Source organism: Abramis brama (genome assembly GCF_963993115.1).
Source record: "Abramis brama genome assembly, chromosome: 22".
Taxonomy (NCBI): domain Eukaryota; kingdom Metazoa; phylum Chordata; class Actinopteri; order Cypriniformes; family Leuciscidae; genus Abramis; species Abramis brama.
This window is the reverse complement of record NC_139984.1, coordinates 23473074-23617252: the sequence shown is the minus strand read 5'-3', so window position 1 is coordinate 23617252 and position 144179 is coordinate 23473074. Positions and strand designations below refer to the sequence as shown.

Here is a 144179-nt window from a genome sequence, read left to right as displayed (position 1 = left end):
CCGCAGTAATGGACTCGGCTAAAGATGACATGGGTAATTTTCTCTCATTCTCCGTTCTCTATTGCTTTCTTATCGGCTTGTAAGGTATTTTAGTAATGACTCAGAGACAAAAATGAGACAATTCTTCAAATATGCTCAACATAACTGTCTCAGCTGTCCTTTGATCTTGTCGGTTGCTAGGGCAAGAAAGTGTGAAAGGAAAGTGAAAAGCCATTGTGACATTTGATTTGTTTAAGGTTAATGTTTTTTACTTTTATTATGACTTTTTTTCAGTTTCGCTGTCAAAGATCCTAGTAAAAAATGGCATAAAGCAGAACTTAACTTTGCAGACAGACTAAATTTAAGATTAGGTGATTTTTGGATTAGTCAATGCTACAGATTCAATAAAAGGATTATGAAGTTAGCAAGGCCGCATAGTATATTTACAACAAAATTTGGTAACACTTTATTTTACAGTGTCTTTGTTCCACACGTTATATGTAGTTACTGTAGTAATAACTATAAATTATGCGTAATTACATGCTAATCCTAACCCTAACCATATAGTAAGTACATGTAGTTAATTATTATTACTCAGTACTTAAATGTATAATGACACTGTTACACGTACACCTTAAAATAAAGTCTAACCCAAAATTTCCTCCAATTCCACTTAGAGGAATAATACTGCAATAAGAATTTATATATTCTGTTGAAAGAATCACACGCTTACTTTGGTCTTCATTTTAGATCGATTCGTTCACCCAAAAATGTTCTATTCCCATTTATTTATTTCAAAAATCGTGTGACTTTTTATCTTCTGTGGATCACAAAAGGGAACATTTTGGAAGAATCTTCTGGTAAATATTTACATAGAGAGTGAAGCTTTTAAGCATCAAATAGGACACAAAAGCAAACAAAAAAAGTAGCATAAAAGTGTTCCAAATGACCGCTCTTCTTTGCAAATTCATGAAATTCAAATTCACTATGTCCAACTTGTGAGAAAAGTTGGATCTTTTCAATGAAAAGATTGAAAATGTTGATTTCTGAAGTTTAGCTCAATGACTCAATGATCGGTCACAACAGTCAATAGTTCACAGCATGGGATTTACAGTAAAATAACATTTTGTCAAACATTCAGGCTAAACTCTTTTATTATTTGGAATGTAGCAAAAGACATATGGGCCACATTTTTTATACGTAAAGTAGGAGGCCACACTATGCATATATACTTTTATTTGCACATTTCCACATTTTTTATACCTTATTGAAGCTTGAAAATTCATTGTATCTGTATTCATACTCAATTTTCATGATTTGTTATCACAACTTTTTATCTTTTGTTAAATCAACTTAGATTATTAATGTGTTTCAGATTACATAATATTTTGAGTTTCTATTTATTAAACCAATCTCCATTGTATTAACTCAAATTTTTAATTTCAGTGAACTAAAAATTTTAAGGCAACCAGGGAACTTAATTTAAGTTAAACAAACTTATTTATTGTTCTGCAGGAGAAAGTCAAATGGGTTATCATTTTTAATTACCCATATGATATTTTGGGTTTATATATGTTGGGTTAAGTATTCCTCAAAGATATTAAAGTTTTTCTGTCTTATTTATGATACAAGGATAGTATGTATCAAGTTTGGAGAAGTCCTCAATGATGTGCTGCACTTTCTATTCATCAAACAACAAACAAAAACATTTCTTATCTTTCTGACCTTCTGTGCTTCTACTTTTTTTCAATCCTATCCACTTTCTCTCTCTTTCTCTGTGTGTGTGTGTCTGTGGTTTCTGTCACTGTTATCTTTGCTTAGGTCTGTCTGAAACCCTAGTGCTTCTGATGACACATTACCCAAGTGCTGTGCTCTGATAATGCCTATAGCGCTCTCTCTCTCTCTCTCTCTCTCTCTCTCTCTCTCTCTCTCTCTCTCTCTCTCTCTCTCTCTCTCTCTCTCTCTCTCTCTCTCTCTCTCTCTCTCTTTCTTTCTTTGCATGTGTGTGTGTGAGTGTGTGTTTGTGTGTGTGCGTGTGCATGCATTTGTGTGTGAAGGGGAACACAGAGTGGTGGCTTCCCAGTTTAATAGCGATGTGGTTTAGGGTGGATATGAAAGAACTCGGAACGTATTTTCCACCTTTTGTCTTGCAGAGTTGCGTGTATTTGCATAAATGTGTTATGTGATAGTGTGCTGAGTTAAGCTGTTCTGTTTCATGTGCTAAAGTTTATTTGCTGTAATTTAGAACAACTGATCAAATGTATGTCTATGCAATTCTCACTATTAACTAGTTGCTTATTAGCATGCATATAACTATGATATTGGCTGTTTATATATACTGGCTATATATGATATTGGCTATATATACTGTATGTGTATGTATATATATATATATGTGTTAAATATCATTTTACTTCTGCATATACATGCATCTAATTTCTGAGGATAAAATATATATAATACATATATTTTAATTAGTTAAATATCATTTTATATGTATATTATAACGGACATTTAATTTCTGACTATATATTTCATATTCTGATAGTATAAATATAAATAATGTAATAACCTTTACAAGATAAGTCCTCTTGAATTGATGTGCTAAAAATGTCTTAAATAAAAATAAACTTATTTAAACTGTCTGCTTGTTTTTTCACATCCATCACAGTGCAAATATCTTAAGAAATAACCTCTAATTTTTACAGTTAGCATAATTTCTCCCTTTTTTTTTTCTCTCTCTCTCTCATGCTTCTCTTCTCCATTTCTTCTTAACATCATCAGCATTATTTTTTAACACCAATCATCTTCTGTCGCTCTTTTTCACACATCCACCCATCTTCATGCACTGTCCACCACTGACTGCCTCTCCTTCACAGTATTGACCCAATCACAAAAACACCAAACGAAAAAACTTCCAAATCCCTCCCCTAACTGTCCTAAGAGGATATTTCTATGACATTAATGAGGTATTGTGGAAGGTGTGTGTGTTTAGCTATAGGGAAGTGACTTGTCGAGTTGTTTTCATTTCGTACTCCAGCTCTCTTACGCTAACCACTAACAAATCGCACACATATACACTACTTCTCCTTTTTTTCTTTTCTTTTGTATGATGTACTCGTGTTTGTGTATGTGCATGCAACATTTAGCCATTCCTTATTTAAGTGTATTTAACACATTCACAGTACAAAATGTACTAAAAATACACTCATATTTCTAATATATACTTTGCAGAACTTAGTTAAAAGTATAGTGAGTTCAAAGTATATACTTATAACTACACACCCATAACCTGGAAACCCCCTCACGAAGGGCTATTGTGTCTAATATCATGAATATTCCCTGATAGCATGCATATGAATGTGTGTGAGTTGACTGTTTGTTTTTGTATGCGTGTATATTTATAGAAGCAGCGCTGTCATTTAATATACCACTATAAAATGAGTGATAACACTTGAACAGGTGTTGTGGAATCCCCGACTGCATTGCCCTACACTGTAAAAAAATTGCTGTAGTTATGCAGCTGTTTGCCAGTAACTTACTGTAGATTTAAATTGATGTTATTTACTGGTAACAGTTTGTTCAAAGTTAAATGAACATTAAACATTAACAAGTCTTTGTCTTTACAGAATAAAACTATAAAATAACAATCTAATGCAAAGCATTCTGGGAACCAGAAATCTTCATCAACCTTTTTCTGTTTTTTTTCCTTCAGATTTTGGTTCCCAGAATGCTTTGCATGAGGCTGTTATTTTAGTTTTATTCTGTAAAGACAAAGACTTGTTAATGTTTAATGTTCATTTAACTTTGAGCAAACTGTTGCCAGTAAATAACATCAATTTAAATCTACAGTAAGTTACTGGCAAACAGCTGCATAACTACACATTCTGTATGATTTATAATCTCAATTTAGGTCCCCACAGTGACACGAGTCCCCATGAGTCAGTGAGCATTTAGGCTGAAGACCCCACCAGGATAGAAAAACATGTACACACACATTGGGTTTTCATGTTTTAAGGGGACATTCCATAGACATAATGATTTTATACTGTATAAGAACTGTATTCTACCCTAAACCTAATCACAGAAAACTTTTTGCCTTTTTACGTATCCATATTCATTTAAACATAATTTAGTATGATTTATAAGCTGGTTTCCTCTTGTGGACCAAAAAATGTGTTGGTTCCCCCCCACCCCACCCCACACACACACACACAACCACACACATTCCACACCCCTGCAGCACAATCCCTCAAACAACTTTGTTAGACTTTTAAATAGACTTTATACTATACTTGTTGGGCCTCATTCATGCAACATGGACAGATGATAGATGTTTTTTTGTAGAAATAATAATACTTTCTGGCATAAAAAGTGTCACATGATCCTTCAGAAATCATTATAATATGCTCAAATTAAATGTCTTATTATTATCAATATTGAAAACAGTTGCTGCCTAATACTTTTTGTAGAAATTGTAATACATTTCTTTGATCAAGATTCTTTAATGAATCGAAAGTTCAAAAGAAAAGCATTTATTTGGAATAGAAATTTTACTGTAACTTTTTTTTAACCACTTTGATGTGTCCTAAGTGAATAAAAAAAGTACATTTTTAAAAACCGTACTGACCCCAAACATTTGAATTGTAGTGTATGTAAAAAAGCTTTACTTCTGATGTAAATTGTCAATTATTGTTATATAGTTTTTACAGTTCTACAATTGACAAATATTCATATAACATTTAATGATTCACAGAAATTCATTCTGCTTTCATGAATGACTGCCATCATGTTTACGTCACATTCGTGGCAGCCGGAGTCAAACTGCATGTTGAAATGTTCCTATATTAAAATATTAGCGTGACTGTGTTTGAAATGACCTGTACTACAAAAGGACATTTCTGTGGAAAATTCAGTGTTCATGAAGTGAACACCAGTGAAACCGGAAAGACTTGTGACCAACCCACCCTGTCATTCACAGACCAACTTTCACTTTCATTTCACAGAATTCTGTTGCATCACTGTATATATGAAGAGACTGAATAATTTAATATAGTGTAACTGAGTGATGTTTAGAGATTTTCAAGCTGGTGATGTCCGGTGACCAATGACGAGTGGCCCTAATTGTGTGTGTGTGTGTGTGTGTGCTGCTTCATTTGCTGTCAGGATCATTTAGAGAGTAACAAAAGAGCGGACAGCAGCCTGGTGTTGGGGGTTCAGGGCAGGGGGTTTGCATGCGTGTGTGTGACGGGAGTGTGTATCGGGATGAATAATGAGCTCTATTTAGTCTTTTCATTCTGCTCTATTTCACCAGGTGAATGGAGCACAACACACACATACAAAAACTGACTTAGCGCGGGAAGCAGGAGGCTTTTTGCTACTTTTTAGCAACAAAACTACCCAGACCCCCATGCATACGCGTGCGCACATGTGTCTGCGTTCGTGTTTACGTTTACTGTACTGTTTTGCCTATAAGTATTCCTTATTATGTGTTTGAATCGCTTGGCCTAAAAGAGCAATTATGTTTGTTTTTTTCCCATAAGGAAATGTACTCTACAAGGATATGTCATCATTCTCTGCAGGACCGTCAGTCACAGAACAGGCCCCTCTGGGCTTTCAGCTTTTACCACAAGAGTGGTAGTTCTTGTTTTGCCCCCTGTGTAAAAGTGTGCTTGTGTGGGTGAAATGTTCATCAGAGTTTCAGTTTGTATATGCATGTTGAATGTATTATAAATGTAACTAATTTTATATAAAAATATATATATATATATATATTTTTAACATTTGGTAAAAGGATGGTCCAGCCAAAAATGAAATGTCTGGTATTCAAACTTGTACGCATTTCTTCTGCGAAACACAAAAGAAGATACCAAACAACATTGGACCCCATTAACTTCCATTGTGTGAAAAGAAAACCCATTTCCTCAAAATGTAAAGCTTTGAAACAATCTGTATTGTGTAAAGCGCTATATAGATAAAGGTGACTTGTCTTGACTTGAACTTGCTTTTAACAAGAAATTCATCAACCTTAGCACTGCAATTATGCATTTTCAAGTAGTAAAATTATTTATGTCATTTGGAAAACTGGGTTTTACAAAAGCATAGTGTCATCATATAAAAACCAAAATGGAATCAAACTAAACACTTCAGTGTTTTAGATCAGATGCTTGATATGTTTGATATTCCATTATATGTTGGTGAATTTTGAAGAGAATTAATGTGGAAATATTATTATATTTTATTTTTATTTGTAAGAGACCATGCAATACGTGTTACTAAATGAAATGTACTAGATTTATCCAATGGCTAATTTTCATCTGCAGTCTAATGCACTTGACGTTTTAATAAACTACACTGTGTCTTATAAGGCAAATTAATACACTTTGATATATGTTGAGATTTAATTATGCCTTCAGAAATGTAATATGATTGACAGTTTTATCTTTTATTTGCAGATAGATGCCTTTTAAGATTCTTCACTTCTGACAAACAATAGCAAAAAAAAAAAAAAAAAAAAAAAAAAGATTTTAACTTGTCATTGTTGAAAAGCTGCTGATTATGTTATTATCTCAACATATTAAAGTGTATTAATTTGCAAACAGCAACAGTCAACAAAAAATGTATATCCTCATGAAGAAAGCCAGAGGATTTTTGTTGATGTGTTTAGAACAGTAAAATCTGGAATCGGCTCTTCATTAATTCATGAAATTTTTATACGTTATTTTTTAGGGACACAATGGCACCCGTTTTGCAGAATGGCCTGAATAATTTATGAGTTCATGAATTTAAAGTGTTGCTGTCTCAAATTTCAGAACTTCTCCAAACTGTGACGCTTGAAGTTTTAGGCCTAGAATTTTTAATTCTATCACTGATTTGCTAAAAGTGAACAATGAAATACAATGACTGTTTGACTGTCTGATTTGGTTTTTCTTTTCTTTTATTATCTTTGTTTCCTTGTTGTTCTTGCATCACTTGTACCTTTTCTCTTTGACCTACTTCTCATCTCTGAACTGTCCTACTGTTGTTTTGTCTGTGTGTTTACAGTTAATATTGTTTTTCTGTGATTATCAGCCACTGGCACGCCGCTCGATGTATGTTTCTGCTCTCTCACAAACAAACCGTCAAACGTACGGATGCCAACACTGGGCCAAATCTGGGGACAGAGACAGTTTCTTGGGCTAATCACCCTCAGTGCAGCACTCCCTCGCTCGGCCCTCCTCCCTTTCTCCTCTTTCTTTTGCCTTTTCTCTCTCGCTTTCTCTTTATCTGATCAATCTGTGTAAGCTTCTCTCAGTGTGAGAGTGTTGACTGCGGATCGTTTTGGGCAGGGGTCTGGTCCTGCGTTCTCTCCTCTATCGCTAATAAACCATCTGTCACCTCAATGCCTCGCTGTGTGTGTGTGTGTGACTTGGTTTTGGTTTGCTTTTGTTTACACTCATCAGCGCATACTTTTGTCTTTATCTCACGGTGTTGCCTCATCATTTCAACCTTTACCTTAACAGACAGATATTCACAGCACCTTCTTCATCTTCCTCATGTTTCCGCTGTTCTCGCAATTCTGTCAAAGAGATCAAATGATCAAAGAGATCTTTATAATTTCATTAAAATGTGTTTAGAGTTCGAGTCTGTCTGCTTGTGTTTTGAGCTGCCTGATGTGCACTTGTAGAAGTTTTTGGTCAGTACGATTTTTTAATTGAAAGAAGTGTATACTTTTATTCAGCAAGAATGTATTAAATTGATCAAAAGTGTCAGTAAAGACATAATGGAAGATTTTTTATTTTCTAATATAAATGCTATTCATTCGATCTTTCTATTCTTTCTATTCATCAAAGTTTTCAACATTAATAATAATAAGAAATGTTTTTTGAGCAGCAAATCAGTATATTAGAATGATTTCTGAAGGATCATGTGACTGAAGACTGGAGAAATTATGCTGAAAATTTAGCTTTTTTAGAAAAACAGTATAAAAAAAACAGTAAATAGAAAAACAGTAATTTTAAATTATAATAAAATTTCACAATATTACTGTTATATCTGTCAATGGATTATAATGTGCACAGGTTCTGTGTATTGGTAAGTGTGAGAATGTCCAGATTTAGGTTACACTTTTATACGTTTTCTGCCTTATTTAAAACATTTAAATCTTTAAGGCTGATTTCCATTGTAAGCATACTTTGGATAATAAATTGTATCATATTAGTCAGTCAAATAAATGTATATTAAAAAAGATAAGCTATGATTATTACTTGAAAATTCTGTCATTATTTACTCATTCTCATGTTGTTCCAAACCTGTATTACATTCTGTCTACTTTGCAACAAAAAAGTACATTTTGCATATGTAGGTCCCTCTTTTCCATAGAAATGAATGTCAACCGGAGCATTCTAGCTTCAAAAGTATCATAAAAGTGCTCCATACGAATGAAGCCATATAGATTTTTATAGAACATATTGAAGTAAGTTTGAAATTGCAAACCAGATTGATCAAAATAATGATTGGTTTGTGATTTTATGAACTTACACTCTAAAATATGATGGGTTGTTTCAACCCATGTTTGGGTCAAATCTAGACAAACCTAACCATTGGTTTAAATTTTTTTATCAAAATTTTAAACCCAAAGGTTGGGTTTGTCCATATTTGACCCAAACATGGGTTGAAACAACCCATCATTTTTAAAAGTGTAGGCTGGGCCAAATGTCAAGATTTCAGTAAGTAACATATTTGGGTGAACTGGTGCTTTTTTTAAAAAGCTTTATGGAACAGTAATTTGACATACTATGAATATACAAAATAAACGTGTTGCTTAAATGTGTTGACGGTTTCGATATATAGTAGATAAAATTATAGTGTGTGTGTGTGTACACTGTATATACACTGCCCGGCCCCCCAAAAAAGTCGCTGTTTGGATTTAAATATAGGCAAATAATTAAGAGTCTTTGACTGGATCAGCTTTTCATTTCTTAAACAACCATGTAGGAAGATGGCAATATTCCAGGATGACAATGCCAAGATTCATCAGGCTCAAATTGTTATATTTAACAGTCAGGAAATGTTGAGAATATCTCCATGATCTATCTTAAGATTAAACAGCTGTTTGTCCGTCAGATGCCGTGTTTGTACGTATTGTGGTTTGGATGATGTTTTTAATTTAATGCTGCTTCAGTGATACCTCTAATAATGCTTTTTAAAGCTTCATTGAACATTAGCTTGACATATGTTTATGGATATAATTAAATACGTTGCTTATTAACACTATTTAAAGCTCTGAACAGTCCTGATGATTAAGTTATGGTAGTGAAATGAGATAAATCCATCTAGCACAGCAGTAAAATATGCATACAGTATATTCAGATGTACTTATTATATTTAACAGTAAATGTTGAGAATATCTCCATGACCTATGATAAGATTTTCCCCCCACAATAAACAGCTGTGTGTGTGTGTCAAATGTCGTTTGTACATATTGTGGTTTGGATGATGTTATTGGAAAGTTTAAATAACAGACAAACATGTTTTATCTAACCACCTCCTCCCCGTTTTTTTTTTTTTTAATTTGTGTTTGATAATTAATAATTATTTTCATGACAGTAGCATCAAAAACAGAAGAATCATTAGACAATAATGGGGTTTTTTTCCGTCATGTTTTTAATGTTCGGGTTACAAACTTTGAGACAGTCTTCTAGATCTTTCACACAAACACACACACACACACACACACACACACACACACATAGACTTATCATGGCAGCTCAGAGGCATTGTACCTGCCAGTGGAACGGGGAGTGGCTACTAGGCCTGACCACAGAGGAAATCAGCCTATTGTAATCTTCCCAGTGGGTACATGTGTGTGTGTGTGTGTGTGTGTATGGGTGGGTAAGTCAGAGAAGAGTGAGCCAGAGAACGAGAGAGAGAGAGAGCGTGAGTGAAAAAATAAGGAAAAATGGTTCTACTGCAACATCCGGCTAATAATTTATTGTGACAGGTCGAACGAACTGAATTTATGTGCCAATCTACTTGCGACACAGAGATCCCCTGTTGAACACAGAAAGGGAAAAGAGCTGTGACTCAACCGAGAGATATGAAAGAAGTTATTCTTGCCACCTCATGTCAACTTGTTTTCATTCATATAGGATATCTCATATGCAAATCAATTCAAATTGGAGACATAAATGAATACAAGTCTCTAATCGCTTTGTGCAAGGTCTGTGGAGTTGTAAAATGGAGTTTGCATGGAGGTGCCTGCGCATGTTTATGTCTGCTTTGATTGTGTCATCATGTAAACTAACCATTGACAGGTAAATTGGTCAGAGCTGACTTTAACCGCATTGACCATCCTGCGACATAATCTTGCAGGTGTTACCGAGCACTTACCTTTGGTTAGAAAGAACACTGGGGGCATTAGACAACTTGGGATTATTTAGTTAGATTTGTGATGGATTTTCCTAGGTATCATTGTTGTTGTAGAATATCAGTTCTGACTGTATGCAAATTATTCCACGACTTTCAGAGTGGTTGAAACCTGTTTAAAGCACTTTATAAATAGGTAATTTGCAGCACACATTATGTTGAGGTTTATCTCACGCAACCTTTTTAGGCCCTTTGCACAATTAGCAAGAAGTCAAACAAACATTTAAGGTTACACTTTATTTTAAGGTGACGTAGTTACATTGTTGAGCAATATTAATGAACTACATCTACTTAACTACTTACTATAGAGTTACAGTTAGGGTAGGGTTTTGGTTACTTAAGTAATTATGCATGATTTACTATATATTATCACTTACTGTTACTACTATAGTAGTAACGTGTAACTACGTCACCTTAAAATAAAGTGTTACCAAATTTTAAACTACATTTTCGTCATATACTTTGTAAATATATATTAAAGTAAATAAATAATCGTTTATGTACAGTTAATGTCAATGCAATTGTTATGTCCTCAGGTTCACATGACTTTTGTTTGCAAGTGTTTATTTGGTGCCAGTGGGAAATATACTTTTTTTATATATATGATATATTTATCTATATATAATTTGAAATAAATTGTAATTTTCAGAAGGGGTTGGTAATATTTTTGAGAAAAAATTAGCAAAATTTCCAGCATCATTACTCCAGTCTTCAGTGTCACGTGGTCCTTCAGAAATCATTATAATATGCTGATTTGGTCTTATATGCTCAAGAAACATTTTTTATAATTATCAGTGTATAAAACGGTTGTGCGGCTTGATATTTTTGTGGAAAACAAAACATTATATATATTTTTTGTGTGTTTTCACTCTCACTTCTGATCAATTTAATGCATCCTTATTGAATAAAATATTAATTTCTTTAAAAAAAAAAAATCTTTTGAATGGTATATATTAAATACTTCAATAGCCTACATAATAATATAATATATAATATAATGTAATGCTTACTAACGTTTGTGTTTAGTAAAGTTAATAAAAAGAAACATAACTAATATATATACTTTTAACATTAACAAAACAAGCATTTTCTTCAAATGTTAATTATGGGGGTCAGATCCTCCCTTCCAACCCACCCTGTAAATTGAACACTGAGTTCTGATTGGAGGTCGATTAGAGACATATGTGATGTCATTGTTGAGCTCGGAAACGTTCCACACACCATGTTTCCAATACAAAGGTCACGTTCGGAGGGTGTGTGTATGAGTGGAAGGAACTCTTTGCACCTGTGTTTTTGTTTTTTGGTGTCACTTTGGGGTGGTGATTCAACCCCCACCACCACTGCCACCATCTATCTTTCTCTCTCTCTCTCTCTCTCTCTCTCTCTCTCTCTCTCTCTCTCTCTCTCTCTCTCTCTCTCTCTCTCTCTCTCTCTCAGACAGCGAGCAGGTGTGTGGGGTTTTTGGGGGGCTGTGCTCCTGTTCTGAAAGTCTGCTCGTGTCTCTTCATTGACAGGCCTTTCCGTTCCTGTAACCCACAGCGTTCGCACACACACAAACACACACATTTGGTGAACAGATGCTTGCACAAAAGAACATCAGCTGACACAGTAGCAAAACTCTTTTTAGACAATAATTCTCTGTTTCTCCTCTCAACTCTCCCTTTTTCTACCTCCCTTTTCCCCTTTCAGGGCGTCATCTTTAACTGTGTATAGTTTTATCTAAATTACTGGATAAAAATAACAATGACGGAATAATTTATATTTGGTCATCATCATCAGCATCTCTTTTTATCTGTAAACCACCCTATTTTGAACACATATCTAGATCTTTCTTACAGTAAATCAACGTTATGTGTGGTTGAGGGTTGTGATATTATTCTAGTGTACTGAACCATGAATAGCCTTCCAGCTCGTGTATATTTGGCACCTATGGTGTGTTTTTGGGGCTGAATGTGGATGTGGGGAGGCCAGTGACCAGGTGGTCAGGATGGGGGATGTGAGAGCTGGGCAGCTGTAAATTTAGGCCCTGGTCTGATCCGGGCCTCCGCCTTCAACAGCCACACAGGAAAAGCTATACCCCCAAGAGACTCAAGCAGAGTTTCTGCACCTCAAACATGCACATATAGATGTTCAAATGCTAGTATAAACCCATAATGTTCTTTTTTTAACTTCATTTTCTCACCCACACAGACACGAACAGGGGGAGCATCTGTTAGGGCTAGAGTTGGAAAGTTTTTCCATCAGTGTGAAGCCCTGGGGGACTGACAGCTCTCTACAAAACACCTCGCTTAAAGATCTCAAATTCACCCTCAAAAACAGTCAACACACCCGTATGAGCAAATAGATGTTGTGTCTAATTTAGCAACTTGTGCGTGTGATGGTGTGTATAGGCATTAAGGGAAAGCATTCCTAAGATAGCCTGAGAGAATACAGTTGGTGGCATTTGCATATCCCTTACTACAAACCCCGATAAAGAGTTAATAGGTCATTCTAGATTCTTTCCATTCATATTGAGCCTTTATCATTTCTTTATGAGTTATAAAGAACCATTTGAATACTATTGTAGTTATCTCACTGCCCACAAGTGTTTGAGTGAATACTGAGTACTGCACTAGTTGAGATGGCTCAGTGGTCTATGGAAAATGGCTGCCTTCATTTATGTGGGTGTGTGATGTTGTTTCTTCACAACTGGATTAAGGTTGCAACTATCCATCATAGGCCTATAGGTCTGCAAAAGTATTCGGTCGCTCTTTGTACGAGTATTTTAAGCCACATGTCTTTGGATTTTATTATGAAGAAAATCAAACTTTCAAGCAAACCATTTTAGTAATATTAAATATATTTATCTTATTATTAATAAATATATGAATATATCTATACTTATTTTTTTGTTATAAAACAAAAGACATTGTTCATAATTAAAACTAATTATATTTGTATACTGACTTCATTTACTAAAAATCACTTGTTCATTGCAGATATGACTTATTATTTAAGAGTAACTAAGTCTTTAAATACTTTAGGGCCACTGTATATAGCATTTCATTAACTTAAAATGATTAAATAATAAAAATCAATTACAATTTTAGTTTTTTATGTAACTTGGCATCAAATACAGAAAGTAGTTTGATTTTGGTCTCATGGCCATTTGTGCAAGTGAATAGATTTTATTAAACATTGAGGAACACGCTATTCAAACTCAATTAAGTGGAAAAGAAACTATTAAGCCAGAGATATTTTTTCAAAAACACACTTTATTTACAAGGCAGTTATAAAAGTTTGTATAAAAAGATTTATGAAAAGTTCAAAATCAGTGTAAAAAAAGTGTTTGTACTTGACGCTAATACAAAAAGGCAGCGAATAACAAAAACGTTATTGCTAAATGCTTTTGATTGGGCACTGCAATCTTAGTATCAAATGCTGATTGAAATATCAAAAACAAGCCGACTAGGTATAAAAGCAACAATCATTTCAGTGTTTCAAAAAGTAAAAAATACCAAATGTAAATCTGGTTACAAATTGACATAAAAAAAAGTGTTTAAGAAAACATGATCACGAAATGTTTTATCATCACAAAGGCAAATTTGTTACCTTTTCAACCAGACTTGAAAATGCTTGGTAAACCTTGTTTTTCCTATTGAGCAAATACAAAAACTGTAAAAAAAACAAACAAAAAAAACAATTTTTTTTAAAACAATAAACACTTTTTGTTCTGTTGAAATCTTTGCATAGTTGATCTAAAACCTGAAATAGTGCTAATACAATGAAAGCACAGCATTGTGGTTTTGCTTTTGAAATGGCAACACTACTAAACTGACAGAGACCTTTTTACGCTAGATACATCACCAAAGATCTACATTAGGCAAACTTGAATTTTCAAACTTGGCGCAGTCATTTTTAGGCATTGGACATGGTTTGATTTGGTCAGGAATACATAGCAGTGCTTTTAGGCATTTGGCTGAAATACATACGATCTCTGCAAGGGCAGTTCTGTTGTTCACCCACAGATATGGAGTACAAATATTGTGTAGTTTTAGGTGTATGATTCTGATAATGCTAGGAGGACACAAGCTCCTTACAATTAACACACATTTAGCGATTAAGAAGTGAGCAATACTGGGGTCAAACACTGGCAAAGGCGGCCATCGTAGTTAATTATTATTCTTAATATAAAATAATAATAAATTACTGCAAATTGTTCCTTATATTAAAATCCATAAAATTAGAACCCACATAGAGAATTCATTTCCCATATATAATACAAAATATATAATACAATATTATTAAATTTAAATCAAACACAACATGAATAATGTCTTTGGTTGCTCAAATCAAATAAGCGACGGCACAGCTTAAACATTGGCGACTAACATCAACTGTGCAGTCTACAAAATGGCTTGAAGCCTCTCCCAAATAATGTACTAGAAGTGTTGAAGTGTTCCTCTTTTACTTCTTTTCAGAACGATTGTCTTCTTTCACTCTCCCTCCTTCTTCTTCCCTTTCTATATTTGTCTCCGTCTCATTCTATCTGTCTCTTTACATGACCAGTGCTCGTGAAGAATAATTGCTGAGGTATTTGTGCGTGGCTTCAGAGGGCATCGTCTGCTCTTCCGTCTTCCCACAAAGCACCTGTTCCCATGTGCTCAACTGCTGCGAGAGAGAAAAGGATACAGAGAGAGAGGAAGTAAAGATGGAGAGAAGTAGAAAAAGTCAAAGTTGAAGGTGATTGCTCTGGTTTTGCATAGCATACGCTTCAGTGTCTAATAAATCACACATTTACAATTTTATGGCACAATTCAGCACCTGCAGTCATAAAGTCAATATGTGCTACTACAAAATGAGCTATAACGTTTTTTACACGTACGTGATATATGTACATATTTAAGCCAAATGTTTCATTTCAATACTGTATCTGGACACTTTCTGATGGTCAAACAATTTAAATGGGTGTGTATAAGGGTCTCATGATAGATTTTGTACCTGCAGAGGACTTCCCATGGCTCTGCGGGGCAGCTGGGCGGCTTTGTGTCCATCCTCAGTTTTCTCTGCGTTAGGAAGCATCAGCACAGAGCTAGTCAACATATCCTATAAGTCCCAAAGAGAACAGAGTCGTCAAATATCGAAATAACACTGATCAATGAAAACTATTAACAGAGGCGGAGATCAACATCCATATACGAACAAAATCAAGATACTCACAGGCATGTCATGGGCGGAGCCACTGGAAGGGAACAGCTGGGTCTGGAGATCTTGCTCCTCCCACTGCAGACAAGCCGACTCCACCTATAGATCCCAATCAATTACTGAATATATACAAACCCGCCAGGCAGAAATTACAGTCTATTGCTTTCATAATCCTACGTCCAATATTTAATATCCAATTCACACCCCCACTTTTACACAGATGGATCAGACAAGTTTGACTGCTTACCGATATAACAAATTCAAATAGCAACCTACAGACAAGACGTTTTTACATTTCTGCTATTTGAATATCACATTGAGATGTATTCAAATGAAGGGGCGCACATTAGCCCAAACTGACCTCCTGTTTTATCTTCTTCAGGGGGGGCTGTTCCAGATGCACCCCCCCGACGCTGATCTCACACTCCTGAGGCTCCTGCTTAATATTACCAACCACTCCAGAGTTCAATGAAGGGCTGTGGGCCTGAAACCAGAATAGAGTCTTGAGTAAAATATTCCAAAGTAGTGATGCATGATTTATCGGTTCCATATTGGTTATTGGCCGATATTAAATGCTTTTAAATTAATTGGATGATATTGGATATTTAATTGTGCTCATTCCCCTGTTTTTACATTCAGATTACCTTTGGCATATATAATGCAATACTATTAATTCTTTAGCAATGTGCATTAAAAATGTAGCATTTCAAATTAGTTTTTTAGTTTTTTTATATTGAATTGTACACAAAATAGCATACAATGTTAATATCAGAGAGCATGAAATGCACACACATATTATTTTACATCTATCTTTTGAGGACATTCATTGACACAATGCAATCTCTAGTTCCTTACCCTAACCCTACCCATCTCAACTAAGTGCCTAACCCGAACCCTTACCCTAAACCTACTCTATTCCTACTTATAACCTTATCCCTAAAACCAAGCCTTGACCCTCAAACAGGCCTTTAATGGGGTCTCAGAAAGTGAGGACTGGCCAAAATGTCCCTTTACTATCTTTGTCCTCACTCTGATGGTCTAAAACTCAAACCGGTCCTCACAAAGATAATTGTACAAGTACACACACACACACAAACAGTATATAAAATAGTACTTTTTTTAAATGTAAAAAATGTTTATAGTCTCACCCTTTTCAAAGGTCCGTATTTGGTGTCCTGCATTGTCAGTGTGGATTTGAATGGAGTCGGTGTGCGAGGAGAGCACTCCATGATAGAACGCCTCAGGTTGGGGGTCCGGAACCTGAAACAGAACGCCCATATGTACATTATGAATTATTCAGGGTTTTATTAGAATCACATAAATCTCATTAAGTCTCATTCATTTAATTCACCCTGTGATTATGCTTTATATCTGCATGGGAAACTTCTTTAAGAATCACATAAAGAACCATTACAAATGCAAAAAGTATCGAAATGGGCCCTTACAGCTCGTTTTCCTTCTGAGGCCGAAGAGCAAGGTCTTGCTGCAGTGCTTTCTGGGAGCAGACAGGTGAGGGCGTGACCGGTACATTTTGACTGTCTGAATCCGGGCTCACTGATGCATTAAAGAACTACAAAAGACAGGAAGAAAGGAAGGCAACAATCAGATACTAATCTGAAAACCACTTATTTAACATTCAGAGGTGTAGGAGGACCTCTAAAAGGGGTCAAAATCAGCATAAACCTCAAAAGATTCATCATGCACAATAAACTACTTTCACTAGGCTAAAAGAGCAACACTAGCATGTAATGAAGAACAAATATTTGTAATGAACAAATATGCAAACATTTGCTAAGCATAAAATTGTCAAGTGCAAAATAAATCTGTCAGAGGAAATTGAAAGTGATTGCATGCGTTGTTCACTAGAATTTCCGTTCAATTTGCCCCTGGCAGTCAAGAAAACAATGCAGCATTCCTTCACGTACAAATCCACATGTTTAAAGTTGAACTCAAATGATTTCTGGGTGATTTATTTTAATGTGTCACTGTTACACGTTACATGTATTTACTATAGTAATTACATTCAACTAACCCTAAACCAAACCCTAATCCTACCCTAGTAGTTAATTAATATAACTCAGTACTTAAATGTATAATTACACTGTAACAGGGACACATTAAAATAAAGTGTAACCGATTTCTGATATTAAAGTCAAATGCTGTCTTGGTTATGTAGTGGTTGATATCACTTGGAAACTAATTCACTAAAAACAGCCAAGCACTGATTACACAGTAAGGGGTAAAAAGTGTAGCACTAAGAGCTGATGTAATACAATCTAATATCTTTTCTTCAGCACACACTTTATGACACCCAAAAAACACTCATGGGTGTTATAAATGCATGTTATGTATGGTTACATGACCTTTAGATGAATCCTACGCATGTAGACTAATGCTGACTGATATGTGTTAGTGTGAAGAGATTGATTCATGGTGCTCAGATACTCGTGATTGAGTTATTGGGTGGCTGACTGATTTATGCGGAGAGGTTTCAGGCTACCTGAGAGGGAGAAAAGGGCAGGTGTCTGACGGCTGAATGTTTGGGCGTAGAGCAAAGAAATGTGAGGGCACTGCTGTCATCGTTGTGGGTGGGCGAACCCTGATTGGACTTAGCTTCAGTTTTAGGCAACCTCCTATCAGAGTGTAAGTTGGCCCAGATAGATGGGGCCTGAGAAGACGAGATCATGTGAGGACACCGAGGTTGACAGGTAACTAAACGGTGGCTATCAGCTGACCTTTACAGGGTCACCGTTCCTTTTAGATCTAATATAGGATGCTATTATGGTCTCTTACCGAATCAATAGCATCAATAAACTCTGGTAAACTGGAGCTGGAGTCATTGTTTGGGCTGTTTGTGTTGCCATGGGCGCTTTCTTCTGGAAGGCATCCCTGGTCTAGGGATGGAGCCGGGACTGAAACAAACACGCCAACCGAGCTGTCCGTCAAAGAGCCTCTGTTCCACCCACTGTAGCCGTTCATGGAAATCTGCGAGAGAGGGAGGGAAAAAGAAGTTGTGTATGGGAGTGAGCGGCAGAAATTAAGCAAAATAAAGAGAGGGATGCATGCAGGAAGAACAGTCAGAGAGAAAGGGAACTTGTTGAGTTGAATGATGTGAAGTGTTGGGAGGGGGTTCGGAGTTGCACAAGGAGTTAAACAGAGCTTGTGGTGTGATAAGGCACAATTGCATAATATAGCCAAGCAGTTAGAATGTGAAATAGACCCCCAGATGCTTCCTCCAATTAATCACACACACACATAGACACTTACACAAAAACACAGACACACACACTTACTGGTAGTGCCTGCTGTCCCTTCAGCTCATTTTCTGTTGACATCAAGAGCATCTCGATCTCCTTCACCCTCTTTTCTTTCTCGGGGTCCTCTTCGCTGTAGTGTCTCTGTATCACAGGAATCAAAATGGAGCAAAATGAACAAAACTCAATGTTTTATTATGTCCGAGTTGTGAGTTTGAACTGAATGCGATCGTATAAAAAAACTAGAAGCGTCGAAATAATTTGAAAACAATAGAGAGAAAACACGTCAGATTGGTCGCACAAAAAACAAATGTACTGTGATGGTAAAGCTGAATTTTTAGCAGCCATTACTCCAGATTTCAGTGTCACGTGATTCTTCAGAAATCATTCAAATATGCTGAAACATTTCTTATTATTATCAATGTTGAAACAATAGTGCTGCTTAATTTATTTCTGGAAACAGTGACATTTTTTCAGGATTCTTTGATGAATAGAAAGCTCAAAGAACAGTATTTATTTGAAATAGAAACATTATATTACATTATATTACTGTCACTCTTGATCAGTTTAATGCATCCCTGCTTAATATATAGAACAGTTTAATTGACTCATTGGTTACCTGGATAGGAGCAGTGCCATGTTGAGGAATGTTCAAGATGTTCAATTGAAGAGCAAGTGGAAATGGCACCTGAACACAAGGGGAATAAAAGATCAGTTACCAACTGAAGAGGTCAGAATCGTAATTTTACTCCAGGGCCAACAATACCATTATTTAAACAGGTAAACGTATGAGAGAGAAGTTTTCTCGTACCCGTTGTGAGTCAGGCACGTAGTACGGATACTGGTTGCTCATGGAAGAGGCAGGCATGGATGCGTTGGTCGGTGTGTGATTGTAGTTCAGGAGATGAGGTTTAGCGTAGCCGTTGCTTAGTGGAGTGGGGCTGACTTTAGCGGCGTGCTGAAGGTAGCCCTCTTGCTCGACCTTCCGCCGCATAGTGGAGTTCCAGTGGTTCTTTATGGCATTATCGGTTCTGATGACAAGAAAATAACATAAGTCTGTCCTTATCACGTACAAATACGTAGAATATAAGCGTTTAAGTAGCATTTCCTTACCTGCCCGGGAGTAGCTTGGCAATCTCAGCCCATCGGTTTCCAAGTTTCTCATGTGCCTGATAGATGATCTGATCTTCTTCCTCAGTCCAGGAAGTCTTCTTCACCTCAGGGTTCAGGTGGTTGTGCCAGCGTTCTCTACATTGCTTACCGATCCGCCCCTTTAAGTGCTTTGCGATCACAGACCAACGTTTGGGGCCGTACTTCTGAACCAACTCAATCACCTGAGACAGAGAAAAGAAAATTGTGGTTAGCAAGTGCTTGAGGAAAAGGAGGTGTATGCAGAAAGAGGGGGTGTAATGGAGGCCAGCACAGACCCAGAGAGAAAGGGAACTAACATTGCATAAGTGTTTTAAGATTGCACACAGATACAGATAGTGGTATTACGACGAATATCTGCGAAATACACCTGCTAATGACTTCTGCTGGGTCATAAAAATGACGATAAATGGAGAAACACCTGGTCTCGCCAGTTAATCATTACAACACAACACCCGCTCAATGGATCTTTACTTTCCTCCTCAACTGCATGTGGATTATTTGGTTGTGTAATTGCAATCCTGTGGCTGTAGTTTGGTTATATGAGGTAACATATTGGTTGTGGTATGGTTATTTTATGTCAGGTTGTAGAGGTCTTACCCGTTGGTCTTCTTCTTTCGTCCACGGCCCTTTGATAAGTTCAGGGTTGAGAACTTTCTGCCAACGATGCTGACACTGAACATCTGTGCGATTCTGTGAAACACACAAGTACAGTGAGAATGGAAACTAATTTTGGACTGTCAATGCGGTGTGTAACTTGAATTAAAGTCATTTTTGTGTTTAATATGAGTTCAGTGGGCTTGAGATCCCAGGTGTTTCGGAAACCCCACAGAGTGAATCAGAAATGAAACAGCTTTAGTTTCTAATTCTTGTTCATGTGTTGAGATTGACGTGTGGCAGTCTCTATCTAGATATAGCCTAGATGCTTTTTTTGCCCTGCATTAAGCTTAGCATCTGTATGTGTGTGCACTGTATGTGTTTGTGCCTGGGAAATTTGTATGTGAACATATGCTTCTACCTGAGCGCATTTGTGTGTGTGTGTGTGCGTGTGTGTTTGTACATCCGTGTGTGCTTGCAGGTGCACAGTGGATTCTGAAACCTTGCCATATCCCCCCCATTTGACTCTGTTCCAAACTAGGCCAACCAATGAGGAATACCCAATTATGCAAAATCCTCCAAAACGTGCACACACTTCTACAGTACCTGATCCTTTGGCTATTCACATGCAAATGAACGTATATAAAACACCACACCTAACATAACCTAACCTAACCCCCTAAAGCTTAAATACACAAGCCACATACATACACACACACGTTTAAACAATCATAGACACAAACACACAGACTCACAGGTAGAAAGCTGGCAATGACTTTCCAGTCTTCTGAACCATGATGCTCTACCAGCCTCTTCAACTTCTCATCCTGTAAAAACAGTCAACATTACAGCATTAAATACATAATCAAATAATGCATTGTTAAACTAACAATAAATAAATGATATTCCATTAAATAAACACCTCACAAAAGCTACTTGAAGAATAAAGTTATCAGTTAAACTAAACTAAGTTTTAAAGAATACATAGGATACAATATAAAACAAAGCAGCCACAAACACTACTCTAAAACATTTGAATGTCAAAAGGTGCAAAAATCTAAAACTTAGTGTGTGCAAGACCATAAAATAATGAAAGCTTTTTTGCTTTGAATTATATATCAGAAGAATATCTGTGTTAAAACTATATAATTAAAAACTATATTAATACACACATATATATATATATATATATATATATATATATATATATATATATATATATATATATATATATATACACACACACACATTTGTACATGTGACTTTATATATATATATATATATATATATATATATATATATATATATAAAATATATAAAATATTAATTTAGCATTATTTGTAATTATAAAAAAAAAAAAAAATCAAAACAAGAAATATTTTTAAAGCTTATTTCTGTTTTTTTTTTTTTTTAAGTGTTATACAAAAAAATAACACTCAAACAAAGCCAGGCAACAGTTTTGCATACCTCCTCACGGGTCCAGCGTGTCTTGCCGAGGTGGCGTTTTCCTGTCTTGGCATGAGGACCATCGTAGTCATGATCATAAATCTCCACATCATCATCATCTTCGTCGCTACTGTAAACACTGGAGGGAAGGGTAAATGAAAGATTGTGAGATAAGGAGAGTAGGGTAATAACCAGAGAAGGGGGGGGGGATAGTGAAACAGCAGAAGAGCAAACATGAAGTATGAGGAAAAACGAGCAGATCCTCATGAAAATGTTAGATGCGGTTGTTGACATACATAAAAAAAAAAAAAACACCCTTTCACCCCCATAAGTCTATCACGCATTCTAGTAAAATTAAGCGCTAACACAGTCAACACAAAACCAGAGTGGATGAACCAGTACAGCCGGCAGGTTAGGGTGCAGGGGGGACACGCTCAGAGAAACCTGTTCTGATGTTTTTGGTTTCCACAGAAACAGTGAACGTGTGTGTGGACTGGCACTGTTTCAGGATGGAAGCGTGTTCAGACCTGCACAGGTACTGTCAAAACCATCTCACCTGGCCAGCTCTTGGCCAATCACGATACAGCACAAGCAGACGTGGAGAACAATGTTCTCCTGCTCTTTGTGCCACAGGTGTATGTGTATACGTACTTTTAAACCTACGTTTATCCTTACTGCCAGTGCTTAAAGCGAAAGATGAAGATGATAGCTCACTTCTTTGACTACAAGTACGGTACTTGGAACTGGAAATGTAAAACTCAAAACGCAGCTAGCTCACTGAAAAAAAATATATATATAGTCAAATAGATACGGTTTCATCTTAGTGTGCAATGAGGGTTGTTGACTAATTGTACATGTGAGTTTAGATATGTCAAAATAGACTCACTGTGGCTGAAACCTTATTCAAAGGAATTTTTAAAAACATCAGTCTGAGTCTTAAGTAGTTTACCGTGATCTTATGTGACCAATACAACATCAAATGCCTGTCATCTGAGCTTTTAAAATGTCTCTAATGCAAAAGCACATGCATATGAACTACATGATGGCTTTGAAATTTTAAACACAAACTGAAAGGGACAGTGCATGCAAAAATGAAAATTCTGTCATCAATTATTCACCCTCATGCTAAACCTGCATTACTTATTTTCTTCTAAAATCCTTGATATTTCTTCAAAAGGAAATAGTAGGCAGAATGACAGCCACAGTCACCATTCACTTTCATTGTATGTATGGAAAAAAAAGATGCAGTCAAAGTGAATAGAGACTGTCAGACCCTCACATTCTGCCTAATATATATATATATATATATATATATATATATATATATATATATATATATATGTATATGTATATATGTATAGATACATACAACATACATATATACATATATATATATATATATATATATACATATACATATAAGAAATTCATGCATGAGGGTGAGTAAATGATGTCAGAATTTAATTTTTTGGGTGAACTATCCCTTTAAGACTATAATACTAGTTGTTCCAAATCCCGACAATTGTAAAGCGGATTTAGAAAATTTAGTGGACATAATCCATCCGGCTCACATATAATCTCAAAATTAATCCAAACGTTATTAAAACGTTTAAAAAAAACACTCGAACATGCCGAGAGGTTTCTGCAATCGCCCGCTATTTTTCTACCACACTACGTTGCCGCTGAAATTGTGCCTCTCGTCAATTGTTTCTGAATCAAAATGAGTGTGTGATTTTTTGGGGAAGTACCGAATCTCGCCGTAACCTGTCCAGCGGATTCACACGCTCTACCTGCGCGCACGGTGGATGAATGAAAATGTAAATGAACACGAGCGCGAGACCACCTCGCGGGCGCGAGCGGGGAGCGCACATGCCATCCACCTGTTCAGCGCGGCGCAGCCCAACCAGAAGAAATACACATTCCGCGGAGAGATGCGTGCGTTTGGAAAAATGCAACCAAATATAAGCGCTACATTTCTGAGCACGCATTTCATAAATGTAATGGTATCAGCACGAACTATCTAGCCTTGCGTCTAAATGCCCGCATGCGACTATGGAGCCCAGTCTCATAATATAAGGAAATACATGCGCGAAAGTTCATCAAAATGCATACAACTTAAATCTCACCTGTGTCTGTGCCGCCTCGCCATCCCGCTGTTTAAGAAGAGGGTAGAGAGGTGATGATGAGTGCGCTCGCCTCAAGTGTGCTGAAGTTGAGTGCTGTCAGCTCCTCTTCGAGGAGGAAGTGCTGATATTAAGCTCTCTAGCGGAGTGTGCGATATTGTAAACAGATCCATCAGACAAAGCTAGGGCTGTCTCTCTCCCTCCCGCTAAATTTGGCGCCTCGGGTCCTGCGCATGCGCACAACCTCTCTACTATTCACTCATCAGAGCGCCTTTCGTTCCGCGCTAATCGTCCACTGTTGTTCTTTTAGAACAATTATATTGTGTTTTTCGAGGTAAAAAGGCAGGGAGGGGTGGCAGTGCGTTTCTTAGAGGACAATGTGGACTCTGAGTGGGAGTGAAAGTTTGGAAAACAGGGGGAAACAGAGCGTGAGGGGTCCGGGCATCATCTCTCAAGCTTAGCGCTGTTTCTGCGGTACTGAGGCTGTACTGTAGTAAGTGACGGAATCGTAAAGGATGGTTCCGATCGCGATTGCTCTTAACGAGTTCGGTTCGAAATTATTATTATTATTTTTTTTAAATTATGATTATTTTAAAAAGTGTTCTTATTTCATTTGCCAAGTGACGATCGTTTCATATTTTAACAGAACATATATTACAAATCAGAAATAAATATAATACAATTCTAAAACGTGTTTTCCTGCAAAACCCAGATTTGTGTGACTTTTGACAGATCTTTTAGAGGTAGCATAAATGCAAATTTGAAATACAAATACTAAACAAACATGTGGTAACAATTTATTCATTTTTATTTAACAACACTGAAAACAACACGACTCATAATGTGTATCTTTAATACGTTATATGAATAACCATATGAACAAGTCTCACGAGCCTTACAATTCGAGTAGGACATGGGGAGATTGACTGATTCAGTGTTTTTGATTCACTAAAAAGAACCGGCTCATAAGAGTCATTTGTTCGAGAATTGAACTGCACTGGTCTCCGTATGTATCATAACGTGGATTCTACAGTAAGTTATTGTAGCGCTTAAATTCACAGCACAAAACACACAGTCAGAGACAGAGTACTTTAATAACGTCACAATGAACGAACAGCTTACACGTTTCAGAACCGTTGACATCATTCGATACTTTTTCGAATTCGAACAAAGTTCAGGTGTTCCGTTATGGAACCAATTACCCTGAAATCTACTTAAAATTATATTCGTTCGAAATTGCTGTTTTGTTATTTCCCAGGAATTCTTTTAAATCAACTACTTTATTTCACTTCTCTCACTTTCATCAGGTTGCAACAGTTTCGCTTTTCCTTTTCCAGAAATGTAGCTGCCACCTCTGGTTTGCTGATATTTTCTTTGTTTCATTACCAAAGTTACACAATGCACTGCACATGTTTGTTACTCAAAGTCACGATCAGGTTTTTTGTCTGGAACTGAAAAGTAGTGCAGCTTGTTTAAGTTCTCTGACATGTCCAACCTGTTGCCATGTGATAGTCTGCGTAATTGCATAATCATCAAGGATAACCAGCAAGCTCTCTCTCTTTTTCACACACCCTTGAGGGTTTTTGTGGTCTATGTTTTTTTGAAAAAAAAATAATATATAGGTTGCCTTTGCGCTTACTTGGGTGGCACATTGTGACCGTCACTTATCATATCGATCAGCGCGAGCCATTGTTTCTGACCGCTGACGCTCACGTGCTCAGCAGAGCTCGCAGCTCGTGAACGCGCCTCTGTTGTGTCTGCGCGCCGATGACTGAGAGAGCTCATCCATCCATTGCAGAACAAGGAGGGGTTAATAGGGTGCTTCATTAAAAGATAGAAGAAAAAAAACACTTAGTCGCCATTTTAATTCAGTAGTAGTCTACTTCCCTATGAGGGCATGTGATTTATGACCCACTCATAGATTACTCAACATCGCAACTAATTCATATTTGCTGTGATGTCATACAACAACAACTTAAAAAGTGTTTGAATTTCATTCCATAAATTACAGAATATCAAACCGAGTAGAATCTAAAAACATATTAGACTGTTTCTCAGTGCTAACTTCACAATGTTTTTATTCATATTGGTAAAATTATAGATCCAGACCAGTTATTTGAATGAAGAATGACACTGACCAATCAAAATGAGGAAGGCCTATTCCGGAAAGTAGTGTAATAAATTCCAACAATTAAAGAATATTAATAATTCTATTGCAGTTAGTTATGAAATGCAACATTAATAAAGAGCATTGCTCAACTGAAAAGCCATGACATCACTTATGTTTATGAGTAAAATACAGTAGGCCTAACTAATTTGATGATAAATCGGACTGTGCAACTCTCTCCAGCCCTGTTGCACCCCACTCATGTCTGAAGCTTCTAAAATGCGTCTAACATCAAATGTAGGCTACAAGATAAATCATTTAACGTGAGCACATGTGTGATGATGTTAAAGTGCAGAGTTTTCCATTGACCTCAAAATATTTGTGAGTCATTCTGGAAACAGACACCACAAACAGACAGATTTAGTGATGTGAGAGACTAAGACTGAGACTGACCACTGTTTAATGCATAATTAAAACGTTGAATTTTATCTCTACTCTATCCCCCCAACCATGATTGCCAGGCCCAGCCACCGAGACAACCTGTGGGTAACACTTTTTAGAAAGTTGCAGTGAATGAAACATCCCCTACCGCACACACATACCACACCCAAGGTTAATCCAAGGTCAGTCAAATGTTCATCTCCTGTCTCCATCTCATCTCTCCTGTATGGAATATTGCAGTATTTAATATAAATTGATCTGTGCACATCATAACTTTTTTTTATTTTAATTAATGTGCCCTCGTAATCTTTAATCAAAATAACTTCCCCTCCCTCTTGCATTATCATCATCATCTTTTCTCTTCTCTGATGACATGTTTACTAGTGTGAGGGCGGGCCAACCTGTCACTCACATCACCTGACATCACAGCAATAGCAAACCACAATGATTCTGTCAATTCTCAATGGGCAAAATCAAGTCCCGCACTACATTTTTCCTTGTTCGAGAATCCGTTTCACTCAGATATACGTCACAATAGGTGATATAAAGTAAGACATTTGAAATAAAAGCAAGAAAACACTAATTAATTATGCATTTTTTTGCCATTCATTCAAACTCCTACTCCAATACACTCTCATGGCAATTCATAACTATTATATGTTTTTGCGAATTGGTGGTCAATTCATATGAATTCGTACATTTTTGTATGATCTGCTTACGCCCCACTGATGGTTAGGTTTAGAGTTTTTTTCTTCTTCAAAAATTTTACATTTCCGTACAAATAACATCGTACAAATTCATACAAAATTGCATCGGGATGCTTTCTCTGTACATGGAAAGAACCCCCACCTGTGTCTCTGCAACCTACTCTGTAGAATTGATATAACTGGGTCAGTCTAAGAAAGCATGAAGCAGTGAAGCAACTGTATATCTGCAGTGCTGAGTGTGTTTTAAGTTAAATTTAGACATGTTCTCAAAGTTTAAATGTCATGCAGATGTGAATGAAACCATATTTAGCACAAACAGTATCAGATTAGTGACTGTGGTAAATCTCTCTCCTTATCTACCTGCTATACAGAACAACTTATAGCCTACTTTACCTCACTATTCCTGACTTATAAGACATTACAATGTAAATGGCAATCAAACTGATTCAACATTCACCCAAAAATCCTATCATATCTCTTAAGTGATTCATCCGTATCGGGCCATCGATTTATTGAAAGTATTGAAACTGAAATATCAAGATCCTAGAAAATCTGATATAGCAGAGAGTAGGAGAGAGATTGAAGGTGGTTTCCAGGAGTAGGTTTCGCAGCTGCAGAGTCTTGTGTTCCAAGGAGAGATAAACCTTACAGGGGATTTTTTTTCTCCACTTGGGCTGCTATAAAGATGCCAAAAGATCAATTAAACACATGACAATGAGTGAAAAATATACACATTATAGATAAGCTAGTTGGAAACCCCATTGTCAGCGGTTCCCCAGCTGTCACGCAGCTGTATTAATCTAATTAATCTCATCATTAATAATTTAGTTAGACATTAGCTACATGTTGTCATATGTGTCAGTGTCAATTCATGTTTGATTTATATACACTTTGCATTGTAGAATAAAAAGTCTCTATTACACTTTTTAACTAGGCCTAGGCCTATATTATTTCACTGTAAAGTTAACACAGACATAGGCTATTATAACCTAGGCCCATATGTGTCTAAATATTTTCTAAAAGTGTATGTTTATCCTTTACAAAACTTACCGTGTTACCTATAATCTCCGTATAGATTCCAGTTTAGACTAAAAACATCATTGTTTAATCTGGCTTTTAGAATCTTTATAGTTTTAGAGGCTTTCAGAATCAACTTGTGTATTTTCTCACTGCGCATGCGCGTCCCTCCTGCTTCTGATGGCCGGCGTCAACATGGCGGCTTTGGAGTGAGACGCATGTCTAAACTTTGCTCTGACAATTGATATTTTGCCTCGCGTACATTGTTTACGTGAAAGAAAGCCGTCGAACAAAAAATGTCCCGCCACAGGAATGTCCGAGGTTATAACTACGACGAAGGTATATACGGGAAATATGATATTTAGCCGCTTATATGTAAAGAGGCCTGTATGATTGCTAGTTAGCTGGTTTATGTATACAGAGTCCAGTGCTAGAGATAATGACAGACTGCTGTCGTGTCACTGTTTCATATGGTAACAGCTGGACTGTGCACCTAGTAACCAGTTATGTGCTTTTAAACTGAAATATTTGCATTTAATTGAAATCACATGGGTGATCACAGGTCAACCGTCTAGTATACAAATAAGACAAAAGTAACAGCTGGATTCTTTCTCTTGTTAAGACTCATAAATTCACTCTATTTCTACTCAGTATTAGTCACTTTTGACGTTCACTTTTGTTAATAACTGTTGTTGCATTGCTTCAGGTGGTGTAGCTGACTAAGCAACGTTTTTTTGGCCCCATCAGTGCTTTTCTGTTTGTTGATGCTGTGGAATTGCTTTAACTGTAACTTGCTTTTGTGGTTTGGAGTAAAACAGAATTGTCTCAATTTCTTCCTTTTTTATAGACTTTGATGATGATGACTTGTACGGGCAGTCAGTGGAGGATGACTACTGCATCTCTCCTGCCACTGGTTTGTGTTTTCATTAAAGTTGCATGTGATTTTAAATAATTGTGTAAATTCCTTATTTTGAGTATTCCGGTCATTTTGATTGGTCATAAATCACAACCGCAAAATAATCCTAATTTTATTTATGTTTTTTATTTGACGATTGTATATTTATTACCATTTGCATTTAATTTTTTGCCTTATATTGAAAAAAAAAGATTTGATTTGGTTCTACTCTTATATGACCCAGTGCCGTGCCATTTATAAAAGTACATCTTTTCCCCACCAAAAAAATTCCCCATACTTGCATACATTCACATGTTGAATCATGGGATAGTTCACCCAAAAATAAGTATTATGTCATCAATTACTTATGTTGTTCCAAACCCACAAGACTTTTGTTCATCTTCAAAACCAAATGAAGATATTTTAATGAAATCTGGGAGATTTGGATCCGTCCCTCCATTGAAAGTCATTTCACCCAAAACTCTGAAGGTTCAAAACATTAATAAAAAGATCGTAAAACAAATCCGTATGGATCAAGCAGTTTAATCCTAGTCTTCTGAAGAGACACGATTGCTTTACGTATATGATGGAACAGATTTAATTTAGGATTTTATTCACATATAAACATTGAACACACAACGAGTACTCAAATGTGGTAAATGGAAGCTCAGACTAGTTGTTTGATGCATGAGAACAAATCTCATTTGTTTTTGCGGAAGCTCAAACTCAAAGGTGCTGCGTGACGCACGAGAATGAACATATAGATGCATCACAGTTTTGGGTGAATAGACTTGTAATGGAGGGACAGAAATCTCAGATTTCATAAAAAATATATTCTGTTGTGTTCTAAAAATGAACAAATGTCTTATGGGTTTGGAACGACATGAGGGTGAGTAATTGATGACAGAACTGACCCTTTAACTGTATAATATTGATGTTCATTTTTGTCTGTTATGGAGATGTTTGTGAATTCATGTTTCCATAGCCGCACAGTTTATCTACTCGCGTCAAGACTCAAGGCAGGCTCGACATGTAGAGACCGTGGAGGAGGCAGAATATGAGGAGGAGGAAGAGGAGATGCCAACCTCTCCAACCATCACAAGCACACTAGACCCACTAAAGCAAGGTACACACTGACTTTATGGGTTAAGAGAGGGGTTAAGATGGTCACTTATTCTAATGACTATCTGGCTAGTAAGTTTATATAATTTTATCTTTAATATTTTTAAAGGCAGTGCTTTAAATGGTGCTTTGAATATAGAGATGTGAATTCTCAAAGGATTTCAGAGGGCTGACAGTCTAAAAGTTAGGCCTATTAGTGTTGCAGTTTTGTATCTCTAAGAAATGTCTGATTAGGGTCTGGTGGACTAAATCAGGCTAACCATCTTCCTCAAGCCAGACTAATCAACTATTTATTGGAATTTAGGCATATGTTCTCTACCGTTCTAAAGTTTGGGGTTGGTAAAATTTTAAATGTTTATGAAAGTAGTCTCTTATGCTCACCACTTCTGATCACTTTATTTGATCAAAAATACAGTAATTTTGTGATACAGTATAACTAATAACAATAATAACTGTGAAATATTATTACAATTTCAAATTACTGTTGTACTCTACTCTAGTATTTATTACTCCAGTCTTTAGCGTCACACGTTCCTTCAGAAATCTTTCTAATATGCTGATTTTGTGCTCAAGAAACATTTATTATCATTATCAATGTTAAAAACAGTCTCTGCTTAATATTTTTGTGGAAACCATGACGCATGCATCCTTGCTGAATAAAAGTATAATTTTTTTTAAGAAAGTTTTTTATTGACACTTATTACACTTTGACTTCAGAGTTCAGCTTTTCAGTTCATGTCAGAAAAGAGCGAGCGACCAAGGGTTTAATCTTTAGGATTTTATTAAAATACCTCGTGGAATTTACCACCCCAAACCTTTTAAAGGTAGTAAAGTTCAAACTTAAACAATGGTGTTTTTGTACTGATGTAATTATTAATCTAATCCTTTGTGTTTGTCAAAATCCATATTCAGTTTTAAGGAATGTTAACATATTCCATTAGGAATATGTATTGTATTAGATTTTATTAATATTAATATGTTTGTGTTTGGACAGGTCAGTTGTATTCCTGTTTGGATCACATGAGAGCAGTACTAGGAGACTCAGTTCCAGACTCCACACTGACTCAGGCAGCTCTTAAATACGACTGCGACCCTCACCGGGCCCTTGATTTCATTCTAACTGAGGAGAACACCAATACACACGCCCCTCCTGCCAGAACTAACGCACAGCCCGAGCCTACCACCACAGCTGCACCACAGAAAGGTACACACACACACACCCATCCACCCAAAACCAGAACACACCAACCAAAAAGAAAAAACCTACACACCATTAGACAATTTATAGCACATTAACTACCCAAAACACATCTGTGCCACTTCCACTTAAAAATGTGCCCACTTATTGTATTTTAATCCAGAATTGTATTTTAATCCAGAATGAAAATGAAAACCACTCCAGCAAGACCACAGATAGTTAAAACACAAAAAGTTGGCATGAGGTCTCAGGGGAAAATGTTAAACTCCAGGGTTTTTCCAAAACCGGGGAGAACCTAATTTTTTGTTGTTGTGTTTCATTACCAGAGGCTATAAATAAATGCAAATAATAAAACATTAAAAATTATTTATAAAAGTAATACTGCTAACACTGATATTTATTATTATTTGTCATATTTGTTATACATTTAAGACAAACAATTTTCTACTTTACAATTTATGTATACAATTTAAAAATCTAAGATACTAATTTTTCCCCAGGCTTCAACTGCTAACTTTGTTTACATCCACCAGACTGAGTATTTATTTGTTGCTTTTGTTGTTGTTGTTGTTTTTATCCTTAATTTTACCATGTATAACGTATTGCCTTTTTCTTGCTTTCTCTGTGGTCTCGGCTAACCATTGATCGCCTTCCTCATCCTCTCGGTTGTACTCTCTGACTACAATTGGCCCTCGTAAGGTAAGGAGCCTTATTTTCTCCATCACACGATAGTATTAAGACTGTATCAAGTGCACATTCAGGCAAACCCCTGAAACGAGACGGCGGTCAGTCTTACAGCCTCAGTGATCTGTTAGCCATGCCTGAACCAAACAAGATAACGCCTCCTGTTTTAAATCCTCCCCCTGGTCTGGGGAGTTTGACAAAAGGCCATTTAAAAGTGCATTTAAGTCATAATTTGGGCAGTGATGGAACTTTAGGACAAAGTTCACTTGCCCAAGTAATAGCTCAGCATGAACAGAAGTGTACAAACATTCCTCCTTTAGTTTCTTCCACTGGTGTCTCATTGGATTACACAGCTCCTCTTACTACCAGTCCTTTTGGTTCTTTTCTTGGTTCGACCCCCCCACTTTCTGCAGTTCTATCTCAGGGTCCTAGTGTACCACCTTTTCCTGGTTTGTCTGTTGGCTCTGGGGCGTCTCTCTCTTCTGGTTTCTCTTTGGGAACCTCTGTCCCAGCTGGTCTGGGTGTGACTTCCTCCTCATCTCTTCTAACCTGCTCTCTCAGTAGTCTGGCGCTGCAGGATTCCCAGCGGTCCGCCCCTCTTCCGGTTTCTTTAGTAAGTTTGACATCTGTCCTGCAAAGCAGTGGGCCGTTGGGAGTACCTGGGCAAGGGAAGAGCTCTGGAAGCCTTTCATTGGCTGAGCTGATTCAGGAGCACCAGGACAGCAGTCCCAAACTCTATGACAGTTTACCAGGACTCCAAAACACCCAAAATTCATACATTACTGGTACACAAAACAATACGCACATCCAAAAGCCTATCCAAACACCTGCTGCAAATGCTCCTCCGGGCTTTTCACAGGCATCATCCCTGTCTGAACTCATGTCCCAGAACCAAGCGTCACTTACATGCACTGCATCTCTCAAGAGTGAAAATATGTCTAATCATCAAGCATTGAAAAAATCTGCAACAGCATTACCTAAGCCAAGCTCACTAAGCTTAAATCAGAGCGTCGATTTTAGCGCACTTATCTCCCAAACATCTCTTGACAGTCGCTCGCCAACCCTTTTGAGTTTTACCCAAGTCTCCGCTAGTAAGAAAAAACGTGTGTTTGCTAAACCGTCAATTTTTGCGTCCGCGTTTTGCATGTCCGTGAGCAGCGAGAAGAGTCTGCGCAGTAGAGCAACGCATAATGCTTTCTTATACAGCAGACAGATGGAGAGAGTGAAAGAACGAGTGCAGTGTCTACCTCTCCATCACATCACCCCGTTTTCTTTCGACACGCCCTCTCCGGATGACGTGGTCAAGGCAAATCAGAGAAAAGCTTTTACTCGAGACTGACTTTTTTTTTATATGATCTTTCTGGACCATTTAAAAAATCTTTCAAACAATCAGTTTTGAGACTCAGGTTCATTTTTACACAAGATTATGACGTTACAGTTTTGCCCATAATCCAAAGAAGAGAAAGATATATAGATTAGCATTAATAATTTTAGGAAAATATGAACTTTCAGATGTTAATCATCGATAAGCACTCAAAGGGCTGTACATTTGAGCCATGAAATTATTATTTAAAGAACTGAGACTTCTATTATATTACATTCCCCATATAATTCTTTATACTTTTGTATTTTTCAGATTTTATTATATTGATTTACAGCTAACCATTACACTGAAAAGTTGTAAAGAACTTTTTGTTCAAAATGTCACAACCTCAGATAGTAATACAGTATTACTTTTAAAGTCGTCTTGTTTTCAATATTTCATGTTGATTTTCATATTTTCACTTTTTAAAAATTTGACATTAGGCTAAATGTATATTTTTGTACTCGATTGTGTAGTTTTATGACATTTTGACAAATTATTGATTCAATTCTAGAGTCTCTCTACATAACGAAAAAGAAAATATAGAGTAGGAGCAGATAGAGTGCAAAAGATAAAAGAAAAGAACAGCAGATTCTCTCTACAGCTGTTTTGCTGCCATTTGAAATGAGGTGCAGCGCTGGTTTACCACAAACACAGAAAGAGGGAAGACATTTGGGTTTGGGGGACACCTGGAGTTTTTCCTATTATGTGTTTTGACACTCAACACTGTAAAAGTGTGTTTTATTTGATGATAATTAATGTTTAACAGACATTTTGTTAATTGTTTTTTCAATTTTGATTGTCCGCTGCATTTTTAACTTGTTTTAAAGCACTGATGTGACGTGCACTGACGTTTGTACATATTCTGAAATAAAGATTTTCCAGTTTCATTTCTGCGATTGATGTTGGAGTGTGTGAATATATGGGGGTGGAGGGGAACTTGAGGCTGTGCTTGTTTTTTTCTCTCCTTAAAGGGTGTGTTAGCTTGTGGTGTTTATCATTTACGTGTGAGTGTGAGTGTGTGTGTGTGTGCGCACACGTATGTACATATAAAACAGAGAGTCTTTGTGGCCACATAAAGGTGTTAACACACCCAGAGCGTATTGGAAGAGATTTTACAAAGGCTTTGCTTTCATAGTGGTAGACCATCCTCCATGGGAGATGATACACACATGCACAGATCTGAAGATGGTCTGAACACACACACACACACCCCTGCATGTGCATGTTTAGATTGGCTTTGTTTCCTCATTGCACATTGACCTAGTGTCTAAAACAGTATTATCCTGATAATCACTTGAAAAGAGTGTGTTCTTTAGGACTGTTGGTGAATAAGACTACTTAAGCCTACATAAACTATTTAATTAAGAGACTAAATGTTCTGGCCATTTAATCACTGACTGTTCTTGTTGGGTTTAAATGTTTACTGACTTTCTTCGTTGAAATGCATCCAAAATTACTAGTGGTGCTTTAAGTACTATTGTTTATACTTAGAGTTAGATATTTGAGCAAACTGCTAATCTTAAAGATTCTAAAAATGAAAATGGTCATTATTTATTGCACCCTCATGTCGCTCCAAAACATTCTTTCTACGCGGAATACAAGGTTTCAACTGTTTTTGTCCATGTATTGAAAGTCAATGAGGTCCAAAACAACATTGGACCCCACTGACTTTCATTGTATGAACAAAATAAATCCTTTTTTCCAAAATATCTTCTTTTGTGTCTTACAGGTTTGGAACAACATGAGGGTGTGTGAATGATGACAGAATTAAAAAAAATTCTGAGAACTATACCTTTAAGTAATAAACTTGAATGTGTAACTTTACCTTCACAGTTTGTGCTACCCACTTGAATGATACTTCAAATCGTACAGTTTGAGGATAGGTGTGTTTTTGCATTTCTAAGAAATCAGACTTATTATTTTGCATTTGGTGGACAATAAACTGACAAAAATCCCATAGACTTAAATTGAAGGAGGGACCTGTGCCATATCTAAAGACCAGAATACCCATTAGAATACCCTTAGCAACAGCATAGCAATGCCCTGGCAACCACCTGGATTACCCTAGCACCATAATGATGAGTTTTGCATAGGCAAACATCCACTATTTTCTGCAGAAAATGTGAAAGCTTTTTTTTTTTTACTGTTAGGATGCTTTGACTGCACACACTTTGTAACTTTCCTTCTCGCGTGTGTTCTTGTTAACTCTCTGTTTGCCGAGCAAAGCGTGGGTGAAAGCCTGCTTTTGAAAAGCATGAGGCAGCTCACCTTAAACACTTTCTGTCTTCAACTCCTTTTTGTAAATCTCTTTGCCATCTGACCACCTCAAGTCATCTATCCCTTTTTCCCCCCTCTCTGTTTTCTCTGCCATTTTTTTGCCACCCACACAGGAAAGAGTGACTGGTTTACAGCTGGCCCTGTTACTGCTCTTTGACGTTTTCTCCCTTTTTTGCACTTTGTGGCTTTTGCAGAAATGGTGATATGTCATTGTCTCAGTGCTTTGAGTCGTGCACCACTACATAGATTGGTCAGAGAGCGAGAGAGGGAGGTGATTGACCCTATTTGAGAATGTGAATAAAGATCATATGCAGCTTTTCTCCTTCTCTGTCAGACTGTTTCTTGTTTTCTCATTCTTTGTTCTCCCCTGAATACTGTCAGTAGAACTAGATGATTTTACTCCTTTAGACTGTGAAGACTTGCACAGACTTCATACACGATAGTCTACATACCTATTTAATTTAGCTTAAAGAAAGAAATAGAATTGATGATCAAGTTTGTATTAGAGGTGTTTAAGTTAAGCATCATAATTGGAGTTATAGATTTGAACAGATCCCTAACCCTAAGAATTGAACTTTAGCATGTAACTTGACCTGATTTGTTTGTGCTACAGAGATGAATGATGCCTCAAATCTTGTAGCTTGGTTCTGATAACTGTGCTATTACTTATCCAAATGATTAGGCTTGTGTTTTTTTCCCACCTGGGGACAATAAAATGGACGATGTATATCTAAGGTACCGAATATCAAAGTCATGGCTGGTTTTTACTTGGTAAAGTAAAAAACTGTGTAGAAATGGCGTAAAACTGCTTGGATTCCGACCACCATAGCAACCTCTTAGAATACCCTAGATGCAACAAGCTAAAAACAACTATCACTGTGTCCGAAATTGAATACTTCCCTACTATATATAGCATGCGAAAACAGGTTGCCAAAAGAGTAGTATGTCCGAATGCATACCCTGTGTCCAAATATGCCTACTTCCAAACTATATAGTATGCAAAAAACCGTATGTGAGCAGAGTAGTATGTCCTAATTAATAGTTTTCATAAAATAGTAGGCAAAAAGTACCTGGATGACCTACTAATTCCGGCGAGTTTCTGAAGTGTGCATACAATGGACACTTTACTATCCCATGAGGCCATGGGAGAGGATTTATGAAAGGCGGTTAAGTGACACAACTGACGCTGGTAGGTCATATGTAGAGCTAGGTATCGAGTTCGATAATTTTAACAAAATTTCGATACATAAGGGGTTAATCTCGTCAACGTCACTGAGCCAATAAGCACGCAGCATGAATGACTGTTGTGGGGCATCAAGGAAAAACACTAGTTTACGCCAGTTGCTCCCAGAGACGTTGCCCACACGTGAGGCTGTAGTGTGTAAGCATCCCAACCCTCATAGATAGGGATGTGGAAAAGATCAAAAGTGTGTCTACATTTCACCAGGCTCGATGCCAACAGTGCGAAATGTAATATTTGCAACAAGATAATTGCTGCCAAGACCGGCAACACAACAAACCTAATGAAGCACTTTTCAGTGCACGGAATAATCTTAAGAGCAGAAAGTTGCTTCGTCTTCGACTGCAAGAAGAATTGGAGTGCGTCACAAATGAACCAAAGCTCAGCGTATAGGCTACTTGCCTCACAGACATGAGAAATAGGCATATAGAAAGTTTAAAATGTCTACTTTTAAATGAACCAATTCGAATCGGAAACAAATGAAAGTTGCATTTCTCTCTATAGGCGCACACGTTCACTATACTGCGGAGATGACGAGTCGGTAATGTCAACTTCATCTTTGCAGCCGACACTGACTCAGCAATCACTTTTTTAAATTGTTTATTAATAAACAATTAAAATGTCTCCTTGCGATATTTTCCTGACACATTCATAATAATTTGGTTACTTTTGCCAGTGCTTTGCGGCAAGCTTTATGTGTGCGCTTGAGCGTGAGACATATATTCCACCCCCTAGTGGCCTATAGTCTTTTGAGTCTGAAAAAAAAAAAGTCAACAAACTGAAAAAATTAAAACAAAGTTTTTTTAGTTTTTTTTTTTTAGGTAATGTAATCTTGTTAAAACGGATTTCATAAAATTGGTTTTGAAAAAAGTATCGTTCAGGAACCGGTATCGAAGTCAAGGTATCGGTACCGATATCGAAAATTTTTGAACGATACCCAGCCCTAGTTATGTGACAGTAACATGGGAGATGTAGTACGTCTAATTTCCAAATTTCATTCATAAAAGTGTTGTCACGATACTGGAATTTCCAACTCTGATACTATACCTTGAAAAATATTGATATTCGTTACCATTTTTGAAACCACAGGGAATGCTGCCCTATACCGCCATACAGATAACATGTTACTCATAATTTTTTTAATAATTTGGGTAATTTTTTTGTAATACATTTTATAATAAATTTTTTTGTAATAATTTTTTCTGTATTTAAATGAATACTATAAGACAGGCATTTTGACCTTTTTTTTTAATCCTCGAAAAAGTCGTCAAATTGGTACTCGCGATCTGTTAAAGCAGCTTTATCAGAGCGTAACTTGTTTAGATCAGTGGGGCGTGCTTTTGGTGTGATTGCGAAACCTGCGGGAATTAGTAAAATTATAAATTATTTAGAACCGGAAGCGTTGTACTATGGTTTGCAGAATGCGGAAGTAAGTTGCACATATACCCTATTCAAGCACTATTGAATCGTAGCGAATGAGACGAGTGAATGAGAGGCGGGTGTGTGACAATTCGCCATCGGAGAGAAGAGAGAGTGAGAAAGTGCAGCTGGTATCGGTCTATGGATACTGCAGAAAAGGAGTATTGGAACCGTTTCAGATATTTCAGTATTGATACATATCGAAATATTGATATTATCTGACAACACTACATACTACCCATATTCATACTATATAGAACATACTTTTTTTTAATGGTTGTGAAGTTAATTCAAATGTAGTACCTACTCAGTATACGATTTCGGATGCATGTTTCAGAAAGAAATATTAGAAAAAACATTAGAAACTCAGAAAGTTACTGCCCTAGAACACTCTAGCTATCACCAAAGTCCCTTCAAAGACAAAAACGAATGTGACTAGGTGGCCGCTAGAGGTGCTCTGAATCTGATTGGTTGCTCTGCAGCTCTGAGTGTTTACAGGGAGTTGCTAAGGTCTTCTAAATCTGAGGGATTTCAGAATGTTGCTATGCAGTTGTTGGGGTGTTCTAAAAGTTGCTTACAATAGTGCTGCTAGGATGTTGCAAGGTTTTCTTAAAATCTACTTTTAATTAGTATTGTAAAGATGGAGGTGTTGGGAAGACTGTGCCATTCATGCAAACTTGTAGGCCTTTGTCAACCTTTGCCCTTCCCTGTTTATGAAAGAGGTAGATGAGTGCAGTGTGTGATGCATCTGAATGCATCTGTCTTGTTTCTGTATTGTTTTCAGCAGGTGTGTAAGGGCAAGGCCGCATGTGAGAAAATCTGTAATAATGTGTGAGATGTCATTGTGAACTGGGCATATCTGAATGGCAGTAGTAAGGTGAGTGTACGGGGATTCCCCATAGTTATTATGGGACATCCATGCTACACTCAACCCAATAAAAATAACTGATATGGAAAAGAAGGGGAAGAAAGATAAACTGGAGGGATGATAATGTAACTTGTAAGTGTTTTGGAAAGAAGACCGTTCCTCCTCGGGTTTTTGTATGGGTTTATTTCGTTTCCTGCCAGGATTTGTAACGCTAGTGCCCCCTGTTGGAGAAAAGATGTCCAACACATTTGACTTTCCAGACCTGTTTAGTTAAAAAATAAGTTACTTCAATTTTAACACATTGTCTAACTAAACAGGTCTGGAAAGTCAAACGTGTTGGACATCTTTTCTCCAACAGGGGGCACTAGTGTTACTAATCCTGGCAGGAAACGAAATAAACCCATACAAAAACAAGCAATAAAATAAAACTCAAAAAATAAAAGTTACTTCAATTTTAACACATTGTCTGAGTTTTATTTTATTGCTTGTTTTTGTATGGGTTTATTTCGTTTCCTGCCAGGATTTGTAACGCTAGTGCCCCCTGTTGGAGAAAAGATGTCCAACACATTTGACTTTCCAGACCTGTTTAGTTAGACAACGTGTTAAAATGGAAGTAACTTTTATTTTTTGAGTTTTATTATATTGCTTTCTGTTAGTGTGATTCTATCACTGTTGCACTATTGAATTTGATTCATACTGTACAGCAAACAAGGGTTAGCAGGTAATACACAGATCTAGAAAGATGGAGTAAGAACAGAGTGAAAGATGTGTGTACAGTCAGTCACTGACTGCAAGTAAAGGAGATGGTAGATAATCAGGTAGGATCATGTCTCACTGGTGTTTGAATAGGCCTGGATCCGTTTTGCTAGGAAGAGCACATTTACATATCCTGAAGGGTGTGTGTCTCAGACTTTTTTTGTGCTACATGTAGACTATTTTTCGACCTGTTTTTATTGTCATCACAGTTGATTAATACTCTTTTGAACAACAGCCGACACCAAGTCAGAGTCGACAACGCTTTATTGCTTTATAGCTAACACTTATACAATATTGCCAAAGCATAGAAGATATTTAAAGTGCTGAAATAAACAATACTGTATAGATGCTCAGTAAGATGAAGTAAATGTTACAAATATGGAATAATAGTATATATAATATATATATATATATATATTTTAAATAGACATGTTTAAAATGGAATTCAACAGGAGTGAATTTAAATGGTGGTATATGTAAAATATAAATAATACATGCAGTGTGGTGATGCATATTAACATGTTGACATGCTGTTACTCACTGTCCCTCATTTCCTTGATCCATAAACTGATTTTTATTTTTTTAGTGTCTGGCAACCATTTTTGGAAAATGTTTTTGTATTTTATAGTTGTAACTTTGCGAATACATAGCATTGGAGCTCTTTGTCAGAAACAAGTTGAATTTGGCAGCGCAGTGTGTTCTGGCGGCTTTGTGTGTAGAGATATGTTGTGTGGGTGTGGTTTGTGTGTGATGTGTTGCGAAGTGTGTGTGTGTTGAGATGGGAGATATTTGTGGGTGTGGCTGTGTGTGTGTGAGCAGGTGAAGTGCTATCTACATTCCCCAGCACTTCCTGTTCCTGTAACAGGTGTGTGTGTGTGTTGTCGCCTTGAGCTCTTTGTGTGTAAAGGGTCCTTGTGGTGTGGCCATAACACATCTGGGGGCTTGTACTGTTTATCTTTATATAATTATTATCGTTGGTTTATATAACAATGCAAATACACAAACATGTTATGATTCTTTAAAATTGATCAAGATCAAGGTTTTTTTTTTTCACAAGGTGAGTCAGACATCTCACAAATTCTCCCGAAGATCATAGTGGTTTTTTCCCATTGTGTTTTTTCCCTTGAATTTTTTTTAATATATAAATAAGATCTCCCTTATTGAGTCTTCTTCTCATCCTTTTTGTGCTTGGAGGTTAGAAAGTTCATTATTTTTTACACATTAACCCCCTGTGTGCTGGAAGTGCACAGTCAGTGTGGAAGTGCGAGTGACGTGCCGGAGTTAACCCTTTCCTGGCCAGAGCGTTCGCTGCTCAGAGCGAGATGACTGGCTGTGGCCGTTGCCAGCGAAACGGCTCTACTGCTATGACGAGACAGTGCACGCGCTGAGAAGCCATTTACCTTACAGGGACAGAAAAATGCTTTCTCTCATCCTCATTTTCTTTCATCCCTTCCCCCTCTTTGGCTCTGAGAGCCTGTTTTGGTGCAGCACGGAGGAGTTGACTCATGAATTTCAGTAAGATAGCGAGAAAATGAGGCTCAGCGCATGTCGAGTGCACTGACACACACATCTGCACATCTGAAAATGACTAACCCTTTATACTGTACCAAACAGGAAACTTGACTTTCATAAAAGGTACACTGTCATACATTTCTGAACGCAAGGCATGTCAGTTTAGTGTTGTACAAAAAAAGCTTGCTTTGTGCTAAGAAAGAGATTGTTCAAAAAGCAGAATATTTTTAACCTTTGATAAATATTAAAGTTAATTAATTATGAAATATCAATAATATGAATATTATTTTAATATCGGAAATTTAGTGTGCGTATTGTTTTCTACGTCCTAGCTAAAGTACGGGATGCTCCAGTGAGTCGTGTCGAAGCGGAGGTTGTCCCCAAGGTTGCCCGGATGACTGTGTCAGGCAAGAAGCAGACCATGGGCTTTGATGTGCGAAGGTAAGCCAGTTGAGGTAATGTGGAAGTGGTTAGCCTGTTAACCTGGTAAAGATATGCCCTGGTAACCCAAACATTGTAGATTTAAACCTTATAAGGGACGCTTTATGAACTATGTGATCTTTCAAGCAAAGCATGTAACCACACAGCTCACTCCACAGGGGACTGTCCCTGTAATAAGTGCACTGCAACATCGTGACCAAATCAGACACGAGTGTCTTGTGATTCTTTTTTTTTCTTCAGACCAGACTGAACGCTAGTGAGACAGATTAAATGAACTAATTTAAAAATGGATGATGTTTACGACAGAACTGAGCCCAAACTGAACTGACTTCAGCTGAACAACAGTCGAAATACATCATTATCCTGTTATCACTGCAAAGCTGCTTTGGAACAGTATAAAGGTGACTTGACTTGACAGTCACAGTTGCTCACAAGATATTTGATAATATGTGATATGTCGTTTTAGCTCAATATACATTTCATTTCATGATGGAACCTTTGGATATACGTGCATTTCATGAAGGATACCTTTGAAAATCTTTATTTTAAATGTACAGAAAATTGACCTCGTCTTGATCATCTCCTGTCCACTCTTTGCTGAACTGCTGTAGTGAGCTTTCCTCTCTTATCGGTTCTTGCAGTTACAGTCCTTAATATTACATAATTAATTCTCAGAACCAGGCCAAGTCTTGTCTACCTGCATTGCATTCTGGGATAGCAGAAAACCACAGAGATGGCTGGTGCCTGTAGATTAATCTCACACTCACTAACATGAACCCACAGCCTATCACTCCCTCTCCTTCAGCCACAGACCACACCCGTCAAGCTCAAGAAGAAGGGTGTAGGGTTTTCTGCAGGTGGAGCAGCCAATGTACTTTAATTTAAAAGGTTAAGTTTGTTCAGAACAGTCTTTAAGTGACTAAAAGAGGACCTGTGCTAAATTTTCCACACAATCTTTTTTTTTCCCAAAAGATATCTGTAGGTTTCCACTAACAATATGTTGGTATTTTGAGTTTAAAAGCTTGCATATAGATTGTACAGTAGTACTCTACTGTTCAGAAGGGGGTCAGAGAGATTTGATTAATCTGGAAGAAATAGTTACTTTTATTCATCGATGCAGTAAAGACATTTTATAATGTTATAAAAGATTTCTGTTTCAAATAGATGCTGTTCTTTTGAACATTCTGTTCATCAAAGATTCCTGAAAACAATTCCACAAAAATATTAAGCACCACAACCGTTTTAAACTGATGATAAGATAAATAAGAAGTCATAGAAAAATCAGCATGTTTGAATGATTTCTGAAGGATCATGTGACAGTGAATTTGGAGTAAATACACACAAAATGAATGTAAATACAATGAAAATTCAGCTTTAATGTCATAAAAATAAATTCCATATCTAAATATTTTCAAATGTAAATTAGTTTTTAAATTGTAATAATATTTTTACCATTTATCAAATGTACCATTTTTGATCAAATAAATGCTGCCGTTCTTGAGCAAAGCTGTTTAAAAAAATAAAAAATAAAACCCTGACCCCAAACTTTTCGACAGCGTTGTAGTTTTCTACAAATTTCCAGTAGACAAAAATACAAAAACATGGGTTGTGAAAATACTGATTGGATTGAATGTCTATCTCAGCCTTGTTTTTGATTGCCTCAAATAAACAGAATGAGGTTTAATTGACTTTAAGATCAAGAAAAATGCTCAACAAACCATCCTAGAAATTCTGAGGTGACGTTTGCTTTTGTGTCCCTTTTTAGTGCGGAAGAAAATGGCGTTGTTGCCTCATCGGTTCGCAGAGGGCAGAGTCCAGAGGTCACCGCTGCACCAACCACAGAAACCCCATCCAAACTGGGGGTTATGAGTGAAGACTCTACCGCTACGACCCCATCTCGACCGGCTGGAAAGAGCAAACAGCAGCTCAACATCCGTGCCGAGCTGGAGAAAAGACAAGGAGGAAAACCGTTGCTCAATCTGGTGGTCATAGGCACGATATCCTCTCTATCACTATCCATCCAGTCACATTATCATCCAGTTCATTTTTTGGTAACATTTGAGTTAATTTTATTCTTTTGATTCATCCAATTAACTACCTGGTGAGAAAAGAATAAAACTCTATGAGGTGACCCTCTAACACTTTCATACATGTGGTTGTTTATCTAACCACATTCATACATGTAATTAGATAAATCATTGTATATGTAGTGAATATGGATCTTGAACTTTGTTTGTGTGTGTAGGTCATGTAGATGCTGGTAAGAGCACTCTCATGGGTCATCTGTTATATCTGCTGGGGAACGTTAATAAGAGAACCATGCATAAATATGAGCAGGAGGCCAAGAAAGCTGGCAAGGCCTCGTTCGCCTATGCGTGGGTGCTGGATGAGACCGGAGAGGAAAGAGACAGGTTGGTTTAATACAAACACTCGGGAGTCATTTGAAAAATGTTCCCCAAACCAAGCTTCATTTGTTCATCATCTGCTCTCTTTCACAGAGGAGTGACCATGGATGTGGGCATGACAAAGTTTGAGACGAACTCGAAGGTTGTTACTCTGATGGACGCACCAGGACACAAAGACTTCATTCCTAACATGATCACAGGGGCGGCACAGGTACTTCCATGTGCTCCTTTAGGCTCAGTTGAATGCAACCAAAAATGAAAATGGTCATCATTTCCTTACCTTGACCACCATGTCGTCTCAAACTTCCCTGCATCACTCAAGGAGAAATTTTGAATATTCGAAGCAGCAAATAAACTTTCAGACATCAAAAAGGACACAAAAGTACCCAAAAAGTTCCAGACACTATATTTCAAGTCTTATGAAGCCATATGATAGCTTTGTGTGTGAATCAGGCAGATATTTCAAACTAAAAAAGTGGTTCTCTGAAAGTCTTGTTAATGAGAGATGGGCAGTAGCATTTATGATTTAATCATTGGATCTTTAATGAAGCAGTTGATCTGGGTAATAAAAAGGCCTAAATGTATCATTCACAGTCCAGACTGATTCAGTTCCCAGGTTCAGCTCACTGACTCAATGGTCTGGTCACAGTGGTTTATAGCTCACTACAGGGGAGAATTACCATTGAATAATGATGTAATTTTGGTCTGTTTCTTACATAAAGCTATTGTATGACTTTAGAAGACAAGTCATATGGACAACTTTTATGATGCTTTGATGTTTTTTGGAGCTTGAAAGCTTCTGTTCCCATTGTAACTGCATGAAACAGGGTCCTTTCTTAAGAATTTCTCCACATAAGAAAGGCATATAGGTTAAGAGTGACTGGAAAGTGAGTAAATGACTGAATTTGATCTTCTGTTTGAACTAATCCTTTAATAGAGTCCTATTTCAGGTTGTTCTTCTATTGCCTATTCGGGTTTTTTTTGCATGTACACCAGTTGACGAGAGGACAACCGATGTCTGCATAATTTCTTGTGCACAGTAAAGTCTCAATGAATCTTGTTCTTTGTGGATTTGGGTGCCGCCACCACCACTTGTACTATATGAGTGTGTATGTTTGGATTTGGCTGATACTTACAAATGCAGTGAATGAAATTAGTCACATTGTGCAGGTCGGATTTACTCATTTCCTTTAGTCAGTCTGCTGAGAAAGGGTTTTTGGGGGCAAGTGGGTGTGTGTGTATTGCGGATGGGTGTGTTTTGGGTCTAGACTATTTCTGTATGATGACGGAAGTAGAAATTGACATGACAAAGCAATATTGATTAGGGGATCTTTAATGTTTTGTGACCCTTGAAAACTATTACTTAAACTATTAAATTATATATATATATATATATATATATATATATATATATACACACACACACACACACACACACACACACACACACACACACACACACACACACACACACACACACAAAACTCTGACAGATTTTGTATCACCCTGAAGGGGTTTATTTTGCTGTTTATTATCTTATAATACATTTACGGTGTACAAAACAATCGTCCTGCCAAGATGAACACAGCAGTGATATTACAGTACTATTAATACTGAAGTCCTCCCATTTCATTTTCAATGCAATCGATAAATGTAACATAGACGCAAGATGACATGAAAGACGCACAGGCTTCATATACCCAGATGGCCGTTATGTTATTTAGCATTGCTATTTATGACTGTTGTAATCGAGGAATAACACACTTCGAAAGTTGTGACTGACCAATCAGAATCAAGTATTCCAGAGAGCCGTGTAATTGTTTGAGTGGTATTTCGTTTTGACTTTAAAGTATAAGAAGTGTTTGTGTGCGTTTCTGTAATGTTTGGGTGTCTTAGCAGGTGTTATTAGTGATGGATGCTGGTCGCAGAGCGTTTGAGGTGGAGTATGTGTGTGTGTTTTGCAGGCAGATGTGGCTGTGTTAGTCGTAGATGCCAGCCGTGGGGAGTTTGAGGCCGGATTTGAGGCGGGGGGGCAGACCCGCGAGCACGGCCTGCTGGTTCGATCCCTCGGAGTCACGCAGCTTGCTGTTGCTGTCAACAAGATGGACCAGGTGGGTAACCATGGGGACCACAACAGCGTACAGTAACCACGGCAATGTCAATCATGATTTTATTTATGTCTGAGAACCATGCTTCAATCCCACTCCCACCACTTATGCTCATCACGTCATGTTCTCTGTGTGTGTGTGTGTGTGTGTGTGTGTGTGTGTGTGTCTGCAGGTTAACTGGCAGCAGGAGAGGTTCCGGGAAATCATCTCTAAGCTCGGTCACTTTCTAAAGCAGGCTGGTTTTAAGGTAATGCAGTCTGCGCACATGGAGGATGTTTATATATTTTTCCCCTGTAGATTTTGTACTTTGGTAATCCCCCCCCCCCATGTGTCTAATCAATGACACATCCAGAAACTGCAATTCAAACCTAAAAAATATATTTTGCATGTTTTGATTGAATCTAACACAATATCAGCTTACGTGAAAAAAAGTTATTTAAATGCTTTTGTGGAACTCAAATTAATATATTTTGTAAAATGTCCAGTGTGCTGTTTTTTAGCTTGTGATATGATATAGCTTTGTGTGTGAATCAGATTTAAATTTAAACTGTCATTTGTTAAAAATCTTCAAATATTATCATAAAAACACATTAGACCTGTTTGCAGTATATTTTGACATGCCATGTCAAGCGAAAATACACTATATATTAATATATAATCAATAATGATATATAATTGAGCACAAAGGAGATATAAGCACTAAGGTGGGTGAGAACAGCAAATAATGTTTTTAATTTTGGTTTATTCCTTACACAAAACTATCGAATAACTTTTGCGCAAGTCATGTAAATTATAAATTACTTCTATGTTAAAATGCTTTTGTCATATTTAGTAAGTTTTAGTAAAAAATTGCTATTTTAATATGTTGGAAAATACAAAATATTTCAGTTTGGGATATATAGCTGATGAATATATAAAATTGAGAATTCTGTCATTTTTATACTTAACCTCATTCCAAAGCCACTCGTGTTTAATATACATATTTTATATGTGAGAATGAGTGAAAAATGACAGAATTTTGTATAAAATACTCTTCAAAAAATGAAGAGAAAAGAAGATTCTTTCATTGTAATAATGAAATATGGGCCACGGAAGAGAAACTGACTGCAAGCCTCAACTTTTTTACTAGTTTCAGCTTTGCTCAACTTTTTTCTACTATGTCTAGTTTCTAAAATAATATGAGTGCGGTGTGCTTTTTTTTTTGCAGACATGAGTTTCAAGAAATTTTTAAATGTAAATTCAGCTCTCAGTAGCGGTCCTGGTGCACTAGGCCAAATATGACATGTCACCCACACCCAAAATTGATACACTTTTATTGTAGAACTATATACACAAATACAAATACACTAAATAAAATAATTTAATAAATAGCTATTTACAATAAGCACTTAACTCGAATAGCTAATAAATAATAAAATTAACAACTAGAGAACAGGCTGACTAAACTTAGCTTGAAATTGGGAAATTGAGATGGATTCTAAATTTCTTTACCATTTAAAGGTACACTGTGTTATTTCATCAGTCAATCGTGGAAGTCTGATGGTTGATGGCTTCTGGCGACATTAAATCCAAGAGAGAAGAGAGTTCTAGAGAAAGAGCACAGAAAAAAGTGCACAGGGCAAAGTTTGAGCGCACATGCAATATCTGAGCGATAGCAGAGCCACGAGACCACTGTGTATTTGAGAGCGCACTTTCAGTTTTGTGCAAGAGTGAAGGAAATCGAGAGATTTGTGCTCGTGCATTACATGGATACACTCTCACGTTACAACAATGCACTCCTGACATTTGTCATTAAACTGTGACAGTTGTGCACATCTGTTGTTTTTTTGCCATTTTCTAGTATTTTAGCTTACACATTATCTTTGTTACATTTTATGGATCTACAGAACAATAGATGTTTTTGCAGTGAACTGTAATGATACGTGTTGTACTGTACGTGTCACCTCTGATGTGTAATTGTGGCCAGTAAAACATTCTGTGGCCTGTAAAATGTGGGTTATAAATGGTTTGGGAATGTAAAGCAACATTTCATGGCCCATTTCCACCTGCAAGTTGATTTGATCAGTCAACAGCACATGCCGCTATGGAAATGATCTGTGCTGGCCATGTGTTACAAATGTGCTTGTCTTTTGCAGGATTCTGATGTGTATTACATCCCTACCAGTGGCCTATCAGGAGAGAATCTGACCACTAGGAGCAAAGTAGCAGACCTTACAGCCTGGTACACTGGGCCATGCCTACTGGAACAGATAGGTGGGTGTTTATGTGGACACGTTTGTGCAATTCTATTTGCATGCACATATACTATGTATACAGTATAATATATTAGAATATAATGCAAAATATTACAAAATACAATATAATGTAATAGTTGCTTTCATTTTTTTTGATAAACCAAGCACATTTTTAATAGAGAAGCTTTTTTTTTGTGGGCAAAATGTTTTGTGTTACATGAGGGTGAGTAGATAATGATCGAACGGTCTGTAGAAGGTGTAAATGTGTCTAAATTTACCAAATCATTTCTGCACCAGTGTTTTTCCCTGTTCAATAATCATACTAAATAATAATCAAAGATTTAAAAAAATTCAAAGTTCAAAAATGTCCAATATTCTGCATCATGTTTATACGTTGGAACGGGCACTTCTGTGTTCATGCACATGGATGAGTGTGTAAGTTTAGAGTGTTTTCACAGAAGCTCTTGTCATGATTCTGATCTGATTGGTGGCTGAGCTGTGAGAATTCTCAGCAGTTTTACTTTTGACTCATCAAAACTTGATGAGGCAAACAGAAAACCTTCAGGCCGCTGAATCTTTCCTCATCTCTCTCCTCCTGTCTGTTTGCAGATGCATTTAAACCTCCCCAGAGGTCAGTGGAGAAGCCGTTCAGGCTTTGTGTCTCGGACGTCTTCAAAGGTCAGCATGGGAAGTTGGGAACCCACATAAAAGCAAAGTGTACAAAATCTAAAAGCACAAATATTGGATTTAGTTAGATTCTGTGCAAATACTCCCATGTTTTCAAAGAAAATGAAACAAACCCTTATTCTATTAGTGGCAGTTCAGAGATGTTTTATGTCATGATCACCTAAATTCACTGTTTTCAGACCAGGGCTCTGGATTCTGTGTGACGGGGAAGGTGGAGGCTGGCTTCATTCAAACAGGAGATAAAGCGCTGGTCATGCCTCCTAATGAGACCTGCACTGTTAAAGGTAAACACACAGCAGCTTTATCAACTTATGGAGACATGCATTGCTCTAGATGGATATGCAACAGCACCCTCTTCTGGTGTTAAGCACCGTGATTGCTGGTTAATACTGCTTTAGACTTGTTTTAGAGCTTTTTTCCAGTCCTGTGACTAAGAAATGGATGCTGAATGTAGTAGACATGCACAATTTTGGCATTTGCCAGTGTGTATATATACATTTGTTTCATTCAAGCAGTAAAATGCAGAACGAAATCTAGTTTTAAATAGGCATGTTTACCACATTGATTTTTTTATAACTGAAAACAAAGAATAATTATATTTAATTGTTTCCTTGCACCAATATAACAAATAGGGTTGTCGATTTAACACGTTAATTTATTTAATTAGTTATGGATAAAAAATAATGTGTTAAAATGAACACACATAACACTGCCCCGACCTAGACCTATGTAGGTCATCTGACGGACATTTCTTACAGTTAATAGGGACGTAGTCTCGACACACGTCTCGCGGACATCCTGTAGAATTCAACCAATCAAATCGCGACTTCGAAACTCCTGAAGTGTTTCCAGAAAAGTGTACCATATGCATCATGTGTTCAGTGTGACGTCTGAGGCTGAGACTAATGGTGACAAGCATGATGCAGGACAACAACTCAATGTGTAATGGAGCCAATAGAATGCATTAATATACCCCTAAAATTCAATATTCAAAATTGAATAGCCCCTGAATGACTTTTTGTCTCATGTTTATATCAAATGATATAGTATATAGTAAAGCAATATCATTCAAGCTTTGAGCGCATTATCACACGAGTGCTGTTTTTATCCTGAATAGCACGAGTGCAAATGTGATACTGATTTTATACAACAGTTCAATAAATAAGTTACTATTATTATATTTTAGACACAATATTGTCTGTTTTTGTCAACGAAAACATTACATATAAAGCCACAGCAGAACGATTGTGTGTCTCCAAGCTATACAGTGGTGTTTCTGAATGAATTCGCGTTTTCGGGTGAATCAGTGATTCAATGGCCCATTCATAAAGAGAGCCATTTACTTAATTCCTGAATGAATCATCCATTTGAACAAATCAAATGAATGAATGACTCAATAACTTATTTTAGACATTTAGTGCCACCTATTGGCAGTTTTTCTTATTTAGAATATTATTTCAGTAATAGAATAATATCATATTCCATATTAATAAAAAACCCATTAAAGGTATAGTTAACCTGAACATTTTAATTCTGTAATTTACTCACCCTCATGGCTTTTGTAGCCTAAAAGTGTATATGTTTAATGAATTCTATGTTGAATCAAATGTAATATTTCTTTCTAAAGCTACTTTTTGTAATGTCTATTTAATGCTTTTCTCATTTAACACAATAATGACTTTAAATTAAATTAACTTTTGGGGGTAATTCCTCAGCCAAATTTGATGTGTGATTAATTTGCCATTAATGGAATTAATTAATCGCCACATTGTGTAATTTTTAGATTAAAAAAATGTAAATCGCTTGACAGCCACAGTAACAATACATGGTAATAAACAATAATAATGTAAAATGTAATATATAAATATGCAGTGTGCAATAATATGAAATAATATGCAATAATTATGTCTGTTTTTACTAAAACTTTTTAATTTATAAAGCATTTTTGAGTAATGGCACAAACAGATCATTGCATAAGAGTTTATCAGATGATTCATTGAAAGGATTTAAAGGTACACTATACTTTTTTTCTTTTCTTTTTTTTTCAAAATGAAAAAAAGATTCAAAACATCATCAATCCTTCTGTCTTACTCTAATTCACTATGTAACATATGGTAATGTTACAAGTGTTTATATTTTAGACCTGACAGGATGGTTTTCACAAGAAATTGCATACATGCGTCACTTGCCCGTGCGTGTCTTGTCACATTGCTTCTTTGACGCATGAATGGTGTGAGAGTGGCATATATTATTGGTCACAATGAACAAGCAGCTAAATCTCGAACCTCTCGGGGAATCACTCATTTAAAAAAACAAAAACAAAAAAAAGTCTCCTGGCAAAAAGAGAACACAAACAGAGCTTGTAATAAAACAAGAATCAACAACTGAGGTATTTGAAATGTTGTAAATGCGACGCAGAGAGCTTTTAGACCGCAAACTTTTGAATGGTAATGTATTGCCAAGCCCTAATTGGCAATTTTTTCTTATTTAAAAAAGAAAAAAAGAAAAAAATTAAGTGATGCATCCTTAAAATACAGTCGTCTCTCTCTAGGGATCACTCTCCATGATGAAGCATTAGACTGGGCAGCTGCCGGTGATCATGTCAGTCTAACTGTAACAGGCATGGACATCATCAAAATAAAGTGAGTGTGGAATGAATCACTGGTGTTGAAAGCATTCCTTTCCTTAGAGAATACTGTAATATTGTGGTTGTATAATGTTTTGATTATATTACATAATACTTGATTAGGAAACTTTCTTTGGGCGCTTATGATTCTGTATGATCATGTTTTTCTCTCTAGCATTGGATGTATTTTCTGTGATCCCAAAGAGCCCATCAGAGCCTGCACAAGATTCCGAGCAAGAATTCTTCTCTTTAATATAGAACTTCCCATCACGCAAGGCTTCCCTGTGAGAAAACACTCTCTCTGCGTTCAAACTTCTAGATTATATATACACTATCTCTGCATGTTTTTATGTGGGATGTGCAAGGGCATTTGTCAACAATTCCTTGTGTTTTGTGTTTGATTGTCAGGTGCTGTTGCATTATCAGACTGTAAGCGAACCGGCCACTATTAGGAAGTTAGTCAGTATATTACACAAGAGCAGTGGAGAAGTTCTCAAGAAGAAACCAAAGTAAGTGGATGAATGATATGGAATCAAACAGTGTGTTACACAAATTAAAAAGATAATTTATTCACCCTCATGTTGTTCCAAACCTGTATGGCTTTCTTCTGTGAATCAAAAGCTTTGAAGAATTTGCTCATTTCCATATAAGAATTACATTAAGTGAACACCAACTGTAAAAGTAGTCCTTGTGTGCTATAGTACAAGTCCTCTGAATCACATATGACACTATTTGTATGATGAACACAAAATACACAAAATCTGCAGTAGCTCTGAAATCTCATTCAAACTTCTGCATCAGTAGCTGTTTCCATCCAAAGTTGTGACTTCACCTCATGTGCAAAATTCGAATATTGCACATAATATTTGCGAATAAAGCACCGTTTCCATCTCAGATGTTCAAGTGACTAATCATCACTTCCTGGGAAATTGGCGCAAAATACCTGTAATAAAAATGGAAGTTGCTACAATCGGGGAAGCTACAATGGCTCTTTTTTCCCTACATAATAAACGCCGTCATGTTATCTTGCGTTTGGATGCCTGGTGTTTGGGAACACAATCATGTGAGAAGCTTCTGGGAGGGAATTAAAGGAAATTCCAATGACCGACTTTGGCTCACGCACTTCAGAATGATCAAACCAACATTTGAGATGCTGTGCAATAATTCATCAGCTGGTTAGTCGGGTTATCCAAATCACATCCTCTGTTGAGGCAAAGTAACATGACTTTTTTTTTGTTGTGCATCAAGCGATTTATTTGGTAAATGTGTTTACATCATAGTTTATGCGCATGTCTCAACTCAATTGAGCGCATACATTTTTTTTTATATATATACGCATTTTTAGAATTTATGCACATCTTGGCGTATCCATTCAGCATTTTTTTATGGGATATCACAAAATCTGCATAAAAATAGGTGGATGGAAACATAGCTACTGTTGTTATTGTTAACTAAAACTGAAACTTTTAAAAATGCATTTCAGTAATTGAAATAAAGCTAAAATAAAATATAAACAGTAGATGTAAAACTTAAACTTAAATGTGAAATTTTGCATTGGCAAATAACTGAAATAAGTTAAAGTTGAAGTATTAAAATTATTTAAGCTAAAGCTGAAATAATTAAAGCTAAATGAAAAACTAATAAAAATGACAAAAGCACTTAAAATGATTATATTAGTATTTATTAATATTTTATGTATTAAGTAATATTAAAATGAAACCCATTTTCCAAGTTGGTGATTGGCATTGACACAAGCAAGGACCAATGGTGTTTGTTGTCATTTGCCACTTTTTAATATCATTTTTGATTGAACTATTCCTTTAACGATGGTTCAGAATGGTGTTTTCGCTGAAGATTCATTATCAGTGTAATGTTGATATTGTATAAATGTTGTGCAGGTGTTTGAGTAAAGGACAGAACGCAGTGGTGGAGATTCAGACGCAGAGGCCTGTGGCTCTAGAGCTCTATAAGGACTATAAAGAACTGGGGCGGTTCATGCTGAGATATGTGGGCTCCACCATTGCTGCTGGAGTTGTCACAGAGGTAAAACACACTACATGTCCACCTTTTCTCACTAAACGCATTCCTGTCGCAAAAAGCATACGCATTTTTTGATATTGCATCATAAGAACGTGACGCTTGTTAATGCTGATGTTTATACCGTTTTAGATCAAAGAGTAAGGACCAGTTGGAACTGGAAGAGCGGAGAGAAGTGCAATTTCCCCTTAGAGCGAACACACAAATTGAATGCACACAGATGGCAACCTGACAGTGATTCTAGCTACAGTTCATTTCATCTGTCTAAAAGCCCTAGAGTTGAGCGTGAATGTGTGTGTGTAAAAGAGAGAATGCCTTTTGTCCTGCTCTTCAGCTTGCAAAATACAACCGAACTGTAACTCGAACCCTCCTAATAACACGCAGGAACAGACAGAAAGTCTGTCATTTGCTTCCATTCATTAATTACGTAACAACAAACTGAACTCGTATTATTTTATTTAATATTTTATTTCGATTATTGTAAATGGCATTGTTTTTGACTAAAATGGCAGCATATAATGGACATTTAGGCTTGGTTCAAATCGAAGGATTTTAAGGTTAGTTCTGATTAGTTAAGGATGTGTACATTTGTAAAAGGGGAAATAGAAGACAATACATTTTCGCATACGAGCGGGACAGTGTGTGAATGAAACCTGCCCTTCCATTGCTGCTACTCAGTCTTTTCCTGATCTTTATTGGGTCAGTGACACGAAAACGGGAGGATTGAGAACCAGCGGACAAAGGGATATTTCGTGAGTTAGGAGAAACTCATCCGGTGTCGGAAATCTAACAGTAATCGCTTTAAGGACCTAACAGACGTGACTCTTACTCATCTGTTTTTGACTTGTTTATTAAGGGGTTTTAATTTAAAGAACATTTGTTTGGGTGTATCAAAGCTGAAGTTGTTTGATCCAGGGAAAGCTTCTTCATCAGAAAATAAAAAATATGAATCACTGTGGAAAACTTGTCTGTGTATTTTTGGGCCAGTAAATAAATACATAGTATAAGCTAATTGGCTTAATGACCCTGCTTAAAATTCACTAAAGTATTTTCTCTGGACAGGAATGTATTTTTCCTACATGCAAGCTTTGTTTTTCATCCCTACAATTTTTATTAATTCTTGATTGAGCTTTTTGCACTTGTTGGCCTGATGCTGAATGACATGAATCCCAACGCATTCATGTTTTATTAACTCTCTTTACTATTGCAGTATTATCTGATTTATGCGAATCAAGTAATTTCCCACTTATTCCAGAAAGTGTTCACTTCTACAATTGCTCATTATGTGCTCAAATGCTAATAGATATAGCTTTTCTTCTGTGAGAATGTAGTGCTGTAATTTTCCACTTCACAATCAAAAGTCTTCATGAATGCAGCGTGTTCAGAATAGACAAAGACCCGAAGACTATGACACGTTGGTTAAGAAAAGCTTGGTTTTTAATCAGTTTATCTCTGCTTCTTGTTTGTTAGAGTAATACCCTGAAGAATTAATAGCATGTTTCCACTGTGCTGTGGAATATGCTGCTTCGACCTTATCCACCATGACTACCATCAAAAGTAAAAAAATTAGGGAACTTTTCTTGGCCTTTACCACTGGGTTTATAGCTTTGGGGTTGCTGGTTCAAGCAAAAATACTTTCTCAATTTGAGCTTTTGGGATGTAAAGTATATGTGCTGCAGATGTTGGCCTGTTAAAAGTGTATAGTCTCAAGGGATTCTGACATTAGTTCTGCTTTAAAAGCATCAAAGATTTTTTTGAAATACCTAAAAGAACATTCTTGACACTTGGTCTACTTTCAACTCATTGTTCTCTTTGATCCTCTGTTTGAATCATCCCAAATGATTGCCTATTATGGTATTTTGGGCATAATAAGGGTTGTCTTTTTTTCTGCTTGTTAATCCTCCTTATAGATGTTATTTTTCTTGGCTTGGTGGTTTATATCTTTATCTTGAGGAATCAGATTTGAACGTCCACCCACTTTACTCTAGGGTTTGTCTTTTGATTTAGAATGAGCAAAGTCTCTCACTCTCGAGTCTTTCTTCTCCATAAAAAATAAATTGATTTGTTTTAATGCTGCTTCATTAAAAAAGTAATATAAAATTATAAAATCGCTTTGCTAAAAATGGTTTAAATTAGCTTTTAAATCACCTACACTGTATACACGTATATGGGTGTGTTTTTATAACATCGACAGGTTTTTGCCTTTTACTCTGTTTTAGTCATCTGATTTTATATTTTATAATTCTCATCCTTTTGTTATTTCCATTTACTATCATGTTCAGTGTTGGGGGAAAGTTGCTTTTAAAAGTAATGCATTAAAATATTGCGTTACTCCCTAAAGAAATAATTGCATTACTTAGTTACTCTTTATGGAAAGGAATGTGTTCTGTTACTTTTGCATTACGTTTTTGGGCTTGCCTGTTTGTTTTGTAATAACAAAAAAAAAAAAGTTTTAATTTTGGCAAATGTAAAGCCCTTTCATATCAAAAGTGAAATATGTAAGCCTCAGGCTGAAGGAAATGCAAATTCACGCCTGTACAGTGGAGGGCGCAGCTCATTCTGGATTGCAGAAGTTTAACTCTTTTACTTCAAAAAACTTAAACACAAATGTAGATTTTGCTTATTTGTATGCTTGAATTGGATCATCAAAGGTCAGCAGCAAAGTCACTGGTTAATAAAAGTATATTGTGTTATGTGTTAACATATTTAATTATTGCTGGTTTGTGTAATATTCATTTTAAGCAATATTGTATCTGTTTTTGTGCAAGTGAGATTAGTAAATGCACGCTCGCATTATAAAGTAATGTTACTTTATTAGTTACTTGTAAAGGGTAATCTGATTACGCAACTCGTGTTACTGGTAATGCATTACCCCCAACTGATCATGTTGCCCAAATTCTAGAAGGTTTCTAAGATCCCTGTTCTGGATTGGTATAATATCTCTTTCAAAACTTGAAATGGACTCTTTTATTGGTCTCCCAGAATATGAACTGTGAACAATGAAGTGGGGTTATCTCAGCAAATTGCGGCCTAGTGTTGCATTGAGAACTTGCGGCCAAATAAATTGAGGGTGAAATTAAGTGTGATTGGATTTCCCGCCATCATCTTCAGTAAAGAAAGGAGATGTCAGACTTCCACCAGCCATCTTTGTTTAAATGTGGCCTGTCTCTCTTCCATGTGTTTAAGAAAATAAAATGTTTCCCACAAGTCCACAGTGTCTGTTGGAGGCCTTGTCACTTTTGCCCTAAAATAGGCCACTTTAAATGATTTTCAAAGAATCTTGAAGTATGTCAAATTAAAGGTGTTACATTTCTATCATAAAGTAGCTAAATGCTTTGTTGTTGCTATATCCTTTTAATATAAAATATCCACTTATAATTGACACTAAATTCTAACAAAAGAAACTGAATACATTGATTTATATAACTTAACTGAACATCATTAACTCAATATTTTTAACTCAATCAATAATTTTTTTAAATGACCTCATGTTCATATCTTGTTTTTTAAAGGATATTGTAGCATTGTGTACATGTGCACACAAACGAAACAGATAAAAATGTGTCAGTTTCAGATGATTCCTGCCACATATTTTATTTATTTAGTACATATTTTGTTTATAATGTTATCTGTGTGTGTGTGTGTGTGTGTGTGTGTGTGTGTGTGTGTGTGTGTGTGTGTGTGTATATATATATATACAGTGAGGAAAATAAGTATTTGAACACCCTGCTATTTTGCAAGTTCTCCCACTTAGAAATCATGGAGGGGTCTGAAATTGTAATCGTAGGTGCATGTCCACTGTGAGAGACATAATCTAAAAAAAAAAAATCCAGAAATCACAATGTATGATTTTTTTAACTATTTATTTGTATGATACAGCTGCAAATAAGTATTTGAACACCTGAGAAAATCAATGTTAATATTTGGTACAGTAGCCTTTGTTTGCAATTACAGAGGTCAAACGTTTCCTGTAGTTTTTCACCAGGTTTGCACACACTGCGGGAGGGATTTTGGCCCACTCCTCCACACAGATCTTCTCTAGATCAGTCAGGTTTCTGGGCTGTCGCTGAGAAACACGGAGTTTGAGCTCCCTCCAAAGATTCTCTATTGGGTTTAGGTCTGGAGACTGGCTAGGCCACGCCAGAACCTTGATATGCTTCTTACAGAGCCACTCCTTGGTTATCCTGGCTGTGTGCTTCGGGTCATGTTGGAAGACCCAGCCTCGACCCATCTTCAATGCTCTAACTGAGGGAAGGAGGTTGTTCCCCAAAATCTTGCAATACATGGCCCCGGTCATCCTCTCCTTAATACAGTGCAGTCGCCCTGTCCCATGTGCAGAAAAACACCCACAAAGCATGATGCTACCACCCCCATGCTTCACAGTAGGGATGGTGTTCTTGGGATGGTACTCATCATTCTTCTTCCTCCAAACACATTTAGTGGAATTATGACCAAAAAGTTCTATTTTGGTCTCATCTGACCACATGACTTTCTCCCATGACTCCTCTGGATCATCCAAATGGTCATTGGCAAACTTAAGACGGGCCTTGACATGTGCTGGTTTAAGCAGGGGAACCTTCCGTGCCATGCATGATTTCAAACCATGACGTCTTAGTGTATTACCAACAGTAACCTTGGAAACGGTGGTCCCAGCTCTTTTCAGGTCATTGACCAGCTCCTCCCGTGTAGTTCTGGGCTGATTTCTCACCTTTCTTAGGATCATTGAGACCCCACGAGGTGAGATCTTGCAAGGAGCCCCAGTCCGAGGGAGATTGACAGTCATGTTTAGCTTCGTCCATTTTCTAATGATTGCTCCAACAGTGAACCTTTTTTCACCAAGCTGCTTGGCAATTTCCCCGTAGCCCTTTCCAGCCTTGTGGAGGTGTACAATTTTGTCTCTAGTGTCTTTGGACAGCTCTTTGGTCTTGGCCATGTTAGTAGTTGGATTCTTACTGATTGTATGGGGTGGACAGGTGTCTTTATGCAGCTAACGACCTCAAACAGGTGCATCTAATTTAGGATAATAAATGGAGTGGAGGTGGACATTTTAAAGGCAGACTAACAGGTCTTTGAGGGTCAGAATTCTAGCTGATAGACAGGTGTTCAAATACTTATTTGCAGCTGTATCATACAAATAAATAGTTAAAAAATCATATATTGTGATTTCTGGATTTTTTTTTTTAGATTATGTCTCTCACAGTGGACATGCACCTACGATGACAATTTCAGACCCCTCCATGATTTCCAAGTGGGAGAACTTGCAAAATAGCAGGGTGTTCAAATACTTATTTTCCTCACTGTATATATATATATACACACACACACACACACACATATATATATACTGTGTATATAAAAAATTATATATAACAATAAATGTTTTATATATCCAAAATGTTATATATATTATATTGGCATATTCCCTTTTCATGGAAATGTGAATAATATCTCAGAACCTCCAGCAAGTTAAGGTATGTTAATGTCCAACTCATGCTGAAATGAATCAGTGTTGACACATGTCTGCTGGTGAAGCCCTTTAGTTTCCTATACAACCTCTCATTTACTTGAGTAAACAGATTGCAAAAGAGTCCGGTGAAAGCTCATATGTGACAGCACGCTGACTGGTGCGCAAACATCTCGGATCATTTAGTTTGCAAAGCTGATTTTTCTGCAATGTCAAAAGATATGAAATATCTAGTGCTGGAAAACTATATCGGTGGGAAGTTTGCACCATGTTCCAAGCTAATGGACTCTTTTGACCCATCGACGGGAGAGATTTATTGCAAAGTTCCAGACAGTGGACCTGAGGAGGTGAGGTTTTTCTCGATATTTCTCTTTTTTTCTCATGTTTTGTTGAATATTTGAAGATGTCACTTCTGTGCATGATCAATTATGCACTGCATTACTAAAAAAGTGCAGTTTTACCTTTAAAAAATATTTAACTACTCACATCATTATTTGGCTGAAGACACAAATTCTAAGAAAGTTCAGAGTAATAATTGCTTGCTGAGTCAGGGTGACGTACCTTTGGTCTCATATATTTCTTGCTGTAAACACTTTGGTCATAAAAGATTGGGCAACGCTCAAGGTCCAGTGTCTAATGATTAAGCCAAATAAGCTGGAGCTCACACCATAAGAACTCGTGTGGATCAGTGGAACAAAAAAGAGATCATTTTTATATTATGTTTTCTGATAATGCACTTAATAAAGCCTTTAAATACCAAAAAAGGAGGTCTTGCATTACTTATTTTTTTCACCACACCATACTGGCCAATACAAAGCAAGACACCCCCCTTCTCAGTTGTGAAATATATTGGTTGTTTAACCCTTTTCTCAATGGTCATAGGTGGATGCTGCAGTGAGGGCAGCCAAAGAGGCCTTTCCTGATTGGTCAGCTAAGAGCCCAGTAGAGAGAGCCAAAGTACTGAATAAACTGGCAGACCTGATAGAGGCTCGACTGGAGGAGTTTGCCCAGGCTGAGTCTAAAGACCAGGGTAAAACACTAGAAACACTACAGCATCATAGTATAGGGGCCGGATGCACAAACTGCTAAGACTAGTCTTAAAAGTAGGTCATCACATAACTGTTTTAAGTCAGTTACATATAAACATAATTTGGTCTAATTTGATACTAAAAAGTAAGACTGGTCGCCCCTTTAACTGTTAGTTTGTCTAAAGAAGTTTAACTCTAAAGAAGTTGTACTGAAGAAGTTCAAAGGACTTACTACTGCACAATAGACCAAGAATTGAAGTGACTCAGCAATGTACTTTTTTCAGTGGTCAACAGATTATTATTTTTTTTAGCAGCTGATAGAATATATAGAGAGCTGAGTGGCTGATATTTGTATACAGTAGATAATTATATATAATATGCTGTACACTGAATGTGTGTATACTACTGTTCAAAAGTTTGGGGTTGGTAAGATCATCCATCCGGTTTCCATCCATCCATCCATCCATCCATCCATCCATCCATCCATCCATCCATCCATCCATCCATCCATCCATCCATCCATCCATCCATCCATCCATCCATCCATCCATCCATCCATCCATCCATCCATCCATCCATCCATCCATCCATCCATCCATCCATCCATCCATCCATCCATCCATCCATCCATCCATCCATCCATCCATCCATCCATCCATCCATCCATCCATCCATCCATCCATCCATCCATCCATCCATCCATCCATCCATCCATCCATCCATCCATCCATCCATCCATCCATCCATCCATCCATCCATCCATCCATCCATCCATCCATCCATCCATCCATCCATCCATCCATCCATCCATCCATCCATCCATCCATCCATCCATCCATCCATCCATCCATCCATCCATCCATCCATCCATCCATCCATCCATCCATCCATCCATCCATCCATCCATCCATCCATCCATCCATCCATCCATCCATCCATCCATCCATCCATCCATCCATCCATCCATCCATCCATCCATCCATCCATCCATCCATCCATCCATCCATCCATCCATCCATCCATCCATCCATCCATCCATCCATCCATCCATCCATCCATCCATCCATCCATCCATCCATCCATCCATCCATCCATCCATCCATCCATCCATCCATCCATCCATCCATCCATCCATCCATCCATCCATCCATCCATCCATCCATCCATCCATCCATCCATCCATCCATCCATCCATCCATCCATCCATCCATCCATCCATCCATCCATCCATCCATCCATCCATCCATCCATCCATCCATCCATCCATCCATCCATCCATCCATCCATCCATCCATCCATCCATCCATCCATCCATCCATCCATCCATCCATCCATCCATCCATCCATCCATCCATCCATCCATCCATCCATCCATCCATCCATCCATCCATCCATCCATCCATCCATCCATCCATCCATCCATCCATCCATCCATCCATCCATCCATCCATCCATCCATCCATCCATCCATCCATCCATCCATCCATCCATCCATCCATCCATCCATCCATCCATCCATCCATCCATCCATCCATCCATCCATCCATCCATCCATCCATCCATCCATCCATCCATCCATCCATCCATCCATCCATCCATCCATCCATCCATCCATCCATCCATCCATCCATCCATCCATCCATCCATCCATCCATCCATCCATCCATCCATCCATCCATCCATCCATCCATCCATCCATCCATCCATCCATCCATCCATCCATCCATCCATCCATCCATCCATCCATCCATCCATCCATCCATCCATCCATCCATCCATCCATCCATCCATCCATCCATCCATCCATCCATCCATCCATCCATCCATCCATCCATCCATCCATCCATCCATCCATCCATCCATCCATCCATCCATCCATCCATCCATCCATCCATCCATCCATCCATCCATCCATCCATCCATCCATCCATCCATCCATCCATCCATCCATCCATCCATCCATCCATCCATCCATCCATCCATCCATCCATCCATCCATCCATCCATCCATCCATCCATCCATCCATCCATCCATCCATCCATCCATCCATCCATCCATCCATCCATCCATCCATCCATCCATCCATCCATCCATCCATCCATCCATCCATCCATCCATCCATCCATCCATCCATCCATCCATCCATCCATCCATCCATCCATCCATCCATCCATCCATCCATCCATCCATCCATCCATCCATCCATCCATCCATCCATCCATCCATCCATCCATCCATCCATCCATCCATCCATCCATCCATCCATCCATCCATCCATCCATCCATCCATCCATCCATCCATCCATCCATCCATCCATCCATCCATCCATCCATCCATCCATCCATCCATCCATCCATCCATCCATCCATCCATCCATCCATCCATCCATCCATCCATCCATCCATCCATCCATCCATCCATCCATCCATCCATCCATCCATCCATCCATCCATATTTAAGTGCCTGCCCATCCATTCATTAACTTACCTGTCTGTCTGCCTATCTATCTATTCCTTTATCCTTCCATCCATCTATCTATATCTATCTCATCCATCCAATATTTTTAACATAGTATTTAAGACTATATTTGCAAAAATTATAAATAAAAAAAGAAATATTGGACTATATATATCTTATATATCTTGTTACTTTTTTGTCACTGAAGAATTTAATTTGGTTTTATTCAGTTCTTTATTATAGGGCTCTTAAAGCATGAAATGGACTAATTTCCTCTTCTCTTTTTTCCAGGGAAGACTATAACTTTTGCCCGAAATGTGGACATTCCACGATCAGCGTACAACTTCCGTTTTTTTGCTTCATCTGTCCTGCATCACACTACTGACTGCAGTCAGATGGATCACATGGGCTGCCTCAACTACACGGTACGCTGTCCTGTAGGAGTGGGTATGTGTCAGATTCATACAGTACTATTACTCTCTAATGTAAATCACCCTCTTTCAGATGGTTTATGTCTGTTATATTCCCTGTCTACAGCTGGTCTTATAAGCCCATGGAATCTGCCACTGTATCTCCTGACCTGGAAGATTGCTCCGGCTGTTGCTACAGGCAACACTGTGGTTGCGAAACCTAGTGAAATGACTTCAGTCACTGCCTGGATGATGTGTCAGCTATTGGAGGAAGCTGGTGAGGGATTTGTGTGTGTATCTGGGACAGATTTGTTAATTAGCTCATCTCAGGGTACATTGGTAGCTTTATTTTTCTCTTATTACCGGGATGCATCTGAATTGAGTGAATGTGTCTATATAATATGTGTGTGTGTGTATCTTCTAGGCTTTCCACCCGGTGTGGTCAACATTGTCTTTGGTACGGGCCCACGAGCCGGGGATGCATTGGTGTCTCACCCTGACGTGCCGTTGATCTCATTTACGGGGAGCACGGCTACAGCAAGACTGATAACAGAACGCAGTGCGCCACATTGTAAGAAGCTTTCACTGGAGCTTGGCGGGAAGAACCCGGCTATTATATTTGCTGATGCTGACATGGATCAATCCATCAGCACTACTGTACGATCCAGCTTCTCCAATCAGGTGAGCTCATGCACAGCTTGACCAATCAGGTTACATTTTCAGATACACATGCTTTCTGTTGTTGTTCCTAATGTTCCTATACAGTAAGAATACTGGGTGTAAAATGTGACTTTTATAAAATAAAATGTTTTTCATCTAATATTTGTCATATTTTATTTCAGCTTTATTTCATTTAGCGAAAATCATTTTTTATATAGTTTTAGGTTTAGCTGATGATGATAACCTGACTCCATTTGCTGAGTTAAACATGCAACATATTGGAGTAACTGGGAAATATTTTATATATTTGTCTCAAATCTTTTTTTAATGGGATAACACCATGTAGTTCCGTTTTCTGCCACACTGTGGTGCTCAGAATACAGCATTGTACATTGTGTTCTCACACTCTTTCTCTCTCTTTCTCTTTTTCTCTCACTCAGGCCTTCACATCGCGCACACACAAACACATCCTCGCTGTGCTAATATTTAAAGTGTCCATATATACAGTACAGGTCAAAAGTTTGGAAACATTACGTTTTTTTATATTTTTGAAAGAAGTCTCTAAGGCTTATCAAGGCTGCGTTTATTTGATCAAAAATACAGAAAAAAAACAGTAATATTGTGAAATATTATTACAACTTAAAATAATAGTTTTCTATTTGAATATACTTTAAAAAATAATTTATTCCTGTGATGCAAAGCTGAATTTTCAGGATCATTAACTCCAGTCTTCAGTGTCACATGTGACATCCAGTCTATCACATGATCCTTTAGAAATCATTCTAATATTCTGATTTATTATGAGTGTTGGAAACAGTTCTGCTGCCTAATATATTTGATGAATAAAAGGTTAAAAAGAACTGCATTTATTCAAAATAAAAAAATATTTTCTAATAATATAAATCTTCTTTACTATCACTTTTTATCAATTTAAAACATCCTTGCTGAATAAAAGTATTGATTTATTTAAAAAAAAAAAGAAAGAAAAATAATTACTGACCAGTAGTGTATATTGTTGTTACAAAAGTTTGCTTCTTTTTTTTTATTTTATTTTTTTTACTTTTTATTCATCAAAGTATCCTAAAAAATATCACAGGTTATGAAAAAATATTAAGCAGCAGAACTGTTTCCAACTTTGATAATGAATCATCATATTAGAATGATTGGTCCCACTTTATATTAAGTGGCGTTAAGTACTATGTACTCACATCAAAAAGATGTGCTTACAAAAGTTGTATTGTAAAATACTTTTGCTGCTATTGAGGTGTAAGGTTAGGGACAGGTGTGGTGGATTGGGTAGGTTTAAGGTCTAAGGGAAGGGTCAACTGTGTAATTACAAATGTAATAACATAAATAAATTACAGCTGTAATTACATGCAGGAATTTTTAAAATGTAAGTACAATGTAAAAACATGTAGTTACACAATAAGTACATTGTATCAAATTATTAATTTCAATGTAAGTACATAGTACTTAAAGCCACTTAATATAAAGTGGGACCAAATGATTTCTAAAGGATCATGTGATAGACTGGAGTAATGATCCTGAAAATTCAGCTTTGCATCACAGAAATAAATGATAATTTAAAGTATAATAAATTGAAAACCAATTATTTTAAATTGTAATAATATATCACAATATTACATTTTTTTTTCTGTATTTTTGATCAAATAAATGCAGGCTTGATGAGTGGAAGAAACTTCTTTCAAAAACATTAAAAATAGTAATGTTTCCAAACTTTTGACCTGTACTGTAATTAGTTTACACAGCCAAGTGATAACTGTGAGAATTACTGAAGAACTTATTTGCATCTTTTTCTTTTCTCTCTCAGGGAGAGATCTGCCTGTGTACCAGCAGAATCTTCGTTGAGCGGAGCATTTACCCAGAATTCCTCACTCGTTTCGTGGAGGCGGTTCGTCTGTGGAAAACTGGAGTGCCCTCTGACCCCTCCAATGATAATGGAGCGCTCATCAGCAAAGAGCATCTTCAGAAGGTCTGAGTCTTTATCTCTCGCTCTCTCTGTTCATATAAAATCAAATTTCTAGGCTTACAAACAGATACATACTTTTAAAACATCTAAATTGCCTGCTAACTCCTACAGGTTAAAGGTTATGTTGCTTTGGCGCTGGCAGAAGGTGCACAGGTGCATTGTGGGGAGGGTGTGGACAACCTTACCCTTCCTCAGCATAATGCAGATGGCTATTTCATGTTGCCCACCGTCATCTCCGGAGTAAAAGACTCCTCCGCATTGATGCAGGAAGAGATTTTCGGTCCCGTAACCTGTGTGACACCCTTCGATGAAGAAGAGGAAGTGATATCGCGGGCCAACGGCGTACGCTACGGCTTATCCGCCACGGTGTGGTCCCGAGATGTGGGGCGCGTACACAGGGTTGCTAGGAAACTGCAGGCTGGGTTGGTGTGGACCAACTGCTGGCTGGTCAGAGATTTAAATCTTCCATTCGGTGGCATGAAAAACTCTGGCATTGGTCGAGAGGGGGGGAAAGACTCATACCACTTCTTCACAGAGGTTAAAGTCATCGCCATCAAACACTGACACAGGATGAAGCAATGCATGCAGGGATAGTGAATCACTCATGTGTCGTTTCAAATGTGTGTGTAAATTATATAAAGGAAGCAATCAGACTTAATATGAGTGGGAATAAATTTCATTAAAAAAGTGCGTCAGTATTTTTGCTGATCGAATGTGGGTGAATCATTTTAATAGTCTTAAACTCATGTCATATTCCTTAGCATAATTTTAAGACAGACCAGTGTTCAATTTTATTGCTTGGAATTTGCTGTTTCATAGCTTAGAGACTCAATGGAGTTTTCAGTTCTGATTTAAATATCACAAATTAAATAGATGAACCTTTGACTTGATTAAAGACTATGCTATCTTGGATTTAAAAATCTTGGAGAAACAATTGAGATATCAAAGAGATCTCATATGAGTTCTGATATCCTATTGGAACACCATATGTGTGCAAAGATTGTGATTAGGTTGTAGACTCTTGTGTGATACCTTCCCACAGCTGGGAGCATGTATTAATGTGCCGTTTCCAAGAATTATAAGATGAGTTTTACCGAGTGTGGGAAGTGACTATCTGACACATAGCACAACACGTTTCTGCACAATTTCTGCAAAATCCACAACTGTTCTGTGCTTCAGAATGTTTCATGTGAATCAGAGCACCAGCTAAAGTGATGGACACAAGCCAGGTCTTTCATCTCTATTCAAGCCACTCTGGTCTTCAGGGTGAATCTCAAATGCTTTAAAAATGGACATTAACAAGCAGAAGGCTTCCCACAGTCATAGAAAACCATTGGGGGATTTTAAAAATGTGATGTCTAGGTCAGGGAAAATCATGGGAATTAATACAATCTTGAAAAGACATGGAATTTCATTTTAAATGCATTTAAATAGTTCTGGTGAATATTCTCTGATATTTTCTTGCATGCTCAGCTCTAAAGTATTTAATTGGCTATTAAAGTAGCCTCGACTCTGTTTGAAAAAGACACAGAAATGCCATGCAGTAACAGTCTACGTGTCTGTGTGGTGCAGGAAAGCACAACAGAAGCAAGTGGAAAGCTCCAGCAGTGATATCTTACATCTGTATTGAAAGGTTTTCTCGGTTAATGAGGGGTGTGTGCACGTTTGAGTGAAAAAACTGAGGGAAACTTGTGAATGTGTTCAGTCACGTCTCTGCATGCTCACATAGCATCCGCGCTCAAAGGGCAGAGCCCTCACTGGCAGCTTTATTTTGACTTGACCACAGGCAATGCCCTGTACCACCCTTTGTGTAGACACAGACACACACACACACACACAACAGTGCACCTATCATTATGAGGACATAGTAATTGTTTTTAAAACTGTATATTCTGTCCTCTAACATTAAACCTACAGAAAACTTTCTGCCATTTTTAAGCCACTCAGGAAATGTCCTCATAAACCATGTTTACATTGCAATACCAGTGTAATACTCATGTCATTAGACAAATTTGTGTCCTCATAAATCATGCAAACACACATACACATGCGGATACAACCCATAATATCCATTGGCCAACCATTGGTCTGATATCTTTACTATATGAATTGAAAGAAGTCTCTTATGCTCACCAAGTCTGCATTTATATGATCAAAAATACAGTAATGTATAGTTTCCAAACTTTTGACAGGTATGTATATATATATATATATATATATATATATATATATATATATATATATTTGTTTCTAACCTGGCTATACTTATTTTTTCAAAATTGTCATAAAAATGTAGCTTTATCTGAACAAATAACTAAAAACAAATCAAGAGCTAAATCTGAAGAGGTAGGCTACATAAAAAGTTTGGTCACACTTTAAATTATTCGATTCTCACTATTAACTATGGCTTGCCTCAAACTCCTAATTACTGCTTAATAATTAAGGTAGTTGTTACGTTTAGGTATTGGGATTAGGAATGTAAAATAAGGTCATGCAGAATAAGGCATTAATATGTGCTTTATACGAACTAATAAACAGCCAATATCATAATATGCATGCTAATAAGCAATTAGTTAATACTGAGAATTGGACCCTAAACTAAAGTGTTACCAGAAGTTTTTTTTATAGTGTTTATATAAAAAAAAATAGACACCTGTGGCATGTTTCCATTAAATATCAAGATAAACGTGCGTTGTGTGTGTAAAAGTGTTGTGTGAACAGAACAGCAGGTCATATCAGGGCAATTTTCCGTTGAGGCACTCGGTGGGTGGAACTATTGAATATTGCCGAGTTGTGAGAAATATCTCAAGTGTAATCAGGTTAAATAAACTCCCCTCTCTCTCTGTCTCTCCCCATTCATTAATTTGTCTCTGCTGTGCGTGACCCAGGAAGAAAATGTCGGAAGATCACGTAGCTTGTAAAACTTCCTGCAAAAGAAAAAAGTATGGAATACGTGTATGCGTGTGTTTGTGTACAACCCACCCAGTCCACCCTTCTTGCCAACCGAGGGCGTGGAGAGCGGTGCGAGAGAGAAAGAGACTGCACACTGATTGCTAATTATGAAAATGTGCGACTTTATTTCTCACAATGTCTTGATATATCACAATTGCGACTGTATCTCAAAATTGTGGCTTTGTTTCTCAAAATTTGCTACTTCCCATAATTTTTGGCTTTTGCTTCTCTTATTTTTTTAAAAAAAATATCTTAAAATAATTATCTTACAAGTATTTTTAATCTGAGGTGGAAACAGGCTTTCATACAGTATAAATAATTATTGTAGTCACTATATGAAGAGTTCAGATGCAAAAGCCTCTAAGTGCCATCTGAAATTTTCTTCTAGAATGATCATTTTTATCAAGCTAGTATATTTAAGTTCAGTAATTTCACTTAAATGACAATTCATAGTTAATTTTCATTGCCATTTAAGTGAAATTACTGAACTTAAATTATACGAGCTTCATAAAAATTATCATTCTAGAAGAAAATTTCAGATGGCACTTAGAGGCTTTTGCATCTGAACTCTTCATATATTTATCTTTAAAGCACTCATCAGTTATGGTGCCTTTGAAGCCTGTCTAACATTAGTTTTCATATATTGATGGATATAGATATGCACTTACTGTCCAGATTTCTGAAAGCAGCCGTTCTACAGTTCCACTTTAGCACAATCAAATATACTTAAGTATATCTTAAGTTGAACTTCAGCACTATTTCCAGATAAAGTACAAAATTAGTTGTTCCAATTTAGTAGACTTTAAGTATACCAATTTAGTATACCAAAAGTACAATTGCAGGGTATTTAAGTACATAAATATGTAAATGTAATTGTAGTATACTTAGCATAATGTATATCAAATGTATTTTTGAATATTTATCTTTCACTAGGGTGCCCACAGAAAAGCTGCACATTTCAATTCATACAATTCTAAATGCGTCCCTCGCCAGCTGGTTGATTAGATATTGTGTCTTGATCATGCTAATGATAACTGGTTGTGGTGCACAGATTCATTTAACACGTTTTACCATAATTAAATCCATCCCGCTGATATTTCCCACCACAATTAGCACAGAAATTGTGAATAAAGTGTGCTGGCCTTACACATGACTCGGGACTTACGTAATTGTCTGCCTGTATTACTAAAATTTAAGCCCCATGTGACACAAATGAAATGCCAAAAACTAGACAGATTTGGGTCAAACAAGTCAAACATTAATAAGGGAATATTTCAACATGTGTTTGTGAACATATGTGGATTTAGCCCGGGCAAACATGAGCTTTAAAAATGCGTTTTTTAATAATGCTGCATGTGTTTATATAAGAGCGAGGGCGAGGTCGACCTCTCGGTTCTGACATCCTCCTTCATTTATCAGTCATATGAGGCCGTAGTTTCCAGTCCTCCTCAGCATGACCGGGTTTGTGATATGCTCTGTGGCGTCGATGATCAAACGAATCCAAGTGTTGGATAACTTTCTGCTGACTAGTGTTTTACCATTTAACCAGATGGTCTCGCTCCATGGAAACAACACACACACACACACACACACAGCAACAGAAATGACAATACACACATAGACACATGATGATGATGAAATCATGCTAAGCGTTCTTCTGTTATGATTCGAATTTCAAAAATGAGAGATAATACTGAATGTGAGGACACAAGGATTAAGTGAGGTTTAAGTAAAGCTAACAGAAATACCAAAATAAATGTTTTATTTGCCCTCATAACAGAGGATTTTTTTTATGTTCAAAGGTTTATAGTTTGGGAGACTCAGTGGAGTTCTCGGTTATGCTTAATTCTGTCTCGGATATTTCTCCTAAAAAATAAGATATAATTGTAGACAATTACTGGTACATTGAGGGAATAAAAAGTAATGTAATGAAATACAAAAATGAAATTAGGAGTTTAATGTTGAATTGACATTTTGAGATCACTTTGTGACTTTTGATCTCAGACATTCGTGTACTGGCAATTTTGAGCACATTTTGAGATGTTTTTGCAGATGTCCAGAGGTTAGGGCCTTTTTCTCAGAAGATAAATCTGAGAAGCAGATTTAATAAAATTTCCATGTAATCTCACTATTATAGTTGAGAAATATTAGAGATCTTCACCATTGTGGTTTCATTAAATCACTGAGCTTTTACTGATTTTTTTTTAGAATAGTCTTAATATAATCACAATAATGGTCAATTTCGTCATATAGTTTGATTGCATATGTCATCCTTTGATGTTTTCTCTGATGAATTGAAAAAAGATAATTGTTGACATACAGTAAGAGCGTAAACCTCTAAAATGAATATGCTCAGATCATTTGGCTTTGAATTAATGACAAATGTTGAAGTTTGAACAGACTTTTGAAAAATAATGCTCATTTTGTTCTCCATTTAATCTCACTGATGTCTAGGAAAAACCTTTTAGATATTAAAAAGATATTTTTCTTCTTCTTTATGGGTTTTTCTTTCTCAAGGCCTACTCATTACCGGTGAATACATTTTTACTACCATCAGTTTAGTGTAAAATATGAGATGAGATTCAGATGACAGTTCCCATCACATGTTACCGACCTCCATCTGACCCAAACCATGATGACATGATACACAATGGTTAGAATTATAATTTAGATTATACTTTGATTGCGATCTGTCATCAGATGTTTCAGCCAGAACTTAGTGTCCCACGCAATTTAAGAGCACCAGTTTCACACAAAGATTTAGTCATGTGACATGACCCTCGCAAACAGTTGATTATATGAAATTACATCTAAATCCATCTATCACTGTCCTGCGTCACAGTGAATCAGCACAGCACTCTGATTCCAAACTCACTTATTGTGATGAATGGATACTTGTCCTGGATGTGTAAACAATACAGGCAATTATGATGAAATGATAACCGCTTGTGCGTAATTCCCATTGTTGATTGCGGAAGTTATTGGGGCAGTTTAAAGAGTTTTTGATCCTTCAAAGAATATTCACAGAATGGGATGATGAGCTATGGAATAAATACATCATTTTCTAGGTCTCGCTAATAAATGCTCATGCAGAAATACAGGCAGACAGCAAGAACTCTCTGAATTGGTGGACGGCGACACACCTCCCTTAACATTCCCTTCACACACACAGACACAAACCCACCCACTGCAAACACAAGGGTGACTGGCCGACCTTGTCCTAGATACTGAGTGCGTCATTGCTTTTATTTACATTTCACAATGGAGGGGAGCACGTTTCCCCAATATTCAGAATTATGGTCGATCAATATGGGTTTTCCATTGGTGCATTCTTAAATTATTACATTTGACCTTCCCAATTTTAAATGTTTAGATGTGTTCTCATTACATTTTTCTGCCTCTCCAATGCATCACAATACAATTTTCACTGGTTTGAAGATTACAGATGATCAAATGATGAGAATATGATTATTAGGTGGCTAGAAATAAGAAGATTCAATTGTGTAAGCACACTGAACCAAGTCCAAATCTTAGAAATAATCAGTGATCACATTCCCTGTGTAGGGAAAAGTGCTAAAATGACGGATCCTTTCTTTTTTAATCATCCCAAAGTGAAGTTTTATTACTCAGAGGTTGTTCTTTTATAATTAATAAGAGTTCTAGTAACAGTTTATGCCTGTTTCATTTCATTATACAAAAATACAAATGAATAAGATAATTGTAGACATACAGTAAGATTATTGTGGATTGTATAACTCGGACCATTTGGATTTAAATTAGATGGCAAATGTTTGAGTTATATTGAATTTTGAAAACATTAAGTTCATTTTGCTTACCATTTGAGATATTAAAAAGATCTCATGTATAATATTTCTTTATTATTTTTTCTTAAGGCTTTTCTTACACAGATTAGAGTAATAGCCACAGAACTGAAATACATGTTTAGATATTTTTGTGCTGGATGACATAAAAATGTCTTAGAAGCATTGTGCTTGCTTTTGCATCACATGTACCAATATTTAATCTGCACAGAGAAGATTAGTATGGCCCAGGGACAGGATGACACACAAATCACTTGGAGATATCAGATGTTCTGCTGCTAGATGTGTTTGTGATTTGGCTGCCAACACAAAGGTTAAAAGTTCAATCTCCAGGATGTCTGAACAGTTGATGTACGGATTTTGCTTGTAAAAAAAACATTTTTCTGCTCTTCTTTTGGTCTGGCTAATTGATTGAAAGCATGTTCGTTTTGCTGATGTGTCTGATAAAGGACCCTGAGAGAGGCAGACATCTTGACTCCATAGCTGGAAGGGTGTGTTTAGGTGTGTTCATAAGACGCAAAGGAGACGTCTTGATGCGGAAGACATCACTACAACTTCGTTTCCCCTGTGCGTGTGTATATGTTGTGTTACTGTCTCTTTCAGTCTATTATACTCCTTCCGCCTCAGACAGGCGTCTCTGTCAGCCATTCAGGGAGTGTATCAAGAGTGTGTGCGAGTCCATATGTCTGTGTATCTGTATTATTACTGTATTCAATGAGCATGCAACAGCTGATTTCCTGACCTGAACAAAGCATGTGGAGAAAGCAGCATTTCCTTGGATTCTTCTCAGCCCACATTGTCCCTTCAACACACACTGTTAGCAGGTAAAAGAATATGACGTAGTAGACACTGCAGGGAAGATTTTTTTTAAAGCATCCTGAAACCCCACAGACAAGGGAGAGAAAATTTACTTTTAAGTATTTTGCTGAAACATCATAGCCAATTAGAATTTTTTTCTATTATTCTTATAGCATGATGAAAAAAGGACAAATCAAAGGATGAATTTACACAATGCATTCCAACCTAGAAAGAAAGAAGCTACAAAGTAGTGAGCTGATTTAAATTTTTGAAACTTATTGTAAGCTCTATTTTCAATCAAGTTACGTCACACTGTAAACCATAAAATTCGCACTACCTAATATACGTTTAATAAGCCGTTGGAACTATAACTTGTTTTTTTCCGAGCATGTCATGTACGGGGCTCCGTATTTTCCGCCTGTCAATCATATTGCGCTTCACAGCAGGAGGTCCATATATGGTCAGCCGGTAGCTGAGCGCGTGAGATTTCTCATCCGTCAAAAACGGCCTACACGGTGAAACGTCCGTAAAGGAATAGAAAGACAGTAAAGAAAAGAAAAAAAAATAATATAAAGAGACCAAAATGGGGCGTGAAAACAGATGCCGAACTTACTTTGCTTTTGCTTGACAGGTAAAAAAAAAAATACCATGGTTACGCCAAAGCGACCGAGCGTGTCTAGATCAGTCTAGATAGCATCTACAACGACTGACATGGCTTTTAAACTTCACTAGAAAGTAGCCCACACTATGGAGAATTATTAGTGAGGCTGACACAGAGTCCAGTCATAATTTCCCTGTAATACCACACACTTTAGTATGATGATGATTATGATGATTATATATATATTTTTAAATAAATAAATAATTACGAGCTAATTCTGTTTGACTAAACAATATTTTAACCATCGATGTGAGTTAAGTTAACATCTGTTAACTTTACTTAAGTTCTTTCTAGAATTAGTTTCAATGAGTTTCCCTGTCCAAGTAGGCCTATGTTTACTTTTTGTAAGGCAATCATTTTGCACGCTTTTAAGTAAGGCAAACCAGTCCAATTTTACAATGAAAACGGAAAGAAAGTTTGCCCCCAGAACTCTTTCTCCGGAAACTACCGAGAGTACAGAGTGTACCCATCACCAACATAGCCTTTTGTCATTAGTTTCCTCTGCAAACGGAGGTGGTTCTAGTGAACAAAAGATACCAGTGAACAAAAAGGCACTCTGTTCTACCCTAGTCAGCTGACCCATGAGCATGAGTGGGCACCTCAGAGCAAATGTCAATTTGGACTGGCACAAGCTCTTTAAAGCTCCCAAAACGCTGCCCAACGACGCCCATCTGATGTTTGCTTTGCAAGCCTGTGATGGTTTTATTCTTTATATGCATGCATGGTCTATATGCTTTAATGTTTCCTGGTCTCTAAGAAGCCATATCAGCATGACACAGGAATTTTTACCTTTGTTTTGAAACTAACCTTCACAGTCCCCGTATCTTAGTTTATACTATCCACTTCCAAAATTCTTCATTGATCCTCTACTAATCATTAATTCAGTCTTTGTGTTTGTGTTGATTTTCAGTGCTTGGGTGTATTGTGAATGCTGTGCGTCACTGGACCTCACAGAGATGTCGTCTCCATCTAGATGTTGTTTTGGTTTCTGTGTTTGGATTTTACGTTATCACGTGAGCAAATGCACATACTCACCACTACACAAATCTTACAGGCAAGCATGTGCTTGTCAGGTGTTTTCAAGGTTATTAGAGGTTAGAAATATAGGTAACCAATCACATATGATGGGCAGAGACAGATGTGTTGTTGGTTAGAAGAAAACAAGATTCTGCCGGTTGCTTTATTTGCTAATGTGGTTCATTATTACCTGGTTAGAAAAACATATTTATCCCCAACATCAAAAGAAAAATGTTAAAATATGAAATTATATTTTGTATGCCAAACAATGCCTAATTTAAGATTAAAATTTTTTGCATTGTGGCACTATTTTTATGACCACCTTTCTCTTCAGAATTGTCTGTTCATTAAATATATCTTATTTTCATTATGCAAATAATCAATAAATGCAAAAAAGTAAATAGAATAAATGCATACTTGTATTTTCTAGGAAACTTCTGTTTTAAGTCAATGTAAATTATGGATATTACTTGTTAAATTTTTATTATCGTTTTAATTAAAAAGGAATAATTCATTGTGCCTAGATAGGGTGGTTTTCATGACTATATTATATATTTTTTCAACTTTAATGTATTGAGAATTTTAGGGGCAAGTGTGCTTAATTGTTTTGACTATAATGCCATAATGAAAAAGACTTAATGGTCCTAAAATAGACTTCATTGTCTTTGTGCAAAATATATATATATTTTTTGATTTTGAGATGAGTCGTGACCTTTCAGGACATTTCTTTGTAAAATTCACCCCACCACCTAATGACCCATGAAGGTCTTTGACTCAAACATAGAAGCCTGACCTTGCATTTATGGGGTCATCAGAGCTCTCATAAATTTGCTAACAGACATTGAGCTGCCAGAGGCTGTTTTCCGGGATAATTCCCAGCATATTCCCTGCAAAAAAGATACCAGGATAGTACATTGTACTGTCAATCTCTCTTTGCCTCAATAAATAATAGCAATCTGTAAGTGAAAAAGACAGGAAAGAGAGATGGCTATGTTTGTGTTTTATGCTTACTATTGGATACATTCTGCTTGATGAAGTTTTGGGGATATTTAATAATTATTCTATCAATCAATAAATTCCACTAGAAACAAACCTTGTTGTATTATTTTATTTTAATTTAATACTGTGAAGCTGCTTTGATACAATCTGTATTGTGAAAAGCGCTATACAAATATACTTGATTTGATTTGATTTGATTTGATTTGAAGTCAAGTATTGTGTTTGCCATTTACATACTAATTGTCTGTGTATACACTTGTGTATCTGCATACAATGGGGTTGAAATTTGCTGAGCACACTGGGATTGAAAATGTAAGTAAAACCTGCAAATAAACAAAAAATGTAGGATTTGATTTTTTTTTTCAAATAAATGTTATCATATAAAATTATAAAGTTATGATGTGAAACTAGTAAAAAAAATTCTGCTGATCTGTAATGAAAGAAAAAAAAGTGATACATTTAAAAAGTGGAAAAGAGAAGAGAAGTCTCTTTCCTGTGAAGCTGTGCATTGTGAGTAGAGTTCTGTGTGACTCTTGCCCTGAGCCGTGCTGTGCAGACGACCGTCTCCAGCGCTTCTCAGCTACTTCCTGTCCACACACACCCCTCTTCCTGTCCATAGAGGGGAGCTATTTTAATGCCAGTGAAGGCCTGTGATGGCCAAGAGTGGAGACACACTGACTGCTGACTGTGTGTGTGTGTGAGGAAGGATTCCATCAGCTTTATGACTTTGATGATTGAGGAAATCAGGAGAGGACTAGAACAATGATCTCACTGTTCTTCCTCAATCCTCTTCTAATAAGGAAATATCATTTCTAATTATGAAACTTCTGGCTAGTTTTTATGCTTCAAAATATTAATGAATGAAGTTAATAAAAATACAATGGTGCATCAGAGACAACAACCATTGTGGACACACTAAAACCACACTGGCTTACATTAAAGTAAGTGTCAGCTACATAATGAATGTACCTTTTGACCAAAATATTAAACTGTGTACTTAGGAAAGGGCATTTTTAATGTCTGGTTGGGGTACAGTATGTTGTAATTTGTGCTTTACCAATTTTACTGATTAGTTACAGTAGTTGTTGGCCAAAGCACTGATTTAATATTTTTACACTTTTAAGTATTTTGTGTTTACATGCCCCATATTGTCACAAAATTTGTGTAAAATCAACTTTATCTTTTTTCCTAGGCAATAATATTGCTGAACATGTCCAATAACTGTTTGTAGAGACTTTAAGGTCAGTTTTCATACAGTTCATACAGATTTTCTTCTCTTCCTAGTTTGAAGTAAAGTGGGTGTATTACTAAAGTTGTGTAGAAGACCAGAAGCATGTGCTTCACATTTATCATGCTTTGCACACTTACAGAACAAACACTTTCATACATAACATGATCTTTTTGGAAAGTTCAGTCAGAAAGGAATGTACAGAATGGAGAAATGATGATCTAGTGTGATAAACAACACAGTGTCACTGTGCAAACTGGTGATTTCACAATGAAATACAAAGGGAAGTGCAGTGCATTGTGTAGATCTTTCTGAACAGGAAACAATGCAAGAGTTTTGTAACTGCTCTCTTAACGTGGGAATAAGACTAATTGTCAGGGTATAAGGTTAATTTATGTTTCAGGAGTATGACTATGAAGTGAAATATGCAACATGATGAATAATTCATCTGAACATTTCTGGCACCCATATTACATTTAGACAGATTTTTTGAGAGAAAACTACATTTAATTTAGAGCTTTTCACAATAAAGTGCAGTTTTACAGAGAATATAATGGTGACCTACAAACCGTCATTGAGACGGCCAAAATACCACTTGTCCGCAGCAAATAAAAATCTCCCTACAGTTAAAACAGACTTTTTCCACAGAAAAATAAGCAGAAACATAGCAAAATATATATACAAATAAGAACTGTAACCCTAAAGCAAACACACAGGGACAATAGACCTATCATTACAATGTAAGATGAAATGTTTCATCATGTCCAACGCTTTCTACATCAATGTTGACACACACAAATATTTTGACAAGAGAGAGGCATTGACCTCACTGTTGTGTAATATGGATGTGGAGAGAGGATTGCTTTTCTAGTGGTCTGAGAGGCCATTGACCGTCAATGCAGACTAAATGCAACAAAAAATCATGGGCACTACTAGAGTGCATAAAAATGATGCTAGAATCAGACATTTCAAGGGTAAGTTGAAGGGAAAACTAAGTAAAAGAGTAGCACAAAGCTTAATTTTGGAAAGATTAATTAGAGCAGAATCTCCAAGATTGAATTGAGATACTCGTACATATGCCACATTCTACTAGCATCAGATAAAGGAGATGCTGATTGTCAGTCTTACATAAGCCAGGCCGAGAGATAAAGAGGACAGCCTGTCTCCTCTTGCCTCACAGGCCTCAGGGCGGAGGGAACCGGCTGACTTACCGTCTCTTCAGCCTCCTTAACAAGCACAGCGTCCCCCCCCCCCACCCCCAAACGCAGGTTATGTGAGGATCTTTACCAGCAATGATTCACAGCGCTAATTCTTCTGTTTTTAGGGTCAGCCTTAAGCCCTGAATGTCTGGTACTTGATGTGATATTAGAATTGAAATGTCTTACCATCATTTCATCGTACCAAATATTTTCTTATTTTGTTTATACAGATGATATTCTGCAGATTACAATATCAGAAGGCTGTAGAAAAAGAAAAACAGAGGAACAAGGGGAAAATAAAAGAACTAGAACAGTCATTAGATGCCTGTTGGTGATTTTCTTCACTAATGTTTTTCTTATACCCCTATTATTTTCTGTAATGTTTTCTGAATTTGCATACTAAACACTGAAGATGGGAAATCATTAAATGATGCCGTCACCAGCAATGAATACATCTGTAATAAGTGAGAAATAAAAGTTTTATCTTATAGGTAGTTGCTCCTAATCTAGTTTTCATTTTTTTTTAGGTTACAATGTGATCAATAAAAATGTATATGAATTGTTTGTGCTGCTGCTGTGTTGACATATATTCCAGAGATGTGGTGTTTCACAGCAGATCAAATTTATTTTTAGATTTGCTTTTGGTTCGCGAATCCCCAAACACACATATATACATTTGCTGTTGAAAACCTGGGCTAAGAATTGAGAAAGTGCATTGCAATGAGCCATTTTTATAGATCATATGCTTTTTGGACTGATTGATGGTCATTAAAAATGTCATATTATTTCTCTTTATCAAACATCCAAAGAGATGGCAGCGAGCTCAGCTATATGGTTCAGCCAAACATTTTAATTTTGATTATTTACTCGACCTCATTTCATTCCAAACAAGAATTCACAGTGAACACATTTTCACAAAAGTGGTCCATATAACTTAGAATCAATGATGATTGATGTTGATGACGTATTTGACAGCTCATGCTCATTTTATTGAAAAAATCCATGAGAAATTCTTAGAAGAATTCTCTTTTATGTTTTCCACAGCTTAAAGGGATGGTTCGGAGTAAAACGGGCTTTTCCCAAATCACGGAAGTGACGTCGACGTCTGGATTAGCGGTAGCATAAGCCATCAGGCAAGTGTTATTTAAATAAACTCCTGATGTACTTACAAACTTTCCAATGCCTTGTTTTATGAGTACAGAACCTATTTGTACTTCTGTAGAAGTTTGGTACCATTCTGGGCATTATTAGTGGGGTAATTTACGAGATAGAGCCTAGGATCCATTAGCCCTTGCTCTAAGCCATTCGGCTGATATCTCTAAATAAGCTCTAACTTAAATAATGTTCGACCAAGGGAAAAAAAGGCTTCTGGGGTGGGTGTTTGGCTCGAGGTCATGGTGCAAAGGACCCTAGGTTGATTTTACTCCGAACCATCCCTTTAACTAACAATGAATGGCTTTGTTATGACATGAGGTTGAGTAAATAATGACATAAATTTCATTTTCATTTTGCCAACTATTCCTTCAATAATTGTTGAATGTACTTCAATGTAGTTCTCCACTTTAGAAAAGTTGACTGTTTTACTGTCCCACGAGAGGTAGATGCTGTTGCTGGGATATTGTTGCCTGGATACCATTGTTTCCATGTGTGGCCTGTATCTTTCCGTGGTCAGATGAGACGCCTACAGCTGCGATGTCAAGTTGCAGCCAATCAGCTTGCAGGATGAGCTGTAGAGTGCTTATGCAAGAGGTAAGAACATACAGCGTGCATACAAATGAACTTAGTGTGCACACAATCTGAATACTGATCAGCTGACACACACACACACACACACACACACAATTAGACACAATGCTGCACTGAATAAGAAATGTTTCATTTTCAGCTGGAACAAAATAATGAATTAACTAATTAACTTTAATTCATACAAACCTTTACTTCTAATTATGTGTTTGTGTGTGTGGATGAGAGAAATTTGACTCACATCTTCATTAGCACATGAATAACCATTCAAGCCTTTAACACACTTCAGTCACTCACTGAAAACAAACAACTCACAAGCTCAAAGCCGTGCCATCTTTGAAAACATACAATGCACTTCCCATCACCCGAACCCCTGAAGAAAACTTGGCTGACAACACTCCCAACGTCACTAACTGCTTTCATTTCAGCTGTTATAGTGAGCCAAAAAGAGCCCAAATAGATTTTTTACAGTATCTGATTTTGGGTGATCTGATTAGAAGTGGATTTCATGTGATATAGATATAAATGCTGTCCAATGTGTCTTGTGATTTATCACTCAAACCACATTTGAGGGGGTCAGGGTGTTGTTTTCTCCCTTTTTTCTCACTGCAGAATATGTCCTATATGGTGAGGGCAACAGTAAAGGGACCTTAGGCCTGTAAAGCCTTGTAAATCCTGTCCTGATGAAGTTCTGCAGCCTGAAGCTGGAACTCCGGATGGGATCAAGTAGTCAACTGCACCGGATCTTCACTGATACTGAAGGAAATTCATGAGTCATCCTGCTGGACCTCTACATCAGCTGACATCCCTTTCTCATGGACTGAGTGATAAAAGAAGATGATTTTTGTGAAGTATGTATACCATGTTTTGCACACACTGTGAAAAGAAAGTTTTTAAAAAGTAAGTAAGTTAAAAAGTTAAAATGAATAATTTTATTCAGCAAGGATGCATTAAATTTATTACAAGTGAGGGTAAAGACTTTGGTACATTGATACAAAAGATTTCTATTTATATTAATCAAAGAATCCACAAAAATATTAAGCTGAACAACTGTTTCAAGGATCATGTGACACTAAAGACTAAAGTAATGGCTGCTAAAAAAACTGCTTTGAAATCACACAAATAAATTACATTTGAATACAATTAAATAGTAATAATATTTCACAATATTACTGTTTTTACTGTATTGATCAAATACATGCAGCATAAGAGACTTCTTTCATTAAAACATTAATTGAAACATGATGTTGGTAAACTGTTTCTGCAAACAAAATATTATTAGATATTTAGACTTTACCAAATCCAACTTTTCACGCTACATTTCAGTAGTCTGATGAAGAGCTTGTGGCTTGAAATGAAACTCTTTGGTGAGAAAGTGAATCAATGTTTTGATTTTGCATATACGTTTTTAATTGTGTACCTGTATTAGAATTTTTGGTTGTGTGTGCTTCACTATATTTCTTCAGAATTACTCAAATAGAGCAATGCATAGAGTATAAAACTCATGCACACATTAGCACATTCACACAAATTCAAACACGCATTCAGACCATGCTCAAGCAAGAAGGAAGTTAGATCAGAAAAGAGTAAATGTCTGAGTGTGTGTGTGTGTGTGTGTGTTGAAGGTCATTTTGAAGGGCAGTTGAATGTTATCAGTGCTGGTTCTAATGCCAGGAAGACTTTCTTGAGTTATGTAACATGTTACAATGGCATTCCACTCACTGGACAATAAATTGACCACTAAGGCTCTGGGAAACAATGAAGGGTGTGTGTGTGCGTGTATGTGTGTACTGTGTAATGTGTATGCATGTGTGATATCCTCTACATTCTTAACCTGATGTCACAAAACTGCAGCAGTGAAGTGAAACTAGGTTAAGATGCCACTTCAGGCTGTCTGCAAAATCTACAGATCCGACAGGTTTGTCGTGCATGCCTGTGCCTGTGTGTGGAAGCGAGCAAGTTGTTAGAAGATGTTCACTTCTATCATTCTTGTGTCATTAACATTCTCATTAGCTATTTTCATTATTGAGCGGTTTAGCATTTCGGATAAAGCCGCCTGTGGAACGGCTGAATTGGGGGTGACTTTGGACCAATCAGCTGTGAGAGTGAGGTGTGTTTCTCTTTTTTTTTCCAACAGTGAGAATCCAGGCCAAGTCCTTTGGGATCTCTCAGCTCATATCCAATTCACTTTAACACAAGCCGTCCTTTCTGTTCTGTCTCAAATTTATTGTTTTCATCTCTCTGACTCATCTCTCTCTCTCTCTCTCTCTCTCTCTCTCTCTCTCTCTCTCTCTCTCTCTCACTCTCTCTATCCTTCTCTTTTCCTTTCAATCGTGGTTAAATATTCTCTTTGTATGGTCTTGTCTGGGTTGTGAGTGACTCCTTGTCATTAGCTGTAAGTAAGTGGAGGCATTTTCACAAATGAGGGATGAAACATGCTTGTGTCCGGCTCCGGTCCTCTTCCAGTCAACTGCCGCTATCTAGTTTACAAGAGTTGCACATTCACTGCATACATAGTACTATCAATATCACATTGAAAATCATTTTGTCTTGTTTTCCAATAAAAATTCAACAAGATAAATGTATGAGAAGTCAAATTGGATTAGATATTAAAGGAATAGTTCACCCAAAAATATCCAAGTTACTTTTTCCTCCATACAATAAAAGTGGATGGAAACCAGGGTCACCATATTCACTCCTATTTATTCTACTTGCTTTATGCATAACTACGGAGCCCCTAAAGGGACGTGGTTGGTGGAAATTTTTTTAGGTTGGGAGATTTTTTTTTTTTTAATCTTTTGCATTCCCTCGCAAAACCTTTGCGTTCCCCCGAGAAACTTTGCGTTCCCACGCAAAACTTTTGCGTTCCCTCGCAAAGTTATTTGCGTTCCCACGCAAAACTTTTGCGTTCCCTCGCAAAGATATTTGCGTTCCCACGAAATTTAGTTCACACATGACACATCACTGCTCTAATGTTGCAACAGTTAGTTAGGGAATTAATTGCACATAAAAATAAGTAGGCCTATTCTTTACACAAATGATATTGGTACTGTAGGCTACGCAGCTTTTGCATTATATTTGCTTACTGAATTTGATGGCATTACATTGTACACTGTATGTAAGCCTACACTTCACACAGTGTGAAGTTATTTAATATTTATTTCTAAAAAGGGTGTTATTGTTGCTTTTATTTCATAATAAATAATCATAAAAATTCTGCATTTTTTATCAAACTAAGTAATGTAGTATAACCAGCAGGAGAGCAGTGATGTGTGAACTGAATTTGGTAACAATTCTGCACATTTTATATTATTGAACATATTCAATAGCTTCACTGTGACACACTGTACTGACAGTCCTACAGTGTGTCACAGTGAAGCACAGTGAAGCTACTGAATATGTTTAATAATAGGCTATAAAATGTGCAGAAGGGTTTTGAGATTTGCACTTTACAGACGGCCCCTTATTTGGACTTGTCTCTCATTCGTCTGGTTAGAGAAATTAATATTAGCCTATAAAGCTCGTCTTGATGAGAATTGGGTTGTAGCTCGTTGTCTAGGTTACTGTGATTGTAAATAGGTGTTGTTTGTGTTTTAACAACGTTTAGCTCAAGAATAGGGAAGTTCGAATAGCCTATGTGAATATTGCCAACTTCACTGAACTCCTTATAAGCACTGACCGCATTTCTTTATATTTGAGTCCAAGTTCAAACACTATGAAACGCTCCATTAACGTACGGAGCTCTGAAACACTGCCAGCGGGACATTACAACAGGAAGTGTCTGTCCGAGCTCAAAACAGGTTTTGCGTGGGAACGCAAATATCTTTGCGAGGGAACGCAAAAGTTTTGCGTGGGAACGCAAATATCTTTGCGAGGGAACGCAAAAGTTTTGCGTGGGAACGCAAAAGATTAAAAAAAAAAAAAAACTCCCATCCTAAAAAAAATTCCACAACCACGTCCCTTTAGGGGCTCCGTACATAACTGACTTATATATAGTTTTTCTTTAATATTATAATGAATATAATTAATTATAATTTTATAATAGAATAATTATTTAAAATATACAATATAAATGTAAAATATAATTATATAAATTAGAAATTAAATTATTTAAATTGTAATATTTGTTTAAAAAAAAAATATATATTTTTATATAATCTTTATATTGGCTAAACCTTTATATATAAATTAAGTTTGAATAATGACTGTGTTAACCGTTGAGATTGGTAACAAGACAGTTGTGCAACTATAGAAAATTTTACAAACTTCTGTATTTACCAAAAGACATAGAGCTAAACTATGACAAGAGCTTTATATATGCTACCAAAATAATGGGATTCTCCTCACTATATCCCTGCTGCTTAAAAACATTCATAGTTTCTTTCCTTCCTTCTTTCTGTCTTATCTCACCCATCTCGTGCTTTGACCTTTTCAGAAATGCTGAGCAGTTTAGGGAGACAGATGATACACACATGTCCTGAGTGCTGGGTATGTGTGTGTGTGTGTGAGAGAGAGTGTCTGTGCACAGCTTATGTCCTTAACTTAACCTCATGTCATATTTGACACGGTCACTTTCACGGTCTTAAGCATGACATGCATTCAAACACACTAGCACACTGATGCCGTGCATCCAGTCTGTTGTTGTGTCAGTCAGGGCGTAATCAATCTGTCCCTCAATCACTCTCTCCACGTGCAGAGAATGTGAAAGCACATATACAATCCTCTGCTCACTAAGACAAAACAGATGTTGCACACATATGCTGTCATTTAAGCCAGTCCCGTTCAAAATGGGTTTTAATGAGTGTAAATGAAATGAGGTTTTAAATTTATGTTTGGGAGGAGCATCTAGTCTTGCATGTAATACAAAGGCAAGTTATGTATACAGTTTTCACAAGAAATATTTAGACAAGCTTAAAAATGCCTTGGAGAACAATTTATCAAATCAAGTGGTATGTGCAAACAAACTTACTACTTTTTCCAAAGATTGGCAGCGTAGCAAGACCAAACACATGTTAAATATATGAGCTGAGGCAATAATCAAACGCATTTAACTAATTCTAGTGAATCGTTTCGTTTGGACAGTCCAATTTTTAATGCACTACTGTTTGGGGTAGGTGTGATTTTTAAAATGTTTTTGAAAGAAATCTCTTCTATACTCACCGAGGCTGCATTTATTTGATCAAAAATACAGTAAAAACAGTAAAAAACTAAAAAGTTTTCTACTTGAATATATTTTGTGATGCAAAGCTGAATTTTCAGCATCATTACTCCAGTCTTCAGAGTCACATGGTTCTTATAATATATTAATTTGGTGCCGAAAAAACATTTCATATTATTGTCAATGTTGAAAACAGTTGTGCTGCTTAATATTTTTGTGGTTGTTTTTTCAGGATTCATTGATGAATTGAAGGTTCAGCATTGATTTGAAATAGAAATCTTTTGTAACACTATACATGTCTTTACTGTCACTTTTTGGTCAATTTAATGTGTCCTTGGTGAATACAAGTATTTATTTCTTAAAAAACCCCAAAAAACATTCAATTCCAAATGTATTCAATCAGTAGTGTATATGGTATTACAAAAGTCCTAATCAATCTAATGAATCTGTGTGCTCGGACAGTCCATTGGAAAGTATAATTTATTGTAGCGAGTATTGTATCATAATTGATATCGTTCATTCATTCTTATACCTCATTCTTATTGTGCCTGCATACAGCTCTGATTAAATTATAAATTAGGCCTATTTAATTGGATACTTTTATTTTTATTTGTAAAAACATTGCCCCATTAAAGGTGATCTAAGTAACTTTTTTATCTTCGGAGAACAGCTTCGGAGTCATTGGAATGGTTATATGACTGTTTTCTGGTTGAATGGTGGTCTTCTCGCACCCCTCGAGCGCCTGTGAGACGAAAAACCACCCTTGTAACTTTGGGCCGGCGGGCCGCAGGAAGTATTGCGTGATATCAGGTCTCGCGATGTAACAAACTGCTTTACGGCACTGCACACATACACTATCTAAACATTTATATGCTAGCCTTCTGTGTATCATACATACCTCAGTGGACGTGGCTCCGTGCGTTCGCCGGGTTCTTTGAAAACAAATGCACATGACCAGCGGGAGAAGATGGGACGAGCCAACGAGTTTTAACGACAGTGTTGTCAAATATCTATTCCGAAGCTGTAGGGGGAGCTCTATAGAGAAACCCGCGAGCAAAAAGCGAGAAAACAGCGAAGAAGTCGGCAAAGCTGCATAATGCAGCTTTAAGCAACTTCACCTTTACCATCCTTAAAGATTATATGAGCATAAAATTTGTACATGTGTGTGCAAGTCGGTTCCCCGATATACACAAACGCACACTTTTTTCACGGATGCCCCTGTCGAAGCATCATGATATGTCTCTGCTTTTTTCACTCCCACACTTATCTCGTTCTCGCCGCAGAAGTCTGAGGAACGCTGAATCCTGGGAGATTCAGAATCCTAATGACTCATCATGTTTGAAAATCTGACACGCTGACACATCCTGACTGTCCGGCTAAAGATGACGGTGGCATCGGTTTTTATCTCGCTAGTGTCTCTAAATCACATTTTGCAGTTGTCTTCTATAAAAAAAGTGCATATTATGGTTTGGAGATTACATTTCTTATTTACCTCCTGTCAGTGGCCTTGAATGTCACTCGTTGCTGCCATTTTTATCCTACACACACACACACACACACACACTTAGTACCAAGATGTAGCAATGCATCAGTCATAGCTACTCCTCCCACTCCACCTGTCAACCTTCCATGCTTGCCATCTCTCCATCTCTCTCTCTATTTCTCTCAGTCTGAGTGGTATATTGGCAAATGTACCACTACCTTATAAACTATAAAGGGAAGACTGAAGCAAAATCTTACATCTCTCTCTTTTGTATTTATATTTGTGTCAATCTATCTGTCTGATTTAATACACCCCCGTCTGTCTGGCCTGATTTCATGTTACGCATTTTACCTCTCAGGTTTGGTAAAATGCGAGATTTCACGCTCTCACGTGTAACTTATTCTGTTTGCCTCTGAAGCTTCATCAGCACGTGAGGGGAAAGAAGCTATTCTGAGAGAGAAAGAAGAAAAGAGAGAGAGAAACTGTGTCCCCAAAGATATCTTGCCTTCCCTGTAGCATAGAGAGAGATGAGCAGAGAGTCATGTTTATTTTATAAGGCTCACACTCTCTCTTTTATGTGTGTGTTTGTGTGAGAGAGAGTGTAACTTTGAAAAGGAGCTGAGCATTTGGAAAGAGAGGAGAGAAGAGGGCAGATGATGCTGTTGGTGTTGTGGTGCCTGCAGGGTTTTTTGGACTGAGGTACTAATGCTCCAGCAATGATCTAATCTTTTCCACAAAACACAACTCAAATTACACTTCACACTCACAGATACGGCAGAGGATGACTCAACATTTATATGAAGAGATGAGAGGAATATTTATCTCCAGATTTATCTCTACAAAATATTAAGCAGCACAAAATTGATGATGATAATGACTGATTTCTGAAGCATCATGGGACACAGAAGACTGGAGTAATGGCTGATTACCTTTAAAAATATATATTAAAATAGAAAAATAGATGATGAAACAACTGAAAACTGAGCAATAAAATGTTCTCTAAATGAATTGCAAAATTACTTTCCATTTAGACACATTCACACCACAGTTCCCTATTTACATTTTCTCTCTTCTGATGCTCTGAATAGTTTTGAAATGCAGATTTGTATCCTTTGACTAACAACTTGAGACTAGTGAGAAAACAACTACAAAGGCACAAGAGAGAGAAATAGAGGTTCTGTGTCAATTCATATCAAAATTGTGAGCTTTAATGTCTTATCTCGCATACTTCCAGGAAGAAAAACATTTCTTTAGCTTGGGTTGTACACTGTGTGCCTGACAGCTGGCCAGTGTGTTGATGATGAATAAACTACTCTATAAATAATAGATGCCCTCTGCTGCTCTGCGCTTTGATTACTAAATATATGCATACAGATATCGATTGATTAAAGGTACAATCCAAAAGCAATGATATTTGCTTTATGCAGAAAGTTTATCTGCATTTAGATGGGTGAAGTTGACCCAGAATGTGTCCAAAAGTAATAACAGGAATTATACGTTGGTGTCCAGTGACATCCTATGGGTCATTCTTATATAATGTGGAGCAGCTGTTACTCAAAACAACACATCAGGAACTTATATCTGTGATTTACGGATATTTGAAATAGCTAATCTTTTGTACATTTTCATATTTCACAGAGCGACTGATTATATCAGACAGATTATATGAGACTCCCATCACTGCTGATGCAACACCAGTCTTACGATGAAAAATGAAGAGAGTGAGCCATGAAACGCATGTAATAATCTTATTTTCCAACAGCAGTTTATTCTTTGGTGGCTTCTTGCTCTTTGCGAGGTATTTTGGGTTTGATTGGGCTGAGCAGACAGCAAGATCAGTGATATGCATAAAATGAATACCTCTTTTGTCCAGGATGAAAGGCGTTTTTTTTTCTTTCTTTCTCAGGTTGTCTCTCGAATAAAAGGATCCAGTCTGTTATTGTGAATCAAACAGCTCTCACAGTCAAGATGGGAAATGCATTTTCTCGTTATCTGTAATTTGTGAAATTGCCTCTGTGTATATGGCATTTTATCTTTCTTTCGTCTCCAAAAAGAAGAATTTTTTTTCTATTTTGTGTGTGCGATTCAGATATCTTTGATGTATGTTTAGAGCTATGAGTCATATAGTCTACACAAGGTTTGTCATCCACACTAATCAAGTAAATGACCACTGAGATTTCACGAAATTATTTTGCCAGCTGTGTTTGCATGATGAATAAAAATTAGTCACTGCACAGTGCCAGGCTTGAAACTGTCAATTAATTAATACGGTGACAGTTTAGTCGCTGTTTTTTGCTTGTCTGTTTATTAACTCTTATGGTATTTTAAACATGTTTTTTTGGCAGATGCTTTTATCCAAAGTGCATTCAAAATTGCAATCAAGGTATACATTTGATTACATTCCCTGAGAATCAAACCTGTGACATTTGCGTTGCAAGCGTTCCTATTTAATGTACAAGAATGGTACAGGAATTCATTTTTTAATATATAAATATTTATTCTGATTTTTATTATCTTATTAATTGTTAATTTTATACATTTTATATTTATTATATTTATATAGATGTTTTATTATTATATATTAATTAATTAATTAATTAATTATTAATTGTATTATTAATTATATATTAAGTATATCTGATCATTATATTTTATTATGTTATTAGATGGGGTGGTTTGGAACATGTTTGTCGTATATTTTCTGTGAACATCTATTGGGGAAAAAATGTCCATTCTGATTTCGTTTAGTTTATTTTGTTAAAACAGATTAACATATTTACCAAAAAATGCAGCCATCTTGAATCTTTCTTTGAATGATGTCAACCTCCTGATATACTTACGACTCACTCAAAAGGACAAGGAGTTGATGGATCTCTCCATCATTATATCTTTAACTCAGTATATCGATTCCCCCCTCATTATCTTCTGTTCTCTCTCTTTGCAGATGTGTGACATCCGCCGCCTGCAAGGATGACAAACCTGTTGACTCATTCACCCCTGCTCATTCATAAATGATTCTTGACCGAGAGAAAATTCCAGAAAAAAAACGACAGGTAGGAGAGAAAGGGAGCATGAGAGATGCTCTGTGTGTGAGTCAGAAGAGGCTAGTGGTCAGGCCAAACACACCCATCCAATCCATCAGTCTTCATTCATCCTTCGCCCATCCTTCCATTCACACAATGAAAGCAGCAAGGGAGGGAGGGATGGAGAGAGAGATGCTGCGATAGAGAGAGCATCCGCTGCTGCAGAAAACTGGGGGGGGGGGAGCGGAGGAGGAGGAGGAGAGAGAGAGTGTATCAGTGCTGCCAGAGAAGAACGAAGAGCTACAGAGAGAGAGAGAGAGCGAGGGCAGGGAAGAAGGTGCGCTTCGCTTCGATTGAAACACTCACTCTCTGTCACATTGACAAGGTGTGTGTTCGGCTTCATCTCATTCTGTGTGTCTCTCACATACGCACATACAGCGGTGGCTCTGCAGAAACATGCTGTGAAATCCAGCAGCATCACTGGGACGACTCACGGCATCAGCGCAGCGCTGATATCATCGCTCAGAACTGACAATAATATCCAGGAGCAGGGAGGACAACTGCACAGGTATGACCGCAGACACCCAGACACACGTGTGCTCGCCAACAGATATCTCCGATTTTTTGTTGTCGTACTTATGTCAGGCAACACAAAAGACCTCATAATCTTGTTTTCACCTTCCCGTCCCTCTCTAAGGCATCACGCTGGGGTCCGCAGAGTACGCGGGCCGGCCAGAGGCCATGAGGCTGGTCCATAATGCAGAGAAACAGTCTTTCTCCTTTAAGAAGTGCTCTGCTTTCCAGTTTGTCAAGAGGAAGGTGAGTGTGTGAGCATGTGTGTGTGTGTTGGTTGCAGAACTTCTTTGGCTGGGGAGACTTAAAGGTGCTGTTCAATCGATGACTTGGCCTTGACATGTTGCACTGTGGTGCTTATGTGGACAAACTTATCAGGCTCGAGTTGTTTCCCTGATCCTTGCTTCTTTATTCTATCAGCTCTCCTCTGAATATAAACAGCAGAAGCACAGAAATATAGACGTTTTAAGGTTTTTAAAAGTATTTTTCTCTATGGATGAAGTGAGGCATAAATATTTGTCTGCGTTCATGGATATAGCTGGTGTTTATGGATTCAAAAAAGGGTTATTATCGTTAACTATTAAAAACATTTCTGTTAAAGGGAAACCCAAAAATTCTGTCATAATTTGTTCCAAACCTGTCTATGAATTTCATTCTTCTGCTGAACACAAAAGAAGATATTTTGAAGAATGTTGATAACCAAACACTTGATGGGCCCCATTGACTTCCATAGTATGAAAAATACTATGGGAGTCAATGGGGTCCATCAACTGTTTGGTTATCGACATTCTTCAAAATCACTTATTTTGTGTTCAATAGAAGAAAGACACTCTTACAGGTTTGGAACAACTTGAGGGTGAGTAAATGATGACAGCATTTTCATTTTGGGTGAACTATCCCTTTAATTGAAATAAAGCTGAAATAAAATATAAATATTAGTTAGAAAACTTAAAACGAAAATTAGAAATGTTGCCTTGGCAATAAACTGAAATAAGTAACTAAAATTAATAACTGGAAATAAATAAAAGCTAAAACTGAAATAAAAATAAATTAAACTTAAATTTAAACCTAAAACTAAACTAATAAAATGACAAAAGCACATAAGGAAATGACCAAAAATGTAACTAAAATGAACATGAAATCTAAAAATAAAAGCTAATTCAAAATATCAATAAAACTAAAATATTCTAAATAGATAAAATAACACTGATTCAACATATGTGCATGTATGTATGTGGTTATTTGCGAACACTGTGTTTGATTTTTGGATAGGGATGAATAGCCGATAATAAAATGGTATACTATTTTGTCTAAATAAATAACTATATATATTATAAATATAATATAAATTATATAAATGTATATATAAAAAATAATAAAATATATAAAACACCACAAACTAAAATCACTCATTTTAAAATGAATACCAAATGAATTTAGGTATCATAACATTATAATGTACATCATGAAACATTTTGATATTTGCTAAATATTACATTTAACAGTGTCATTAAATTAATAAATTATTAAATACTGTTTTCAAAGATATAAGTGAGCATTAGGTGACAACAAAGGTAATCTAAATGTAATGATTTGGGGAAATGAGCATGCACAATTAAATATTCAATATCAAGCAATACAGTAAATTTACAAATTCTCTAAAATCAGCCAATAACCGATATATTACATATAGTTATATGCAATATGACTTATTTTGTGAGGTGTATATACACAATGGGCTGTTTGTGTCATGAGTGTGAGATTGACGCTATTTGTAAATATGCAAGTAATATTGCCATGTAATTTGATATTCATATTGAGATAAGAGATATTATTGGATTTACTGTGTTTGCATTTAAATACATTTTAAGAAAACAAAAAAAATGAAACTACTATTCAGATTTTATTTGTGACTGTTGCAGTGGCCAATATGAACATGTTTTGAGTTATTTATTTAAATATAATGTATTTGTTTTGGTTATAGGCGAGAAAGTATGTGTGTGGTTTGGGATTGAGTACAGACTCCTACACACACACACACACACACACACACACACACACATACACACACATACGCACACAGCAGATGGAGTGTCAGAGAGTGACTCAGTGAGATGGTTTTGTTGGATTATTATGTATTTATGTGTACACCGAGACAGAAAAAGAAGGAATATTCTGGAGTGCCAAGGTTGATGTTTGTCTTTTGTAGGTCAGCTTGCAGCGTTGTCTCGTACGTGTGTAGCATTAACACAACCGGAGTGTGTTGTGGGTTTGTTACCTTGCGCTGTGTCTTTGCACTGAGCCGCACACAAACACTGATGTGTTTCTCTAGTGACTAAACGTTTCATGGTTGCTGAGTCATCAGTAGAGCCTGTGTTTGGAGTGGTTTATTGAGTTGCTTTTGCGTTAGCATTTGATTCCTGTAAGGAATGATTCATGTGCCTGACATGCAGACCTGATCATAACAATAACATTCAGCACTAAAATTACATGTCATTTACAATTAAAATGTTAAGAGGTGACATCTGACTGAATGAATATGACATGACGAAATATTGATTAAAAAAAATTCATACATTTTTATATATTATTGAGAAGAGAAGAGAAGAGAAGAGAAGAGAAGAGAAGAGAAGAGAAGAGAAGAGAAGAGAAGAGAAGAGAAGAGAAAGGTCTTTGAAGCTTAAAGTAAAAAGACTCCCAAGTGCTAGTGTACAACCACAGTGACAACACACGGTGACATAACTTTGACAATCCGATCAAAGGAGAGAGAGAGACAGAGAGAGAGAGAGAGAGGAAGGGGGGGGGGAGCAGTGAATTGTTGGGATTCTTGACTGTACAGTGTGATTGTTTATGTATGTAGGACATTGAGAAGCATTGTTTTCATTAATTATAGGATTTTTCCCATTGTTTTCCTCATTCTAAAAAAAGACAAAAGTTTGATTACATAGAGCTTTGATATTCTTTTTTTTTTTTTTTTTGTCTGGTTGTTTGGAAGCTGTATGAAATGAAGTGAGAAGTGGAAATATCTCAGCCTGTGCTCGCCGTGAGCTGCAGGATTTCCTGGGGCCTAGAAAATTGCTTTTCACTCAAGGGATTGAAGTCATTAAATGCATTGTAAACTACAAAGAAGACATACGACCCTGTGCCCTGCCTCTTTTAGTCAGTCACTGCTTGTGATTTGGAGGGCGCCTTTCAGATTTCATTGTTTAGCTTGTAAAGACATACACGGGTACGGCCCTGAGATCCCGTGTTCTGTTTAATCTGCTTGTACAGGAGCAAATGCACCACTCCAAAATTCACACTCACAGTTTGCCTCAAACGATAAAAAAAACATGGTATTTGATAACTGGGTTTCACAAGAGCCTTTTGCATAACAAAATTCTCCATCGCACATGACAGAAAAGCACAAATCTCTTTAATATCTCAGTTGTTTCTCCTAGATTACATGGGTTGTAGATGGAAACTTTTACTTTTTACTTTACAATCTCTCGTGCCTTTTCTACAGTATCAGGAGAGATCTTAATGTCTCAAACTGTCTGCAATCAAGTCAAACATTTCTTTATTCAATTATTTTATGTGATTTTATTTAATATTATTTTTTATATTTTACATTATTTTAACTCAATACTCTTAAGGATTATTTTATATAATCCTTTTATAAAATTATTTTATTTTGTTCATTCACATTTTAAAAAAAAAACATTTTTCAGAACTCTTGAGCATTGTTGTTGTTTGTTTATATTTTTCCCTATTATTTTATTTCATTTTTATTTATATTTGACGTTAATTTATTTGAACTCAATACTCTTACAGTAAATGTTACCAGTCTCATTTGTTTCTATTTTTAGCTATCCTAAGGGGTTTAAGAGAAATATAAGACACAAAGCTGATTCTTAATGAAACAATGCTGAGAATGCTATTAAATATCCTGAGCTAAGAGCAACATCTGTTATAACACTCTCCCCTGGGATTTTATATCCAAATCCAACATAATCTTCCCAGATGTTGTCAGTAGAACTCATGGTTTTATAATCATTTCATGGAAGTCAGTTGATCTTTATTTATCAACACAGAATTTGCTTCCTGGAATGAGTTTGTCATGTGGCTACTCCAGGGCAAGTTAAACCACCAAGCTACTGGTGGTTGCCACCCCTGAGCCTTGAATTATATCATGTGTGATGGTGCATGGTAATGTAATGATGCAGAACTCTGTCTTGTTTTGGCCTCAGGTGCGCAGGTGGATGAGGAATCCGAAGGTGAATGTGGAGAAGGTCCAGGGTAAAGACTACCTGTCTCCGTGTCCGAAATGTCAGGAGGGGCAGGACCTGTGGTACACGCACTTCCCAGCACCTTACGGCTGCTGCCACAACAGTCCTGGCAGATACTACCTCCCTCACCCCCCCAGCCCTCTCTATCAGACCTGTGCCCCCTGCACACCCTGCCAGGCAGACAAGAACAAGACATGCAAGGTCAGGAAACTGTCTGTTTATTAACCTTTCCGTTATCTGTTAATTGTTTATTCGTGCATCTATTCATCCTTTTGGAGTGATTATTAAGATTTCAGGCATCTTGAGTCTTTCTTGTCTTTTTTTTGTCAGTAGACAGTGTCGTAATTGGTTGCATTTTATTTTGATGTTTTATTGGAACTAAGAAGTTTTAGAGTTTTAGACCAATTAAAAAACGATTCTCTAGAAACATTTGTTTGAAACATTTTGATGAGAGAAAGGAAAACATGAAGAAACACCTGGAATATTCTTTAATAAATTGACAATGTTCTTTTTTACCTGGGTACAAAATCCCTACTTACACTAAAAATATTTAAATTTCTCCTTCATGTTCAATTAAATCTGATATTGTGATAAATACAAAGTTCTGTCTGGAACTGTTGATGGCGAAGGCTGATTGGTCCTTAACTCGATCTGCTTGCAATCAGATCATTCTCTATAAGGCACAGCTGATTGGTTCCTGCTGTATCAGTAGCCAATGAGCTCGCTGCTCAACCTTCAAATACATGGTCAGCATTTACTGTAGCAGTACAAGACCAAACATCAACATTGTCAAACCATTACCATGCCAAACACAGAAATAGACAGAAATAAACTCCATGGTCCATGGAAAATTTGAGAGAAAATAAAAGGATTTTATGAATATTCAGATTGAAATGACCTCAGATAGCTTAGCACAGTTTACAGCAAACGTGATGAGAGTAACAATTATAAATAGGGTCTGGTAATTACTATGCCATATACTTCAGGACCTACAAAACTCGCTTTTGATGTAATTTTTCTCTATTTCTCTTTTCTTGTTTATTCTGATCCCTTGCGGTGCAAGCTTTTAATCTTAGCGTGCCGTAGGGATGCATAAGAGGCTGAGCATGTTGTCTTTCCATTTAGCAATGCTAAACAGCTTCTCAGGGTTGGCCTAGGTTAGATGAGTTGAGCGCTCTCTCACTTTCTTCCACAGTTGCTGTTCTGACTGTTTGATTGGCTCTCAGACAATGAGTATTAGAAAGATGACACAGAGCTCAGAGGGGGTCTGGATCTCAGTCATCCCTGCAGAGAGAGAGATCACATGACAGCATTTCTGCTTGCTATATGCAGCCTCAGTGCTGTTACGGTTTATGTAACAGACAGACCGTTTGAAATACATTCTGTTGTGTTGTTATGTAAGAATGTATTTATTTAGCAAACTTTCAGGAAAGTGCTGTGGTCAAGCTCTAGCACATTAACTGTATTAGCATATAATCTGATTATTTACAGAATTGCATAATAGCATGGAAGCTTCCAGGATGGAAAAATGTTAAGTGCTAAAGTTAGCCATTGCTCAGTGAGGGACTGTTAGCTTACATGAGAGTGTCAGCTTAAAATGTTGATAATGTCATACCAATTTCTGTGATTTTATTAAACATGATGGTATGTTTTACAGTGAGACAAACCAAATAACATCGCAGAACATCACAGTCCATTGCCAATACTTTAGCTAATTCCTAATTGCATCAACTGAAAGTCACAGGAAGTGGTTTTTGTTTGGACACTGCAAAAGACTAAAAGAATGTAAGGTTATGTTGGGGAATCTATAAATTCTTTACCAATTAAAACAGCATTCCCAAGAAAACATTTGTTTGAAACATTTTAATCAGAGAAAGGAAAATATGCAGAAACAGTAGGAATATTCTTTAATAAATTGCCAATGTTTAATTTTATCTGGGTACATGACAAAATCCCTATTTTTTATGTAATAAATAAGATATAACATATAATATATGATATAAATAAGTATATTTAATACAAAATTTTACACAGATTTATTATATATTTTCATATTAAAATTACAAAGTAAATATTGTCTAGATAATATATTTTATTTAATAATTTGATTTACTTAATTATTTATAAGAAACAATGTGCTGATTTTGACATTACTATTACTATTTATACAGAGCATAAATGGGTATATATTCATGAAAATATATATCCATTTTTATATTTTAGGATGGGGGTCCCTTGGATCATTCCCATATTTGGGAATCATTCGATATATAAAAAGTTTTTTTTTTTTTATAAACTAATTAACATTATTTCCATGTTTTAAATTACATAATATGTATAATATAATATTATAAAAAATATATATTTTAAATATATTATAAACCCAGCTGTATTACTGTATTCCTTGCTCTCTCTTATAATATGTTGTTTTATTTGCAGCACTATATAGATAGACAGACAGACAATGTCAAATAAATAAGGTTTGATGAGGTTAAATGAGGTTTGTTAGATTTTGAGTACGATTGATTTAATAATCTCTTGCCTATTCTCCCCTGCTTTGCCACAAACAGTTCTCAAAAAAACACAGAATAATGCCCGAGCTGTTTTATTCATGATAAATGTTTTTATTCATGATACATTTATTGTAGGAGCTACACAACTGTATATCAAGGTTAGGTTGGGTTAAAAATATATGTCCTGACAGGGAGAATGGGAGAGGAGAAGAGGAAATATTATAGGAGAAAGAAAAAGCGAGAGAGATGACACATCATTTTGTGTCCAGTCTGTCCTGAGGGTGAAGTTATGTAACGTATATCAGGGTGAGAATGACCGAATCGCAGCAGCAGCGTCTAGAAATGACTGAATTCATTCAGCAACCTGAGAGTAATATCTAATTCTGTTCATTCTCCTAACCTGCCTTCATCATCACTGTCGGCTCGGATCTTTCGCTAATCAGTCATCTTTTTAATTGTTATTCTGAAGCTACAGCCCATTTTGGTTTTGCAGATAAAGTCCTTCCAAACTCTCCCCATGCAGTAACCTGGGCATGTGATAGATCTGTATTGTGTTGCATTCATTTTGCTTTATTGACTGAGGAACATGATCGTGTTTTACAGTAGATGTTGCCTGGAAGGATTTTTATTTCACGCCCTGTGAAAATATGGAGAGCAGTGGGGCTCCTTCTCGCTCTGCGTGAGGGTTTGTGTGCTTGTTTGTGTTTGTGGAATTAATGTGGCAGAAAGATGCAAGGAGCGGGAGGTTGTGCCGATGACTCATCGCTCATGTGGTCTGTGGTCAGATCACACAAACGCACACACGCAGGGCGAGTTTTTATAGTGCCAGGTTTCGCCGGGTTGAAATGAGCATAAAGTTTAAATGACCACATTGTGCTGGCCTTCAGATGGATGAGGCTTCTTCAGTACTGTGAGCCTGGGATGAGATATAGGTGTTTTATATGGAGTCTCTGCTAAATAATTACTGTATAAAACAGATTAGTTATGACTGATTATATTCTTCACTGTAGAGTGTTTAAAGTAAACTGACAAAATGAGACCTTTTTAGTATCTCATTAACACTTCTCTTAGTAACATAATTAAATGGAGACTTTTGCTTATAGCATCGCTTACTCACCCTCCTCGTGTCGTTCCACACCTGTATGACTTTCTTTCTTCTGCAGAAAACAAAATAGTATATTTTTAAGAATGTTTCAATTGTTTTTCGTCCATACAATAAAAGTAAATGGGGTTCAGAACAACATTGGAAAGAAGAACAAGAAAGTGACGTGATCCTGTTAATTTCTCAACTGTATCTCCTACACCCTTAAATATAAAGGCTCATTTGTCACGGTCACCAGCCTAGTCACCACCTCCTTCACTATCCCAGCATCCTCCTTGGCCCACACCCGCACCTCCTTCACAATCACCTGCACCTGTCAGCGATCTCCCTCATTAACTTCACCAATAAACCACTCACCTTGTGTTCCCTCATCGTCTAGTCTCGTTTTACCCATGTGTGTGGAACCTGCAGGACCTTTATCTCCCGTGTCTTCTTCCGTGTTACCTCCAGCGATCCTCCCCAACATTCTTCTCCAGCGATTACATTCTGTGGTTGAGTGGATCCTCCTACACCGTTGAGGAAGCAGTTCCAGATCTCCCTTCCGTCCCTGTCTCCCCACTGTGTCCTGAGCCTGTTCCTGAGCCTGAGTCCCATCTCAAGATGGCCGCCGCCACGCCTGAGCCCTCATCTCTGGCCAAGATGGCTGCCGCCAAGCCTGAGAGTTCGTCTCTGGTCAAGATTGCCGCTGCCACGCCTGAGAGTTCGTCTCCGGCCAAGATGGCCGCCGCCTCGCCACCTGAGCCCTTCCAGAGTCTTGTCCTGTCGAGGTCACCGCCAGGCTTGAGCCCGTTCTCGTGAGAGAAACGCCAGAGACTGTTCACGTCAGGCCTGCCGAGCCAGAAACTGTTTACACCATGTCAGCTGTGCCTGTGTCTTCGGACAAGATGGCCGCCACCACGTCTGAGAATTCGCCGCCGGTCCCTGAGCCTGCTTCAGCCCACAAGCCAGCTCCAGAGTCCAAAACTCCACCCAAGAAAATTTTTTGGGGGGGCTACCCGTCCACGGAGGCTGTTTCCGAGATGCTCAGCCCTGAACTGCCGTCTCCGCCCTGGCCGCCTGAAGGGACGTCTCCGCCCTGGCCACCCGAACTGCAGGCTCTGCCCTGGCCGCCTGCACAGCCTGATCCGCCCTGGTCTCCAAAGCTGTCGGCACCGCCCTGGAGTCTGCATACCCTACTCACCGTCCTGATATTATTGCATCACTGCACGGGAAAAACCCTTATGGAATCTTTTTTTTAAGAATGTAAATGGCAATGAGATCAATGGAGCACTTGTTCATGTCTCCTCCTTAGATTTTTCTCCTGAGAAAAAGACCCCAATAATCTTATATGTGTCTCCTCAAAAGCTCAGATTCGATCAAAAGTCGAAATGAACTCAAACATTTCTCAGTAAGTTCTCCCAGGATCAAATGATCTAAGACATGCTAACCACATTAGTTTTATCGATTTATACTCTTCTGTTATTTTTCCTAAGGAGAAACATGTTAGACAACATTGATACTTCAACAAAAAGTCTCCTGAGCCATAAAAGAGCAACTTCTGAGCTATAAAATGTTCCTTTGTGCAAACACAACCACAAAAACACACACTTCTTCCTTCGTCTGTCCACAATCCAGAGCATGTGTCATTAGTTCCCGTAAATTCAAAGCTGTTTTGATGTGTCACTGGAAAAGCTTTGCTTTTAAACGGATCAAACCCTGTTGAGATGTTGTGGACTTTAGCTCCAGTTTTAGTATCATTGGGATAATATTATAGTTTATAGGCTATATAATGAGAAATGTTGCTGAACTAAAACATTCAAGTTTAATTTTATTTCAAGTCACAAAAATGTGTTTTTTAAGTGGTGGGAGTAGTTTTAGTTAGCGTTAATAACCCTGATTAGCGTGTCTTATTTTTAGTACACAACAACATTTCTGTTGCATAAGTAGGTACAATCATGGCTTCTGGAGGCCAATTAGCAAAGTACTATTTTTATCTGTTTGTTCACGCGTCTCATCTCTGGCATTGTAACCTTTGTCCCGTATGAATCACTGGTTGGGGTTAATGAGGCTAATGGTTACTAGGTTTCAGGGAAAACACGCCACACAGAAGTGCTTTCACCAGAGCCCTTAAAGTGACAACATCAGTGTCAGTTCCAGTCAGACCTCCTGTGCTGGTTCAGGTGATTCTTTATCTCTGTTTTGGACCTCATGTCTTTCTCCGGCCCTTATACGCCGTTGCATGCTATCTCTCTGGTGCTGAGCCAGTCGAGGGTGGCTCCGGGCCAAATTCCCTCTCACCTTCCAAGCGTGGGCTAGTGGTGTCAGCTGGATAGAAGTTCTTCTGAGGAAGTTTGTGACCTTCACCTACTTTATATATTTCCCGCTATAAAGTTGAAAGAGCTATTATATTTAGAGAGCTTTATACTGGTGCAGAAATGGCCTGAATCATTCTGTAATCTTTCCTGAATCGTTCTGCAATCCTGCTACAAAGAAGCACAGCAGGCTAATAGATTTTAGGGGGGAGTAATATTAATTATGTGGGAATGGAATACTTTTCTATACAGAGCGGGTTTAATTATGCTTATAGGATTTAGTGTGTAGGGCTTTACTTATAGCTACTTCAGGGACAAAAAACGCCCCAGAATTGAGCTAAATCTCAGAAAACCTGCCTTTGTCTGTCTGAGGATGTTAAAAATGATTCATGAGTAAAGTTTTTATTTTTTATTTTTATAATGACATGGTTTGTCTGCATTGGTTAAAAATAGTATTAAATGAAAACAATAAAGGTTTAGTATGTCATAATTTAGATAGCTTGGGGTGAAGAGACAAGACTTGCACGCTATAGCACTCATAAAATATTTTTAGCTTTTATGGAAACTGATAAATGGTAGTTTAGTTTACACATGACATATGTCCATGAACTTTTTGTTAAATCAATATCAAGATGTTATGTTAAATGTTAAATGAATGTATAAGGGAACCTCTAAATCTTAGTTCCTGTGACTGGTCACCATTTTTCTTTTTCACAGTTTTTAATCACTTTTTGCCTCCAATAGTTCATTTAAATGGTCCTGTGGTATGGCAAATTAATTTTTAAAAGTGTAAATCTTCCATATTTTTGTCAATTATAGAAATTAATACTTAGCAAGGATAGAATCACGATTTCCACATAAATATTAAGGAGCACAACTGTTTTCAACATTGATAATGATAAGCAGCAGATCAGCTTATTAAAATGATTTTGGAAGGATCATGTGACATGTGACAGCTTTGCATCACAGGAATAAGTTACATTTTAAAATATATTAAAAATAGAGAACAGCTATTTTAAACTGTTATTGTATTTCACAATTTTACTGTTTTTACTGTATTTGTCATTAGATAAATTCTGCCTTGGTGAGTATTAGATACTTCTTTTAAAAACTTTAAAAAGCCTTTTCAACAGTATAGCCTAGTGTATAAATATATATTGTATGCTTAATTGAAGTATGTAATCTTTAAATGGTTATACATATTATGAATTCAAAATAAAGTATGAACTTAAGTGCATTTTAATGCTTAGTTATGATTCAATTTAATTCAATGCATATTATGCTTAAAGATAAACAATGTAATTTAAACCATTTGTTTAAATAAAAATTTTGCCAGGAACATTTTACACACCACATACAGGACAACTTCCCAAAAGTATTTCATGCCGCGGGTGAAGGACTGGAGATGTTCATTAGCTTTTGTTCCCAGCTGGGTTTCATGATGGGATGCAGAGGGAGGAAAACCTTTGGGAATTCAATATAGGCTGATCCCATGCAAGGGTTTGGGTCTAATCTCCTCAAACAGGGCTACAATGTGAGATTTACCCTCCATGGCAACATATGCACACATAAACAGACATAAACACACCCCAGGTCTTCAAAAATATAATGACATTGTATTGACTAGAAAATCTCTGCCTGGTAAATACTGTCTGAGAGACTTTAGATAACAATAGCAGTACAAAGCCTTGCATGAGAAATGCCAACTCAGATACTGTTTGGAGGAGAGGAGCGAAGGGAGGGAAGAGTTGCTGATTAACCATTTTTTATCTTAGCATTTTCCTGTAAGTGCACTTACATAATCGGCAGCTTTTGATGTTGAAATATTTGGGCCAGGCTGAGTGTGTGTGCACTAGACTAGGCCCTCAAGAAAGGCTAGTTGCAGTTCCAAGATCACCTTTCCCTGGAATCTGTGCTTCATTTCTTGCATCAAAGGCTAAAGAGCAAAGTGTGTCCTGATTATTGTGGATTATAGAATAAGATTGAGTCGCTGCAGTGACGTCTTTCACTGACCCTTGAGCTTTTACCAATACATATACAGATCTAGTCATAACTCTGACCTTTAGGGGTGAATGTGCTAAATATTATTATTTATTTACTGAGAAAAGCAAATTATTATATGGCGAAATTATTTATTCTATTTATACTTTAATGTCTCACTTATTGTGTTGTTTTTTGCATAATGCTTACTCATGAGGTGGTGTGACACTGGTTAAAGTCTGAGCTGGTAACTAAACTTTTTTTTTTTTGGTGGTTGCACCCCACAACAGTCAATCCTTTAACTATTGTCATTATGGCCTTGAACAGATTTTTTTCAGAGAGATTGTTCCTCCTCTAAATGTACTGTGAGTCCCTTTTGGTAAAAGCATCAGCTAATTTACGGAAAAATTACTGAAAAGTTTTGTGTTATGTTTTGTGGTAGGCAAGTCTCATAGGGTTAAAATTTGATTATTTTTTTTAAATAAGTGACCCCAAACTTTTGAATGGTAATATATAATACTTTATTTTGACTTTAGTAAAATAACAATATAAAATCAATTATTTATAAACAATTATTGTTATCTTTACAGTATCACTGTAGATTGCTCACACAGTATATAAGTACATGTTCCAACATGATCAACATCTTTGTTGATCCTTGAACAACATTCCAATCAGCCAATCAGATTTGAGGGACAAGTTTACAGTTTATGTCAAGTTTAGGTTTACAACCAGGGTTAGGTGCTTCTACATCAGTGTTATTCATCTATCATTTCCCTCTGATTTTAGGGATAACTTATGGGTACGGTTATAAGTTTAGGCATAGGGATATGGTTAGGACTAAATTTTCAGAGAAGAATGTTGTTCAAGGATCAACAAAATATGTCTCATTTGGCAAAATCATGGTGACTTATTTACAGGTCTTTATACATGATAATATAGATTTTAAGAAGGAGGTTCCTTGCAAGGGGATTTTTTTCATCATATTTGTGAGTCCTTGGCAACAAGTTGTTGGGAAACCACTGAACTAAATGATTAGCTGTTTACTCGCTTTACCTCAAGGCTTACCTCGTTTGTGTTTTTCAACAGGTGAGAAAATGGAAGATGCTCAGTCGACATCACAATGATAGTAAGGTGAGGGAGGCAGAGTCAGATGGGCATGTGATCTGTCCCTGGGTGATGTCACCCCTGCTGGGAAGCCCCGTTCTGCTGGAATGTTGCATCTGCAATGGGCCCTTCATCACTTACGGGCACGAGGAGGCATGGCAACCACGTCAGCGCACACAGGTCAGCACAGAAACACAAACGAATTACAGTGTCTCATGCAAAATGTATGAATATCAGTGCATTAGATGAAATGTAAAAAAAGTACACTTTTTTAAAGCAAAATATTTCACTAAAAGCTTCTACATTTTTAAATCACAAAACAATAGATACACTCTAAAACAATGCTGGGATGTTTCAACTCATGTTTGGGTCAAATATGGACAAACTCAGCCATTGGTTTCAATTTTTTGATGACATTTTAAACCCAACGGTTGGGTTTGTCCATATTTGACCCAAACATGGGTTGAAACAATCCAGCATTTTTTAAAGAGTGCATAAAAATAAGACATTTGGATGCCTTCTGGTTGTCAAACCTTGTGAAAAATTTCTGGAAGCATTATTTATTGACATTTGCGCCCATTTTCCATTTCTCTTCATTCTTTCTGGACTGAGCTTAATTTAGCCACTTAGTTGTTTACACAAGATAAAAAAGAGCAGTGAGACACATGGGCCAGGAAAGCTTAGCGTAGGTGCATGTGCAAAGATGTTAATACTACCCCTCACATATTTCAGCATTCTGTTAGCCCGCTCTCCAGGGAGGTTATTAAAGAAGTGGATATGGGTAATTTCTCTTTCTGTCGCTCTCTCTCTCGCTCGCTCTCTCTCTCGCTCTCTCTCTCTCTCTCTCTCTCTCTCTCTCTCTCTCTCTCTCTCTCTCTCTCTCAAGCTCTCTCTCATCCTCTCTCGCTCACTTCACACAGAAAGCTTTGCTGCTTGGGTGGAAAACTGTATACCGGATGTCAGATCATTACATTTTTTGCAAACTGTAGATTAAGACTGATGCGACAGTCCATCTGGACGTCATCACGTCTCTCAGTAAATCTAAGGCACATTATTAATGAAGCAAAGTCCTATTTCTAATATTGTTAGAAATGCAGTTTTGCAAAAAAAATAAAATAATAATAATAATAATTAGGGACCAAGGCCTCATTCTGTCATTAAACTTGTGTATAAGTCTAAAGAGACATGCAATATTAACACAACAAAAGAATGTTTTCACTGAAGACACGTTGCACTGACCTACATTACTTTTTTTTCCCAGGCAATGGACCTCTACTACCATGGAGACCCTGAGTCTGATTATTGTTGCCCCTCTGACACCAGTAAGTATTTTCAACCAGTCTTTTCTTCCTTTCATTGCCTTCATTTCCACAATCTCCTTCTCTTTCTTATACATTTTCTCTCATTCACTCATCGTCATAATTCCCTCATTGGTCAGTACAGTTGAGTTCCTTCTCTTCCTTTTTGAGTTGCTTTGTTTCTTCTCTCTGTTTTTCTGTTTTGCTGGTATAAGCATAACCCGTAATCACCTTGATCCATGTAGGCTTAGAGTTGAACCTTTAATAACTATTTTTAGGTAAGTGCTCAAAACAGCACTTCTGTGAATAAAGCACTCCTACACTATTCAACTGCAAACACTCAACACCACCTGGTACAAATGCACCACACAAATCAAGTGCTTGTGAACATGCATTGTATTTGCTAAACTGACACTGATAATATTTTATGTATAAGTGTGATTATTCAATTAGAGGAACTTTTCTTTGCCCTAGGATGATTTTAAAGGGGGAAAAAAATCTAGTTTCGAAGGATAGAATATAATAGATTTGAATTGTTCTTTTAAGACATTTTTCCTTTTTTAAATTAAGTTAACCAGGCTTGTTTAACTTTCCGTATGTAGGAAATTGATAAAATATGTACTTTTACTTTGCACTTATATAACAGATAAATACATAATAAAATGTTTTCATTTGGAATTTAGGTATAGACTTTTTTTTTAATTATTAAAAGTGACAGTAAAGACATTTATAATGTTACAAATGATTTATATTTCAAATAAATGCTGTTCTTTTGAGCTTTTTATTCATCACAAGAATCCTGAAAAACTTTTTTCACAAAAATCTTAAGCAGCAAAACTGTTTTCAACATTGATAATAATAAGAAAAGTTTCAGCATATTAGAATGATTTCTGAAGGATCATGTGACAGTGAAGACTGGAGTAATGATGCAGAAAATTCAGCTTTGCCATCACAGGAATAAATGACATTTTTATATTAAATTAAAAATGGTTATTTTAAATTCTAACAATATTTTATAATATTACTGTTTTTACTAAATAAATGCAGCCTTGGTGAGCATACAAGACTTCTTTCAACAACATAAAAACATCTTTCCGACCTCAAACTTTTGAACAGTAGTGTAAGTTTAAGTTTACATTGGGTTATGATGTAAATTAGAAGTGACATAGAAGCGGTTTCCTGTTTGTTTTATTTTCCATGATATCAAGTAGTCAAAAAGGCCCTAATTAATAGCTCAGCCATAAATGATCTGTTGCTGACACTGTGGATAAAAGATTTTCAAACATTCTTTAACCATGACATGGTTGTATAATACCAGTCATTTAAAGGTTACGTGATAAGCTTATCTGGGAAAAAAAAACAAATGAAAAATACTAAAAATAATTGATTTATTACCTTTATCTTATTTCTTTGGAAAGTAGATTTTCCCTTGTTATATCACAACACTGAACCTAGGACAGTTACAGAGAGGACCGTGTCCTGGGACCAGTCAGCTGGTTTAAATGTGTTTCCCATTTAAACAAAACATGCCAGAGTATGCAGTACTCCAGAAATTAGGGAATTTGAAATCACTTGTTTAGCAGTCTCATAAATGTGTAATTTAGTACAATCCATCAATGCATCTTTAATACATTTGTTTGTGTTCACATAACATTGCTCATACACTAAATCTGTCTAAATGATCTCATAAGCTCCAGAGTTTCTCCTGATGTCATTGCAGGTGTGTTTGTGTACGCACATATTTGTATGCATTCATGCGAATGTGTGTGTCTGAGGGAAATTGCATAATGCTCTTGAAACCAGCGTATGATTTAAGTCCACATTAGTATGCATAATGTTTTGGTCCTGTATTGAGTTCTTAGCAGCATTTAAATAAGATTTTACGTAATCTCCATCATCCAGCATAAATAAACAAAGTGGTTGGACACTTAGGAGGACTAAAGCCCCGTTGATCTCTGTGAACTCCCTCTGTCTCTCTATCCTCTCCCAGAACTCTATTCACTCACACACTTCCTATTTACACAATGAGAGATTGAAAAAGACGAGAATCTGGATGAGATGAGCACAGGGAGACAGAAGGGGAAGATAATCAAAATAGAGAGTATTGAACTGCAAACTTAGTTTCTAAACATTGCATAAAACTGTTGCAAAAAATATACAACTATGAGAGTAATTTATGACAGTGGTGAAGACATGAAGCGTGGCGTATGGTAGGGAAAACCAGGGCTAGTTGTCACGCAGCAAAGTTGTCACATGTTTTAAATGTTAGAATGTTATACACAACAATGCTGTGCTTGTAAACCACACTCCCCTGGTCTCAAGAGGCGCGATAGCGACTGACACTAGCAACTGCAGTCTTTAGCGTCCTTGTTAGCGCGCACGAGGTGATGTACATTTGGTGCCGTGACCCGGATGGGAGTGAGGTTTATGGGGGTTACTGTAACGGACGTAAGCCAGTAAGAGCTGTGTGTGTAAACCTCACTCCCCTGGCCTCAAGAGGCGTGCTAGCAGCGACTGACACTAGTGGTTGCAGTCTTTAGCATCCTTGTTAGCACACACTATGCCGGAAACCCTGGTTCAAATCCCGTTCAGCGCAGGTTGAGCAGGACTGGTTAAATTTGCTTTGTAAATTATTTTCTTCATAACTGTTGTAGTGTTTACATTTGCCGGAAAAGCTGATATTATATATTATTACAATAAACGTAGGCTAAGTTTTTATTGTGACAACTTACCTCATTCAATGTGAACTAGCCCCGGTTTAAAGATTATGTGTTTCAGTGTTTTATGTGTGATCATTTTCATGCTTTGTTTTTCTAATAACTTAAGTGTTTGAGAGGTTCGCTTCATCATGTTTGTTTCATCTGAATTCTCTTATTCAGACAGAAAAATACAAAACTATAGGTACACACTCCATTCCCGCATTGAAAGTCCCCTCAATGGTCTCAATTGTGTCGCACACGCCATTGATGCACAAAATACTCTGTTGAGGTAGGCAACTGACTGGGCTTTGACAGACAGCCTTCAAGATCGTTTAGCTCTGGCTCCGCTTGAAAATAGTGAAGCACATTGTTGGAGGGCTGGAGAAACTCCGCCCCGCAGATATCCGGTGTCAGATCAGCCCTGGTGGAATGCGACGGATTGAGAAAATCCTTTCACCTCCAAACTTCCTCATCAAGCGTGTCTGCGGTTCCTTACTCTTTTCATTGACCCTATGAAAGACAAAACTTCACCGCTCACATGTAAGTTGAATCTCGCCGAAAATATCGCGGAAAGTTTGTATAATGGAACTGTTTTAATTTAAATGATGGTCCGCTTATTTGAGGCTGTAGGCTACTGGAGGCATCTCTAGGTGCGTTACCTAAGGAGCATTGACCCGGTTTTAACACTGTATTCATATCTATATTGGTTTAGTCTGATCTGGGCACTTGGCTCTGCCTTTGCCAAATATATGAAACGCTAGTCAGTCTGCTCTCATAAGAGATTTACAGCACAATGAGAACTTCGGCGGAAATAAAAGGTTTGTACTTTTTTCGAACATTATTCATAATAAACCGGTGATATGTGTAGGCTATATTACCCAGTTGGCCAATGTAGGCTATAGTTAATAGCCTATAGCGATTTATTCAAAACATCTGGAAGATGGCAACGAGCGTTCAAACTTTTTAGGCTATATGATGGTTAGGCTACTTTACAGTGTAGCCTACTTACAAGTTTGAGCAACGTAAAAATGCATATTAAGTGGATGTTCATTATAGCCATCATGTTGTATTAATTCATGCTTTCTTGCACTGTATCATGACTGATGTCTAAATTGTCACAATAAAATAATATTTTTGAGATGTATGCATTAGGCTATCTTTATTCAATTAATGTTGTTAGGTGCTATAGTAATTTTCTACTAATAGCTAATACTGTGACTCGAACATTTGTTACTCGCTGGTGACTCGAATGCATTTTGTTGTAAAGCTTTGGTACAGTGCCACGAACTGTAATGTAGTTTTTTTTTTTTTGCCACAACCCAACCATTAATCCAGTCATTTATGAGTTTGAATCTTATTGAGGCTTATGTTTGAGTGGGTTTTTTTACTTATGAGTTGGGTATGTGAGTGGGGTATGACATTGTGTAACTGTGGCAAATGGCATTTCATGATCTTGTGTACATATCACGGGCTCTAAATGACAGAAGGAAAGAATACAGAAGAATGCTTGCATTTTCCTGGAAGCAAGTTAATGTAACAAAAGTCCGACTCATTTCTGCGAATTCGTTTTGAACACCCATTCAAAAACAAATTAAGCAATTTTACATTATTAGGCCTTGACAGTGCGGTGTGGAATATTAGCCTACTTCAAACATTAATATGTATGCACATTTTTTTTAAACGTTTTATTTATTTATAAAATGTTTATTGTAAAAAATGCTCTTACTATCACTATATCATTGGTTACTTCACATTATTCTGACATGTCGACAGAGATCGTTATTCGTGAGTTGACAGAACGGCTCGGACTGAATCAGTTTGATTCGTGATTGAATCGTTCGGACTATTTTTGTAAACCGGTTCAACCGATTCATTTGAAAGATCCGACACAAAAGAACGGTTCATTCACCGTTAATACAGTCGGTAGTTTTCCAACGAGTACTGAAGTTTGGCTCGAATCCCTTTGCTTTTGTCTCATTCATGCGTCATCTGTCACAACGAATAAAATGGGTCTTTGAGAGAAAACGTGAGGGGAAAGAGTGAAATAGTGAGCTAGGATTCATTGACATGTGCACTCGTGAATGGCATGTATTCTCTTTACAGTTGTATACTGAACAGACACGTTGTTTACATTGAGAATGTGCAGCAAGACTGGGGTTGTATTATGACAGGCAGAGTTTTTTTTTTTTAAATGAAAGAAAAGTGCAGTGACTCATTGGCTCAAGTTTTGTATCGATTTTGATCCCTTCTAACGTTGCTCTCAACAGAACATGTTGTCCTGCTGAGCTTGTTAGATCCGGCAAGATCTTGTTTTTTCAACTGCATGTAAACATTCGATTTTGAGGCGTGACGTGCTCGTGGTGTACCCTTCACTCACAGCTGTCCCCTCATAGACGTCACGGCTGACTACGACAGACCACGCCCCCTAAGACAGAGACTTGCGTCAGGACACGCCTCCTCTCTAAGAACACACACAAAGCCACGCCTCTTAGCGGAAAGCGATCTCTAGCCTCCTCCCTCAGCCTTTTAAATAGTTGGAACAGTAGTGTAGGAGTTCAGTAGAGCTTTGTGTCTTTTTGGTTACTGGCCCGGAGTGGAAAACTACAATGACAATTCAAACAGAGACGAGCGTTCCAGCTCCAGACTTGACCTACTCTAAAACAAGAGGACTAGTAGCTAATCTCAGCGGTAGGCTTTGTTTTTCAGTGAATGGAATCTCTTGAGCCAACTTTAGCAAATTAAGGGAAGCATATTAAGTGATCTTTCTTTTAAATGTATTTTCTCTCTCTCTCTCTTTTATGTGCAGCCTTTATGAAACAGAGAAAGATGGGACTGAATGACTTTATCCAGAAGCTTTCCACAAACTCTTATGCATGCAAGCAGTAAGTTTATTTTCTGTACATTTGTAAAGTAATGTAAAGATGTTTTTTCTACTTTTGCTAAAATTATAATTATTTTTTTAAATTTACAATTATAGCTAATATGCTTTCAATTAAAGGCTTAAAATGCATTTATTTTGTTTAAATAACTCACCAGGCTATATATTAAATTATTTTTAAATAGTTACTATTTATTTTGAACTTTTTTACATTTCTGCATTTCTCCTTGTTTGTTTGCTGAACTGCCCTTGTTAAAACTTTGCATCTGATCTTTTCTTCTTGCAGTCCTGAGGTCCAGTCCATCTTGAACTTGACACCTCCACAAGATGCTGAACTGATGAACAGCAACCCTTCCCCACCGGTATGTTGTTTGTCCATTGAAAGCATGTGTGTATATGCACAATGCATATTTCTTCAAAACAATGTTTGAATCATATTTGTCTAATCATATATCTCTCTCCTCTACAGCCAAGTCCTTCTCAGCAAATAAACCTCGGTCCTTCTTCCAACCCCACCGCCAAACCGTCGGACTTTGACTTCCTCAAGGTCATCGGAAAAGGCAGCTTCGGCAAGGTTCTTCTGGCCCGCCACCGGAGCGATGAGAAGTTCTACGCAGTCAAGGTGCTGCAAAAGAAAGCCATCTTGAAGAAAAAGGAGGTATGGGATCATACAAAGCAATTCACTTCTCGTGACAACTGCCTTAGGCTTTTTGTCTAGCAGTAATATGTAGAATGCATTGGTTGCATATGCACCCTGAAGTATGTTAGACCTCTTATCATGACCTCTAACCTCAGGAGAAACACATCATGTCTGAGCGCAACGTGTTACTGAAGAATGTCAAGCATCCTTTCTTGGTGGGCCTGCATTACTCCTTTCAGACTGCTGATAAACTCTACTTTGTACTGGACTACATCAACGGCGGAGAGGTGCGTAATTTAATATGCATTGTTTTTAAGAAGTTACACAGCAGATAGAAGAATATTTGGTCCCACTTTAGATTAAGGTCCAATTCTCACTATTAACTAACTATTAACTACGACTTACTGCTTATTAATAGTTAGTAAGGTAGTTGTTAAGTTTAGGTATTGGTTAGTATGAAGGGGTTGAATATGGTTGTGCATTAATATGTGCTTTATAAGTACAAATTAACAGCCAATATCATAGTAATATGCATGCTAATAAGCAACTAGTTAATAGTGAGAAGTGTTTATTTGACTTGAAACACTACTTTTTGGTGAGAACATACTATAAATGATTTTTCTATTTATGGAGCTGTGGTTTGCCAACTTTTTGCCTAATTCTAGAAGAACAATATTGACAAGAGAGAGTGATAGAAAATAGATTATTGGAAGGAGACAGTGAGGTAGATGCAGACAGAAAAAGGATATCCTGTCATGAGAAGCAAAGAGGAGCGGCTGGGCTCTGAATAGGAAACTCTCCTCAGGAAATGGCTGGGAGGGGAAAGTGTGTGAGGTGGGGGGAGCCAGATTTAGCAGATGTGGTGGTTTAGACTCGATCTAACTCGACAGACATCTCTGAGGGGCTGCGGGGGGCGTTCTCATTTCCTGCCATTGTTCAGGATTGCAGAGTCTAGAAAGCCTTGATTAAGTATGTCATTCAGGATATGGAATTCACAGCCTAATCGGTCTCCTCTTTCTCTTTGTCTTTCCATAGCTGTTCTATCACTTGCAAAGGGAGCGATGCTTTCTGGAGCCACGTGCGCGGTTCTATGCAGCCGAGATTGCAAGCGCCTTGGGGTACCTGCACTCGCTGAACATCGTGTACCGAGACCTGAAGCCAGAGAACATTCTCTTGGATTCACAAGGACACATAATCCTGACTGACTTCGGCCTGTGCAAAGAGAACATAGAACCCAATGGAACAACATCAACATTCTGTGGAACACCAGAGGTAAACGCTTTTATTGGTAGACAACGGCTGCTTTCAAACAATTGCCATTGCATTTGCAGTCGATAAGCGAACTCGTCTTGATGTTTCTCTATTTGTCTTGCAGTATTTGGCACCGGAGGTGTTACACAAGCAGCCGTATGACCGGACGGTGGACTGGTGGTGTTTGGGTGCAGTGCTGTATGAAATGTTATATGGCCTGGTGAGTTATTTCAGCAAAATTCATGTCAATTAGCTAACTTAACTGAATTGGAACTGACTCGAGTACTTGGCTTTTTACATGATTGCTGACTGTTTTTATGGTTTCTCCACAGCCTCCGTTCTACAGCCGTAACACGGCGGAAATGTACGACAACATCTTGAACAAGCCACTGCAGCTCAAACCCAACATATCCAACGCTGCCAGACACCTGCTGGAAGGCCTGCTGCAAAAAGACCGAACCAAGAGACTGGGCTTCACTGATGACTTTGTAAGTGTGTTTGAATTTTAGCAAAGTCTTTGCCTGATTATATCAATTAGCAATTTTCTGCTCATATCTAATGTATCTTCTATTTCACTTTTGTAGACTGAGATCAAGAACCACATATTCTTCTCTCCCATAAACTGGGATGACCTAAATGCCAAGAAGCTGACGCCGCCCTTCAACCCTAACGTGGTACGTTCCAGCACTCTTCTTGGCTTCTGACTGTGGGTTATGACCACATTGCACTGGATGTTAGAGATAAGAAAACCCTAGTCACGCTGGCATCATTTGTGATAAGAGAACGCAGTTAACATCCAGCAATGGAAGTGTATTGCTACTTCTAATCAATTTATTGCAATGTCAATTTGTTGTTTCAGACGGGGCCTAATGACTTGCGACACTTCGACCCCGAGTTCACAGACGAGCCGGTGCCAAATTCAATCGGCTGCTCCCCGGACAGCGCTCTAGTCACAGCCAGCATCACGGAGGCAGGCGAGGCTTTCCTGGGATTCTCTTACGCCCCTGCCATGGATTCCTACCTGTAGCCCGTCGAAGCAGAAACCTCATCCCATAGACTTTGACCTGTAGCTCATTACCATGGAAACACTGTCCCATGGATTCACACCTGTAGTGCATCACTATGAGAAAAGAAAGCCCGTCTCATTTCCCTGCCTCCAGATAGGGGGCATTTGCACATGGCATATGGCAGCTCAAAAGGCCTTTGTTAAAAGGCCTGAGTTTTACACATTAAAAAAAGACTTGTCATCTTCATCGTCTGCATCCAAATGCACGATTTCTCCTCCGCTTTCACCCCAGGTTGTGTCAGACAGACAGATGGGGAAAAAGAACGAGAGAAGATTGATGCTGATGGACGTTTGTTATGTACTTTTCCTTTCTTGAGATTTATTTCCAACTTATTCACTTTTATAGGATTGTTTGTGCTAGACTTCAGTGTTTTGGATGGATTGAATGTGTGTGTAATGTGTATGTGCCTTCATTTTAACACCCCTTCACACATGTTTGTTTAATCTAAATCATGTGATCTGGCATGTCAGTCCGTGTCAGATATAAAGTACAGTCAACATGACGCTAAAACCACTAAAATATATCAGCATCTGATGTTTCTGTAATCTTTCAGTTACGCGTCTGGGATCAAGTTGCACATTTATCTTCCTAATTTAAAGAGCACTTCCTTTTTTTGTGTTTTTTGTGTTCTTTTGACTTGAGCGGAAGGTGCTAGAGGAATGTGCTGCTGGTGTTTGTAGATACGCACCTGGACCAAGGAATACGACGTCTCTGTCCCTCCTTAGTCTTCCTAGGATGTACAGTAATCGTAACAGCTCAGAAATGGGCCAGTTTGTCTGAACATCACATTCCATTGAATAAGACTGTAAAGGTTATTTAAGTTTGTTTGTACATTTTAAGGTCTATGTATTAGTTTTAATGTATATGGAACAAAAACCTAATGTATGCTTATATGTAACTATAAATGTACTGTAAAATTGTAAAATGTTTGAATCATGTGACCTTGTTTGGTTCGCAATAAAACTTTATGGTTATTTTTCCCCAAAACGATCTTTGTGTTTTCCTGAATAAGACAATAGGTAGATGAAACTATAACACTGGGATATATAATTTTACAGTGTAAAGCAAAAATGAAACGTCATTGGTCACCTCAGCTGATCAAAGGTCTCTTTTAGTACAGTGTTGTCTTTCTTTCCCAACCCAGCGCTCACGCCACCCCTGCACATTCTTTAACCAAGCATAATTTTAATTTCTCTGGCAGCTGTCAATGTTTGCATGTATTAACTGCGGCTCCTGGAACTGCTTTTCTGAGACCCGGTGTAATGGTCTGAGCAAGTTCAGGCCTTAAACTAGGTCACGCATCAGCGAAATGACTGGTAGTTTGTTAAAAGTAAACCTGACCTGAGCATTGCTTACGTAAAAGAGATTTTAGAGACATCCTATGCAAGATACACAGGAAAGTATTAGCTGTAAAGATACTTTGGCTTTCAACAGGTGATAATGAAAGGTTACTAAATATAACACTTATCAATAACATGCAAATATGTGGTATAATAAAATCTCACAATAGAAATTTTGGGGGACAACATTGCATTGTACTAAAATAATTAAATGGGTCGTTCTGAAGAGCATGAATTCAAGCATGGTACGCTGATAGGATGCCACCTTTGCAATAAGTCAATTTGTGAAATTTCATCCCTGCTAGATATTCCATGGGCAACTTTAAGTGGTATTATAGGAAAGTGGAAGCGTTTAGGAACAAAGGACACAAAGTGGAAAAGCATGTAACGTCACAGAGCGAGCTCAGCTCACCAAGTGCTGAGGTTCATGGTGCGTAAAAGTCGCTATCTGCTGATTCCAAACTTCCACTGGCATTAATATCAGCACAAAAACTGTGTGGCTGGAGCTTCATGGAATGGGTTTCCATGGCTCAGCAGCTTCATGCAAACCTCACAGCGCAAAGTACAATGCCAAGAGTCGGATGGAGTGGTGTAAAGCACACAGTCACTGGACTCTGGAGCAGTGGAAACATGTTCTGTGGAGTGACGAATCACGCTTCTCTGTTTGGCGGTCTGATGGGCGAGTCTGGGTTTGGCGGATGCCAGGAGAATGTTACATGTCTTATTCCATTGTGCATGGTGTAGAGGAGGGTAATAGTATGAGGCTGTTTTTCAGGGGTTAGGAGAGGACCCTTACTAATTTTTAATGCTTCAGCATGCCAAGACATTTTGGAGGACTTGGTGAAGACCCTTTTCTACCAGGACTGCACCCCAATGTCCATAAAGACCAACTCCATATTAATGAATATGTATTTAGAATGCAATGTCATTAAAGTCCCTGTTGGTGTGATGGTCAGGGGTCAGTTGCATAAACATTATGTTAAGACAGTGTCGTAAGATCTAGTATGACCCACTAGGAGTTGGTCAAGGGGCAGTCATTATTACTTTTCCATATCAAATTAGGCCAGTCTACATTTTTATTTAACTGATTTCAAAAAGTTATGAACAGTACTAAAGAAAACTCTGTAAACTTTATGAAAATGATGTCTAACTTGGTTTATGCAACAGGCAGGTGTCCCAATCTTTTGTAAATACAGTGTAGATGATAGATAGATAGATAGATAGATAGATAGATAGATAGATAGATAGATAGATAGATAGATAGATAGATAGATAGATAGATAGACAATCTGAGATCTCTTGTCTGCTAGCGCCCCCCAATGTTGCTTTTAAAAAGTGACCACATTTGTTTTTTAAAGCATGATCTGAAGTAGAGCCCTGCATTTCAGCCCGAGCCCGACGGGCCCCGACTTTTTTACGCCCCTAGGGCCGGGCTTCGGGCCAATTTTCACGTCATAGTTCACATGCGGGCCGGGCCTCGGGCCTTTTTTGAGTTATCCTTCTTTTTATATTTTTAGACATTAATAAAAAAAAATATGAGAAGTTGACGTCGACGATAGAAAAACAAACATAGAAAGACATTTAATAACCTCATAACTTTCATAATCTTATAATTACACTGACATATGATTGACATGACAGTCGCACGCACGCACGCACGCACACACACACACACAGAAGGTTTCCCGTCAGCGGAACCAACGATTCACCTCATGTGCAAATAATGGAGAATATTAAGAGAAAAATCGCAAGTGATAGAAGAGAGGACTGGGTTAAAATCTTCCACTGTGGATGCTATTCTTTTTCTCCACGATGCTCTGTAAAAGACTGTTCTAACTTTTCGTTTGATTGGACTTTATTTTCATTTAACTGTTGGAAACTACTGATGTTTTTCGTTTTTCGTTCGATTGGACTTTATTTTCGTTTAACTGTTGGAAACTACTGGAAAAAAGAATGGCCATGTTCTGTGGTGCATTTTTGAGGTAAGATAACCTGCAAGTTTGTTTTTGATTTATTTTATTTAATTTGTTTAGATTGACTAGTATTGCTCATTTCGTTTGCGAGCGCTGTTGCGAGCAGCCTGAGCCTGCCTCAGTATTTTAACAAAAAAAATTACTCACTGTGGTTTAATAAATAAACATTAAACTAACTGTCTGTGTGATATGCTTGAAGTGTTTTATATCTATGGATTTTATTGTAGCTAAGTAAAGTATTAGCGTTGATTTGAGAGGCTAAATTGATCAAACATGTTTTACTCGCTGTTGGCTCGGCTTGCTTGGCCGTCATTTTTTTTTTTAAATGCTTCAAACATTTGTCTAAATTAGCTTAATAAAGAAATGAAATGAAAAGAAAAGAAACATAACTAACAAAACAGACATATTTTAATGGCAGTCTGCCGCTGTGAAAAAAAAAAAAAAAAAAAAACGGGCTCGGGTCGGACTCGGGCTGATAATTCTGATGAGCTGTCGGACACGGGTCGGGCTAGGGCCTGAGCGTCTCGGGCCAGGGCCGGGCTCGGGCCTTGATTTGAGGCCCGTGCAGGGCTCTAATCTGAAGATTGATATGATACATACATGCAAATATACACATAATAAAGTTATTCGATGCACCAAATTTTGTATAAACTTTTTATTTCTGTTTACTTTCAGATTTGTGTTCCATCAATGGGTTTGCATTTGCTTTGGGTTTCCAGCACGTAGGGAAGTTTGTATTTTTTATTTTTTAATTGACAATGATTGTAATGGTTTGTAAAGATTTTCACCTGCACTTAATCAGTTTAAGAAAAAAACATCTAGTCAAACTGAGTCATGTTTGTGTGCCGTTGAACTTGTCACTCTTTCATGTAATTGCAGTTCTCTGGCCAGTAGGTGGCACTATATCATCAAGATAAGCTGTTCTGGAAATGACAGGGTTTTTTTCACTGGAAAAACAAAAAACAAACATGCCTATCCTGGGATGGTGCTATTATTCTCGAAAACATGGCTTGTGAACTCATTAGCACTGCAGTACGTAATGTCTATATGTACGTCTAAATAGCTGCTACTCAGCAACTCACGCACCACAGCAAATTACATACAGTGTCTGATGACTCGAACTCAGTTTATCTGTGACAGCAGACCGACATATTACATGTCAGCTGCATTGATTCCAAACCACAAACTAACTTTCAATCAGATAAAACATAATGTATTCATACATAGGCCAACATTATGTTTATTATATGTTTAGATATTATTATAACCTATTAATTATGTAATGACATATAAACTGTAAATTATATGTGAATTTAAGTAAATTTGCCCACAGTGAATATCCATTTCATGGTAGATTTATATTCTAATATGTAGTAGCTAGTGTAAATTATTCGTTAGAATAGCATTTGCATCTAGGCTAAATAAATTATCATGAAGGGTATTCTGTTATCAAGTGTTTTATATTCCATTAGGCCGAGGTGGGGCGGTTGCATAATATAGCCATTATGTTAAGACTGTGTCTTATACTATGTATGACCAACTAGCCTTGAGTCAAGGGGCAATCAATCTTACTTTGTAGTATCAAATTAGACCAATCTACGTTTTTATATAACTGACTTGAAACAGTTATGAACATAAAGAAAAAAATGTGATGTTGTAAGACTAGCATGGGGCCAGTTGCATAAGAGTCTTAAAGGTGATGATACACAGGGCAACTTTTTGAGCAATGTTGCTGGGAAATGTTGCCATCAATGAGCAACCAGATGAGACACAGGGCCCACGACCGATCTAAATTATCCAGATATAAATGTATTGCCTATTTTCAATGGGAAAGTGCCCAAGCAACAATCGCTCAGCAAGATTGCTCAAAAAGTTGCCCTGTGTATCATCACCTTTAAGTTAGTCATCAATATTTTTTCTTTAAGACTGTTCAACTGTTTCAAGTCATAAAAACGTATATTGGTCTAATTTGATTATGAATTTGAAAAGTAAGACTGATTAGCCTACCTCTAACTAACTGCTAGCTGTTCATAGCCTAGTTCTAAAGACATAATGGCTATATGCAACTGGCCCCTGATGTAACACAAATTACGATATAAATTAGGTAAGAATTAAAAAGCAGAAAAAAACTAGTTTAAATTGTGCAACATAAAATAACTTGAGGCGGTAGGTTGTGAACACCTCAGAGCTGTGGAGCCACGGAATTGTACGCCCTTGTTCATATGTCAATCAACTGAGTCAGCTTTCTTATTCAAATACACAGTTGTCCGACTCAAAAAACTGGTTCAAGAAACCAATGCGACGAATACGTAAGAAACTGGTCCATGACAGCTTTGTATGCGTGTTGATAAAGCTGTCCTACAATCGAGTCATCATACCCGTATTTTATTACATTTCTGCTATTCTGCTAAACATTGACGTACGCCATTACGTTGGTTTGGCGGTAATAAAAAGCAGTTTGTTTTTGTTTTTAGGAAGAATATAACTTTAAATGATGTTTTATTAACAAAGTTCGGGAGTCACATTCAGATAATTAACACGAGTGGAGAGCACTCAGCAATCAATGATAAGAGATGTATTCAGCAGTCTCACCTCAATTCGCTTACAGTTTAGCAGCATCCCTCCACTTCTCCACACTTCTAGTCCTAACAATTTACATACGGGGGGAATACTCCCCCTAGACAGCACGCCAAATACGCATTAAACTTTACTCCCTCTAATTGTATGTAAGTGTGAACTCGTGAACTAACTTACAGAACCTACAGAGAAAGTTCTTGTGTGGTTTCCAAAATAACCAAACAGAAACCATATGGCAGCGTTACTGTTTTGCTCACTTTGCTGGGATTAGGCCTACGCCAATTCCAGGTTCAGCAAATGTTCTACGCCACGGTAGGCTATCTGATTCTGCAGGGATTTTTAAATCATATTTAAGGTTATTTAGGACCTGGCAAATAAAATTAATACCACGTGGGCGATATCCCGTTAAAGGTGATATTGATTTTAACTGCACTTTTTTTGTGACAGTTGCCCTGAAACTGGTTTTCTGTTAATAATAATAATAATAAAAACATCCTAAACTGTAAAATTACTGTAAAAACTCTATTTAAATAGGTCATATTTATAGTTCAAATACAGGTTTTGACAAATGAATGAATAAATAAATAAACCGTGCTATGCATTTCAGCCTTTAAACATTTTTTTTAAGAAAAAGGATGAGTCAAAATTATGGATGAAATTTTGCTGTGGACTGAATGAAAATGCAAATTCACTCTAATAAGTGGCGTTTATGGAACAGCAGATAACACACTGGTAACTGTGGTAACTGTAACACATCCCCTCTCTATACAAACAAAGCAGCTGCGCTTAGAATGGCGAATTTCAGTTTTTTTGAACCGGTTCATTGATTCATGGAAAAGATTCAATCTAAAGGAACTGAACTCCGACTCCTGAAAAAATCGGGCACCGCAACAGCTGCTGACAACATGCGTTCGTAATGTGTGTGTGGGTCACCACCACATCGTTAAGTTCAAACTATTATGTAAAAAAATGAATGTCATAGTGTAATAATGGATCATTTATTAACACAGCCCAGTCAGAGCTGCTTAGTTCTCCAACCCCGTCTGCTTACTTGACACTTTCAGTCTCGCTGTTTTGCATTGGTTATAGTGTAGGCGGAGTTTAAGTCACTGCTGCTTCCAAAACAAGAAACGTGTATCGGTATCGACACAAGGACAGAGAAGTTACTGCCTGCCACCCAGGAGGAGAGAGCCGAAGAGCTGCAATGATTTCATAGACAGCAGTCCCCATTTTTGATGTTAAAGAGGTAACGGACGCGTTAAAACGCGAACGCACTGTTTGAATGATATTGAGCTTTTACTTGTTGATCTGTTCCTAGAGCAATGGCATTGAGAAATCCAAGATGGTCAATGGCTGTACATTCCTGTTTGGGACATGCTGTAACAAATGTGTTAAGAGCAGTAACTTAAATAAGTTATTGATGCATGTTGTGCTGCTCCCATTGGTGGCTTTGTTAGTCAGTATTAGCTTCCATGAACTAGAGAACTAATTTGTGTTTATTAGGAGTTCTCCAATGGTTATTTGCATGCTGATTAGTGATATATTTAAGAGACAGACTATGTTTGAAATGTTTCTATTGGTCCAATCCCAAATTAATACCTCCAGTGTTATGGATGTGTCATGGTAGAGGTCTAAATTAGTTTCCTCAGTATCCTTTTTCATTGTTAATATGAAAACTATTTATTATGAACCTATTGGTAAATAATATTTTTTTTTCTGTCTACCTACTGTAGTTGCCCCACAACCCTTTAAGAACATGGAAGCATCTGAAGAGTCCATAAGAATGACTTCTGACCCCCAGAGCAAAACATTTCTACAGAGTCCAGATACACACATACATCTAGAGAAAAGCCCATCTGCAAAACCAGGTAAGTATTACTTATAACAGTTAACAGAAGAAAAAAAAAAGTCCAGTGTTTTTAGTTTTTGATGTCAAAATCTGTGCGTGCAGTCAAACTTTTGGCACATGGCAAAATAGGCAGGATGCTAGCCATCCATCTTTGACATTTTCAAATTTCCTGTTCTTTTGATATTACTGATTAATTTGGTAATCTGTTAGAATTAGAAATCTTTCACATGTAAGCTTCATAAATTGATTGTAAATGATAAGATGCACCTAGAACATGTTGACTTAGTTATGCAACAGTTATGTAATCCAAATCATAACTAATGGAACGCCATTGTCACTGTACATATCTTGCAACAGCTGTGATGTTGTAATCAATCAGTCATATATAGTCAAATAATTATAGTTTGATAGTCAGTTATATTGTAGCTAATTATAGGTGATTACTGTGCATTTATCCAGAATGATTATAGAGTCTGCAACAAAGCAATTCATACGCTTGCTAGTGCTTACTGTATAACTGTTTGTAGGACATTATGAAACAAACCTCATAAAGGAAAGCCATGTGTTTGAGTATAGGGATTGCAGTAAACGAAATCAGTCAAGTGATTCTGTGATGATGATTTTTGTGACATACTGTAACATTCCATATTCATGGGTTATTTTGATTGTATACTGGCACTGTTGAATCTATGTAGTAATTTGAGAGTCATATTAATGTATTAATAATAAATGCTTGTCTTATGATGCTTGCATGTGTTTATTGTACATTTCAGTGCAATCTTTTTTAAAATGTCCTCCTCTCTCTGTCTCTGTAGGTAATGGTGCAGCGCTGGTGTTGTGCTCTGTGTCTGTGGCCTGCCTGAGTGGGTTGATGATGGGTTATGAGATGAGTCTGATATCAGGAGCTTTGCTTCAACTCAGGGATGCTTTGACTCTCTCCTGCCCGGAGCAAGAGCAAGTCGTTGGGTCTCTTCTGTTTGGAGCTTTCCTCCTCTCTCTGGGTGGCGGCACCATCCTGGACCGTTACGGACGGCGGTTCTCTATCATCCTCACAGCTCTGCTGTGTGTGCTGGGCACGCTTTTGAGTGTGTGTGTGGTGTCGTTTTGGGCGCTAGTTGTCGGGCGGATGTTGGTCGGCATGGCGGTAGCGCTGTCAGGCACAGCGTCTTGCCTGTATGCGGCGGAAGTGGCACCGGCCACCTGGCGTGGACGGTGTGTGTGTGTATATGAGTTAATGGTAGTTTTAGGGATGCTGTTGGGTTTTGGACTGAGTTGGGCATTCGCAGGTGTCCCAAATGGATGGAGGTTTACGTTCGCTGGCGTACTGCTCCCTGCTTTGCTGCAAGCCAGCATCATGCCGCTGTTGCCCCAGAGTCCGCGCTTTTTGCTCGCCCAACATCGTGAGAAAGAGGCTCACGCCACTCTCCTCCGTCTCCGTGCTGGCATCGAAGGGGTAGACGCGGTGGAGGACGAACTTCAGGCGATTCTCATGGCACTGGGGGCTGAGCGCCAGCATGGCTTCCTGGACCTCTTCCGTTCCTGTGACAACATGCTTCAGAGACTACTTGTTGGCGCTGCGCTGGTTTTCTTGCAGCAGGCTACGGGACAGCCCAACATTTTGGCATACGCGTCAACTGTTCTCAGCAGTGTGGGCTTCCATGGGAACGAGGCAGCGACTCTTGCGTCCACAGGATTTGGTGTGGTTAAAGTGGGCGGGACCATTCCTGCAGTCTTTCTAGTGGACAAAGTGGGGCCTAAAGCCCTTCTGTGTGTTGGAGCCGTCATTATGACATTGTCAACGGCAACCCTGGGGGCCGTTACTATGCAGAGCCGCACACATGTTTCCAGTCTATGCAAAGGCCCCATAAATAAAGCAAACCTCACGGTACTTGGGATGGGAGATGAGATTGATATCCAGACAAACACTCCACTGGGCTTATACCAGCCTTCTAATTATGAACTTCAAACCGAGCACAAATCAGATCCTTTCCACACTAGCATTAATGACACTAAGGGCCATTGGATTTTAAACGACACTTATGATCACAGAACAGCATTGGTGGAACCTGCTGAGGGTTCTTCAAAAATTGCTCTTCAATCTCTTCATGTTAATGAGGTGTCGCCCTCTCTAAAATGGATCTCGCTGGTCAGCCTGCTGGTGTATGTAGCTGGATTCTCCATCAGCTTGGGACCAAGTAAGTGACCATTCCTGTTAAGTGACATTCCTGTTAAAGGGTTAGTTCACCCAAAAGATTAGCCCATGATTTAGTCACCCTGAAGCCATCCTAGGTGTATATGGCATTCTTCTTTCAGACGAATACAATCGGAGTTATATTATAAAATCTGAAGCCCAAAAAAGTGCATCCATCCATGATAAAAATACTCCACACGTCTCCGGGGGGGTTAATAAAGGCCTTCTGAAGCGAAGCCATGGGTTTTTGTCAGAAAAATAGCCATATTTATAACTTTATGATCTAAAATAACTAGCTTCCGGCAGACGACCGTACGCATACTACGCAAGTCGTATTGTGCCACAAGATTAACCCATGTATGCATGCATGTATGACATAGGATGTAGTAGTATCATAAGCTTAGTCGACTCTCGCTGTTTAAACAAATAAGGCTGTGCAACAAACTGAATTTAAAAAAAAATTATTCTGTCATCATTTAATCATCCTCATGTTATTCCAAACCAATATGACTGATTTTCGTCTGTGGATCGCAAAAGGGAAAAGTCAGATTTGTGAATGAATCATTCAGACCAAGTCATTAAAAAAAGTTCAACCTCAAGAGAGTGATTTGTTACTACTCTCATCTCTTAACTGTTGTGATCGGATCATTGAATCAGTGAGTTGAAACTCAAGAATCATATCAAACCCGATTTGTTAAACAAATCATTCAGACTGATTTATTGAAAAGTTCAACCTCAATAGAATGATTCAATCATGAATTGGACATCGCTACTACTCTTGAATCAGTGAGCTGAACTTGATCAGCTCAATTTGTGAACGAAACATTCAAACTGATTCATTAAAAAGAGGGATTCTGTCATGGATCTTCAGTCACAATTCACTTCCATTACAATATATTGAAAAGATTTGGGATATTCTTCAAAACTGTTCCTTTTGTGTTCTATAGAAGAAAGGAAGTCATACAGGTTTGGAAAAACAGATGGATGAGTAAAAGATTTTTTTATTATTATTATTTATTTTTTTAGGTTTTAATTAGTCTTTTAATTATGTTGCACATTTAAAATTTTAATAAGCTGTTCTTTCATTCTCTTACTTTTTAACCAAACTTATTTCTGCCATCTTTCTCCAGTGGTTCATGTGGTTTTGAGTGCGATCTTCCCGACTGGCATCCGTGGAAAGGCTGTGTCCGTCATCTCTGCTTTTAACTGGGCCACAAATTTACTCATTTCAATGACCTTCCTTACCATGACAGGTAACAAACACACATGCACAAGTTCATTTAGAGTTAATTTAGCCATAGATCATTAACTACTGTGACAAGGTAAAAAGTGTTGTTTTGATTCGGGTTACTATTCTGGAAAAACAGTGGATCAATTATTATTGTTAGAATTTAACCCATCATGTTGTTCCCATAACCTTCAAGCATTACTTTAGATAGGTAGATAGGTAGATAGATAGATAGATAGATAGATAGATAGATAGATAGATAGATAGATAGATAGATAGATAGATTTACTCACCCTCAAGTTGTTCCAAACCTATGAGTTTCTTTCTTCTGTTGAACACAAAAGATATTTTGAAGAATGTTGGTAAGCTGACAGTTGCATAGTAGGGAAAAAAATACTATGGAAGTCAATGGCTAACTGTCTGGTTACTGACATTCTTTAAATTATCTTCTTTTGTGTTCAACAGAAGAAAGAAACTCCATATATCATCAGACTGTAGACTAATTTGTATGAAATACTGTTACTATCATACTCATTGAGGGCTGTATTAGTTCTCAGAAACTGATCGCTAAGTACGAACTGAGTTAGGATTGTGTGTTTTGAGGCAGTCTGCCAAACATTCATTTGCCACCTGTGGGGATGTTCCTGCAGAGATGGAATGAAAACACGAGAAACACAAACTTTTCCACAGAACAATAAACAAAAAAAGTTTTTTCAGAGTGTAATGTGTTGTGGTTGTAGAGAGGATCGGCCTGCCCACCGTGATCTTCTCCTATGCTGCTATGAGCTTTGTGTTGGTGGTGTTTGTGATTGTATTCGTGCCAGAGACGAAAGGCCGATCACTGGAACAGATCTCTAAGGAACTTGCCATGAAGTGAGTGACTTGCCTACTTGTTTTCAAATTAAGTTAATTAGTGACATCATTAAGGCATCACTTTTATTATTGCTCATTATATGTAATCAAATTTGCCATTGTAAGACAATCATTTATTTTAATGAATACAATTATAATTATTAAATTATTTATGTTTTATTGTAAATATAGCATATATACAATAAAACTAGGTTTAATATAGGTTTAATTTAATAATAAAATAATAAAAACTACGTTTAAGATAGGTTTAATCTTAAACCTATATGTAGAATTCAGAAACCCTTGTTATTAGCGACACCAGTGGCCGTTAAGTGAACTGCAGCTGAAACTGATTGCTCGTAATCATGCTCGCACTGGTACACAAATAACGTACAAGAAACTGAATGTAATTCAGGCCCTGATATACTTTTCTCTTCTTACCTCTTTCTGCATTTTTCTGAACATTGTGTGAGCCATAGATTTGTATACACAGATACCACATTTGTCACATGTCCGCCAACGTTTCAGATGCTGTTGTCACTCACTGTAAAAATCTTTCAAGTTTTTCAAGATGCCACTACATTGCGCAGCCTCTTTTTGTAAAAAAACACCAAGATTTAAATTCCTGATGGGATATTCTTTCACAGGTCAAAATGCTTTGTGTTTTTGTTTTGTGTATTTATATGTATTAACTTGTGGTAAATTTTTAATGTTATGTTAGCTAAGGCCTTTGCTTGTCTTTCATCTGCGGATGTCTATTGCAGATATAGATATTCATACAAGTGTATAACTATGGTTGCAGACGCACAGTCAACTTGCTCTTGAGTGTTTATTGACCGGCTTTGACCGTTCCAATATGCCAGAATGGTTACATATAGCGGCCCGTAGAAAGAGCTGCTAATGAGGAATCTATGTATATATACATCTATGGTGTAAAGCATTCATTTCCGGAAGAGAGGATCTCAGGAGTGTGCGTAACGGTCACATGCTTTTGATTTTTCCCAGCAAAAACGCCACAAGTCCTTCACATAAAAATCAGTCTACAGGCTTTTATAGACAACCTAGAAAGTCTGAGAAGTTTTGTTACAAGCTGTTCACACATTGGCAATACAAAAATTATTAATACATAAAAAATATTCTTACATATAGACATTAAATATATAATTTTTATGGTTGTCAAAATTAACGCATTCATTTTGTGATTTTTTTTTTTTCTATTTCACATATTAAAAATATTTAATGCAAGTAACGCAGCATCCGTTTTTTCTTTCTGTCATCCTCGGGCTTGTGTTACATTGTATCAGGCTCGTATCGCGAATGCTTTTAAACCATTCAAGCGCTTCAAGACACAAAAGATAACGAATGCGATAATGACATACGTCATAATGGCACGAGCTATCTTTCGTGCTTGAACGGACAAAAACGGCCAAAATGATGCCAAAATGCCCATTTTGTCGAGTATTCTTGTAAGCACAGTCTTAAATGAGTTGAATAAAGTCTTAAATGAACGTGAAGAGTTGTGAGAAACTGGGATGCGTGTCAGAAACGTGTCATGTGCGGCAGGTCTTAAAGTGACAGCAGCCTAATAAACCTGCTGCTGTCTGTCAATGTTAATCAAAGAACAAAAGAAAAAGAGAAAAACACTCACTTCTCTTGACTCAATAATGTGTGTAGCTTTAATAAGGATTCATCTATTTTTAATTTATAATTTATGGAGTGAAGAAGACTATGAAATGTTTGATAACTTTATTCAATTTCTGCATATTTCCAACCTGTTAGACCTACCTAAGGTTACATGCGTCAAAAACAATGAAAAGAAAAACTTTTTTTGTGCATTTTGGCAGGGCAAGTACAAATCTGAACCCGTCTGACTGGGGCCAATAGAAAAAATCCTTAGCGTTGAGCTCTGATATATTAAAAGCACAGCTAAATATGACATTTATTATAATGGGTTTATGAGAAGATTGTTTTAAGTTCACTTAAATTAAAAGGTGTTATATTTTTTTAAAGCCTAATAAATGTTAAAATCGACAGCTTTAAATTATACCGTAATGTTGAATGGCTATAATTAATGGCTAAAATTGCATCAGTAGCAGTACTGGTATCGGGGATACTAGCCTTCATACATAAAAAGATGTCATTAAACAAATATTTTAAATATACTGTCTTCTTTATGTTTGTACATTCATTTGGACATAAATGTGAAATTGTTACAATATAGAGATACATTAAATACTTTAATGTTAGGTGCGATTAATCACGATTAATTACAGAAAAATTTGACAACACTAATAATTGTATTTATTAAATTAAACATTCCCATAGTTTTACAAAGAAGAAGAGAGAATATCCAGAATATCACAGTGACTTATGAAACATATATTTTTTCAGCAACCTGTTCTATACCAGGTACACACCCCTTTCAGCTAAATATTTGGAAACGTGAGAATCATGTGAGAATCAAAAAATGTTCTTTTTACAATGCTTGGCATTTGCCCCACTCTGCATGCATTAGGGAGTTTATGTTCTAAGTGCATCACGTAATGATTAGACACATGTCCTGTTTTGTAGGAATCACCTGAGGAGCACACTGCTGTGTCATAGAAGAAAACATGAGACTACAGCACAACCCTCACTGGAGGAAAAAGCTCTTGCAACCATTTGACTTTTTACCTAGATGAAGAGTGAAAGAGCACAAGGATATTTGCAAGCAACACATTGTTCTCTGTGCCGTCGGACAACTTACAGGACAGCCAAATCTGTGACTACACTGATCTACTGTGTAGAAGAGATATGACTAATAAATGCTGTCATGTTGTCATTAAAGCAAACAATTTTGCTTAAGCCTTCCCATGGCATGATGGGTCAGTTGAGATGAATTTAATATGTCAATCTGATTTATTTGTATTAAGTTTTAAAAAGCATTGTAAGTAGTTTTGGACTTGGAGCTTTTATAACTCACTGTTATGAAATGTTTTGGAAGTTGTGGGTGTGCAGTCATGACTATAATCATGCCATGTCAAGTTCAAGACAAGTTCTGTGGCCCAGCCACACAGGCCTATCAGTATGCGTGTGCTGAGCACCACCATAGACAACACTCAGGTGTCACTGATACGAGATGCCTTCATGCCATCAGATTACACAAGCAATATGTAATATTACAAATGGAATTTGGTTAATTTAAAAAATGTATGTGATTTTAGTAAAAAAAAAAAAAAGAATAAAAAAAAGTGTCCTGCACCATCATTTATGCATTAATACATATGCATTAAATACATTTTTGGAAGAATTATATTAAAACACATTTTCTAATGCATATGTAAAATGCATGTAAATATAGTTATTTTTCAGAACTAGTGAGTTAAGTAAATTGATTGCATGACTTTCTTGTGGTATATGTGATTTGTTTACATTGGTGTTTTAGTGATGTGTTTCTGCGGTTGAAACACTTGTTGGGCAACTATATGAGGGATGATGCTTTTCAGTAAGTTGTACTGATGTTTATTCATGTTTTTTCATACTATAACTGTAAAAAAATTATATGATCAATAAGTTATGACAGGTTTTTTAACCCATCAAATAAGTTAATGAATTTTCAACTTTTTTTATAAGTTATACAAGAATCAACTAATTTTTTTAAAGTCGGTTTAATGTAATTTAAGTTGAAATGTCTGAAACATCCTAAAAATTTAAGGCAGCAACTTTTTTTTTTTTTTTACAGTGTAGTAGAAAACAGGATCAAATGATCAGTTTACTCAGTTTAAGCTGAGGCGTCATGACACAAGAGATTCAAAACAATGTTTTTTTCTTCTAAATACATTTGACAACTTGAAACTTCAGATTTTTTTTTTTTTTGGTCGCTTATAACCACGTTTTATACGGCCTTTGCGACTTTTGAGTGATTTCCATGTCACAGAGATAAAATATGAACAGGCCTAACTGTGCTAATTGTGAGGAAAATCTGAAGAATGGATATAAACATAAAATGAAACCATAATCAAATTTGCAAGTTACTAAAACAGTTGCAGTAGATATGCAGGACTTTGTGAATGACCTGTGGGCTTAAATATGAGTAATGCTGGTATATTCCTCTTGACAAGACACAGACACACAAAAATGAGTGACAATTATGACTTAATATAGGGGTTATTTTTTATTTTGTTTATTATAAAATACAAAAGTTTTCACATATTACATAAACATATGGACCAAAGTTTTCCTTAACAACCCAGAGTGTTCTTGTCCACAGCATACAACAGATATACATCTCCTGCTGTTTAAATGTGAAGTGTTTGCCCTTTAACCTCTTGCTTCTGACTTAAAGTATCATTAAATGAGCCGTGAAGACATCGCTAGAATCAATTTAGTTAAAATTTCCAAGAAGTTTCAGTAAAATGTAATCTTTAAAAGTCACTGCCTGCCAGTTTTTACTTTGGTGTCCATGCATTATAATACAATTAATTCAAGTGTTTATAACTACACAATGCCAGCAACACAATGTCAATGCACTAATGGTCCTCTTCTGAGTTTTAAGAGGTCGTCTGTAATTTGTCATGGGGTCAGAACACCAGTCAACGTTCAAAGGCATGACTCTGAAAACACACGACCTAGACCCGCTTGGACGTGAAATGGCAAAAGCTGCCTTGGAGACACATACAGTACAACAGTTACAAGCCTTAAAACATTCAATGATAAGGTGCTTTTAATTTCAAACCGGTGCCTACGTGTGTGTTTGTGTGTGTGTGGTTTATGACAGTGTTTTTCGACACTCAAACAAAAGAGGATAAATCTGCTCCACGGCAGATGCCACAGTCTGAACATTTGGTCCTAGAGAGAGGGAAAATGGTCATTAACAATCAAATCCAACATTAGTTCAGCTTGTCTTTATGCTAAACACAAGAAAGCAGGTGGTCACACCACAATCTAAATTGTGTAAATGTTAACATGAAAAAAATCATGAAATTATTCTTAAATACCAAACTCTAAACTCTTAAGTACATGGAAGCTGAACTGTCTTTATAAATATTAAGATAATATATTATTATTAAGTAAAAAATCGTATAAATAAATAAAATGTAGCTGAAAATATAATTTAAATGATACCTTCTGCGCTTATAACAACATTTAGTCTCAATAAACACATTTACTCAAGACTCCAGAGCCTCATGTTTGCTCATTTTCAGACCTTCACAGTCATGAATCCTGCGGGCTGTCTTTAATATAATGTGGCTAAATAATCTAGGAATAATCCTTCAAATATGTGACTAATGCAATAATCTGTATGAAAAGGCACTGAAAAGGTGAGAATTCACTGAGAAGTCGTTACTTACCGAGGGCTGGCATTGTATTAAAAGGATCTTCAACTGTCTAGATTTTTTGCAGTACATTCCAGACAAAACCCTGATTACGGTAGATAAAATGATACTGAGTGAAAGGTGTGTGAGTGATTTACCTGTAACAGTGATACTGCCTGTGGAAAACACCTGCACTGTACTCCTGAGGTTTTTGATTCTGTATGTCGCAGCAGGATGGATCTCGGGTTCATAGCTAAAAATACATACAGACACAAACATAGTGATGAGAGAGCCCTGCAATCCAGCTGCAGGAGAACATGTGAGATCGCTCATACCGCTGCATACACCATTTCACCACTAGAGAGCACTGTTCCCTTTTTTAGGCTCTAAGCCGGTGTTAACATCCATCTCTCGTGATCTGATCGCAAGTGGTCAGAGGAGGCACATTAATGTTCACAGCTGGTATTAACATGCATCTCAAATGTGTCTCCTGTGACCACTTGTGACTGAATTTTATAGAGAGGAAGGTCTCCAATTTCATCACTACTTTCATCACTTATGGTTTAAACCTGACCATTTGTCAGTTCAGCCCAAAACATATGTTAATACCAAATCAACAGGCATAAAGCACAAAGTGTATGTCTAAGAAGCCAGTCTGTTGTCTCTAATACTGACTATTAAAAAACATGGGTATTATGATCAATTGTATGTGTAGATGGAGAACACCCTGGGAGGTCTTACCTGGCAATGGGCCGATTATTTTTAGTGAACTCAATGAGACGGATTTGAAAAGGCAGGGAGCACACAGCCAGCACGTTGACAACCTTAAACTCCGAGAACCTCACCTGCAGATGAGAAAATACATTTTTAATCATCATTCAGAAGATCTACAAAGCAGTTTACAACATTTTCAAGTAGCTATTAATCCATTTAGACACCTTGAATCCAATCTTCTGCAGACAGCGGGCCAAACGGCGAGCACCCAGTTTGGCTTCCTCCTCACTAAACAGAAATAAACAAACAAGAAATTTACCAAACAGTCTCTTAGAAGACAACTGCAATTTTAGAAGTAGCACAAACAACTCTTCCAGCAGTTCTGAGAATTGAAAAGGAGATTTTATTGGGACCTTGTTGCTCCAGTGCAAATAATTTTCCCTGATGACCATATAGAGGCAGTGATACGTGGTTTTCGCAGCTTCATCAGGACTTTCTGGAAAAACATCCACAGAACATAAGCAACAACAAGTGTTAATGATTGGCCATATCCTGATTATTACTGCTGATACTGACTGTCTCAGGCAAAGGGTGAAAACAACGCTGATGCCACTTTCCATGAATTGTGTACATGCTAGTGTCCTATTACAACTTTAGAGGAACAAAATGTATGTTTTTGTAGTTATGCAAAACTACTAGCCTAGACATGTTAAAACTATTACGTAACAGAACAGACATGATAGTCTTCAAAGAAAAAAATTATAACAACAACAAGTAGGACTCTTCTTACGACATGGCAGCTCATTCTGTTATTCAATTTTTACACAAATTGTTACTTTAACCGTATTGTTCATCAAGCACAATTCATCTCTATTACGTATTCTAAGAAAAATTCTCAAACAAACATTTTGTCTTTAATTTAAGGGAACACATCTCATGTTGGCAAGAAGGTAACTGACTATTTGATGAACAAAAATTGTTTCAGGCCCTGTTAACGCGGTTACTAATGGTTCCATGCTAATGTACAGACCCTTTCCAAAAAATTAGAATATCATGGAAAAGTTTATTTATTTCCATAATTCCATTCATAACGTTAAACTTCCATAGATTATAGATTCAGGGCCCACAACTTAAAGGTAGGGTAGGTAGGATTTTTCAAAAAAAAAAAAACATTCCAAATTTGTTTAAACTGTCTTTATATACCAATACATAATTAAAATATAAGTACTCTGAAAAAGAGAATATAAAAATCGAGTGTCTGTAGACCTCTCACGACTGTTGTAAACACAGCTAATTATTTCCATTCACTCCACCCCCTCCCTTCTGGGCTCCTTCCAAAGCCACGCCCCCAAAACACATGAACGCGCGACGCCAAATGCTCAGGCTCAGGAAGACGCATTTATTTACCTGAGACGAGTGCAGAGGAAGGAGCGCAGTGCATGCAGTGACATCATGTCAGAATCACATGTAATAAAATACCTAACTTTATCACTATAATATAAACAAATAAGATGGCTTTTAGTACTCACTATCAAGCTAGCATATCGATACTGGTAAAGTTTAAAATATATTTTGCTGGATTCGGTAACAAGCTATATTTAGGCTATAGTAACGAGCTATATTTATAAGGCAAAGCTAAAAACAGGTTGCATTGATGCACGTTTTTCCATTACCATCAGTTACACTGTGATGAAGGTGAATTTCGTGTAAGAGTCATAACATATACGGTGTTTTGCATGTAAGAGTTTACATGATGAAAACATTGTTGACTCTGATGAGGACTAACGTTACACTCCGGTGACAAGTACTGCATCGTCGGTTCAAGAACAGGTCCGGGGTCGAGGGCGAAGCAGAGGAGGTCGTTCAAGAGTGCGGGCAACCAGGGTCCGAGGAAGTAGTTTTTGCCTTGTTCGCCTTCGCTGACTGCATATGCAGGTGCTTTGAATTTTGAATGCTCTTTTTCTCTGCCATAATTTTACTCTTCGTAGGTTCCGCGCCTCTCTTGCACTCCCCTCAAATCAAACGGGTGTGCGCACATATGGGCAGATCTAGCAACAGTGGTGGTAGCCTTGGTTGCGAGAGTGAGTGACAGTCGCCCAAACCAATCAATTGTTTCGTCCCGGATGGAAATAATGAGCTGTGTTTATTGCAGATTAAAAGGTCTACAGTCATTCGATTTTTAAACTCTCTTTTTCAGAGCACTTACATTTTAATTATGTATTGGTATAAGAAGACAGTTTAAACAAATTTGAAAAAAAGTTTTTTATAAAAATCCTACCTACCCTACCTTTAAACGATTTCAAGTATTAGGTTGTTTATTTGTACATAATTTGGGCTTCCAGATTTTCCAGACGAAAACAGGATTTCAAAAAATTAGAATATTACATGAAATCACACAGTAATTACACAGTGATACCATGGTCATTGAACCAGGTTTTGGTTATTTTGGCAGTGTGGGCAGGTGCAAATCCTGCTGGAAAATGAAGTCAGCATCTCCATATAGCTTGTCTGCTGAAGGAAGCATGAAGTGCTCTGAAAATGTCCTGGTAGACGGCTGCGTTGAGTGGACAGCACAGTGGACCAACACCAGCCGATGACATGGCTCCCCAACACAGACTGTGGAAACTTCACACTGGACTTCAAGCATCTTGGATTGTGTGCCTCTCCATTCTTCCTCCAGACTCTGGGACCTTGGTTTCCAAATGAGATGCAAAATTTGCTCTCATCAGAAAAGAGGACTTTGGTCCACTGTGCTTTATTAAATCCAGAGTCAACGCAGCCGTCCACCAGGACATTTTCAGAGCACTTCATGCTTCCTTCATTTTCCAGCAGGATTTGCACCTGCCCACACTGCCAAAAGAACCAAAACCTGGTTCAATGACCATGGTATCACTGTGTAATTACTGTGTGATTTCATGTAATATTCTAATTTTTTGAAATCCTGTTTTCGTGGGTTTTATGAACTGGAAGCCCAAATTATGTACAAATAAACAACTAAATACTTGAAATCGTTTAAGTTGTGGGCCCTGAATCTATAATCTATGGAAGTTTAACATTTTGAATGGAATTATGGAAATAAATAAACTTTTCCATGATATTCTAATTTTTTGGAAAGGGTCTGTATATGATCTAAAACATCTGACTGTCTAGACTTACTCCCACTTCAGGCTTGTAGATGACATTAGTCCCCTCTAGGCCGATGGTACGCAGGTTTAGATGGCACCTGGTTCTGAAGACAGATACGACATTGGTAATGATGATATCAAGCGCCACATCGTTACTGGGTTCCATGGAGCCGCTGTAGATGTTTTAGGCTTGACAACCCCTTTACAGATGCATGTCACGTTACAAAACACAACCTGCAGAACACATAAACATGTTGTTATACATTATATGTAGAATTTAGCTGAATCTAACTTATGAAGTTACATGTCTTAGATGGCGGAAACCAAAGGCTTCTAGGTTTAAAACCCACAATAGATGGTGATTCATTAACTAAGACCATTGTCCCCAAAACAAAGGCACTTAACCACAGCTTTTCCATGGGGAATGATCCCTGTAATAAATACACTGTGAGTCACTTTGGATAAAAAACATTTGTTATGCACTAAAGTGGAAAAGGGAACCATGCAAATTTAGCTGCCTAGCTACTTAATGCAAATCAGCCAATTAGTTTACATCTTCAACTTTATTTTTAACGTAAAATTAAGGTGCCCACAAAGCACTGGCACGGAGATCACATGACAAAACAATACGCCATGCCATGGTCATATTTTTATCTCAGCCCCATTTATTCATTCATTCAATAAACACATTTATACAAAGCAACGCGTTCAATTCATCAGTAACGTTAAGAGACAATAACATTAAACGTGGATGCTAGCTGTTTCAGCTCAAAGAGTAAATAACAGAGCAGCGCTGTTGCAAATAAAACATTGTAGATTAATATCCACGCAAAAGTGATTATTAATAAGGTTTAACAACACAGAGAGTTTTAGTTAATTGCTAAATAAATAGCAAACAGATTAAGCTAATAAAACTTTCACTTACTTGAGTGATATTGGGCGCTAAAATGGTGTGTCCGAGAAAATGTTCAGCTATAATGTGGTAAAACGTTTTTAAAACAATTCTATGAATGTTTAAAAATCTATATTAATAAAATGAATGGTTGGGGAAAGCACCAAAAGTAAACAAAAGCGTCAACACACATACAACAGTCAACCGGCGATTGTTGTCAAGGATGCCTTAGTTCCTGCGCGAGATGAGAAACTGTCGATTTCACACGCTACAGCGCCTCCAAACGGATGGGAGGAGAACAGCGACATCATTTAAAAGTGTGTAGAGTAGACCATACATTTCCTTAATTACTCACAGACTATTTATGAACATAAACATTATTTTGTGCCAATAGTAGAGTTTAAATATTTTAAAGCTTTATCGTGTTATTGAATTTAATACATAAATTCAAAGGGTTAAAATACCCCTCTCTTAAAGGGATAGTTCACCCAAAAATGAAAATTCTGTCATTGTTTACTAACCCTAAAGTTGTTCCAAACCTGTATGAATTTCTTTCTTCTGCTGAACACAAACAAAGATATTTTGAAGAATGTCGGTAACTAAACAGTTGATGGACTCCATTGTCTTTCATAGTATTTTTTTTTCTCCATACTGGTCAATTGGGTCCATCAACGGTTTGGTTATCCATATTCTTTAAAATATCTTCTTTTGTTTTCAGCAGAAGAAAGAAACTCATACAGGTTTGAAACAACTTGAGGGTTAGTAAACAATGACAGAATTTTCATTTTTGGGTGAACTATCCCTTTAATTGTGAGACATGTGACAAAATGTATCAAACTTAATCCGCTGTTAGTTTTTTAAATAGCAACATTTCCACCAGAACTTAATTCTTTCAAATTTAATACATTTGATAGATTCAAATTTAATACATTTGAAAATAGATTACAATAAACAAAATAAAATGTATCTTTAAAAAACTTTACTTATATGTCCTAAACTAAAACGATAAAACAAAGAGATTTTTAATAACATTTTTAAATAGCCTAAGATTTTATGTTTTGTCCAGATATACTTTTGTTTTTAAATCAGGCAAAATCAAAGTCAGCTTTCATTCTAATGGTCCTCTTTCCATTTAACCTGCTGTTTAACACCACCACCACAAAGAAACAGGTAACTTTTATAGTTTAAAAAAATTATCATTTTAAGTTTCTGTGCTTTTTTTCAATGTCACAATCTTTATGTCAACTCCATCACGCTGTTTTTATAACTACTCTAAAAATGGCAGCTGCATTTAATATATGGATGACATATAAAAATCGTTTGACACTTTTTTGAATCTGACGTTGTTGAACCATATTAAGTGATAGACAATGAGAAACACATTTTGTAAAGAATTGAAAGAAGCAGGAGTTTGCACCCCAACATATGTGAATTCCTTCGAACATGTTGAACTAATTAATCCAAAATAATTGCTTGATACATAAACACTCGCTTACTGTCTTCTCTATACTTAGTGACAATTTTACATTGGACATCTGTCCGTGAGCCCGAAAGAATCGTCCAGCATTGCATTGTGTCCGACACCCTTTTTTTATTTTCTGAGATATTATTCACAGCTTTCCACTGCTGTGTTTATTTTGTCCTGTCTCAGGTCCAGGTTTAAGGGGGTCAGCAGCTTTTGTCTGAAGTGGACACATCTGGACAGAATGCATTTTTAGCGTTTTTTTTTTTTTTTTTTTTTTTTGTGGTTTCTGGAAAGGTAACCGCAGAATTGAAGTAGCCACTCTGGCATGACTAGGAGAAAAGGATATAACTAAGGGTTTTCAGCTGTCAGTGCTTTTAATGAATGAACTCTTGACGCCTATATTACATGCTGAACCAACCTCAGATAAAGTCTTGATTTATACGATAGCCTACGATGCTATCAGTAAGGTCCCTGGAAGAAATGCGATTTTACTTTCATCTGTCCCTGTTTTTTCATTCCAACGTGTTTACAGAGCCATTCTGATTTTACTAATTTGGGCTCGCTTGAACTCTAAGACCCTTGACTCCAAGTCCAAACTGGATGTTTCCCAAGCAAAACAGCACAATAGCTTCAGAGTGATTCAGTGCTGTTGTTTGGTTCCTCCTTGGTTACCAGATAGGCTTTGTGAAATCTCAAGGGCCTCTCTGGCAGAAATATACTGAAGTAAATAAAATAAATTGTGTGTGGAAAGCCCTGTAGAGATGTCCAGAGCTGTTTACTATAAAGCCTGAGATTTAAAGCAGGTTATGGCAGTGTCAGACCACAAGCGATGTCCACCGCGCCCCCTGCCGCACTGCAACTTCAGAGAACTTAAGTGTGTTTATAGACTATAAAATAGACTTTAGCATCATTGAAATTCTCTTCCTGAGAGAAATAATGCACTGTTCATTAAGATAGAAGATACATAAACAGACAGAACAGGCAGAGTAAACACATTCTCCATCACTCCCTTGCTCTTCCGTGAGCCCGACCACCAAGATCCTCTCGGATCTTCTGTCCTCCTATCCGCTCATCTTTTGGATGGGGAAAAAAAAAACCAGCCGTGGCTTTTACTCCAGTCGATTCGAGAACCATCATTCTTGTTTACTGTGCTGGAGGTCAGAAAAAGGAAGTGCTATCGCTGTTATCTCCTCTGCCAAACAGCACAAACAAGGCTCACTGGCTTAATACCAGCATCAAGCACCATTTGCATATTGTGCTAGTAAAGAGGACGTCCACGATCGCTCAGAACTCGGGTCGGAGGTTAAGAAAGGGTCGGATCTGTTGGAAAGTGTTTGGGGTTAGATGAGGGGCATTGGACGGCGTACGCTTGCAGGAGGATGTGAGTTCTGGAACCCTTTAGAACCCTTGTAAAAGTAAAATCAAACGCATCTGGGCGACTCTTTGTCTAGTTTGAAGACAGAGACGCTGAAACGCCATGTCATATTAAACATTGTTTGTGCGGTTGGATGTGCTGCTGAGGTAATGAGGGTGATTTGTAAACAAGGAGGGGTGGAGCATGACCTCCACTCTGTGTTTACATTGGGCAGAAAACACAGGAACCAAACACTGGGATTGTTGAGCTACAGTAATGCATTCTGGGTAATGATACGCGTTGGGGAGCAGCCATCTCAGATATTCTCTTCTTTACACATGAAAATGTTTTTGGCCTTGTTTTTACAGCTTTATCTCAAGGGCTTTAAGGTAAATAAATGAAGTAATGTGCATAAAACCACTTACAGTAATCAGGTCTTCCTTAGGCCACCATAACAGGGATAGGCGTAGAGCAGTTTGACAGATCAAGTGGGTGAAGGTCAACCAGTAACGTGAAGTTAACATGAGGCTAGTCAGATACTTACTGTACAGTGACTGTACTTTTGGGTAGAATTTTATTTCATTTTGTATTTTATTTTATTTATGTTTTGGTTTTTATTTTAGTCTATTTTATTTTTATATATATATAATTATTTATTTATTTATTTATTTGATTCTAGGCCATACTTTACCCCAAACTGAATTCAAAAACCTTTGAAAAAATTTTTTTTAAGCAAATGTAAAAAAATAAATAAAAATTTGACAGGCAAACAAGTAAAAGAACATTATTTTGTGATAAACCTTAGCATTACAACACATTTTTCTTTACATTTTTTTAATTTCATTTAATGTTTGAAAATGTTTGACAATTTCCTACTACATTTTACCCGTTGATTTTGTGCAAATTTATACAGTACACTATAAGTCAGCCAAAATGTGATGTTTCCTGATAGCTTTTAAATAAGAAGGAATTTATGGAAAAACTTCCCATGCAGCTTTGTGAAAAATTGTCCCATAAAATCATAGAGAGCGAGACTTCTCAGATCTCTGCATCTTTATCACATCTGACAATGTAGAAAAGAGAACCATCTGAGCTGGAAGACAGTGCAGGACAAAGTGAGATAAAAAAAAGAAAGAAAGAGAAAGACACACACACCTGCTGTATGCACTGGTTTATTTTCTACAAGTGATTTAAAGTCAGTAGATTTATGCACACTAGAGTGTCTGGTGTTTCAGCACTAAGCCATAAAAAGAGAGCAGACATTGTGTGTGTGAGTGTGTGTGTGAGTGTGAGTGTGTGTGTGTGTGTGTGTGTGTGTGTGTGATAGAACAGACTCCGTCACAGCCGTAAACACAGTTCTGGGAACTTTCATATGTTTACATCATCCATTCATACCAGCTAAATCACACACAAGTTCACAAGTCAGACGATAAATGCTGTGTTCGCTTCAATTCAGTCATTTGTATAAAAATCTTCTTAATTTAAATCCCAAAATATTTACATGCTTACAAAATGTTTATTTAAAAAAAAAAAAAAATTAATAAAAATTTAAATAAATGCATAAAATTATTATTATTTTTTTTTTTCACCAAATAGAATTGGCAAAATAATGATTTGGTTTTCAAACAGGTTTCTGCCATTGGTTGACCGAACAGATGGTACCACCCCAAACTCACGCCATTGGTTGAGCCAATGTAGTTGGTCTTGTTGGGATATTCAAACAAACAGAGCAATGTTTTTATAGCACCACGATGTTTACACTTTTCAGGATATCGGCCTATAAATTGCTTACTTATAGTTGTCTAGCCATATTAAGTGCACAGAAGAAAGTGTTTTAACACTGATAACTATTAAATATTTATTAGGCTGTTTTCCAAGACGGAGACACTCACCTGCCACTGTAAAATATTTGCCCCTGCCACCGCTTCTCTGCATTTCTTCTAAATTCCCATTAGCAGGAAGTTGAGGCCTGGCACAGGTGGGGATGGAGGGGAAGAGGTCAGCTGATTTCCATGGAGATGAAGTGCTTGGGTGTGGTGCTGTGGATGTGTTTGGACTGAGCGAGAAAGGCAGAGAAGATGTGTTTATAAAGACTAGCCTCTCTCATCACAAACACCTCTCTCTTCTTCTCTCTGCCTCTCTATCTTTCTCTCATCCTCTCCTTGAGATAAATAAACTGATAAAAAAGCGAGGGGGAAAGGCCATGACGTCAGTCTGGCCCCTAAAACTGTGAGTGATGTCACAGCTCTCCCTGACCTCTGCTGTCACTCAGGCTGGAGTGTTTTATGTGAGGGCTTCTCGTCTGAGTTCAACCGCTCAAAAAATAACAAAGCTGGATGAACTAAATGTTCTACATCTTGCGCAGTGGAACTAAACATGAGTTTGTGCCACGTATACGCATTGCAAAGTGACTACAGCGTTAGTGAAGGTTCTGTGTGTGTGGATTTCCCCAAACTCATGACAGTTTGCATAGTATAATCATAATGCATAATCATATTTAGATACAAAACAACTTGGCATAAATATAATGGCATAAATAACAATAACATGTTATTAATGGCAAAATATTCATAATGGCTTTTTTTTTGTAGTATTTTAATGATCATGTAGATATTATTGTGTCAATTAAAAGAATTGATTCTACATATTGGTTATCAAACACTTAAATGTTAGACGTTAATCACGTGTAATCAGGTTGTACATTCACAATGTACATAACAACCTATGTTCTTTTTTTTTGTTAAACGAAATTAATACTTTATTCTGCAAGGACGCATTAAATTGATCAAAAGTGACTTTTACTTTACGATTTTTATTTCAAATAAATGATCTTCTTTTCTATTCATCAGAGAATCCTGAAAATAAATGTATCACATAAATGTTTCCATGAAAATATTAAGCAGCGCAATTGCTTTAACATTGATATTAATAAATGTTTCTTGAGCATCAAATCAGCATATTAGAATGATTTCTGAAGCATCATGTGACACTGAAGACTGGAGTAATGATGCTGAAAATTCAGCTTTACCATCACAGGAATAAATTACATTTTAAAATATATTATAAAATGCACATATAAATAATATATATTATTTAAATATTAATTTAATATTTTAATAATATTTCTCAAAGTTACTGCTGAATTTGCAGCCTTGGTGAGCATAAGGTACCTTTTTTTTTTTTTTTTTTTTTTTTTAAATCTTACCGACCCCAAATTTTGACCGGTAGTGTATTTCCATAACTTTGATTGGACAGTAGCCTACAGCACAAATGTGAAAAGGTCTGTGACTGTACAAAGTTTATGATTGCTTGTTTTTTGCTAAGTAACTCGCTGTAGCATTCTAGCACATCCTTGTTTTACACTGTTAACCCTGTTGGGAACCCAGGGTTAAAAGTGGTGTTTACCCTGTACTAACCCTGGTCTTTATTTAAATGTTCACCCGGGGTTAAATGTAGTGTGAAAAATGTCTGTGTGTACAGATTGCGAATAAGCACTCTGAAGAAGAGTGATGACTATATTTAGCAGCAGTGTGTACGTGCCCAGTATGCAACCTCTGCTTTAGTCACTATATTTAAGATAGATAGGTTAGATGGTTTGTATGTCATGACATAATACAAATTTGCTATAAGTGACCATCATCACGCATATGAAGTGTAAGTGTTCGCTCTGGCAGGGATTGTACAAGATATTGTATTTGTACTGGAAGTACAAAAATATCAGAGGTCTGATTACCCCAGTGAGTGACTGAGGAGGTAAGACAGTACAGATAAGAAGGTGAATGACTGTTTGACCTCAGACACATACGTCACTGTCTGCTGTGGTAAAGTGCACATGTAATGAGAGTATGTTGTGTTTTAAGGGGGTTGTGTATTGGAGTTTTTTTCTTTTTTTTATCCATACAATTAGAATTCAATTTATAATGAATGCTGGTGATACTTGGTTAATTTCTGAAAGATAATTTTTGGTCTCTGTTCCAGTTTATGACCTTTATACTCTCTCTTTGTGTTTGTTTATGTGTTTTGTATTTGTGTGTGCGCATATTTTAATGTTGGTCTGTGGGAGTCAGCCAAAGGCTGGACTGTTTTAGGAAAAGTATTCTTAGGAAAGAATTCTTCATCATTGTCATGGCAGCCCTCATTAGAAACCATAACGATCCTGAGAATAACAAACATAACGGTCAGATGACACAACAATTCACCTCTTAGATCTGAGGATGTTATTAAAATTCAAAACCATAACCAATAAAAATCTGTCAAATATGTGACTGACCCCTGCAGAGAGTAATCATCAGACTCATTCACATGAGAGTTATATTTCTCCTCTTGAGTTTCATATCCTGTTACAATGCGTGGGTGACTAGATGAGTTCAGCAACCCTCAGCTCTCTCTCTTTCTCTCTCCGTGTATTTGCAAGCATTTGTTAGGTGTCACAACATAGTATTACATCACTGTATGCGTGTTTTTATATATATATATATATATATATATATATATATATATATATATATATATATATATATATATATATATATATATATATTAGGGGTGTGACGAGATCTCGTGTTACGAGATCTCGCGAGATTAAAACGCGACGAGATTTCTCGTCGAGGGGAAACTTTGTCTCGTGAGTTGTTGTGATGTCAGCGTGATGGAGCGTGAGGGTGAAATTAGTATTGAAGATGCCCCTGACACTTTTAAATCATTTGTGTGCCGGGCCAATCACACACACACTCCGCGCACACACACACACTCACTGTCCCTCGCTCACTCACTCACTCGCACACACACACACACACACGCTCACTCACTGTTGCTCGCACTCTCACTCACTCGCGCACACTCACTCTCGCGGAGGACCGTTAAAATTAAACATGCTAGTCTTTCTGTCGTGATGTCCTGAAGCATCGCAGACGCGTAGGTTGTCGCCCACTATGACACACTATACGAAATGAAACGATCGAATCTTGCGTCCCGACGCCCGTTGTCCTTTACGAATCTCCACGAAACGGATCGTGCCAAAATCGCGCTAAAATAGTGTAATCTGAACCAGGCAGGTAATAAACATTTGACCTATCGCGCAAAGAACCTATTAAAGCACTAAGACATGGGAACAGTATAGCTAACATTCACATATCACAAGTCATATCGACATCGCAATATTAAACAATGTTATCGCACATCGCAGCTTTTCCTCATATCGTGCAGCCCTAGTTACTGCCCAAAGGTCTCAACTGCTGCCAGAAATCGTCGACATGCTTATATTCTTGAAAAAGAACATG

The 144179-nt window shown here is 37.2% G+C and overlaps 6 protein-coding genes across 12 annotated transcripts; 4 read left to right on the top strand and 2 right to left on the bottom strand.

Annotated features, from left to right (window-relative positions):
- Positions 1-13620: 13620 nt before the first annotated feature.
- On the bottom strand, positions 13621-24323 carry myb (v-myb avian myeloblastosis viral oncogene homolog). Of its 3 annotated transcripts, XM_084099390.1 has the most exons (16): positions 24143-24306; positions 22038-22155; positions 21326-21397; positions 20574-20666; positions 19938-20158; positions 19636-19855; positions 19444-19512; positions 18864-18968; positions 18364-18555; positions 18071-18238; positions 17016-17140; positions 16719-16830; positions 15932-16054; positions 15586-15669; positions 15367-15471; positions 13621-15036 (listed from the first exon to the last, which is right to left on the bottom strand). In XM_084099390.1, the coding sequence occupies exons 1-16, from the start codon at positions 24163-24165 to the stop codon at positions 14923-14925; spliced, it is 1944 nt and encodes a 647-aa protein (XP_083955516.1). In that variant the 5' UTR covers positions 24166-24306; the 3' UTR covers positions 13621-14922. The 3 variants fall into 3 exon arrangements, with proteins under 3 accessions (XP_083955516.1, XP_083955514.1, XP_083955515.1); XM_084099388.1 differs by lacking the exon at positions 18071-18238 and having other exon boundaries at positions 24143-24323; XM_084099389.1 differs by lacking the exon at positions 18071-18238 and having other exon boundaries at positions 13621-15033.
- Positions 24324-28582: 4259 nt separating this feature from the next.
- hbs1l (HBS1-like translational GTPase) lies at positions 28583-55249 on the top strand. Of its 3 annotated transcripts, XM_084099067.1 has the most exons (19): positions 28583-28750; positions 29259-29324; positions 30292-30432; positions 31423-31632; positions 32331-32411; positions 42081-42189; positions 43955-44181; positions 44435-44600; positions 44688-44805; positions 46559-46705; positions 46875-46949; positions 48838-48955; positions 49546-49614; positions 49803-49907; positions 52175-52265; positions 52425-52533; positions 52658-52758; positions 54148-54292; positions 54419-55249. In XM_084099067.1, the coding sequence occupies exons 1-19, from the start codon at positions 28708-28710 to the stop codon at positions 54428-54430; spliced, it is 2133 nt and encodes a 710-aa protein (XP_083955193.1). In that variant the 5' UTR covers positions 28583-28707; the 3' UTR covers positions 54431-55249. The 3 variants fall into 3 exon arrangements, with proteins under 3 accessions (XP_083955193.1, XP_083955194.1, XP_083955195.1); XM_084099068.1 differs by lacking the exon at positions 32331-32411; XM_084099069.1 differs by lacking the exons at positions 42081-42189; positions 43955-44181; positions 44435-44600; ... (9 more) ...; positions 54148-54292; positions 54419-55249 and having other exon boundaries at positions 32331-34572.
- A 4608-nt stretch (positions 55250-59857) lies between these two features.
- aldh8a1 (aldehyde dehydrogenase 8 family, member A1) lies at positions 59858-66987 on the top strand. The gene is made up of 7 exons (XM_084098600.1): positions 59858-60097; positions 60633-60780; positions 63529-63684; positions 63775-63924; positions 64072-64328; positions 66139-66300; positions 66409-66987. The coding sequence occupies exons 1-7, from the start codon at positions 59960-59962 to the stop codon at positions 66859-66861; spliced, it is 1464 nt and encodes a 487-aa protein (XP_083954726.1). The 5' UTR covers positions 59858-59959; the 3' UTR covers positions 66862-66987.
- Positions 66988-90681: 23694 nt separating this feature from the next.
- sgk1 (serum/glucocorticoid regulated kinase 1) lies at positions 90682-115033 on the top strand. Of its 3 annotated transcripts, XM_084099192.1 has the most exons (14): positions 90682-90947; positions 91077-91198; positions 95182-95421; positions 104196-104393; positions 105475-105535; positions 111017-111092; positions 111375-111450; positions 111558-111746; positions 111884-112015; positions 112764-113000; positions 113104-113199; positions 113312-113467; positions 113564-113653; positions 113839-114650. In XM_084099192.1, exons 2-14 carry the CDS (start codon positions 91121-91123, stop codon positions 114004-114006), a joined length of 1797 nt encoding a protein of 598 aa, XP_083955318.1. In that variant the 5' UTR covers positions 90682-90947; positions 91077-91120; the 3' UTR covers positions 114007-114650. The 3 variants fall into 3 exon arrangements, with proteins under 3 accessions (XP_083955318.1, XP_083955317.1, XP_083955316.1); XM_084099191.1 differs by lacking the exons at positions 90682-90947; positions 91077-91198; positions 95182-95421; positions 104196-104393; positions 105475-105535 and adding an exon at positions 108514-108750 and having other exon boundaries at positions 113839-115033; XM_084099190.1 differs by lacking the exons at positions 90682-90947; positions 91077-91198; positions 95182-95421; positions 104196-104393; positions 105475-105535 and adding an exon at positions 110255-110898 and having other exon boundaries at positions 113839-115033.
- A 5741-nt stretch (positions 115034-120774) lies between these two features.
- On the top strand, positions 120775-129409 carry slc2a12 (solute carrier family 2 member 12). The gene is made up of 6 exons (XM_084098879.1): positions 120775-121182; positions 121670-121804; positions 122601-123980; positions 125107-125229; positions 125945-126077; positions 128628-129409. The coding sequence occupies exons 2-6, from the start codon at positions 121693-121695 to the stop codon at positions 128719-128721; spliced, it is 1842 nt and encodes a 613-aa protein (XP_083955005.1). The 5' UTR covers positions 120775-121182; positions 121670-121692; the 3' UTR covers positions 128722-129409.
- A 781-nt stretch (positions 129410-130190) lies between these two features.
- On the bottom strand, positions 130191-136332 carry tbpl1 (TBP-like 1). The gene is made up of 7 exons (XM_084098878.1): positions 136115-136332; positions 135221-135423; positions 132478-132560; positions 132289-132352; positions 132092-132195; positions 131509-131603; positions 130191-130883 (listed from the first exon to the last, which is right to left on the bottom strand). The coding sequence occupies exons 2-7, from the start codon at positions 135353-135355 to the stop codon at positions 130804-130806; spliced, it is 561 nt and encodes a 186-aa protein (XP_083955004.1). The 5' UTR covers positions 135356-135423; positions 136115-136332; the 3' UTR covers positions 130191-130803.
- Positions 136333-144179: the final 7847 nt, after the last annotated feature.

Excerpts from the sequence above, each read along its gene's own strand:
- myb (XM_084099390.1), bottom strand. The coding sequence starts at position 24,165 with ATGGCGAGGCGGCACAGACACAG. Across the intron at positions 16,055-16,718 it reads AATACGGACCTTTGAAAAGG|GCCCACAGCCCTTCATTGAA; the intron begins GTGAGACTATAA and ends TTCTGGTTTCAG. Across the intron at positions 15,037-15,366 it reads CCATGGGAAGTCCTCTGCAG|CAGTTGAGCACATGGGAACA; the intron begins GTACAAAATCTA and ends TCTCTCTCGCAG.
- hbs1l (XM_084099067.1), top strand. The coding sequence starts at position 28,708 with ATGTCCCGCCACAGGAATGTCCGAGGTTATAACTACGACGAAG. Across the intron at positions 49,908-52,174 it reads TGAGACCTGCACTGTTAAAG|GGATCACTCTCCATGATGAA; the intron begins GTAAACACACAG and ends GTCTCTCTCTAG. Across the intron at positions 52,266-52,424 it reads ATGGACATCATCAAAATAAA|CATTGGATGTATTTTCTGTG; the intron begins GTGAGTGTGGAA and ends TTTTCTCTCTAG.
- aldh8a1 (XM_084098600.1), top strand. The coding sequence starts at position 59,960 with ATGTCAAAAGATATGAAATATCTAGTGCTGGAAAACTATATCGGTGGG. Across the intron at positions 60,781-63,528 it reads GGCTGAGTCTAAAGACCAGG|GGAAGACTATAACTTTTGCC; the intron begins GTAAAACACTAG and ends TCTTTTTTCCAG. Across the intron at positions 66,301-66,408 it reads GCAAAGAGCATCTTCAGAAG|GTTAAAGGTTATGTTGCTTT; the intron begins GTCTGAGTCTTT and ends TAACTCCTACAG.
- sgk1 (XM_084099192.1), top strand. The coding sequence starts at position 91,121 with ATGAGGCTGGTCCATAATGCAGAGAAACAGTCTTTCTCCTTTAAGAAG. Across the intron at positions 113,001-113,103 it reads CATTCTGTGGAACACCAGAG|TATTTGGCACCGGAGGTGTT; the intron begins GTAAACGCTTTT and ends TTTGTCTTGCAG. Across the intron at positions 113,654-113,838 it reads CGCCCTTCAACCCTAACGTG|ACGGGGCCTAATGACTTGCG; the intron begins GTACGTTCCAGC and ends TTGTTGTTTCAG.
- slc2a12 (XM_084098879.1), top strand. The coding sequence starts at position 121,693 with ATGGAAGCATCTGAAGAGTCCATAAGAATGACTTCTGACCCCCAGAGC. Across the intron at positions 121,805-122,600 it reads AAGCCCATCTGCAAAACCAG|GTAATGGTGCAGCGCTGGTG; the intron begins GTAAGTATTACT and ends CTGTCTCTGTAG. Across the intron at positions 125,230-125,944 it reads GACCTTCCTTACCATGACAG|AGAGGATCGGCCTGCCCACC; the intron begins GTAACAAACACA and ends TTGTGGTTGTAG.
- tbpl1 (XM_084098878.1), bottom strand. The coding sequence starts at position 135,355 with ATGGAACCCAGTAACGATGTGGCGCTTGATATCATCATTACCAATGTC. Across the intron at positions 132,353-132,477 it reads ATTTGCACTGGAGCAACAAG|TGAGGAGGAAGCCAAACTGG; the intron begins GTCCCAATAAAA and ends ATTTCTGTTTAG. Across the intron at positions 131,604-132,091 it reads AATAATCGGCCCATTGCCAG|CTATGAACCCGAGATCCATC; the intron begins GTAAGACCTCCC and ends ATGTATTTTTAG.